Below are 108,548 nucleotides of genomic sequence, written 5' to 3'. Positions count from 1 at the left end.
GCATGGTTTGCAGTCGAGAGGATAACAGTTTTCATTCATTTTATCGTGTTTATTGCTTTCCTCTTTCGATAGTATATTTCCAGCTACTGCAATTCACCCCAGGTGGAGTAAATTGTGTTTTATTTGGACGACTTTTACTCAGGCAATTTCTGGCACCACCTAGACTTAAATGTGAGAGACCTGGAATCAGGCTGTTTTCTGTTGGACTTTACGAGTAGTGTTTACAAGCGGCAGAATGCTACCCAGTATACCTTTAAATGAACTTACTTAATTCTTACTCCAACCTCATGTCGACACTCAGCGAGTGCTAGTGAACATCACTTTTAACTACTAAAGCCCTATACTTTGTCCTCCAGTGAATAACGGGGATTGCCGATCTACAAGCTCACAACGTGTTGATCTCCCATTTTCTCCAGTGTTTTGACAATGATGCCTGGTTGAAAGTGGTTAATTTGTGTCCCCTTCAGAGTTTGGTACTTGGCTTTAAAGCAGTGGTTTTCAACCTTCTTTCATATGAAGGGTCATTATTTATTCAGCATTTGAGCCACGGACCACCATTTGAGCCATTTAGCCTCTCAGAAGTAGGTTCTGTTTTCGTTGGATAAGATTTTGTCTACAATTCCATGCCTTTGACAATCGATCAAAATTTGAATTATTTAACATTCTCTAATTCTAATTCTTGTAAATGAAGTAGTGCAGGTGTTTAACAATAATGTAGTCTCTCAGAGTCAAGACAGACTGTTGACTCACGGAAAAACAGAGGGGTCGCTGTTTTCCCATTATTTACAGATGGGATTCACAGATTGACAATAATAAGTAACTCTTGAGAGCGTAAAATGAAACCAAATGAACCCTTACCGGTCCAACTCTCCGAACCCCCTCAAGGACCACTGGTGGTTCCCGGACCACTGACTGAGAACCACTGCTTTGAAGGATGAACTGCAGTGCTAGTGCATAAAGACACGAAGGCCTACGTTAACCACCACATTGTTGTGTTGTTGTTTTTGTTGAAAAGAAACGCCGCTTTTTCAGAGATGTCGTTTGACTTGTCACGAAAGACATCCCCAACACCTCTTGTCTTAAACCATACATTGACCGGGGTCCCTCAGGGGTCTAAACTCGGTTCCCTCCTTTTTTTTTCATTCGCCAAAAACAGGCGATCTGCAAGCTCACAACGTGACGCGTAGCAAAATGCCGTGAGCTTGTAAATCGTAATTTTCTTTCTTCGCCAAATGTTCTCACCAACATAAGGGTTTCTGCGGTTAAATTATACAATGGTGGGCCGGGGAATATCAACGTGGACCCTCTCTCTCTCTCTCTCTCCAGACTCCCACATATAGACCTACATACTGTACGACCACAGTCCTCCTTCCTTTGTCTCAGATATTGTCTGACTGCATAATTGATGACTCGTGAGTATTTGCACACAGTACGAGATAAACAGCTTGCAGTTAGATGACATGTTTTTGCTCTTTAAATGTGTGTGGATGTAGTGTGTGTGTGTGTGTGTGTGTGTGTGTGTGTGTGTGTGTGTGCGTGTGCGTGTGCGTGCGCGCGTGTGCGTGTGCGCGTGCGTGCGTCTGTGCGAGATTGAGCTGTGAGCCGTGTGAGGTGACTGGTTGTATTGTTTTTCATGACTGTTAGTTGTATACCATCTTCTATCTTTTCTCTCGCCTCACCCGTCAAAAGAATGTTTCTGTAAATATTTTGCAACAAAGCAATAATATACTTTTTAGTGTGCTCTGAAGAAGGCTACTGCCGAAACGCCTCAGCGTTCTCAAATAAACGTGAGAAATTGCATCTGAGCCATCTTTTATTTTGGAGTGGCGCTTTTTCCATTTAGTTGGTTCATTAGTTAAGTAAAGTTATTTTCAAAGCTGAGCGCCCACTGCCTTAAACAAAGGGCAGTTTCCAGAGGGAGACGCACCTGTTTTTTCTTTCTTTAAAGCAATAATACATTTTTAACCAATGATGAAAGTTTCCGTTGGCCATTTGTCGCACACGATCCTGTAGGCAGTGTAGGCCATCAACAGCATATCTAAACATGCGGAACGATGCTGAGGAATTCGTGCAGGACCTGTAGCGTACGTCCTGACGTAAATGCTAAAGAAATGTGTTAATTCAAATGACATAATTACATCCTAAACATTACATAATTAAATCCTAATGAATGTAGACATTTTATATCTATATATATAATATATATATATATATATTTCTATAGAATACCAGTACACTTCAGCCGAGTGATATGCATTCACAGCCATGAGATGACATTCACAGAAACCCATCAAACCACCTCCTCATATAACCCCAACCAGCCCCCCGCCTATCCGCTCCAAACCTACACGCTTCAACAGTAACCAAAATTGTACATGTCCTTGTGCTGTCTCTCCCCCTATACCTCCCTTCCTCTCTCACCTCCTCTCTCTCTCTCTCTCTCTCTCCCTCCTCTGTCTTCTCTCTCTCTCTCTCTCTCTCTCTCTCTCTCTCTCTCTCTCTCTCTCTCTCTCTCTCTCTCTCTCTCTCTCTCTCTCTCTCCCGAGTTCTGTGGTGAGCAGATGCCAGTGTGGGGTGAAGTCTCCTCCAGCGGGGCCCCCCAGTAGCATATTGGTTTATAATTAATGAAATTAGGGGCGCTATCTGTCGTAAAGACTCCAGCAGTGGGTACACACACACCACCGCAGCGGGGGGGGGGGGGGGGGGGGGGGGATCTCTGTATGACTGCCAGGAGGAAGACAGACGACACGAGAGCTTGGGAAGGACAGTCGGTGAAGGGAGAGAGATAGAGAGGGACGAGATGGGGAGCATCAATGGTGGAGAAATACTCACGTTGTTTTACTTAAGTAGAAGTACCAGTACTGCGATGTAGAAATATAGTAATAAGTAAAAATCCTGGAATTCAACATGTACTTGCGTAAAAGTACAAAGGTATTGACCAAAAGTAGAAAGTATTTATTATGCAGATGTCCCATTTCACATGTTTTCAAATGTATAAAATATATTTTTAAAAAATCGTTTGAAAATAGCTTGTAGATCAGCTATTTTCAAATGGCTGAAATGTATATACAGTAGGACTTAAGTGGTTAATGTATGTTTTGTTTTCTAATAATAATCCAAATCTACAAGGTCACTAGTAACTGAAGTTTTTAAATAAATGTGGTGGAGTAAAAGTACAATATTTGGATCCCGAGATGTAGTGGAGTAGATGTAAAAGTATTGGGAATTGGAAATACTCAAGTAAATTTCAAATACCTCAAAATTATACTTGAGTAAATGTACTTAGTTACGTTACACCACTAGAGAGAGGGATGGCGAGATGGGGAGGATGGAGGACATGAGAGTGGGACACGAACGAAGAGAGATGAATACTGAAAGAGGCCACAGCAACGACAAGTTCCTGATTAGCTTGTCCATAAAAAGGGATTGTAACATTAAAATTATCTTATTTTATTTAGGTTTTCTGAGCTCAATTGCACCCAAAAAACCTGAACTTTTAACATTCAGTAGATTTTCTGTGGTCTGGGATTTTCTGGCTCAAACTAAGTGCTCTGATTTTCCTGTGGAGTGTGAGGTAAGAGTCCACAAATCCCATATATGACAATGGGATTTGCCAGCAGATGTCACTGTTGACGCCTGTTTGCCTGTTTTCATTGCAGCTCAAAAAGCTTCAGAACACACAGAGAAAACGCCAGACCACAGAAAGTCCACTGAATGTTCAAAGTTCAGGTTGTGTGGGTGTAATTAAGTAACCCAAAAGAAAAGGAAAAAATAGATGAAAATTAAACCTTTTATATTGAATATCTGTCCACTTCAGATGTGCTCTCAATTATATATTATCAAATATCAATATCATCTCATTCCAATTATTTATTCCAATATGGGGAGTTTGGGAGACCTCGCCATGCAACAATCGCTTACATATCAACAGGGAAGATGTCAGAACTTAGACAGATATACGATTCCTGGCTCATAATAGTGGTGGAAAAAGTATTCAAGTATTAATACTGTGACGTAGATACTGTAGTAGTACTGACTGTTACAAGTAGAAGTCCTGTATTCAAAATGTACTCAAGTAAAAGTACAAAAGTATCGGCATCACAATATACTTGTACTAAAAAGTAAAAACTAAAAAAATACTCATATTGCAGAATGTCCCATTTCACAAGTTCAAAATGTGTACAAAATCTTTTGAAAAAACAAGCTCACAATGCATCGCATCGCGACGCATTGTGAGCTTGTAGATCGGCTATTTTCAAATGGCCGAAATGTATATAGGGTTGAAGTGGTTAATGTATGTTTTTTAATGAAAATTTTAATCTCCAAACTAACTGATGTTTTCAAATAATTGTAGTGGAATAAAAGTAAGTACAATTTTTACCTCTGAGATGTAGTGGAGTAGAAGTAAAAGTATTGGAAATTGGAAATACCCAAGTAAAGTACCAATACCTCAAAATTGTACTTAATTACAGTACTTGAGTAAATGTACTTAGTTACCTTACACACCACTGCACTCTAATAGCATAGTCATTTTTGTTTTGCTTCCACATGGGGGAGGAAGTGCAGAATTCGGGTCTGGATGTGCGAGGGCGAAATGAGCTCGGTCCGTGGCTCCGTGCACAGCGGTGGTCTCACACAAACACACGTATACAGTACACACGTACATATTATACACCCACCCCCAACCCCCTCATTAACCTCATTTTCCGCACTATAGCTAGCTCCCCTCGCCTCTCAGCTAATCCAGTTAGAGCGGCTCTCTGCACCGGCAGGCCTAATGGGATAGTAATAAAGTCCAAAACTGTACCTCATACTGGTACAGAATATCTCACCGTCTCCTAATACACCTGTTTGGGACAAAAGCAAAGTAAGTCCATAGCAAGGAATCAGGCCTTTTTGATTTTGAGTAACGATTTTTCCCCGATCCGATATTTATATACACTTTGGCCATATCAGAATAGTACAATATCCAAAATCACAGACAATATCAAGTCTAAATACTAATATCATGATATGGATTTAATATTGATACTAGGGATGTCCCGATCACGTTTTTTTGCTCCCGATCCGATTCCGCTCATTTGAAAATGGCGTGATCGGCTCCGATTTTCCGATCACGTGATCGGATCGGGACAACACTAATCATGACACTTAAATAGAAGAAAAATCAATCAACCATGTAAAGAATAACAATGTATTGTATTTATGTCTGTGTTCATGTTCTGCATTGTATTAATCCATTTTGGGCGGGAACCCCTTTTGGTGTTTTAAACATTATGTTATAATTTAGCTATTGAAAAATCATTAATATGTGCCTCAAATCTTTCCGAAAATTCTCATGATTTAGATTTTTTTTTTTTTTAATTTCGACGTCAGGCCTGAATTGGTTAACAGAACAACAGTTTTTTCCCCCCGTAAAGCTGCAGCACCTCTACTGAATCTGATATGGATACAAATTGTCCGCCTAATACGTTTTGGAATTCAGGACAGAAAAATAGAGGGAAAAAAAGAGAAGACAATCAAGTCATTCAGGTACCGTGTGATCTGCCGGACACATTAGGGGGTCGCTCGGCGGGCAGGGCTGTTGTAATGATTATCACTTAAATAAACATGGCCGCCGTAATCGCATCCACCAGGAGGGTGGATGCGATTAGCCGACAGATAACACGCAGAGCCCCTGCCGCTAAGCGCTGCCTGAGGGCCGTCGAAGCCCACAAACCGGACTGTAGGTCACTCACACTGCTACTAGGAGACAGACAGAGACAGCGCCGGCGCTGTCTGTCAGAGAGGCAGGAGGAGGCGGCGTGCAGAGCAGGGTTCTTTACAGCAGGGCTGTGAGTTGATTGATGGCAGTCAGAGAGTTGAGAACAGTGGCCAATCCGTCCGAGGAGAAATAGTCGGTCAGACATGTAGACAGCCTGTCGATCCCTTATAGCCTGGCTGGTGGTAGACATGAAAGTACAGCACTAAAGATGTACGGCATTATTGTCATGCTGACTGCCACAACCGTTTCAGTCAGGCCTCATACACACATATCAGACGATGTGTTCATGATTTGCAGCATTTTGTTTGAAACTGAGCACACTGGAGTCTGAGAAATCTGAAAGACCCGTTTCGTTGAATGGCTCTAGAGAGACTGTGTACCAATTTGCGTTATGTTTGGACAAAATCTGTAGGTGTACTGTCCAAAAACTTGTTTTGCACAAAGCGGCCTCCTGGTGGCGCTATAACAGGAAATTGGGGCAGAGGTTCATCGTTGGCATCCAGGGAGTGTGTGTGCAAAATTTGGCATCGACCGGGTTAACAGTGCCGGAGATTAGCTGTTCACAGACGGACGGACGGACGGACGGACGGACGGAGTGCAAAACATACTCTCTCCTCATGCCTTCGGCCTGGTGGAGACAATGAACAGAATAACTGTCACATAGAATCAATTTCTTATAAGTAGGTCAATATGATGTGCTAAAGGTCAGGTCAATGTCTATCTCAGTGGTCCTCAACAGGCGGACTGTTGAGGACCTCCGGTCCGGTCGTGGTCCACGACCGGACCGCGGCACACCTCTCTGCGGACCCTGGAGAAATGATAGAATAAAGAGAAAAGGCCTGGGCCATGGCTCAGTGGTCCAGGCACCTTGGTTGGTAATCCAGTCTGGCAGTGTGCCGCGGGTTCGACTCCCGATCCCGACGGCCTTTATTGCATGTCACTCTCCCATCTCTCTCCCCATTTCCTGTCAGCCTACTGTTTGTCCCTCCATAAAAAATATAAAATAAAGGCGAAAGCCAAAAAAATACAGAAAAAGTCACCGCAACCGCGAGTTGAATTCTCTGTTGTATTCGATCAATGCCGAGAAATGCAATTAACACTCTGAATGTGGACCGACTGATTGTGTGCGTGCGCGTGTGTGCATTATTATGGGCCGGCATGTCATGATGACAATGTTGAGCTGACTGGCTCACTAGCAATTACACATTCACACATTCAGTTGAATGAACAAAATTGGGTTTTTGGAGGTGAATAATAAATATTTGTCAAAGTGAAAAAATATATTTTCATACTCTGCCACCCCAGTATTGGTTGGTTGGGATGGGACCCGGTTTGTATAGCTTGGTTTGACTGTACTAAACAGGCATAGTTGTTTCTATTTGGGGGTTTTCAAAATGCATTTTGTGCTCAAACACAAAGATGTATACATTTGTGCACAGTAATGAGCAGGATACTATATGTCTATACAGCTATATGCTACCTTAGAATAGATGTAGACCTATTTGACAGTGCATAAACATAATTGCCTTGACATTAACGACCTTCAATGAGCAACAGCGACACACACCTGACACCTGATGAGATGTTGAAGCTACAAATGAGAAGTGATGTTGATAATAAAGAGGATATACTTTTGACGATGAGGTAGACCAGGATTTGGGTAAGATATTGCTGCCAATCAGGAGGGCTAGGGCTAGGGGGACGTGGTGGGTTGATCCTGATTATGAGTTGAAGCTTACAGATATTGAATGTAGTTGCAAAAGATAAATATTATCATATTTTCTTATGCTATTATTACAAATACCAGTTCTTGTGATGTTATTGACAGGTCTTTTTTTTATAATTTAAGTTGTTATAGAAATATAAATAGTTGTTTCTATTTGTTGTTCTCCCATAGGTGAAATTTAACATTGACCAGACCTTTAACATGTGAGATTAACCTGATATAAAAGAAAAATAGCTTCAGGAATGCATTCTACACATATGAAAATCCAATGAGCTCGCCGCTCAGTGGCCTTTTTGGATTATGCCAATTACCAAAGTTTGGGTAACCAAGCTAAAATTGTCCCCAAATACAAATCAACAACATATGAAACAGCATTATTAGGTTTGGTATTGAACAGATAGAAGTGTCAAATGGACTAAAAGGTGATATTAATGTATGTAATGGTGAACGGAAAGTTATCTTATGCATTACTTACACTGTACACTTACACTATATTTAGTTTATTGAATTTTATTGAACATGTCCTTAGAATGTATGTTCTAAGATGGTTTTAAATATTTACAGTTATTTACAGAGGGAACCTTTTTGCTACATCTTTCATGAAAACAGAAAGTCACTATATGTACTAACTTTTCAGAGAAATATATAGTCTGAGCTGTATCCCAACCATTCTTCAAAGATATATGATCAATAATTTGAGAGAACCATCAGTTTGAAGTAGAATGCTCCATTCGGATTTTGAAAATTGTGCTTGGCATGTGGTTATAAATGGAGTTATAACACACAGAAAGCTACCACAGATGCAATGCTATCACGTATTTCCTAGCACTATGGATGTATACCTTCCCAAAAATCACTATGAGAATTATTCAGCCCATTGGTACAGATGACCCCAGATTTGGGGTCCTGGCTCACGCATTGAGCCCATGAAACACAGACGGAACACAGAATGTTCATTTGATATGTGTGTCTGAGGCCTCAGGCAGTCAGTCAGTGTGTGTGTGTGTGTGTGTGTGTGTGTGGGGGGGGGGGGGGGGGGGGGGGGGGGGTGTTAATCAGGACAAAGGTCTACAAGGGTTAAAATGTTAATCAACAATTCACCATCCTCATCTGTAATGTCGGTCACTTTCCCAGTTTTACTACAGTATATCCTAGGCTCATATATACAGTATACACACTAGATCTGTCTGTGCATGCGTGAATGACTGAGTGAAAGTGCATGTGTGCTGTTGTGCTATTTTATTTTGGATTGCTACTTTGTATTTCTACATTCTGCTACTAATATTCCTGTTTTTCATTCTGATATAAACACTGTTAAATTTGTATTTTAGCCTATTTTATGTTTTTACATCCACAATGTTGAGGAAGCTCGAGGTAACAAGAACTTCCGCTATACCTGCAACGTTGCCACCAATACAACACATTGAACCTTGAGCCCTGCTTTAAGAAAAAAGAAGCCATATTATGAGCGGGAGAAAGAGAGCGAGTTACAGTAAGATGGTCCACCAAAGGAAAGTAACGTAAAGTTGCATCATTCCATTTCATTTCCCTTGGCTTGATTACGTATCATTCCATCAACCGACTCCCCATTTCTTGTTAGCAGTCGGGTGCCGGCGTGACAGTTAGAATTTCATCTCTCCGGTGCATCTTGTTTCTCTCAAAGCTCCACTGTTTTGACGTTTGTGTTCGATCACATTATAAACAAACTGCGTGGCTGGCTGGCAACGTGGAGCCACTAATTGCCCTAATTGTTAGCAGTTGTCTGGGTTCGAAAGTAGAGCTTGCGTTGGTTTGGGTGTGTGTGTGTGTGTGTGAATGCTTATGTGTGCATCTAAGCATATTTCAGGTTCTGTGCATAAATGTGTGTGTTCATGTGTCAGCATTCGCGCGTGTGTGTGTGTTTGTGTGTGTGTGGGGGGTATTTACGCACGTCTGCCTATATATGTGTTCTTGGTGTGCAGCACCGGTCCGGCGCGTGCGTGCGTGTGTGAGCAGTGCGAGAGAAGCGCTGTGATTACCGCTCTAAAGACTTCCTTTGTGTGTTTACATGGCGGCCGAGCTTCAAACGCCTGTGATTAGATAAACGGCAGATCAGGGATCAGCCTCTGCCTCGCTGACGGCCTGCCGAGGAGATGGGACGAGACAGCAGGGAGAGAGGGGGGAGAGGGGCCCATGTCCCGTCCAATGTCTTCAACCAACGCAGGAGAGGGTGTGCGCGCGTGTGCGTGTGTGTGTGTGTGTGTGTGTGCGTGCATGCGTGCGTGCATGTGTGTGTGTTTTGAAGCCTGTGCCAAAGAGGTTTGGCCAAAGCAGGTTTAGACGACGCAAGTGTCTTAAGGTGTCTCTCGTTTCTTACTATTTATCTCTGCGTGCTTTGGTTTTTTACTTGGTGCTTTTCTCATGGGCACTTTAACAAGGTGCAGACTTCGGGGGGTTGGTGTAAAGTCCCAGGCACAGTGAAGGACGCCTCTGTGCCCGAAGCCGAGCACCTGGAGGCTTTGTGGATATATTGAGCTGAATCTAGGGCTGCACTATAATTGTTTTTTAGTGATTATTCTATCGATTATTTGTCAATGAATCAAATTATCAAGAAGCACGGTTTTTATATTCCTATTATTATATCAACGAATCAAACTAACTAAACCAGACTAATTAACTAAACTAGACCGGTGCCCGGCTGTAGAGCACCGAGTCGGTAACAATGAAAGTTGGAGATCATCATCAAACCCGGAAGTTATGCCACTACTGAGTGGCAAAAAAAATACTTTCTGGCCTTGACAGCCCATGCATTCCAAACAGAAAAGTCCTATCTGATTGCATTAAACAACATTAAACAATGTTAAACTCACTTTGCCTGTTGCTTTGCCACTAGATTTGCCACTCGATGTGCCATTCACTTTAAGCATGCGCATACCCTCTATAAGGATGATCATGATTTGCTTTCTTCAGTCCTTGGACTGCAGAAATCAAAACGGCAGATCAGGGATCAGCCTCTGCCTCGCTGACGGCCTGCTGAGGAGATGGGACGAGCAACCAACGCAGGAGAGGATACTACACTATTAGCAGCGGAGAGAGAGAGAGAGAGAGAGAGAGAGAGAGAGAGAGAAACTAATCTTGCAAACCATCGTATGGATCAGCACCAATCCTTGTAAGCATGCTGCCATAGGCCACAGTATCCATGCCCCCCCCCCCCCCCCCCCCCCCCCACCAACCACACACACACACACACGCACACAAACACACACACACACACACACACACACACACACACATTTTACACTTTTGGATACATTTAACTTAACTTAATGTTTATACAGCATTAATGTTTTTCTCTAATGCCCACGCACGCACACACAAACACAGCTGTATAAGAACCCTGCCACGTTGTTAAGTTTTATTGGCGTTTCTATAGGCTTTGTGTAGCATAGTGGTTTCAGAGTTACAAGCTTCTTTAAATACAGCAATGCATTAAATGTACGTTTGAAGTATTTTTAAAAGCAAAACATTACAGTACTTTAGCTCCAGCAAAAATATTTACTGAGCAACTTTCATTTGCAGTGGACAGTGGACTAATATTTGACCAGGAGTATCTACTTTGACTCAAATAATGGGGTTGTGTACTTTGCACTGGTTTGATATGGAGTGCTATACAGTAGCTCTGAAGACGTTCCCCAAGGGATGTCAGCCGCTTAAAACACCTAAGGCCGTGTGTTCCATCCAACGCGAGACGGTATTGTGGGCTTGGGCCGTGGCTCAACGGTCCAGGTACCCTGGCTGGAAATCCAGTCTAGCAGTGTACAGCGGGCTCGACTCCCGATCCCGACGGTCTTTACTGCGAGTCACCCCCCCCATCTCTCTCCCCATTTCCTCTCAGCCTACTGTCCCGCTAAACAAGACTTGATGACGTAGTCATAATTACCAGCTGGCTTATTATATCTACAGAATTGCGCTATGAAATGTAAATATCTGTGTCTATCGGTATTTGTGCGAGTGGAAACAACAGGATCTGTCCAGGTGACTCTCTAACTCTGAGAGACTGAGTGTAGCCTAGCTACAAATGGAACCAAAGGACCCTTTTATAACAATAGACTGAGACTGTACAAATGGACTCTTATGGGTCCATTTGGTTGTATTTGTACACTCTCAGGTAGCCCATTCTCCAAACCATCGTATATCGCACCTCACGCACAGCCGTCGGTTGTAGTGTTGACAATGACATTGGCTTGGCAGATATAAATAAGTCCCACGGTAGCCTGTGTGGAGGTCCGTGGATACAGCGGGGGTCCGCGTGGGGGTCCACGGTAGTCTGCGTGGGGGTCCGTTTGTACAGCGGGGGCCCCCTCGGAGGTCGGCACAGGGGTCCGCAGAGTAGAATCCCTTGGTGAAATAACATTGGCACGCGATGTGATACTTAATACTTAGTTAGTTACACACTTTCCCATAGTTTGTGTCTCATCGCCCAGCTCAAGTGCACCTTGGCCTTAAAGACGAGAAAGACACTCGGATTGGTCTAATATTTCATGTTCAATGCCCCTAATGTTGATGTCTTGCAACTTGAAAATGATAAGCACTTCTGCTCTGACCTGCCTGGTTGGCTGCAGGTCAGACCAAATATACCAGTAACAACAACAACAATGATGTCTTGGCTCTGTCTAACTCCAGCGGGAGCTGAGAAGGAACAGCCGGTGCTAATACAGCCAGTAAACGGTTCAGCAGTCTGCACAGTCAACCGCTGGAGGAGGGAAGCAGCGTGAAATCCCTGGCACCTGGTGCCACTTTCTACACAAGTGTCTGCAGCTGGTCCCTGAGTCTATGGCATCCCACACAGCTGTGATCCCTCCTCCCTTCTCTCTCTCTCTCTCTCTCTCTCTCTCTCTCTCTCTCTCTCTCTCAGCAGATCTCCACCTTGCCTTTCTCCAGCATTTACTGCTATATTTTCTTTCTTTCTTTCTTTCTTTCTTAGGTTTATTTGCAAGCTTTAATCTATGCGATTTTCAGTCAGGCCCCGAAAAGCAAACTTCTTCATGGGGTCCTTCTGGTCCAGGTTCAGGTGCCTTGAAGACAAACGCATACCGGTATGCTACAAGCTAGCCACTTGCCACTCCCGATGTCTCTGTTAGTATCTTGCCCACAAGGATGAGAAAATGAAAAGGATTGAATGCATAAACTAGAACATGAACTAAACGTTAATTAAACTAACAAGTTCATCATACCCACAAAACCGCTTCGTGGGAAACTGACAAACAAAGTGTGGATGGATGGAATTGTGGGAATAGTGTGCTACACATTCTGTAGCGGGAAAAAACTGGAAAGGATATTCTCTCCTGTCTTATGGAGAATGAACAATCACAATTGAATGAATAACCTTACAGAGCATACACAGTCACCTAATGCTTTAAGTAGCACGTTGACTTTAGCGGATCTCGGGGACCAAAGTTCAAGCAGTATGTTCACAGGAGGGACACAACCACACACATGATGGGCCCTGAATGTTGTATTCTCAAATGCTTAAAAGCAACCATAGCTACCCTAGGTAGGCTATACATTAGTGTCAAAGTTTCTCTCTCCCTTTCTCTCTGTGTGTGTGCATGCATGTGTCCGTATATGTATCCGTGCGTACAATGAAAAGGTTAGTCCTGCTGGGTTTTTGCAATGTAGAGAGGGAATTTGCTCAGAATTTTTGCTCAGAATTGTATTGAAAGGATAGCCCCTTGAGATGTAGCATCTCATTTTAGATGAGATGCTACATCAGGGAAAAACATTACATACAGTACACTGCAGTTACACGGCGGCAGTGGCTCAGGGGTAGAGTGACCGGATGGAGGTAGTGTCGAAGTGTCCTTGAGCAAGACACTGAACCCCTAATTGCTCCCGATGTGCAGGTTGGTGCCTTTCATGGTTTCCTCCAGCATCGGTGTGTGAATGTGTGTGTGAATGGGTGTATGTACAGTAATCTTTTTAAATGTTTTTGTGGCTTTCGCCTTTATTTTATATTTTTTATGGAGGGACAGATGTAAAGTGCCAAAGGCGCTATATAAATGCTCCGTTTACCATTTAACACAGGGTGTTTCACAAGTTTATATAATGTTCAGCTGCGTGGAAATAGTAGTCATTTGGGGACAGAGGAGCCAAGAGGGCAGTCCTTGCTCTAGAAGTACCAATGTTCCAATCGAGATCACCGGATAATCAGAAAAGACCTCCGAACTTTGGGCGTTTTGTCAAAACCATGGAGAGCTCAGTAGATTTATAGTTATTCAGCTTTTTAGTCCGCCTGTATACAAGAAGTGAACGGCAGTGTGCATGCGCGAAACCCGTCTAGAAGAAATCAGCGATCCGGTTTGATATCAATAATAAAGCTTATCTGATGTAACGTTCCGCCAATAGCGGTTGCCGGTTGGATTCTAATTGGCGGAACATTCCGTCGCGAGCAGTTAATTTGTTATTATTGTGCTGATCATTGAGCAGCTTATGAAAGACCTCTTTAAACAGTACAAAGACAAATATACTAGTAGCGAATTATGTCAAGCCCAGTTTCCATTTAGTTTTTCTTTGCGTTGTGTAGTAAACACCAAAATAAGTTAACCAGACATGAGCACAGAACAATTAGACCCGCCAAATTGCACCATATGTGTCTTTGAACTGTACTTTGTTTCAAGACAAGCGAGTTGTAACGCCCCAAATCGGTATACAATACATATACATACATATATATACAAAAGTACATAAATACATACAGTATTGTGTGTGTAAATAAATTAATGAATAAATCACTGTCAAAAGTAGAAAGAAACACAAACATCAACGAACACAGGAATGAAGGAAACTTAGAGGAGAAACAAATGCAAAAAGCGAGCTCAACAAAAACGTCTTGAGTCACGATATTTAGCTTTGCTGTGAGAAACACTGGTTAACCACATACAGTACATCAATAAACTACCCCTAAATAAATGACCCATCCCTAAATTTGGTCCAAGTTAAATGTGGTTGGATTAGGCATTTTCATTTAAGCATCCATATTAATTTGTGGGAATGTTTTCATGTTTACAACAAAATGTGCCTTTATTGCGCTAAAAAGATGGAACTTAGAATTATCAGATTCATTCCAGACTTTTAGGCCTATTAGCCTTTAATTGTTTTTTGTTTTTCTTCCCCCTTTTAAGGAATTTGCTTTGAGTGTCTTTTTGCGTTCGTAAAAAGAACACCACGGTCTCAAAGTAACGTTATTTAGAGGCCAACTTCAAAACAGACCAGTCCACCATTAATGCAACAGAGTCGCCATAATTAAATGTTTGTTTTGAAGGCCAAGTGATGTGGTCGTTTTCTGACTCGTTTCATCTTTTGGCTGTTTGAGGACTGTTTTCAACATCTGTGTGTGTTCCTCTCTCTCTCTCTCTCTCTCTCTCTCTCTCTCTCTCTCTCTCTCTCTCTCTCTCTCTCACTCACTCTCTCTCTCTGCCGCTCTCTCCTCGCTCTGTGTGTTTAAATTATGGAATTGTCAATTCCAATGTGTTTTCTGCATTTTGCTTTTACTCGACCTTCGGGGTGGGCACTGGCCTATTCAGGGACCATGCATGTTGGGACTTGGGAGTGATGTATTTTGTCTATGTTAGTGTACATTTGATGGTTTCAGTAAATAACATTCTCATTCGCATACCTGGTCTGTTGATGCCATCTGCTAGACTAGACTGTAGCATTCCGTAGCATTAACCACATGAACAATAGCATTTGATGATGGAGAGGGCCACTATATTTCCAAATTCATTCCAGGGGGAACATTGCATATTGTTGCTGTCGGGCAGAAACCGCTTATCTCCATATTTGAAGTTTTTCTTTTCGTAAATGAATGCCCTGCTTTGGCATTCGAGTACGTCTCCCAGAAGTAGCAAAAATAGCCGATCTATCTTGATTTGGAATCCTGAATGATTTTGAATTGGATAGATGGATAGATAGATAGATCGATCCCTCGAGATAGATAGATCCCAAGATACATACGTAGATACACTGTAGATAGATCCCACTAAAACAATAGAATCACCGTCAGTTCATAAGAGACAGCGATATTGCACGACAGGAGTCCTTAGCAGCATACTGTATTAGGCAAAAAGGTTAGGTTATCATGATATGATATGATCAATATTGTATATGATCAATAAGAATCACGTCGTATTGCTGGGTTGTCAGAACTTAATTGTCACACGCAGCAGGATCAAATGAGCAGCACCTTTGTGAACCGAACTTATATTCTGTACTACATTTGAATTACAAAAAAAGAGAGAAAAACGTAAACCACAGTACGGAGTAAACCCAAAGTTTGCATAGTTTGGGTGTGCATATCCCTGGGTATGGACTGCTACTGTATATAAAATGTGTACATTATCATTATCACTTTCATTATCACAAAATAGTATGACTTCTTACTTCGGTTCGACAACAGATGGTAGAGAGCAGTGAGTTCATATAATAGTGTATGGCGAACATGCATGAATTCAATAAACACGCACGCACGCGCGCACACACACACACACACACACACACACACACACACACACACAAAGTTAAAACTAAAGTTGGACACATATGCCACAGAGTGCAATCTTCTAGCTTATCTAATGAGCTTGAAATGCTGAGCTCTGCCCTGTTTGGTATACAGTACACACAGCATCACAGCACACACACACACACGTGCACACACACACACACACACACACACACACACACACACACACACACACACACACACACACACACACACACACTCATATGGCTGCGCTGATTTCGGCGTGTTGTGCTCAATGATGTGTAAACTGCTGCTGCTGTGAGTATTAGTCTGTTTATCAGAGTGTGTATTAATATGCCTCAGTGCAACGAGGGACGTGTGTGTGTGTGTGTGTGTGTGTGTGTGTGTGTGTGTGTGTGTGTGTGTGTGTGTGTGTGTGTGAGAGCACTAACGGGGGATCACAGGTGTGTTTGTGCACTCCGTGGAGAGACATTCCCTCACAACCCCATTGCCTCCACCCTAAGCATCCTGGGTAATATCAGCGCATTGAGCACCTGCGTCCCCATCCCACGATCCCACAACCCCTGCTTACAGAGACGCGTACACATGCACGCACGCGCGCGCGCGCACACACACACACACACACACACACACACAGTGTCACACACACACACACACACACACACACACACAGCTCTAATGGTGCCTAATCTGCGTGCCATACAGCTCTAATACCCAGCTGTGAGGGCCGATGTCTACTAGACCACACATGGGCAACAGGCGGCCCGGGGGCCACATGCGGGCCCCACCTTCACTTAATGAGGCCCGCAGGTTCATGTGTGTGTGTATATATAGCTTGTAGATCGGCTATTTTTGCTTATTTTGTGTGACATAGAATGACAAAGTTGGGCATTAAGAGTTTTCTGCCGATAGTATATGCAATGTCAGAACTTAATTGTCTGAGGCCAATAGCACAGGATCGTAAATAATGTCAAACCCGATCTCACCCACTAGTGAAAACCATGCCTCCGTGGCGGTCAAAACAGTAGTAGTATATATGTACGGATTTTGGGGTTTTCATGGGCTTGTATGTACGGAATTCCCAATCCGTGCTATGATACCGTATACCTCCTCACAGAGATATACGGTATCATACTGAAAGTAAGGAGAACCTAACGGGATATTCAGAACAGCACTGATTTGTTGTACTGTCCAGAATATAATGCTGCTACTGTACATCTTGTCTGACGGACATTCAAATATTTACCTATATATTTACTGTAGCCCACTGCTGCAGGCTTTCAATCCAGCCAAACGAGACTGAATTCAATTGATTTCACAAATTAACACACCTTCAACTAGAAAGAGTGGGCGGCTAATTGGTGAGATCAGCCAGTGTAAAGTTGAGCTGTAAACCTAACACATTATCACATGCAGCACATCACATACTATGAATTTATACTATATAACATTTAATATGTATTATGTATTGAAATCCTATTTCCCAGATCATCATCATCATCATCGTCCTTTGACTGTCGTCGAGATCCTAAGATGCCGCGTCTTTCCATCGGGTCCTGTCAGCCATTGCTGCTCCCAGTTCTTGGAATGTCAGTCCTGTGTCCCTGGAGATTGTGTCCCAGATACATGGTACAGGGTTTAAACGTAGTTCCCCTCCTCCAATAATAATGTTATGTTATTGTTGTGCCAATGTGTCCCATGGTAATGTGTCCCTACTTTGATGTGAATCTTTTCTCCAAGGACTATTTTCGTCTAGACTTTCGAAATCAATCAATTGTGTGCATTAATTAACCCATTTTGGACTGATGGCGATTTAAAAAAAGGCTTCTAAATCCTAATAGTTTTCTGAAAAACCCATGTTTCTATGTCAATTGTGCTCAACCTTTTTCATGTCAAGGGCCCCCAGAATTATCTCTATTGGGCCACGGACCCCCATCTCAAAATATGTTGTTCCAGGGACCCCCCAGAAGCAAATATTTTAGTTTAAAATGTTCGCTCTGAAATATATATTCAAAGATTTGCACCACATTTTCACGACTTTTCAAAAATAGCAGACCTACAAGCTTGTGGCGCGCCACTCAGTGGCGCGCGAGGAGCTTGTAGATCTGCTATTTTTCAATAGCTAAAGCATAACGTAACGCTTTAAACACCCGCCCAAAATGGGTTAAATGCACACAAGCTTGTTGATATTCAAACCATTCCAAAGTGAATGGATTCCTATGGCATGCCATGGTAGGATCATCAGTTATAAAGTGACGTCATGTCATGGCTGACCACTGTCTGGCGGTAAAGTCCTTTAATTTCCCTTCATAGTAGGAATGCACATTATGTACATGTAATACCTATAGAATACAGTACTGGCCCGAAGGTCCAATGGGAGGCATCTGTTTATGGTTGAGATAATCACCAAACCAGATTTTGTGTAACTATCCCTACAGTATGTGTATTTAGAATGAGCACAGTTTACACATTTGATGTGGAGTGTCTGTATTTAGTCGTCAAGTGGGGGTGCCTCCCATCGTGTGTTCTCAGTGGGAACGTCTACTCAGCCAAAGCGTTGCTTTTTTCCACTGTGTGTGTGTGTGTGTGTGTGTGTGGGGGGGGGGGTGGCTCTCCACAACTAGCGTAGTGAGGTTACTGGGGTATTTGATTTTTTTACAGTCTACATGGAGTCAGACCATAGATATACAATAAAACCCCCCATGGGGAACATAAATAACAGAGCCCACCGGTGGTGCTGGGGTGGTGGTGGGAGCAAACATCACATAACGACAACCAGGAACCATAAGCAGAAGGAAGGCAGGGAAGAGCATGCGGTCTTGTGAGCTTAAGTAGCCCGCCCAATTGGTCAGCTGACTGCCGCATCAGCGAATGACATGTGGGATATTAATAGCCTGGCTAATAAGCCAGACTCAAATCACACTGTCGTGTGGTATTTGAGTCTGGAGATGCTGTGTATGGATCTTGTTTCCCGGGGGGCGGGTTCAAACATTTTCTCTTTGACGCAATTGGTCAGAGCTACTGTCAGTCAAAGGTCTCAAGCATTGAACGTCACTGTACCAAAGCCCGCCCATATTGCATACCGTGTCCCGATTGGCCACACCAGTTCTCTGGTGTAGGAAATGGGCGTACAATTGAGCCTCTCCAGACCGTAATCCGCCGGCAGGCAATTTCTTTTTTGCCAACGGCTGATTCGGTCTGGCTTATTATCCAGGCTAGGATATTAACCCCTTGAGTATATGTATGCGCCCTTGAGCACGGCATGAAACCCCTCGAGTATATCTGACTGAACTAACTCCGCAGGCTACGTATAATTTATTTATTGTGAAGATCTACGAACCTAACTCTGTTTCATTTCATCCATGGTCCTTTTCCAGTGCGGGAAGGGACATTGAGGGGAAAATGTGAAACCTATATATATATAACGTATTGTATTGTATTGTATACTGTGCATGTGTGAGGTGACAGAGCGCGTTCTATATTTGCCGAACGCTCAAGGCATTTACCAGAGCCAAGCTGACTTGGCCTGAAAGTTTGTACGGATCAATTTTCATCATAAAAAGTCCAGACTTGGCCACACACGACATCACGGGCAGAACACACAAAACCATAACCTGACTCCGCCAGATGGGGCAGCAGAGAGTACACTGGGTTCCCCCCTCCTGCTCCCATCTGGGAACTCTCAGGCAGACTTGATGCCCGGCCACAAAACGGCCTGGTCAATCAGCAGCAGCTAGAGGCGAGAGTTCCCAGATGGGAGCAGGAGGGGGGAACCCAGTGTACTCTCTGCTGCCCCATCTGGCGGAGTCAGGTTAACAAAACCAGGCATTGGTGTCAAATAACTTGTAACAAAATTATTGCCACGCCAACATGTACACCTTAAATTCACCACCATATCATCAACTACTTTAGGTTTAATCATCATATTCATCGTCCTCCTCTTCATCATCATCATTGATTTTCTTCTAGGTCATCCTCGTCTGTCCCGTCTTCAGACAATACATCAATGAGGGCTTTGGGAATGACGTCACCTTCGAACCATAGAGGCCCTAGTTTACCATTTTCTGAGTTCAGATGAACCCCGCATGGTCAAGAGGTGATGGAATTTCTCATTTCTTAGTTTGCAGTCAGCACCAGTGAAGGCATGCAAGGTAAGGCCAGCAGAGCTGAAATATGCTAATCTTCAGCCAACTGGTTGATGTTAATCAGCTTGGATATGATTGATGTAGATCAATAACCCTAACCATAATTAACCCTCACATCAGTTTATTCATGTTTTGAACTAAGATCAGGTAGAAGTGCTTTTGAAATCACTACAGCGTGAGCTTCTATCCTGAAAGCTTGACCAACCCTCAATGAAGATGATGGGCCGTCGGATGACTCTTCCATCATATCTGGAGAGCTCCAGTGCTCGAGAAGTAGATGTACGAGTGACGTCATCATTTGTGAGGAAACCTTTCCAATCTGCAGGTCGGCGAACATTCAGACCATTAATGAAGCACTCAACACAACCTCTACGATCCCTCTCAGCTGATTTTGGGGAATGAAGTCAGTCAACTTAACACGAGGCCTGCCGGGAACATAGGAATTTTAAAACGTAGAATCTTGTGGCCTGCCACAAACGGAAAAGCCGTTTTAACAGCGATGTATTAATTAATGCATGTTTTAATACGATCGTATCGAAATCTACCGTCAGTTAGCTTTGTTATGCTTCTGACACAATGGGCGCGGCCATTTTGAAAATGCGCGCGCATCCACTTACATTGCCGGCTCTGGTTTCAGACGGCTTTATCTCACAGAAGCGACATTGCAGAGGACGCTTTGTCCCAGACAAGCGTTTTCAACGGCCTGTAGCAGGCGCTGTGATACTCGCGGTCAGCTTTTTCCACCGCCGAGCGAGACAACAACAACCGGTCATGATACCACACACAGCAGCTTTTCACAGGAACAATGCGATTACGGATATTTGGATCTTCAAAGTAAGTGTTACGCGCGATAAAACCTTGGCAATACGCAATCGAGGGATTAATGAATGGCGGCAGGCAGACGGTTAAGTGTCAGTACTGAACACTGTTTTTGCTGCAGTAGGTTGACTTTTGAAGATGTGTTCTGTTATAGTCTTCATTGTCTGGGGCACATTGTTCATATAGAATCTACATCTACACCTGAGGGCGAGAAGCTAGTGCACGCCAGTGCACGCTTCACGGATTGGTGGCTCACCTCATCTCCATGACAACGTCAGGCTGGCAGGCCCAGCGCGTCACACCGCTGCCATCTTGCCAGCAAGGTGCTAACTAGGTGCAACTTCCCATTGACAGCCCATTCATCCACACAGAAAAGTCCTATCTAATTGTATTAAACAACGTCAAACTCACCAATATTGCAGCTGTACGGAAAGCTTGAATTATCAAACTGTAAAGTTGCCAGCAAGGTGCTAACTAGACTAGTTAGCACCTTGCTAGCCTGGAACTCACCTATGCTTTTTATGGCATAGGCAGCTCCCGGCAGGATCCGCCGGGAGGAATACGGGAATAACTATGCGCAGCTGCGTGACATGAGACTAATTACTTAGAGCGACAGAGAGAGAGAGGAGTGTGTGTGTGTACATGTGTGCGTGTGTGTCAATTTAACAAAGGTGCAGACGATCAGAAATCAGCAGAGAGTGAGCGATGTTTGCGCTACTCTATGCCGAATTGAAGTGGACTCGGACCCAGACTTTCTTTTTCTCCCTAGAAATAAAAACGTCTGGGTTTCCGAGGCTAGCACCTTGCTGGCAAGATGGCCGCGGTCTGCATAAGGTCAATAAAAGCCATTCTGTACATGAAAGCCGGTGGGGAAACAACCACATTGTGCTTGTGTGAGCGGAGAATCGATTCCTCCTTTCCCCAAACCCATCCTACTCCAACAGTGACATTTAATTATGCTTTGATTATTATTCCTTTGGAAAGGAACTGTTTAATTTAGTTGTAGTATATCTATCATCCTTTGTTATTGTTAGCCTAATTTAAGCTTTGAATCATTGAACATTTCAGTCATTTTTCATGTAACCTTTAAATTCATTTTTTTTTTGCAAAGCGGTTGTCATCCTTTAAATATGTTACGGGTCTTTGCCCCTAGATACACATGGTTTTTGCAAAAAAACGAGATGAAAATCAATTTTCGGTGACACACTATAGTGTGTCGTTTTTCATGTTTTTTGGCGAATAAAAAAATTATGAAAATCAAGCTTTTCAACAACATAATATAGTAGCCTACTGTATGTTGTTTTTCATGGTTTTCAATGTTTAAAAAATATATGAAAATCATGCTTTTTTGTCAGTCAGAACATTTTAAAACCACTGGTATCAAACTATAAGAACCTTGTGCATACAAACCACAGACACATGTCCGGTGCTATAGCAGCTTGGAAGGGGCTGGTGCTGACAAGCAACACTAACACCACAGTAATGATTCAGTGATTCCACGGACCCAATTTACCTTTAGCTAAGCCCCGCTCTCTGCCTCTTAGACACTCCCACTTTTTGAGTGGTGCAACCACTCCCTTACGGAGCTATGTGTGTGGGTGGGTGGCTGGGTGCGTCTGAGCACGAAAACAGCATGGTTGTTTTTCACCACCTGTGCGCAACCTAACACACACACAAAAACACACGCACATATTAACTGTATATATGGTGATTTCGGGTGTGCCAGTACAGTACAGTACAGGGTACAGTAGAGGGACCCCCACACGCTAACTGTCATTTCTCAACCGTTTCGGACGCGGGGTGGCTCGCCGGAATCGGGCCGGCACCTTGCACCACTCACTTCACACGGGTGTGATTTTGTAGACATTAAATACTGGTTCATTTTTGGAACTAGACCTTCAAAATCTCTTCCAAATCCGTCAAAAAGGCCTGCCACATGCACTGGAAAAATATGTGTGTGGTGGAGAGGTTTGTCTAACCCATGTTATGCTTAGCTGTGATTGGACCATAGCAGTTTGGGAGGGGCTTAGCTATAGGTCAATTACTCAGGTGTAAGCAGTCACTGATTAGCCCCCTATAAAGCCATCGTGGCCATTTTGTCTTTCCTGTTTGGTATTTCTTTGTTTGCACTGGCTGAGCAAAGTAGGAAACTGCTTGTTTCAACAACTGCCACTAGTTTTTAATGATTTATTGTGTGAACCAGATCGAGTTGGAGGAGACTGAGGAGGGCTCTTGACTTGGACCCAGCTTCTATCCACTGCATGGTGTCTGTATAAAGTCTAGTCTAGTGTTTAAGCTGGTTTTGCAGTGTTTCCCTTTTGGCTTGAGTGGTTTGTTTGAAACCTCACCATACTAACACTTCTCTCTCTCTTCTCCCCTACAGTCTGACTGGTTTTACATTTTAAAAAAAAATGTGATTCTGATGAATAAACTACCAGTAACTTCCATTTGGACAGTGCCTGAGCTGAATGTGCTTTTTGGTTTAAAATAAATGCACTTTTGTCAACTTGAGAAGCACAACTGTGATCCCTTTCTTATGTGAACCTGTGTTGTGGTGTTATTCATTGTGGTTACCTTACCTAGGACTTTTAATGGATTTCTTAGGTGAAACTCCCAAGGTGGCATATAGTCAAATTTACTGAGCTGTTCTTACTCTGCCATGGTTATGTATACAATGTTCACAATTTGTGAACTTAATTCTTGATTGGTGTTTGTTGCAATATAAATACATGAAATGGAAGTGGTTGGATTCCATTTAAATAATGTAGTCACTACAGCTACAATTGCTCAAAACAGAATGCAGTTCACAGGTAGGCCTACTGTGCTCAGCCTATAGTTGATCATTGGTTTGACATGCTGCATGCCATGAGTGTTAGAGGCATTTTCTCAGAATTAAGATATAAAGATGAACCGTGGTCCTCGAGAAACTAGATAAACTTGGAAGCCATATTTTATAATACAGCACTGTTTGAGAAACTAGATAAACTTAAGCCACATGACCTGCACTAACTTCTCAAACATGCAAAAAGATGTCACAGTGTGTTATGTCACATGATCGGGAGATGGTGAGTTCAAACCCCACTGAAGTCTTTACTTTCAAGACCGATTTCAGATGAAGAAAACCAACAAAAAAGCAGTGTGAATTGTCTGGAACCAGTGGCGCAGTGTGATAGAACCCTCCCACATGATCGGGAGATGGTGAGTTCAAACCCCACTCAAGTCTTTACTTTCAAGACCGATTTCAGAAGAAGAAAACCAACAAAAAAGCAGTTGAATTATTGTCTGGAACCAGTGGCGCAGTGTGTTAGGACGCTGCCAAATGATCGGGAGATGGTGAGTTCAAACCCCACTCAAGTCTTTAATTTCAAGACCGATTTCAGAAGAAGAAAACCAACAAAAAAGTAGTTGAATTGTCTGGAACCAGTGGCGCAGTGTGTTAGGACGCTGCCACATGATCGGGAGATGGTGAGTTCAAACCCCACTCAAGTCTTTACTTTCAAAACCGATTTCAGAAGAAGAAAACTAACAAAAAAGCAGTGTGAATTGTCTGGACCCAGTGGCTCAGTGTGTTAGGACGCTGCCACATGATCAGGAGATGGTGGGTTCAAACCCCACTCAAGTTCAAACAAAAAAATAAAGATAAAGGTCCAGGGTGCAATCCCACCCCAGTCTTTACTGTGACACTTTGCTTTCCACACTGACATCAAGTAGCACAGAAAAGCTGTGTTGTAGAAACCATCAGTTAGCTCAGTGTGATGAGAGGCTGTCCTTGGGAGCCACACGTCCAGGGTTCAAATCCCACATTAGGCATAACTGTGACACTTTGCTTTGCACACTGATTTCCTGAAGGACAACTTTAAAGCAGCCCAGAAATTGACCATGATTGTGTGCCGGTAAGTGGCCCAGCGGATAAGTCAGATGATATCCGTAGTATACCTAGTAGAAGTGTGCCGGTTCAAACCCGACATACTCCTAGTAGGCGGTGATGGTTCAAATCACTGACACCTAGAGTAGGAGTGGCCCTGTGGATAAATCAGATGATATCCGTAGAATACCTAGTAGAAGTATGCCGGCCGACATACTCCTACTAGGATGGTGCTAGTTCAAATCACCAACACCTACAGTAAGTAGGAGTGTGTGCAGTTAAGTGGCCTGGTGGATAAATCAGATAATATCCATAGAATACCTAGTGGGATGGTGCTGGTTCAAATCACCATCACCTAGAGTAGGTAGGACCGTGTGCCGTTAATTGGCCCGGTGGTTAAATCAGATAATATCCGTAGAATACCTAGTGGGATGGTGCTGGTTCAAATCACCATCACCTAGAGTAGGTAGGACCGTGTGCCGTTAATTGGCCCGGTGGATAAATCAGATAATATCCATAGAATACCTTGTGGGATGGTGCTGGTTCAAATCACCATCACCTAGAGTAGGTAGGACCGTGTGCCGTTAATTGGCCCGGTGGTTAAATCAGATAATATCCGTAGAATACCTAGTGGGATGGTGCTGGTTCAAATCACCATCACCTAGAGTAGGTAGGACCGTGTGCCAGGCAGGGGAAGAGTAGGCGAGGGGGTGGCAGGCAGGGGGAGAGTAGGCGAGGGGGGCCAGGCAGGGGGAGAGTAGGAGGGAGGCCAGGCAGGGGAGAGTAGGAGAGGGGAGAGGCCAGGCAGGGGGAGAGGGGGGAGGCCAGGCAGGGGGAGAGTAGGAGAGGGGGAGAGTAGGAGAGGAGGGAGGCCAGGGGAGAGTAGGAGAGGAGGGAGGCCAGGCAGGGGGAGAGGGGAGAGGCCAGGCAGGGGGAGAGTAGGAGAGGAGGGAGGCCAGGGGAGAGTAGGAGAGGAGGGAGGCCAGGCAGGGGGAGAGTAGGAGAGGGGGAGAGTAGGAGAGGAGGGAGGCCAGGGGAGAGTAGGAGAGGAGGGAGGCCAGGCAGGGGGAGAGGGGAGAGGCCAGGCAGGGGGAGAGTAGGAGAGGAGGGAGGCCAGGCAGGGGGAGAGTAGGTGAGGGGGGCCAGGCAGGGGGAGAGGAGGGAGGCCAGGGGAGAGTAGGAGAGGGGGGAGGCCAGGCAGGGGGAGAGTAGGCAGGGGGGCTCTTCCTATTTATTTATTTTAAATAATTTTAGAAAAAATAAAAAAAATATAATAAAATATTTTTTTTTAACTTATTTAGTAATTATAAAAAAAAAAGTCAGGAACACCCCTGCCTGGCCTCCCTCCTACTGCCTGGCCCCTCACACCTACTCTTCCTCTGCCTGGCCTCCCTCCTCTCCTACTCTCCCCCTGCCTGGCCTCCCCCCTCTCCTACTCTCCCCGGCCTCTCTCCTCTCCTACTCTCCCCCTGCCTGGCCTCCCCCCTCTCCTACTCTCCCCCTGCCTGGCCTCCCTCCTCTCCTACTCTCCCCCTGCCTGGCCTCCCTCCTCGCCTACTCTCCCCCTGCCTGGCCTCCCCCTCGCCTACTCTCCCCCTGCCTGGCCTCACCCCTCTCATACTCTCCACCTGCCTGGCCTCCATCCTCTCCTACTATCCCCCTTCCTGGCCTCCCTCCTCTCCTACTCTCCCCCTGCCTGGCCTCCCCCTGCCTGGCCTCCCCCCTCTCCTACTCTCCCCTTGCCTGGCCTCCCTCCTCTCCTACTCTCCCCCTGCCTGGCCCCCCTCGCCTACTCTCCCCCTGCCTGGCCCACCCCCTCGCCTAATCTCCCCCTACCTTACCCCCCTCACCTACTCCTCCCCCTAACTGACCAACCCTCGCCTACTCTCCCCCTATCTACACCTCAACCTACTCTGCCCGTACATACTCTTACCTGACCACCTACCTACTCTAGGTGATGGTGATTTGAACCAGCACCATCCTACTAGGTATTCTACAGCAATTATCTGAATTATCCACCGGGCCAATTAACGGCACACGGTCCTACCTACTCTAGGTGATGGTGATTTGAACCAGCACCATCCCACTAGGTATTCTACGGATATTATCTGATTTATCCACCGGGCCAATTAACGGCACACAGTCCTACCTACTCTAGGTGATGGTGATTTGAACCAGCACCATCCCACAAGGTATTCTATGGATATTATCTGATTTATCCACCGGGCCAATTAACGGCACACTGTCCTACCTACTAGGTGATGGTGATTTGAACCATCCTATGTCGGGTTTGAACCGGCAGACTTCTACCAGGTATTCTATGGATATTATCTGATTTATCCACCAGGCTACTTAACTGCACACACTCCTACTTACTGTAGGTGTTGGTGATTTGAACTAGCACCATCCTACTAGGAGTATGTCGGCCGGCATACTTCTATTAGGTAGTCTACGGATATCATCTGATTTATCCACTGGGCCACTCCTATTCTAGGTGTCAGTGATTTGAACCATCACTGCCTACTAGGAGTATGTCGGGTTTGAACCGGCACACTTCTACTAGGTATACTACGGATATCATCTGACTTATCCGCTGGGCCACTTACCGGCACACAATCATGGTGAATTTCTGGGCTGCTTTAAAGTTGTCCTTCTGGAAATCAGTTTGCAAAGCAAAGTGTCACAATTATGACTAATGTGGGATTTGAACCCTGGACCTGTGGCTCCCAAGGACAGCCTCTCATCACACTGAGCTAACTGATGGTTACTACAACACAGCTTTTCTGTGCTACTTGATGTCAGTGTGGAAAGCAGTAAAGACAGTAAAGACTAGCGCGGGATTGCACCCTGGAACTTATTTTTTTGGTTTGAACTTGAGTGCGGTTTGAACCCACCATCTCCTGATCATGTGGCAGCGTCCTAACCCACTGAGCCACTGGGTCCAGACAATTCACACTGATTTTTTGTTGGTTTTCTTCTTCTGAAATCGGTCTTGAAAGTAAAGACTTGAGTGGGGTTTGAACTCACCATCTCCCGATCTTGTGGCAGCGTCCTAACACACTGTGCCACTGGGTCCAGACCATTCACCCTGCTTTTTTGTTGGTTTTCTTCTGGTACCATATGGTAACCAATCTGGTAACAACTAGGGTTAGGGTTAGGGTTAGGGTTAGGGTTAGGGCTAGTGTCCGTTGGGGGGTAATTGTGTGATTTAACATGGAGTTGATGAGAAACCGTGAAACACCCAACCCACCCGCAACAAAATCCGGGATGCCTTCAACTTGATAAGAAAATGGATTAATGGGATGGATATGCCTTTGAATGTGTTGGTTGATAGGTCGTTGGTTTTCTTCTTCTGAAATCGGTCTTGAAAGTAAAGACTTGAGTGGGGTTTGAACTCACCATCTCCCGATCATGTGGCAGCGTCCTAACACACTGTGCCACTGGGTCCAGACCATTCACCCTGCTTTTTTGTTGGTTTTCTTCTGGTACCATATGGTAACCAATCTGGTAACAACTAGGGTTAGGGTTAGGGTTAGGGTTAGGGCTAGTGTCCGTTGGGGGGTAATTGTGTGATTTAACATGGAGTTGATGAGAAACCGTGAAACACCCAACCCACCCTCAACAAAATCCGGGATGCCTTCAACTTGATAAGAAAATGGATTAATGGGATGGATATGCCTTTGAATGTGTTGGTTGATAGGTCGTTGGTTTTCTTCTTCTGAAATCTGTCTTGAAAGTAAAGACTTGAGCGGGGTTTGAACTCACCATCTCCCGATCATGTGGCAGCTTCCTAACACACTGCCCCACTGGTTCCAGACAATTCAACTGCTTTTTTGTTGGTTTTCTTCTGGTACCATATGGTAACCAATCTGGTAACAACTAGGGTTAGGGTTAGGGTTAGGGTTAGGGTTAGGGTTAGGGTTAGGGCTAGTGTCCGTTGGGGGGTAATTGTGTGATTTAACATGGAGTTGATGAGAAACCGTGAAACACCCAACCCACCCGCAACAAAATCCGGGATGCCTTCAACTTGATAAGAAAATGGATTAATGGGATGGATATGCCTTTGAATGTGTTGGTTGATAGGTCGTTGGTTTTCTTCTTCTGAAATCGGTCTTGAAAGTAAAGACTTGAGTGGGGTTTGAACTCACCATCTCCCGATCATGTGGCAGCGTCCTAACACACTGCGCCACTGGTTCCAGACAATTCAACTGCTTTTTTGTTGGTTTTCTTCTGGTACCATATGGTAACCAATCTGGTAACTAGGGTTAGGGTTAGGGTTAGTGTTAGGGTTAGGGCTAGTGTCCGTTGGGGGGTAATTGTGTGATTTAACATGGAGTTGATGAGAAACCGTGAAACACCCAACCCACCCGCAACAAAATCCGGGATGCCTTCAACTTGATAAGAAAATGGATTAATGGGATGGATATGCCTTTGAATGTGTTGGTTGATAGGTCGTTGGTTTTCTTCTTCTGAAATCGGTCTTGAACGTAAAGACTTGAGTGGGGTTTGAACTCACCATCTCCCGATCATGTGGCAGCGTCCTAACACACTGCGCCACTGGTTCCAGACAACTCAACTGCTTTTTTGTTGGTTTTCTTCTTCTGAAATCGGTCTTGAAAGTAAAAACTTAAGTGGGGTTTGAACTCACCATCTCCCGATCATAGTGGCAGTGTCCTAACACACTGCGCCACTGGTTCCAGACAATTCAACTGCTTTTTTGTTGGTTTTGTTCTGGTACCATATGGTATCCAATCTGGTACCAGACAACTAGGGTTAGGGTTAGGGTTAGGGTTAGGTGATGGACAAGATGGAAGTGATGATGAATGATAATTTTAACTGACAAGAAAGGAAACGGGTAACAATCAGTAGTGCAAAAAAACCAAAGGCATAATCAAGCAGCTTCTTGCTTCGTTCTCCCATGTTATCTCTATGTATACCAGCTTTTTCGTTTTGAAGCTTGGAATGAACAGCTTTTTTTTACGTGCTTTTTTTCTCCTGAAAACTCAACTTTGAGGCAGCTTTTAAAAGCTGGGTTTTGGCTTCGAGTTTTCACATTTTTCAAATCTGAACAAAAAAAGGAAAAAAATAGCAAATTTCTGTTTGCTGGACTCAAACAGAATTATACTAAGGTCCCTTGACCAGTTTTTGTTATTTTTCGTTTAGCGTTTTCCCATTTTTCAATTCTGAACAAAAAAAGGAAAAACTAGCAAATTTCTGTTTGCTGGAATCAAATTAAACGAACAAAAATCACAAATATGTTTTTTATATGTTGGATTCAGATTCAAATAAGGCAATTATACTAAGGTCCCCTGACCTTGTTTGCTCAATGAAAGAGTAAATGTGGGTAAATGTTCCCACAGATGGTTTTAAACAATAGTCTAAAATCTCAGTTTAGTCATCATGAACCCTGATCATCAGGGGGTATATCTGTAGATTCAGTCATTCTGGCAGGGGTAGAGGTGTCTATAATCGGGAATGTAATACTTAACCCACATTCTAGAATTTAGATGGACAGTGAAAATGTGAGGTTTGAACCCTGCACCACCGGTTTCCAAGTTCCAGGTTTATCTTTTGAGCAACACTGGCATGTTGGATATATTGGCGAACGTCTTACTTAACCCACCTTTCAGAAATTAGCTGGACAGTGAAAATGTGAGGTTTGAACACTGCACCTCTGGTTTCTAAGTTGCAGGTTTATCTTTTGAGCCACACTGGCATGTTAGATATATTGGCGAACGTCTTACTTAACCCACCTTTCAGAAATTAAATGGACAGTGAAAATGTGAGGTTTGAACCCTGCACCTCCGGTTTCTAAGTTCCAGGTTTATCTCTTGAGCCACACTGGCATGTTAGATATATCTGCGAACGTCTTACTTAACCCACCTATCAGTATTTAGATGGACATTACAAATGTGAGGTTTGAACACTACACCTTCAGCTTCTAAATTCCAGGTCTTACTTAACCCACCTTCCACAATTTAGATGGACAGTAAGAATGTTGTTCAGGAGAATTGAACTCTAATCTTCAGTTTATAAACCCCCCGGTTTATCGCCTAAACTACACTGGCATGAGCAGGGCCGGATTTACTGTTGGGCTAGGGTGGGCAACTGTACTTCGACCGACAACAAACAATATTGATCTATAAGCTAACAACATGGAGTTATCCTTCATTTGTTTCAAAGTGTTTCCCTTTTTTAACTTCCATCAGTTTGATTGCAGTTTTAATTGTTTAAGCTTTGGAACCAGTACTTTTAACACAAGTTTTGTAGTTATTTTAGTTGTTGTTGATTGAGTTGCTTTTGAGTTTAGAACCTTGAACCTTCAGTTTGAGTTCATAAACCTTTTTTAGAGCACTTTCAGTATTAACCACAGTGGAATAGTGGTTAAGATATCTGCCTTATAATCAGAAGGTTCCTCGTTCAAATCCAGCAATGACCTCTTTCCAACTTTTACCCTACTCTTGCATCTTTATCTATCTTTCACTGAAGAGCGTGCAAGAGGATGCAGTGTTCAAACCTCACATTTTCACTGTCCATCTACATTCTGAAAGGTGGGTTAAGTAAGACGTTCGCTGATATATCCAACATCCCAGTGTGCCTCAAGAGATAAATCTGGAACTTAGAAACCAAGGGTGTAGTGTTCAAACCTCTCATTTTCACTGTCCAAAGGCCTGTATCTTCAGTCTTCACAACCAAACCACCATTGTTCATACTTTATCTGTTCTCTTGCATGTTCCTCAGTGAAAGATTAGATAAAGGTAAAATAGCCAGCTATATGTTGAAGAAAGTACTTGCTGGTTTTTAACCCAGAACCTTCTGTTTGCAAGCCTTTGACTTTGACTTTGATCCCTTTGGATTCTGGGAACTAAGCTGCTTAATTTGTTTGAGGATTGTCCTGTACACAAAACAAGTATGAACTATGGTGCTGCAGTGCAGCCCTTCCGTCATTTCCGTCATTTGTTTCAAATACAGAAATGACATCTTTCGAGGTTAAGTAGCTCGTTCTCACATGTATTTTCTGTGCCAGCGTGGCACAAGAACAAATGTCAGGGGTTTCTAAACTGAAAGTTCTAAGGTTCTATGTTCAAAGCTCAAAAGCAACTCAATAATAAAAGGTTTCTAAACTGAAGATTCTGGGTTCAAAACACAAAAGCAACTCAATAAAAAAAGGTTTATGAACTCAAACTGAAGGTTCTAGGTTCTCAACTCAATCAACAACAACTAAAATAACTACAAAACTTGTGTTAAAAGTACTGGTTCCAAAGCTTAAACACTTAAAACTGCAAGCAAACTGATGGAAGTTAAAAAAGGGAAACACTTTGAAACAAATGAAGGATAACTCCATGTTGTTAGCTTATAGATCAATATTGTTTGTTGTCGGTCGAAGTACAGTTGCCCACCCTAGCCCAACAGTAAATCCGGCCCTGCTCATGCCAGTGTAGTTTAGGCGATAAACCGGGGGGTTTATAAACTGAAGATTAGAGTTCAATTCTCCTGAACAACATTCTTACTGTCCATCTAAATTGTGGAAGGTGGGTTAAGTAAGACGTTCTCCAATACATCTGACATGCCAGTGTGGCTCAGGAGATGAGCCTGGAATTTATAAGCTGAAGGTGTAGTGTTCAAACCTCACATTTTCAATGTCCATCTAAATACTGATAGGTGGGTTAAGTAAGACGTTCGCAGATATATCTAACATGCCAGTGTGGCTCAAGAGATAAACCTGGAACTTAGAAACCAGAGGTGCAGGGTTCAAACCTCACATTTTCACTGTCCATTTAATTTTTGAAAGGTGGGTTAAGTAAGACGTTCGCCAATATATCTAACATGCCCGTGTGGCTCAAAAGATAAATCTGGAACTTAGAAACCAGAGGTGCAGTGTTCAAACCTCACATTTTCACTGTCCAGCTAATTTCTGAAAGGTGGGTTAAGTAAGACGTTCACCAACATATCCAACATGCCAGTATGCCTCAAAAGATAAACCTGGAACTTAGAAACCAGAGGTGCAGTGTTCAAACCTCTCATTTTCACTGTCGATCTAATTTCTGAAAGGATGGGTTAAGTAAGACGTTCGCCGATACATCTAGCATCCCAGTGTGGCTCAAGAGATAAATCTGGAACTTAGAAACCGAGGGTATAGTGTTCAAATCTCACATTTTCACTGTCCATATAAATTCTAGAATGTGGGTTAAGTATTACATTCCCGATTATAGCTTACATGCCAGTGTGGCTCAATAGATAAATACTAGGCTTCATAAACCTAACGTCATAGGTTCAAACCTCAAACAAAACTAAAATGCCAACTAAAAACAAAAACCCTCAAACCTAAAAACAAAAAGCCAACTAAAAACAAGAACACTCAAACCTAAAAAAAACCCCCAACTCAACATAAACTGGTGGTAGGAAGCTATAAAAACCTAAAATAAATAGCAACAACTCAACCTAATGAGAAATCATTAAATAAAAAATACTGCTTTGCATAATATGTAAATGAATTAAGCTCCTCCCCATGGAGGCGGGCTCCCAAAAAAGGATCATCCCTCTAGAGGCGTGCTCCTAAAAAGATCCTCCCCCTGGAGGCGTTCCCCCAATGCTCCTCCCTCCTCCACCGGAGCCAAAAGAGAGCATGAGGAGGGAGGCGGGCCTCCTCGGCACTCTTGGCCTTAAAAAGCCAGAAATTGAAGGTTTACCCTGAGCAAGATTCAAACCCACCACCTTCAGCTTGTGAAACCTCTGCTTTTCTCTTGCGCCACTCGGCTTTTCACACTAATATGAATTTGGAGGTTGTATTTAAGGTTGAAGGGAGAGGTGACAGGTCAAGGGATGAAAATCCTCATCAGACACCTCTACCCCTGCCAGAATGACTGAATCTACAGATATACCCCCTGATGATCAGGGTTCATGATGACTAAACTGAGATTTTAGACTATTGTTTAAAACCATCTGTGGGAACATTTACCCACATTTACTTTCATTGAGCAAACAAGATGTTTAGTTTGCCTTAGTAATGTCATTCATTGCATACCAGTTATTGTCATCTCTCTTTTCTTAGTTTTAGATGACAAAAACTATAGGACTTTTAATCAAACAGAAATATAAATGTACTTGTTTGAAACATTACTTTTGCTGTATACTCATTTCAGACTTTACATTTAAACAAGGGATTTATATTTGTCACAGTATGACAAATATCAAATTAATAATCAATTATAGGCTGAGACCCATACTTGTGAACTCCATTCTGTTTTGTACCGAGTGACACGGGATGAAAATTGAATCCAACCACTTACATAAAATTTATTTATTTCAACAAACACCAATCAAAACAGCTGTGCTGTGAACAATTTAGGCTAACAAGAATAACAGTGACATTGTATGACTTTCATTTTTTAACTAGAGCACTGTAGCACTAAATGTTTTAACTATAGTTTTTTACAACTTAATTATTATGACATAGTATATCATAACTTCATATACTATTCCGATGTCAATGTAGGAATTTAAAAAAGTGACATCTTTTGTTTGAGAAGTTAGTGCAGGTCATGTGGCTTAAGTTTATCTAGTTTCTCAAACAGTGCTGTATTATAAAATATGGCTTCCAAGTTTATCTAGTTTCTCAAACAGTGCTATATAATGAGGACCACGGTTCATCTTTATATCTTAATTCTGAGAAAATGCCTCTAACACTCATGGCATGCAGCATGTCAAACCAATGATCAACTATAGGCTGAGCACAGTAGGCCTACCTGTGAACTGCATTCTGTTTTGAGCAATTGTAGCTGTAGTGACTTAAGGATACATTATTTAAATGGAATCCAACCACTTCCATTTCATGTATTTATATTGCAACAAACACCAATCAAGAATTAAGTTCACAAATTGTGAACATTGTATACATAACCATGGCAGAGTAAGAACAGCTCAGTAAATTTGACTATATGCCACCTTGGGAGTTTCACCTAAGAAATACATTAAAAGTCCTAGCTAAGGTAACCACAATGAACAACAACACAACACAGGTTCACATAAGAAAGGGATCACAGTTGTGCTTCTCAAGTTGACAAAAGTGCATTTATTTTAAACCAGACACTGTATTAAAGCACATTCAGCTCAGGCACTGTCCAAATGGAAGTTACTGGTAGTTTATTCATCAGAATCACATTTTCTTTTTAATGTAAAACCAGTCAGACTGTAGGGGAAAAGAGAGAGAGAAGTGTTAGTATGGTGAGGTTTCAAACAAACCACTCAAGCCAAAAGGGAAACACTGCAAAACCATCTTAAACACTAGACTAGACTTTATACAGACACCATGCAGTGGATAGAAGCTGGGTCCAAGTCAAGAGCCCTCCTCAGTCGCCTCCAGCTCGATCTGGTTCACACAATAAATCATTTAAAAACTAGTGGCAGTTGTTGAAACAAGCAGTTTCCTACTTTGCTCAGCCAGTGCAAACAAAGAAATACCAAACAGGAAAGACAAAATGGCCACCATGGCTTTATAGAGGAGGGGCTAATCAGTGACTGCTTACACCTGAGTAATTGACCACAGAGTCACAGAGACAGAGTCACAGACATAGCTCTCGTGACACAGAAGCATGGAAGTTATGCGTGAGAACCAAAGAAATATCCTTTTAGAGTTCAGATTACCTTTTAGGTGTGCGAAAATGTTCCTTTATAGCAGATCTGAATCCTAAACCTTCGGTTTATGAACTCCTGGTACATCCTTTGTGCTACAAAGGCATGGAAGATTCACCTAAGAACCAAATGCTTGACCTAGATGCCTTTCTGAGTTCAGATGGAGTGCGGAAATATTCCTCAGCTGTTTTGATCGCTAAGCCTTCTGCTTATAAACCTCTGACAGATCACTTCTTCCACAGAAGCATGGAAGACGCAAGTGAGAAAGAAATGCTTAACCCTTTAGAGGCATTTATGAGAGAAACTGACCATGTTTGACATGATACTGGCATGATAACAGCATAAGTTATTTTTTGCAGCGACAAACTGATTGATTGATTGATTGATTGATTGATTGATTGATCATACATCATATACATCACATGCCGTGCTCGGCCAATCAGCTGAAAATAAATGACATGAAAGGTGGAAATGGCCGTGGCCTATTTGGGGAGTTGTGTAATGTTCCAAGGCATCTCGGGGAAAAATAAGATTGTATGACCTACTGTACAGTTCAAGAGTTATAGGCCAAAATGTGAATTGGCCTGTTATATTGTCCCCATTTTTGAAAAATGTAAAGTGTCATTTCTTTCTTGGCCTAGAGGGAATATGCGTTCATAATTTGCCGCATGTTATGCAAAACGGACCAGTTCTGCAAACGTTTGAAGCCAATCGTAGCAATCAGGATGGAATATAATACATGTGACGTGAATGTCATTGTACAGTAGATTTCATTGATTGTATATAACAAATACAATGTATTTTTTCCCATATTTCTATACTATATACTTTTATTTAAATTTTTAGAACTTTGCAACTGGCGTTCATATTACTCCCTTCTCGTAGTGTACTGTGTATTACTTTATCAATTTGTTGTGTTAGCCCATTTAGACCTGAGGCCGCACCGGTGTCGCCTTTATAGCTTTTAACCACTTTAACCATTATTTTAAACTTTAGCTGTTGAAAAATAGCAGATCTACAAGCTCATAGCGCGGCACCCAGTGCCGTGCTACGACCTTGTAGACCTGCTGTTTTTGAAAAATTGTCAAAACGTGGTGAATAATTATATTATTATTATTATTATTATTATAATTATAATTATTGTGTTCTTTCCCAGCGAACGTTTTTAACTCAAATATTTGCTTCTGGGGGTCCCTGGAACAACATATTTTCAAAATGGGGTCGGCGGCCAAATACATATATAATTCTGGCGGTCCTTGACATGAAATAGTTTGAGCACCACCACTAATATAGAAAAACAGTCATGATTTAGAAGACATTTGTATAGAATCTGATCTCAGGTCAGAATGGGTTAAGGGAGCTACAACAACGCACTACTCGCTGCGTGACAATGAGAACCAGAAGGTGTGCACTGAGGACAGTGCCAGAGACAATTCAGGGGGGACTAAATCTGACAGATGGAGGAGGAGACGAGAACAGGCACGATTTACGTACGCGCATCGCACACGGCGGACGTGAAATAGTTTTGGATTGTTATCCAGTGCCCTGGCAGGCAAGCGAGACATGAAATTGCAGAAAGTTAGCTGGACTCGTAAATTAATCTGTATTTAACGAGCCTGCTGTGCAGCACCCGTTGTGCCAGACTGAGACAAAGAGAGAGAGAGAGAGAGAGAGAGAGAGAGAATGAGGGAGGTGCATGGAAGAGTGAGAGAAAAGGGAAGATGTCAAGCTTGGAGATCTGCAATTTTTCAATAGCTAAAGTATAACATAATGCTTAAAACACCACAAGGGGGTTCCCGTCCTGAATGGGATGGGATAATGTCCGACTAAAACTGGGTGTTTGGGAGAACATAGAGTGCTGCCGTGCGACAGAGCAGAGGATAAAATAATGCAGACCACAACAGACTTTGAACTTCTGTTTAATGCCATAGAAAAGTTGCGGAACGGATCTTGCGTTCCTTCGCACTCGATTGTACTGAAACCAAACTGTCGGCGACTCGGGTGTATAAGAACCCGTGGGAATCGGATTGCGTGATTGCTACTTCACTCGGACCGCCCGTGCATGTGCGACGGTTCGAGACAATGTGAAAAATATGCTAAACCAGAGTGACACAAATTAAACTTTTAATCAAGCATTTAAGTGCTCTGTCCAAGACAAAGACATGATTGTCAAAAGAAAAGTGAATACAAATAGACAAATAGAGGGCAAAAGAATACGCCTGATTCATCACAATGATGCATGTCATGTCACACACAGCAGCGCATACACAGTACACCCTAAAGACAGAGATGGCATCACAAAATGTCATTTCTTTTTTTCTTTTTTTTTTGGATTGTCACAACATTTTGTCACATGACATATAAGTAAACATTTCAGGAAACTGTCTCACAGTCTGTTTTGGAAACAGTAAATACAAATATAGATTTCTCACATCTTGAGATGTACAACGCTCAGTAACTTTTTTTTGCAGTGTTATCCAGTTCTCTCTCACATTGACATTTCTGTTTTTCACTCCTATCAAAGAAAATAATAATAATAATAATAGCATCAATACTGGCAACAATAATATTGAGTTTTTTTGATTAAAATAGCAATAAATATGTGTGCTGTTTGGAGAGTGGGACAACACTTAAGAGAATAAAAGCTGTCCCATTTATACTGTATGGCAGTCAATGCATAGACCCCATAAAGCCTCATGGGAAAAGACACAGTTATTTAAAAAATCTAATAAAAAGGCAGAAAAAAAAACATACTTGATGAAATATGGGCACCTGTTTTGGAAAGATGAGGTGTAGGATCTCGCAACAGAACAGCTGCACGCCATTGGTCCATAATATGCCACTTTTCGTGTGAGGTACTTTGTTGCCTTGTTTTCTAAAGCCTCTTTATTGTCGAGTCCCGTACTGACCAGATCCCTCAGAAGCAGCAAGCTACAAAAACGTCATCAACAACATCCTTATGTCCCTTATTTCCTTTGGTCACAGCACTTAGTCGCTGCCACGGATTCTTAAACCACAAACTCGGATTGATTGCCTCCACACGAAAATTGCAATGCATTTTTTGAGTGTGTGTGTGTGTGTGTGTGTGTGTGTGTGTGTGGCGAGTAGAATGTGTTGGTTTTTACTAGGGATGTCCCGATACACTTTTTTCGCTTCCGATCCGATCCCGATACCTCAATTTCTGTGTTAGCCGATACCGAATACCGATACCAGTGTCGGGATCTCATGTTGTGTTTATAGCTATCTAGCTATATATCTCCTGTTGTGTTTATAGCAGACTCCTCACTCAAATGTGCACTTGCAGTTTGGGCAACTCCAAAGCAAACTCCACATGTCCCAACATTTGATTTACCTGCCATAGTGTCAACCCCTTACCCCTGTGTCAGATCTGTGGTTAGACTGGCATAGTGTCAACCCCTTACCCCTGTGTCAGATCGCTGGTTAGACTGGCATATTCACCGATACCGATATGACCCGATATGACAAATAAGGGCCGATCCGATACTTTTCCCGATACCGATACAGTATCGGGACATCTCTAGTTTTTACCACGTAAGAAGGTGTTTCTTGCGATGGGACCTATGTTCCCGTCACGTCCTCCTGTCTCACCTCGTGTCTCTGTTCCCTTTGTGTTATCTCTGCTGCTCCCCAGAGTCATGGGGGCTTGCTGGACCATTGAAAGGGGACATGTTGGTGGTGGTGGCCCCCCTCGGGGCCAAAGCTTCTCTGTCCTCCGCCTCCGCTTCCTCCACCTCCATATTATCCACCCCCGGCGGCCCTCCACCTTCACCCCCGCTGTCGCCTCCTCCCTCTGTCCTGTACACTTCCACCATACCGCTCCCGTCCTCGCTGGACTCCTCGGACCCCGAAAGCACGTCCTCCTCCTCCTCCTCCTCCTCGCCGGTGGCACCGAGGCACTCTGCCGCCCCCAGGGGCCCGTTCATGGTGGCGGGGCCCGGGCTTTGGCCGTCCTCCCCGAGGGCGCCGGGCTCCCGGGCCTGGCTGTGGTGCTTGACGTGATAGCGCTGGTTCTGGAAGAACTTAACGATGGTGTGCTTGGGCAAGTCCAGCTGGGCCGACAGGGTGTGGATGGCCTCCTGGTCCGGGTAGAGCCCCACGTCGCCGATGAAGCTCTGCAGGATCCCCAGGGCCTCCAGGGAGATGCGCGTCCGCGAGCGGGCCTTCTTGGGGCCTCCGCTTCCAGCACTTCCAACCCCTGCTCCAGCTCCAGGGCCTGGGCCTACGGGGCCCGGGCCCGGGCTGGGGCCCAGACCAAGCTGAGGCCCCTCCTCTGGACACCTCAAGGCCGGTAAGGGGGTGTGGTGGTGTGTCTCCTCACGCATTGGGGGGGACGGGTCCTTCAAAGGCAGTAGTAGGGGCAGTCTGTGGAGTGCCTGTGAAGAAAACCAAAAATCGGTCACAATCGATGCCATTACATCAGGATTAAAAAAAGCACAAACGTGCATGACTATAGACTCAGTTAAATAAATGCCTTCGGTGTACCGCAGTAGCTATGTAGCTATCATGTTGCATCAAGAAGAAAGAGTTGAATTTGCTTCTCACTTGGGAGCCCCACGCTAAAAATGTCTGCCCTGACGGCAGGCACTTTGAATGAAAGAGCCCGCCACAATAGCACATAAGTGACAGTCCATATGCCCAATGCGATTAACATAATACTTCACAGAAACCACAGACTGACCAAAGTCACTTCCCTTTTTAGCAACCCCCCTGTTGTGGAGATCTGTTATAAAATGCTGGTACTGGGGCGGAAGTCTGATTGACCAGACCTCCATTGCCCACCCTTACAAGCACACACACACACACACACACGCAGTCATGCACACACGCACACGCACGCACGCACGCACGCACGCGCACACACACACACACACACACACACACACACACACACACACACGCCGCCAAGCTCATCACACAAACAAGTACAACTAACGAGGGCTTATTAGCAGGGTGGGGTGGCTAAGCACGCCCAAACACAGGAATCTCAACGCTATAAATCTGTGGTCCGTCAAAATTAAAGGGGCTAAATAAAGATAATAGTAATTCCTTTTTCTCTCCCCCTTGCTTCAATAATTACAGGGTATGTTTCGAGTAATATTGAGGTTAGGCCAGACTGGCAAGTATTTTGGTTTTAGGGGAGGTTGGGAAGACAGCGGTGGGGGGTGGGGGGGCGGCATTTTTAGCAGGAAATGTGTGGGTTAGTCATTTTACCACTTCTATTTTCAATGACTTGTGGGACGAAAACAAGATTAGGAGGAGGGGCGTTTTGAGGAGCAGGTGGTGAGGGGCGCGACAGTTAATCGATTTAATTGGTTACGACACAATGATAATTGATTTTAATGCAAAAAAAATTATTTTGGATTGGAAACGTAGCTTTTTTCATTAAAAACAACATCAGAAATAATATGATCTACAAGCGAACGTGTTGTGATGCATTGTGAGCTTGTAGATCGGTCGGTTTACCTATTTTTGTAGGAAATAGGGCAAAATAGGGCTAAAATCGTTAATCAGACAATTCAATTTAGTTCATCATAAAAAAAAAATCATTGATTTGTTCATATATATATATTTGAAGATGTAGTTGATGGAATAATACAAATGGATACGTGGATGTCAGAAGTCACACCACCTATAAAAAAATACAATGGTGAACAATATAGTTATCATTTAGTTATAGTGTCACAGTCCCGCCCCCTTTCAGAACCACGAGGGCACCAGGAAATAATTCCCCATTCATTTTCCCCATAGACGTTTCAAAAAGTATTTATTTAAAGACCTTTAAATCCTCTGACAAAGCCAACTTGGCAGGTGACAACTCATGACAATAAACACATTTTTTGGGGGCCGAACAAAAAATTAAAAAGACGAAAAACAACAAAAGAAGTTGTTTTACCCTGCCCTTTTTTTCGTCTTTCAAATTATCTGTACGACCCAATTTGTTTTTGTTTATTGTCAAATAAATACTTTTTGAAATGTCTATGGGGAAAATGAATGGGGAATTATTTCCTGGTGCCCTCGCAGGGGGCGGGACTGCAATGCTCTATAGTGCTCAGTGTTAACGGCCTTTAGACATATCCCCATGAGAGAGAGAGAGAGAGAGAGAGAGAGAGAGAGAGAGGGGGAGGGATTGATGTGGTGTTAGTAAATAAAGCTGTTTTTTTAATCAAGATATGATGTATGTGATATGAGACGTGAGGCACGAAGCAAGATGGCCGCACGGCACTGAGCTCTGATAAAGTTTCCTCTTTTTTGTATTTTTTCTGACTCACAGACCGTTTATTTTGTTCATTTTTTCAACATTGATATAACCAAAAGACCCAGTTTCACATTATGGACGGGGTAAATGATCCATTCGCCTTCACACCGCAACGAAATCAACCTCGTGTAGCACTGGCTACTGAGGCTAGCATTTCTCCGGAGGATATGGCTAAGCTAATTAAGCAAACGATTGAGACACAGCTAGCATCGTGGCAAGGAATGGTCTCCTCTCTCGTGAAAGAGGCGATTGGGCAAGCTCTGGAACCGATACAGAAAGGTTTGGCAGAAAATGGCAAGATTCTCAAGTCATTGAAAGGGCAACTGGGCGACCACGCTGAGAAGTTTGAGGCGCTCTCCACCCGGTTGGATAGCGTGGAGGCCAACGTGCGTAAAACCGAGAGAAACGATGATGCCGGCTGTGTTGAGATGTTAAAGATGCAGAAGAAACTGAACGAATTAGAAGATAGGTCCAGGCTTAATAACGTGAGATTGGTTGGACTCCCGCTTGGGGCAGAGGGTGATGATCCGAGAGGCTATCTCCAGAAGATGCTACCCAAGTGGATTCCAACCCTGAAAACCCTACGTAACGCGGTGGTCACCGTGGATAAAGCGCACAGGATCTACTCCAACAAGCAGACCGGGCCGCGAACGATGATCTTCAGGCTACTACACTTCCCCGACCGGCAGGCGATACTGGAGGGAGCGAGGAAGGCCAATCCGGTCCTCCCGGGGGGAGCCAAGCTGTTATTTTTCGCAGATTACAGTCCCGGTACGACAAAGGATCGCCGCTCGTTTAAAGAAATCCGCTCCAAATTATGGCAGGATGGAATAGAGTCATATCTCGTCTACCCGGCGATTCTGAAGGTAAACTACAAGGGCAAAAAGATGACGTTCAACTCGGCGGAGGAGGCGAGACAGGCGATCTACATTCTGGGGGCTCCGGTACGGATCGAGAACGTACATGACGAGGCGGTGGAGGACGGAGCGCGGCTAGACGACGTGGGACGAGGCGGCGAGGAAACCAGCGAGGCGTAATGGCGAAGGGTGAGCTGTATCTATCCCTGCGACCAGGATAAGAATAGACGCGGACATTCGGCTGTATCGGGGGCTTAATTTGTAGCTCCTATTTTTATTTTTTATTTTTTCATTCAAAGAAAGCCCAAGGCACCTATATCATACGTTACTATTATTATTATTGCTTTGGGCAATGCATAGCAATTGCACTATTGTACAGAGACAAGGGGACGAGAGAAAATACAGTCTGAAAATGTGTTTATTTTTTTATTTTTTTTATTTTTTACCAGGGGGTAGGGTTCATGTTTTTACATCATGTGGATGGTTATGTAAGGTTTGTTTTTATAATGCGCCACGGGTACCTGGTCCCCTGTAGGCTTGGGTGATGTTTTTATTTTATGTTTGTTCTGGGGATCGTGGAGGTGGATGCAGTGGGGCTGACGTCATAGCTGGGCAACGGTTTAATTAGGTTATTATTGAGTGTATTCTGACGAACGGGGTTATTTGAGTTGTGTTTGTATACGATTTAGAAGGCGATTTCAGGTTTTTTACATGTTAATTTTCTTTTATTACTTTTGATAACTGCCTGTGGGTATGTTTTACTTTTGTTTTATTAATATTAGGGGGGGCGGACAGGGTTCAGTGGTAGACATTGCTAAGTGTTGCTCACTGATGTTACAAAGTCAGGGGAGGGGGGCGGGGGGGTTTAGGGGCAGGGGAGGGAGGGGGGGGGGGCGCATCCTAATTCCATTACTAACTCACAACAGTGCCAAGGTTCAGGAGGGTTAGAGAGTTTGAATGTTATATCATTTAATGTCAGGGGTCTAAATACACCACAAAAACGTTCAAAGGTCTTAGATTATTTACGCAGGAAGAATATTAACATTGCGCTTTTACAGGAAACACATCTTAAACTTGAAGACACACCCAGGGTTCAAAATAAGTTCTATAAAATGGTGACGGCCTCTTCGGATGGCTCTCGCGCAAAGGGAGTGATGATACTAATGAAACGTAACATAAACATTACTGTTGATAAAATAGGCTCAGATAGGAAGGGTCGTATGACATTTTGCTGTACAACCATTCAAGGTAAAAAGGTTGCATTTATCAGTATATATGCACCAACCATTTTTGAAGCTGACTTCTTTCCCTCAATATCCGCACAACTGCTAAAACTGAATGATTACCAATTATATGTGGGCTCCGATATGAACGCTGTGATTAATGGAAAATTAGATAAATCTTCTTTAACTATGGCGAGTTCTCAAGATTCTGCATCTAAGGCTTTGAATGGTTTTATAAAAGATCTAAATTTAGTGGACGTGTGGAGGGTGCACAACCCACTTGTAAAGGACTACACATACTTCTCTCCTAGACACAAGAGCTTTAGTCGCATCGATCATATACTTATTTCATCTGGCTTGCTGTCCTCGGTGCATTCTATTGACTTTTTGCCTAGGCTACTGTCTGATCACAGCCCTGTGATATCTTCCTTTAACTATGGAAATATTAAAAATAAAACGTCTAGATGGAGGTTTAACAATACTTTGCTGAAAAATGAAGAATTTATTTCACAATTGAAGACAAAATTGTCTGAATTTGTTTCCATAAATAGGGATAGTGTGACGGATGTGACAGTGGTTTGGGCAACTGTTAAAGGTTTCATCAGAAATAACGCAATATGGTATAGCTCTCATTTACATAAATCACGACTTCAAAATATCACCCGTTTGGAACAACAATGCAAAGAATTGGAAGATTCACTTGAAGGAGGCTACACCATGTCAACAGAAAATGAGCTCAAAACCAAACAGGCTGAATTAAACGATTTATTAAGACGCAGGGCAGAATATATGATTCATATAACTAAACACAAGTATTATGCAGAGGGCAGCAGGCCAAGCCATTTACTGGCGCTAACGCTCAAACGACAGGAATCCAAAAGGAACATACCAGCTATTAGATGTGTCAACAAAGGTGTAGTGTCTTCAACAGAGGAAATAAATGATACTTTTAAGGACTTTTATAGGGAGCTGTATACGGGCGGCAGTGCCCCGTCAGAGGAAGACTTTACAGAATTCTTTGGAGATCTAGACCTTCCTAGTTTAACAGCGGAGGACACCACTAAATTAGATGCACCCATCTCGTTAGGAGAGCTACTCAAAGCAGTTAAAGACACCAATAAGGGACGTACACCCGGTATAGATGGTATTCCAGTGGAGCTATATTTAGCAATATGGGAGATCATTGGTCCAGTTTGGTTGGAAACTTTGAATTATGCAATAGAAAGTGGATTCTTTCATAGAGACCTGAATACAGCTCTGATCACGGTCATTCCAAAACCCGGAAAAGATCCTATGGAATGTGCGAACTACAGGCCAATTTCATTAATAAATGCAGATTTAAAAATCTTTTCCAAAGTTTTGGCCAGTAGGCTTGAGACGGTTATTGGGAAATTAATTAGTCCGGATCAGACCGGTTTTATTAAGGACCGCCTGGCGGCAGACAATATTCGCAGGCTCCTCCACATCCTAAGTGCAACAGGCAAAATCCCACCTGCTTGCGGCCTACTGTTTGTCGACGCAGAAAAAGCATTCGACCGTCTGGAATTTCCTTATCTTTGGAAGGTATTAGAGAAATTTAAATTTGGAGAAAGATTTATCAGAATGATTCGAACCCTATATGCTAATCCGTCAGCCCGTGTGAACGTCGGAGGAGGTTTTTCAGAACTATTTGACATAAAACGTGGGGTCCGCCAGGGGGATCCGATCTCACCTTTAATTTTCAATTTATCCATTGAACCACTGGCACAGTTGATTAAGAGCTGTATTCGGATTTCTCCGATTACGGTGGGAACAACATCACATTCGATTTCGCTATACGCGGATGACACACTTGTATATATGGCAGATGTGCAACGATCACTTCCGGTTGTGTTAGAAATTATAGAGAAGTTTGGGTACTTTTCAGGTTACAAGATCAATCTGTCGAAATCTGCTTTAATGCTTATAAATGTTGATCGGAGTGACGTGACCATCCCCTCTCAGATTATAGTTAAAACTGAAGTGCTATATTTGGGTATTCAAATCAGTGTTTCCTTGGCTACTATAGCTAAAACAAATTTCTCACTGGTGTCCAAAAAGGTAGAAGAAGATGTTAACAGGTGGAAACACTTACCATCATCGGTACCGGCACGTATAGCAGTGGTTAAAATGAATGTCCTGCCCCGTATTAATTTTATTAGCTCAATGGTGCCGTTGGCACCCCCAGCGAATTATTGGAAAAAGCTGGACACATTATTAAGGAAATATATTTGGAATAATAAGCGACCTAGTATTAAATGGTCAGTGCTTCAATATGGGAAGTCTGATGGGGGATGGGCATGTCCTAATTTCAAACTGTATCATTGGGCTTATGTGTTGAGAAACCTCATTGTTTGGATGGATGAGGATAAGACAGCTTCTTGGGAAAAATTAGAACAGGAATTATTAGACACTGTGGGAATGAGAGGTTTTCTTTTGATGGGTATTTCAATTAAGAAATGTAATTTGTATTATGGACCAATGTTCTCATATCTACTTCAGGTGTTTAGAGCGGTAGAGAAATATATAGGGTGTGGAACTAAGTGGTGTAAATCTTCTCCATTGTGGAACAATAACTATATGCTATCTGGGGGGAGGCCATTCACTAATAGGAGTTGGGAGGAGAAGGGCATTAGGACCCTTCAAGATATTAATGGTTCAAATAATATTATGGACTTCCAAGACATAGTTAACAGGTACGGGATTGATAGGCATTCTCTGTTCTTTTATTTCAGAATTAGATCTGCTTGTAGAGCCTGTGGGGTTCCCTGGGGAGCAGAATTGAAGGACCATCCCATTCTTACCTTGTTTCAAAATGCCCCTAAACGAATTGTGTCATATTTATATGATCAATTAAATGCCCAGAAATATGCCCCCTCGACAGGAATGATGGCCTGGAATAGGGATATAGCTGATGAAGGGCGGGAAATAGACTGGGAGGTCGTTTGGAATAATGTGGCTGGAGCATCAAAGAATCCAAATCATCAGTATATACATTATAAGTTCTGTCACAGAGCGTATGTAACGCCGAGAATTAGGCACCGAATGGGATTGGCACCTGACCCACACTGCACATTCTGTGCCCCAGGAACCCTGGGCTCATTTGTTCATATGGTATGGGAATGTCCGGGGATTCTCGAGTTTTGGGGAAGAGTTACAAGGACTTTGACAGATCTGTTGGGAGTGCAATTTCCGATGGATCCATATGTACATCTGTTGAACGATGATTCTATGTTAACTCTTACGGCAAAGACACGGAAGGTCTGGTTGGCTGGGCTTACGGCAGCCAAAAAGATCATAGCACAACGCTGGAATCCCCCACATGATGTTTAAAAAACACATTGGCTGCGAAGCTTTCTGGACATTGCTTATTTGGAATTGTCGTCGGCGAGGATCAATCAGGCCCAAGAGGGCACAATTTCAATGTGGACAGACCTAATATCAGACCTGAAAGACTTACTGACCCGGTGATGTAACGGATGTGTTGTGGGTTGATTATTCTGTGAATAGGATGGGGGGGGAGGGAGGGGGTTTTGTGTGTGTGTATGTGTGTGTGTGTGTGTGTGTGTGTGTGTGTGCGTGCGCGCGTGCGTACGTACGTACACGTGTGAGTGTGTGAGTGAGTGTTTTGAGTTCAATTATTGTACGCTGTAAAATGATTATGCTGTCCTTGATCAGAAAACAAATAAAAATTGAATGAGAAAAAAAGATATGATGTATGTTGTATAGTGTACAGAGGCTACAGGTTTAGATGCAAGGAATGTTAAAGATATCAACGAAACATTGCCATTGATAGTGTCTGAAATTTGCACACATATACGCACGAAAATGCATGCAAATGCACACACACACACACACACACACACACACACACACACACACACACACACACACACACACACACACACACACACACACACACACACACGTGTGTGCGTGCAAGGAAGCAAGGGTTGGAGACATGCTGATTAAGATGTAATCGTCATCAATCAACTTTATGATTGATGACGCTGACTTCATTTCCAACACACATGGAATGCCACCACTGCTGCTGCTACAAATTCACAGTAGGGGAGCGTGCATGTGTGCGTGTAATGCCTGTCTCTGTGTGTGTGTGTGTGTGTGTGTGTGTGTGTGTGTGTGTGTGTGTGTGTGTGTGTGTGTGTGTGTGTGTGTTAAATTAAATCCAGGCCAAAGAAGGTTTCGCAAATGGGATTTGTTCACACATGTTTGTGCGCGTGCGTGCGCTCGTCCTGTACACGTGTGTGTCAGTGTGCACGCATGGGGCGGCCCACTTTCACACGGATTCCTGGCCGTCAAAATCGACGGTAGATAATATGTCTGTACAGTGCACGCACAAGCGTTGTGTGTGTGTGTGTGTGTGTGTGTGTGTGTGTGCAATGTGCATGCGATAATGTGTGCGTTGCTCCAGCTGCATGCCATGTGTTGTGGTGTATGTGTGTGTGTGTGTGTGTGTGTGTGTGTGTGTGTGTGTGTGTGTGTGTGTGTGTGTGTATGGAGGGGGGGGGGGGTGACCGTGGAGATGAGTATGGGTGGGTGCCGGCTGGGTGGGTGTACACAGAAGGATGCAGCAGACACAAGCAAACCAACAAAGAATGATACTACCACATCCACAACTACCGCTACTACAGACAGACAGACAGACAGACAGACAGACAGACAGACAGACAGACAGACAGACAGACAGACAGACAGACAGACAGACAGACAGACAGACAGACAGACAGACAGACAGACAGACAGACACTGGTCATTCTTTTGTGCTGGACCCTTTGCAGATACACACTCATTCCTTGGCGTTCTTCTCTCTCATAATATTCTGCACTCACTGACCTCTGCCGTACAGTGCGTTTTGACAGACCTGACGGGGGATCCATCCAAACAAGCATGCCATAATAGGCGAAGAATCATTCAGTCAGGAATAACGGATCTGCGAGCTCACACTGCATCGCCTCGGCCCCCCCGAGGAGGATATAGAGCCCTGGGGGACCCCGGTATATAGTATGAAGGGTTTAAGGGGTTAAGCTCTGTAGACAAATAAAGGTTTATGATGATGCAAGATTGTTTCATCGAACCACATTAAAATACCACGCTTAACATTTCACAGAGGAAAGGCACATTTTGCTATTTTTTTTTTACCTACTGTAAATCCCATTGTTCTGATAGTATAGACCATTATGCTACAAGGTGTGGGAAACAACATCCTAGGAGAACGGGGTAAGATGATGAGACAGCTTTTACTTAAGTTGTCCCAAAAGCAAGGCAAAATGAGATGGCAGTAAAATCCAAAGATCTATTTTAGGATCTCTTCTATCTCTTATATCTATGACAAAGAAAGGGCCATGAAACCATGATTTATTAAAAAGATAAGTGGTCATGTGGCTCAAATTGCCCCAGGTAGGTTGATCCAAGTCAAGTAAGTTGACCCACATGATATTTCAATGTTTCAAATTTAAACTTGAAATAGAAAATGTAACAATTTATCAGAACATAATTAAATAACACTTTCCCCAATCATTAGCAAATGATTTGTTTATTACAATATGAAGCCAATTAAAATGTTACGTGTATTTCTCCCAAATGTGCAAGTGTAGTATACAACCAACCAATGACGTTGAATGTGTGGCTATACTGGTTTAGCGTCGTCGGGGTAACAAAATGTACAAAGCAAAAAGAAAAAAAACTCACTTCCTGGTTTCAAGGACTATAAACTATAAACAATTAAGTGTGTGGACGTACAGTAGCTCTCATCTCTCTATCTCTTGATCCCCCCTCCCCCCCCTTCCCCCCCCCCCCCCCCCCCCCCATTGTCTTACTGCTCTCTCTCTCTCTCTCTCTGCATGTTGTTATTCTGTCTCTCAGGCGCCAGTGTTCAGCAGGGCGTACTGTGGCACTATGTTTAGGAGCTCTTTACATCCCAACCCCCCCTGCAGGCCCTGTGTCTCTGGCTGCCTGACTGTGGAATGAGCTAGTGGCCACCACAAAATGACTTCCTCCTTATGACACTCACTTCATCACAACACTGAGGGGGGAGGAGGAGGAGGAGGAGGAGGAGGAGAAGAAGAAGAAGAAGAAGAAGAAGAAGAAGAAGAAGAAGAAGAAGAAGAAGAAGAAGAAGAAGAAGAAGAAGAAGGCACAAGTTAACGTGAACCAGGAAATAAAATCAGAATCATCTCTTCTCATCGCGTTGATTTGCTCAGACACATATGACGTAAATTCTCCTTTCATTGTCAATGGCAAATGTGACACGAGTTAGGACAAAAAGCTGTATATAGTGTGTCCCATACTTGTTGGCTTGTCTGGTTTGTTTACATTGAGCGACTATCCAGTGTGCTTGTATATGTTCTTTTTTTAAACTGACCTCACAATGGTAAATAAGTGCCACAGCAGGTCACGTCGAGGGAATGAAAACGGAATTAGATGTTCAGCTTTCCAGCATGGAGACAGCATCAAGGAACCCAGATTGACGAGTTTACAAAAAGACGTAGAATGGCTTGGATCTCGGCTGTACGGCGCACGGGCGCAGAGACATAACGTTCAACATTTACAAAAACATACCACCGTCACTCTATTCTGAGTGATGTGGGCTAGAATTTAATGCCCACGAGAGGGCCGTCCCTAGCTTTTCAGACGCCGCCCTCCTCTTGGTGACGTACATGTTTTCACACGCTATAGCCCCTCAAAAAGTAGGTGAAATTCGTTTTTGTGCAGAGTAATCTTTCCAAGAAAACAAAGAAGGGCAGAGGAGGGGTGTACTGTTCTGGGCCTGCAGGTTTTTCACTTTCAGAGTTAAATTAGCTCTACTGCCCGACTGAGCAACCAATTAACCAAACAGCCAGCCAGCTGATGGATCAATCAATCAATCAATCAATCAATCAATGAATCAACCTAAGAACCAACCAGTCAATCAGCAAGCCACCCTCGGAAGCAACTAGACCAGTGGTTCCCAAATGTTTTCATGTCAAGGACCCCCAAATTGACACTCATTAGCCCGCGGACCCCCATTTGAAAGATATGCCAGGGACCCCCATGAGAGATTTTTTTTTTTACGGCTCTAGCAGTGATTCTCAACCCATTTAATTTCAAGGACCCCCAGTTTGACATGCATTAGGCTACGGACCCCCATTGAATTACATTTCTATCTCTGAGATCCCCAATTTATATTGTAAAATCAAAGTAAAACATTTTTCCGTCACGCTTTTTCGTCACGCTTTTTCGTCACGCTTTTTCAATTCAAATACAGACCAATAAGGGCCATTTAGCTGGGGACCCCCTGGAACTCGCTCAAGGACTCCTAGGGGACCCCGGAACCCACTTTGGGAACCCAATCTGTTATAACTGTATATATTTTCCGTCACACTTTTTCGTCACGCTTTTTCAATTCAAATACAGACCAATAAGGGCCATTTAGCTGGGGATCCCCTGGAACTCGCTCAAGGACTCCTAGGGGACCCCGGACCCCACTTTGGGAACCCAATCTGTTATAACTGTATATATTTTCCGTCACGCTTTTTCGTCACGCTTTTTCAATTCAAATACAGACCAATAAGGGCCATTTAGCTGGGGACCCCCTGGAACTCGCTCAAGGACTCCTAGGGGACCCCGGACCCCACTTTGGGAACCCAATCTGTTATAACTGTATATATTTTCCGTCACACTTTTTCGTCACGCTTTTTCGTCACGCTTTTCTTCTTTTTTTTTTGGGAACCCAATCTGCACAGACCTGTGAGTCGGGCAGGTGCAGCACGGTGTGGAACCTCTCGGTGTGGTGGTGGTGCCGGGACTCCTCCTCGTACACCATGTCCCTGTCGGCCAGGGACAGGGACAGGAACCTCCGGATGGTGCACAGGTTCTCCCACAGCGTGCGGTTCTCAGGGCTCGGGCTCTCCTTCCACCTCAGCAACTCACACAGCCAGCCCTGGAGAGAGAGAGAGAGAGAGAGGGAGAGAGGGAGAGAGAGAGGGAGAGAGGGAGAGAGAGAGAGAGAGAGAGAGAGAGATGAAGGAAGGGAAAGATGGAGACACAGAGATCGGATGTTTATTGGCATGAATTAGATCAAACAAATACTGCATTTGTAACGGCCATGGCCGTCATGTTTAAAAAGCTCTGTACGGTTCAGTAAAGTAGTAAAAGTGTCCGCTATAAAGTGACCTTTAAGCCAGATGTGTAGCTGTCGTAGGCGGCTGAACTGCATGTCTCCACAACGAGGAGCATGAGGCACGTGGGCTTAGTGTGGAGTAAGGCAGCACGCGCTCTATGGCAGGGGTTCTCAACGGAACTACGGAACCACCGGAACTGCTTTGGCCATGTCTCACGACCCCCACCCGTCCCCCCTCCCCACCCCAATACAAATAGGCCGCTACAATAACCTTAATAATAGAGAAAATACAGCATAAATAAATACTGATGGGCCGTGAGCCTGCCGGCTACTGTGCTAACTCATTGGGCGCAATAATGGCCTTTTGACACCTCCTGTCCAAACACCTCGGGTGATGATGATGATGCCTGTTTTAATATCAATTGATTACGGTTCATAACTGTGTCCTGTATACGTGCTCATAACACTCCGGTTCCGGTGCGGTGAGAGAAAAAAAAGAAAAAAGAAATAAAAAGAAAATTCTGCTGGCTTATGCGGTCTATATGGGGACGCAGTTTTTAGAATCGTAATATCTCCGATTCTTCTTTTTGGGTCAAAACAAGCTTGATTTGCAGCTCATCATGTTACGTAGACAGCACTAGAATTGCATTTTGTGTAGTCATAGCACTTTATAATATATATGTATAGTATAGTATAGTATGTATAGTTTATATGTATAGTTTCTTAGATTACGCATGTTTCATGATAACTAGGCTACTTTTTATGTATGTGATGTATCGCCATGCTTTTTGTTCTTGCTTAATGTAAATCGCGAGTGTCTGCCAAATGCCTAAATTGTAATTTCTCTAAACTATACGATTCTTGCTTACAAAAAGTATGTTTTGGGTGGATTAAATGACAATCGTGGGACATGTTACATAGCGGATGTTTACAAATCGGCTTATGATCTAAGAGTCTCGCCCTATTAAATACATGGACGGCGCTCTGAGCCACCACTAGATTGGCGTTATAGTTGGCATTAAGTGGTTAAGATGGGGGAGCCATCTTAACCACGTTTTTAACATTTTCAAGTGGGCTCTGATCCCGAAAAGGTGGTGTCGCGTGTCAAAAAATAGCCTACAGTATCTATAAGCTTACAACGTGATGTAGATCTGCTATTTTCGGTCATACTGTATGACAGAGCGTAAATGAGGCATAAGTTGGTGACCCGCTCACCTTTTCATGTTACTCCCCCCACCCCTTTATTTTTGAGTGGTGTAAACCACTCCTACAACTGGCTTTGTTAGTCTGTGCAGAAAAAATGAGCATGGTTGCTATGTTCACCCTGTTCACCCGGGTGTGATTTCATTACGTCAGACATGATTTCATTACGTCAGACAGGCTATATAAGACCTTACACCACTCAGTTCACACAGGTGTGATTTTTTATTAATGGACCCTTCTAGACGTGTCATAGCAGCAGGATAAACACAGCTGCGGCCATTAAAATTAATAGTTTGTTTTAGGTATGACACGACTGTTGAAAAATATTAGCAATTCTTTATGGTCCTTTTTTATTTAACCAATGAAGTTGACTGACTGTTTTACAGCCTGTGTGTGTGTGGGGGGGGGGCTGTTAAGTTTTATAGTCCATTGACACATCTATAGTATCTGACCGCTATACTACTGTACGACAACCTTGCGCTGCGCCGTCGGCCACAGCGGTGCTGCGGTTACCGTAGCAGTCGGGGAACCTCTTGCTCAAGGGCAATTTGGCTGTAGGGCGGACGACTGGAGGGAACGGCGCTTCCCTGCGTGTGCGTGTGTGTGTGTGTGTGTGTGTGTGTGTGTGTGTGTGTGTGTGTGTGTGTGTGCGTGTGTGTGTGTGTGTGTCGGCAGAGCCCGGAGGAAGGGTTGAAGGAGGGGAGGAGGAAAGATTTGATTATCTCCACTAGGCTGACCCAGGCGCAGCTAGACTCCGCCACCAGCTGTTGTTTGTGCGCCGTGCTCCTACACAGCGGCACCCTGGTGCTAATCTGATAAACCCCCACCGTCTTCTCTTCCTCTCCCTTGTTGTCCCCCCCTCTCTCTCTCTCTCTCTCTCTCTCTCTCTCTCTCTCTCTCTCTCTCTCTCTCTCTGCAGACTATCCTATCTTTTTCGTTAACTAGTTAAACTGTATATCGTCGGGCAGAAACCTTATCTCCTTTCTTTGTGTTGTTGTTTTTTGGGGGTTTTTTGAGTGGTGCTAGCCACTCCTATGCAGAGCTTTTTTTTTTACAGTACAGTACAGTACAGTACAGTACAGTACAGTACAGTACAGTACAGTACAGTACAGTACAGTACAGTACAGTACAGTACAGTACAGTACAGTACAGTACAGTACAGTACAGTACAGTACAGTACAGTACCACTCACTTCAGACCGGTCAGATTGTTATCAAGTAGGCTGTTTTTATTAACGGCCTACCAGATCACACTACAACGTCACACATACACAGTATCCAAAGGAGCAGATACAAGCTCAAAACGTGGCGTAAAGCGAAGCGTTATGAGCATCGACTGAGATCTGCTACTTTTTGCTTTTTTTCTGAATTTGAATAGTCTTGTCACCAGTGTGTGATTGATGCGTGTCGAGTTCATTGATTGATTTTCGGCTATCCCCCCCCCAGAATAGGTACATGCTAGGGTTCATGTGGTTAACGTGTTTCATTTAAGTACTGTAGCAGAATCTAGCGACGTTCAATTTCTCTTGATCCACTTGTGTGCGTTGTGTATTGTATGTTTGAGGCGCGCCAGCCCCTCCTATATTCAGCTATTAGTGTAGATGTTCGTCTTACACATAAACAAACATTAAATTCCCATTGACAATGAATGGAAAATCCATGTCATATGTGGACGAGCAAATCGGTAGTTTCGTCCTACACAAACATTAAATTCCCATTGACAATGAATCGAGAATTTACATCCATCATGGCGTAAATTCTCCATTCATTGTCAATGGGAATTGACACTTCAAACGTGTGAGATTTTTATATCGCTCGTGCAGGTCAATCCCTCTCGGTCTCTCTTTAGTGCCCTTCAGTCACTCAGATCTTCATCCTCCTCTCCGTCAGTCATTTTCAGACCGTATACCTACGTCGATGTATCTCTTCACTCTCTCCATTCATAACGTGTCAATCCTTTCCTTTCACACACACACAGTCTTCTCTCAGTCTTTCTCATCCACTCTCTGTTATCTCCTTCTCTCCCTCCACAGCTAGCAGATGGGGTCAGTGAGCCGTGTCCCCCGTGTTGAGTGCCACGAGAGATGTGAGACGTTTAGCCCGGTCTGTCCGTGCGCGTGTGTGCGTGCGTGTGTGTGTGTGTGTGCGTGCGTGCGTGTCAGGACTCAGTGGATGAAATGTCTGTCTATCCCTCTTTCCGGGAACCAATCCTTAGTATGAGAAACAACGATGTTGATTTGAGAATTTTGCTATTGATTGATTGTTTTTCTTTTTTCACCATTTCTCTTTTAATAGTCGCTTCGCTCGTGGAGATAGCTCGTGACATAAACCTCATTTGGTTTTCCCATTACTACAACAGTGTGAAACTCACCAGTAGGGTAGTTAAGTGTGTTTTGTGGAGACTGACCTGGCTCTTGTTGGCAGCCACCTTGGCAAACAGCGCCTGGGACACCTTGGCTCGCTTCATCTCCTGCTGGATCTCCTCATAGATTCCAGAGGTGATGTTTACTCCAAAGGTCTCCAGCTTTAACGGCATGTCTGCACTGACCAGAATGGGCTTCGGCTGCACGGGGACAGGATGGGGGGACAGGAGAGACATAGGAGAGGACAGGGGGGACAGGAGAGACATAGGAGAGGAGGGAGGGGGCAGGAGAGACATAGGAGAGGACAGGGGGGACAGGAGAGACATAGGAGAGGACAGGGGGGACAGGAGAGACATAGGAGAGGAGGGAGGGGACAGGGGAGACATAGGAGAGGACAGGGGGACAGGAGAGACATAGGAGAGGACAGGGGGGACAGGAGAGACATAGGAGAGGACAGGGGGGACAGGAGAAACATAGGAGGAGGGAGGGGGCAGGAGAGACATAGGAGAGGAGGGGGGGACAGGAGAGACATAGGAGAGGACAGGGGGGACAGGAGAGACATAGGAGAGGAGGGGGGGACAGGAGAGACATAGGAGAGGACAGGGGGGACAGGAGAGACATAGGAGGAGGGAGGGGGCAGGAGAGACATAGGAGAGGAGGGAGGGGACAGGAGAGACATAGGAGAGGACAGGGGGGACAGGAGAGACATAGGAGAGGAGGGGGGGACAGGAGAGACATAGGAGAGGACAGGGGGGACAGGAGATTAAAACCTTACAACCTCTGCTGTCAGTGACTGCAGCTCTTCAGACCGGCGCTGCCGGGTGAACACGTTGTGCCTAAATCTGTTACTCTTCAGAAAATGCATAAAAACTAAAAAACATGCGTTTCGATTTCATCACATCATGTGACATCACCTCAGTTACGTCGGAGCAGAGCTCTGGTCCCCCTACATGAGCTGTTGATGGGTCACTACATAGCACACTGTTGTGGAGACCGGTGACAGCGAGAGACAGGACAGAGAGACAAACGAATGTTGCTTGACCACTAATGGAAAGAGTTTTTTACAACCTGCCATATTACGAAATGGATCAACGGGTACTGTGTACTGTGCTCTGAGATTCTGGCACATGAAAGCTTAAAGCCGGTGAACATGAAGAGGTATTTCCAAACCAAACATCCAGATCACATTGATAAACCAGTGAAGCGGGACCAACGAGGGTGGCCAGGCTATTAGAACTACGGGAAGACGTGTGTATTATTGTTTCTGATAACTGTTCCCCCTCACAGACCTCCTGAACTTGACATTTTTTCAAAAATTAAAAACAGATCTTTATGTTGCTGTGTCCAACATTAAGACATTGACCCATTTTGACCTGAGATCAGATTCTAAAAATGTCTTCTACATCCTGACAGTTTTCTGAAAAAGCTATGTTTCTATGTCAGTCGTTCTTCGATTTTTCAAAAATCAAGCTCGTAGCGCGCCACTCGGTGGCGCGCTATGAGCTTGTAGATCTGCTATTTTTCAATAGCTAAAGCATAACATAATGCTAACACCAAAAGGGGTTCCCGCCCAAAATGGGTTAACACCTGCTGTGTTCTACGATGCATGTCCGACCATCTCATTAAAACCAATCCGTTTAAAGGGTTAGTTCAGAAAGGTGTAGGAAATACTTTCCATTAATATAGTGGTTTGTACTATACCCTGAGTATCGACTAATGCCATCAGGTAGGAGGTATGAGGTCCATGCGTGCAAATATAATAATAAAGGTACAAGCATTCCTTTGTCCCTCTGTCAATCACACTCCCTGCAGAGGGCAGACAGGGTAGGGGTCGAAGGTTTTGAGGTGATGTTTTGAGGTGATGTCCCCTTTTTTGCACTAGGTATGTTGGTGTGTGGTACTTAAATGTTGTACGGGTCACTGTGTGCCTTTGTTGTCTTGTATTGTGTATTGTATTGTATCTGTATGCTGGGTCCTTGGGGTCAAAGACAAATTTCTCCTCCGGGAGACAAAATAAAGAAACCTTGAACCTTTGGGCGGGAACCCCTTTTGGTGTTAGCATTATGTTATGCTTTAGCTATTGAAAAATAGAAGATCTACAAGCTCATAGCGCGGCACCGAGTGCCGCGCTACGAGCTTGTAGGTCTGCTATTTTTGAAAAATCGAAGAACGACTGACATAGAAACATAGCTTTTTCAGAAAACTGTCATTTTCAAACAGACATTTTTAGAATCTGATCTCAGGTCAAAATGTATTAAAGATAAATGAACACTCGGGACGTTTTCGACGTACCTGTACCTGCATGAGCCTCTGTGGGCTGGGACTGCAGGGGACCATGGTGTTGTTGGAGTGAATGAGGTTGGGGTTGGTGCTTCTCTCTCTCTCCTCCTGGTAGATGCGGTCTCTCTCGCCCTCCTGCAGGTTCAGGAAGTTCTGCATGGCCTTGAGGTTGACCAGCAGCGACTGGGAGGCCGAGCGGGGGTCCTCCTCCTTGCGCAGGATCTCCGACAGCAGGCCCTGTGGGGGGGACAGCGCACGCACACAAATCAGTGAAATACAGATATATTGTACTGGAGCACATTTTTTGTTCCAAAGCCAAACTGCACCCGGAAGTTCGGCAGAATGCACTGGAGTCATTGAGAGCTTAGTGAGAGCTCAGTGACCAGCTCATGAACAAACACTATTTCTGAATGACATTATTATTGTCTGCTGTGTTGCGTTTCGATGTGTACACTGTGTAATGTTATAGAGGTATCTAAAGAGCAAAAAGTACGTTTCTGAACGTGCCAAGTATCGCAAGACTGTCCACCGTTTCTTGTCTGGCAGCCAAATCTCGCGATACCCCCGGAACAGAAACGATACCTGCTGCTGTTTAAATCCTCAAATACAATGATGAAAACAGCTTGTGATATGTCTTCTTTTATATGCCTGAACCGATTATATGACAAAGGTCTCAATGGTTCATAAATAATGTTTGTTATGAGCTGGTCAAGCTTGCTCCATTTACTGCTTTGTATTCATGTAACTTCCGGTGCGAGATTTGGCTCCCATGAGCCAGTGTCATGACGCAGCACCTTGTCACTTCCTTCTCTAATCTTCCTTGGCGCAAACAGGAAGTGCAGCTTCCCCCCCACACTGTGGCTGCGTTCGAATTGCTAGGGTTGTTCCCTACTCCCTACTCCCCATACGGGGATCCAGACTCAGTGGACTCAAATAGTGATGAATTCGGACAATACTCCCTGTATGGGGAGCACCGACTCTGACGTCAATATCATTCATGTACTTTTTATTTGCATTGTAATCCCCATAGGGTTTTTTCAGATCGCCTCATAAAGAACTGTATGAAAAATAAACAAATCATCCCGGCCGTTTCACTCATTTGGATATGAAGAATCAACTGTCTACAAGAAACCAGTCAAAACGCTGCTGCTGAATTTTCGCTAGGAACAGACTGTATCAAAAGTGACTGCAGGCTGTCACCTCCCTGCAAAGACAGTTTGTTAAATTATTTTTAAATTCATGGATGAATAAAGAAAAAAATAGGTTAATGAAAATATGTTTGCATGCATTTAGGCCTATATGTCTATGATAAAAAGGTTATTCTTTTAAAATAACATAGGCCTATGATTATTATCAATAAATTAATATTATATCCATTATCCAGCAATATGAAAACAATGCACCACCTTGACAATATGAAAATATCAGCAGCATGATTATGAACCCCCGCTAATTCTGGGGGGGGGGGGGGGGGGGGGGATACGGCAAAAATAGCCAATCTATAAGCAACGCGACGTCCGTGTTGTGAGTTTGTAGATCGGGTACTGTTGGTAAAGAATTACCAAAAGTAGCCGATCTACAAGCTCTGCTCACAATATGGACGTTAACAGAAACAGCAGTCCAATAAATTAGGCCTACTGCCTACATAATGAGGTTTTAATGTATTTATCGCAATTCAATGTGTGTCTCACATGCATGTACAAAATATATATTGGACTTTAGCACATAGCTTTACAACCTCACCAACCTTAATCCAAAAACTATTAAAATATATTCTACAGCAAGCAACTGATTCCTCTCCTAACGTCATGCGCTGGGCCTGGGTGATACAATGAATCAGATTAGTAATACTATTGCAAATTAATTGTTTTATTATAAAAAAAATAAAACAATTGCAAATAAATTGACAGATCATTTGTCTCTTCGAGATCCGCCAAGGAAGAAAAGAGAGGGGAAAACGAAAGTTTAAAAAGTACATTTGTGTTGATTTCTTTCGCTGGTTCAACTTCTGCCTCTTCTGAGTTGGAGCGCATGCAGAAGCAGCGCATGCAGAAGCAGCGCATGTGCGCGCAAACGCGTGCATGTGCGCTCAAGAGCGAGCTTGCGCAATGCATTATGGGGCAGATTTGCTTCGCTGTGTTTTTGTAGTGACCATCGGATGGTCCCTACAATTCCCGGTGCATTGTGGGATACTTCAGTCGACTACATTAGGGTGCAAAAATGCTCACTACATATTCGGACACTATAACAAAATGGCGGAACCCCAAAGTAGTGCACTATATGGGGCATAGGGAATGAATTCGAACGCAGCCCGTGTGTGCCTTCACTGTAGACAGTGGAACCGCAATGGAGTTGTTTTGATCCACGAGATACCTTCCAAACACCGGATTTTGGCTCATTTTGAGCAGAAAAAGGAGTAATAAGTGCGCGCGCATGCACGTCGGATCCGTATGTAGGCTGTCTAACATGTGAGTAAAAGCAAAAATATATATTTTTAAATATTATTTTTTAATTGCTGGATTAAATTAAATTAAAGAGTTCCCTCGTTCCATCGTCCCACGTTCTTGGCATTAATACGGTTAAAAGATTTACACACGTTTTCACGATAAAAAAAAAATAGCAACTCTACAAGCTTCTAGAGCTGCTATTTTTCAACCGCTAAAGTTTAAAATAACGGTTAAAGTGGTTAAAAGCTATATAAGGGTGACACAGATGCGTCCTCAGGTCCAAATGGGTTAACAACCCCACAGGGGGGCCGGCTGCAGCAGCGCTGCGTCGTGTTACCTGGGTGCGGTTGAAGGCCACGCGGGCAGCGCTGCGTCGTGTTACCTGGGTGCGGTTGAAGGCCACGCGGGCAGCGCTGCGTCGTGTTACCTGGGTGCGGTTGAAGGCCACGCGGGCGAACACGGCCTGGGAGACACTGGCTCTCTTCAGCTCCTCTCGGACGTGGTGGTAGATGTCGAAGGAGACCTCGGGGTTGATGTGGCCTCCATGTCCTCCGGGCTCCATGGCGCTGCCGCCCGGGGTCTTGCAGGCTCTCGGGATGGGCGGGTGGTTGAGGAACTGATGGTGGTTGACGCCCTGCGGGGAGGAGGCCCGGGCCCGGCACAGTTATTACCGTACACTGCATGTACACTGTCCATAGCTTTCTCCCTTCTGGCTCCAAAATATGGAATGCACTTCCCATTGCAATCAGAACGGCAGACTCACTCCCAATCTTCCGCCGTAGTCTGAAAACCCACCTCTTCAGACTCCATCTTAGCCCATAGCACTTGCCGTAGTACTTGCCCTAGCCTCGACCACCTACAGGTGAATGCATAGGCTCAACTTATGTAACTTTTAGATAGCACTTTATGTAGACATAGCACTCTATAGTGTATACACATATAGTTTAATTAGATAGATATTCCACTGTTAGGTTCTTAAGCTTATGTAGGATTCATGATGACTATTTTTAAGTATTTTATGTATTACCATGTTTTTTTGTTCTTGCTTACTGTAAATCTCTCTGGATTAAGAGCGTCTTAAATGCCTAAATTGTAACTTGTACACAATCGCCCAATCGCAATTAGTTGAGTTGTTCTATTTTTGCGAGAGTCGTTTCCATCCATCTGCATATGTCCTTGCAGTCATGTGTCGTGACGCAACGCACTGCAAGCTTCTGGAGCTTCTATTTTTTGCTACTTTTCCCAAGTAGCCTATACAATTATTATAAACATATATCCAAGTTCAGTCAGATAACTCACGAATAGATTTAACCAATATTTATTATGGAATGAGAAATACTAATACTATATCTTGGCGTTCGGTTCTGCTACATTTTTCTCCCTGCTCCCTGCTACACATTAAGAGCAGGGAGATAGATGTGCTTGTGCTCCGATGCAACTTGGGAACCTAATAATACCCGTTGTCAACTTGTCACGCGTTTTAACTGTATATCTGTGTCCCACATGGAGATCTCTCTATCTGCCTGTGTCAAGAGGGCAAACTGACTGACTGTGACTGTGGTTAAGTATAGGCTAATCAATTGTCAGGTGTGGGGTTGCCATGGCAATCAATTGGCTGAGGCAGAGGCTGGAAATTGCACAGGTGAGGGGATTTAGGCTGATTAGGCCCACTGGCAGAGCCTGACCAGAGCCTTTTGTGGTGGTTCTGGAGAACCGTGGGTCCGACCGACGCAAGTCCGGGCACTGCACTCCCTGCGGGGGTGTGGAACGCACGTGTCGAATAAGAAGTCGGTGGGGCAAACGGTTCTCGAGTTACGTGCATTACAACCGTACACACACGCACGCAGAGATGTGGCGCATTTATAGTAGGATGGTATAGAGCGTCGCAGTCCCGCCTCCTACCCTGGACCAGGAAATGAATCCCAATGCATTTTTCCCATAGACATTTCAGAGAGTATTTATTTAAAGACGGTTACGCCGCGGACAAAGCCAACTCGAGTCGTGACAACTCATGACAACAATGATTTGGACCAAACAAATAATTACAAAGAAGAAAAACAACAAAAAAAGTGTTGTAACCTGCCGGTTTTTTCTTCTTTCTAATAATTTTTTCGGCCCCAAAAATTGTGTTTGTTGTCATGAGTTGTCACGACTCGAGTTGGCTTTGTCCGCGGCATAACCGTCTTTAAATAAATACTTTCCGAAATGTCTATGAGGAAAATGAACGGAGAATCATTTCCTGGTCCATGGTAGGGGGCGGGACTGCGACGCTCTATACACCCCCATAGTAATGCAGCATATTAACCCCTGGAGTATATGTATGCGTCCTTGAGCACAGCATGAAGCCGGGATTAGCACCGAGTGCCGCGCTACGAGCTTGTATGTCTGCTATTTTTGAACGACTGACATAGTAACATAGCTTTTTCAGAAAACTGTCAGGATTTAGAAGACATTTTTAGAATCTGATCTCAGGTCAAAATGGGTTAATCGCAATTATTTGTAAGTAATGGTCAAATAAATGGACACAGCCCTACCTGTGGGGGGTGCTGTTGCTGCTGCTGCTGCTGGTGCTGGTGGGCTATCAGGCGGCTAACGGCTAACTGCTGGTTGATGAGGTGAGCCATGGCCAGCTGCTGGCGGACAAGCTGCGGGGACAGCAGCGCCCCGTGGCCCAGCATCGGTGGCAGGGAGGAGGAGGAGGGGGGAGCCTGGGCGCGCAGCGGCGGGCTGGCGTGGTGGTGCTGCTGTCTGTGAGGGTGGTGGAGGACGGTGTGCGGCTGGCCCGGGGTCTGGGTCTGGTGGTCCCCCCCGAGGTTGGAGTTGAGGTGCGGAGGCGGATGAGAGCCGGGGCTGCGCAGGCCATGAGGCCCGTGGTGGTGGTTGGGGGAGGGCAACAGAGATGGGGCGCGCTGCTGGGCCAGAGCGTTCAGCTCCGCGCTCATGTCCCTCTCCACTGCAGGGACACAGGCAGGCATGCACACGCATACTTAAAGTGAGTGGCAAATCGAGTGGCAAAGTGAGTGACAATGTGAGATTAACTTTAACGTTTAATGCAATCAGATGGGCTGTCAAGGCCAGAAAGTACTTTTTTTTTGCCACTTAGTAGGCGTTCCCGCATAACATCTGGGAATGATGATGATGTCACACGCATACACTCTATGCATATCATTTTGTAGTCTTTTTGGTGACACCAGTGGCATTTATCTGACTGCTGCTATATGTTGAAAGAACTGCGATTCCCAGAAGTTCATTGCAAATGAAACCAAAACAAACACAGCATGCGTGAACTCCTGGGCTCTGTCTTCCCCGTGGAGACACCACACGCACACACGCACACACACGCACACACACACACACGGGTCACAATGGGTTGCGGTATAGATTATAATAGGAGCCAACATTAGTTTTGTATAACAGGTGATATGATACCTTTGATGTCAGGTTTATCTCGTCCAGACCACAACTTCTCAAGGTATTCGCCTGGAACAGAGGGGAATCAAAGAGGGCATCAGTCAGTCTGTCTGTCTGTCTGTCTGTCTGCCTGCCTGCCTGCCTGCCTGCCTGCCTGCCTGCCTGCCTGCCTGCCTGCCTGCCTGCCTGCTTGCCTGCCTGCCTGCCTGTCTGTCTGTCTGTCTGTCTGTCTGTCTGTCTGTCTGTCTGCCTGCCTGCCTGCCTGCCTGCCTGCCTGCCTGTTGGCCTGTCTGCCTGTTGGCCTGTCTGCCTGTCTGTCTGTCTGTCTGTCCAACCACACCTAATTCATCTCTCTGCATGGTCTAAATTGCATAGCACATGTTCCTTGAGGGCGTGTCCAACTCCACTTTTGCTACTTAAACGGCATACAGTATAATCTGGTCTCAAATTAAGATGCAAAAGGGGTTGCATTTAGTCTCTTAATTAATCATGGGTGTTGTGTGTTTTGGGTGAAACACGAATTAAAGCAATCACAGTGTATGTCGTCTTCCATTCCCTTTAAAGGGCCACTTCACCCCTTTTTTCAACCAGATCTCATTTTAATGATGTTTGGGAGACAAGAAACACTTTCCTGGGCTTTTTATGTGGGTAATTTGTGTTTTTAGATATTTTAGTATTTAGTGTCCATGGACTCCATGATGTCATGGACACTTACTTCCTGGACTACATGTTGTCTCCGTAAAACAGCCCTCCCCCTATCCACAAGGAGGAGCAGTGTACCAAAGCATCATGGGAATTGTAGTCCAGGAAGGAAGCGAGCCCAGTGTCCATGGCCAAATTCCAATACCCCAAATCTCTGCCCCTCGCTCACTCACACTCGATCACGCCAGCATGGCGGTGTTACAGTGAAATTGGTGACCTGCCAAAATATGTGACCATCTTATGGACTTCACAGAACTTACATGGATGTCTTCATATACGTGGCCTAAATACCGCTAAGTTGAACTCTGCAAATAAACAAACCACAATCATTTACGTTCGGAAACTGATGTTATGTGACGTCTACACGATTGTCACATATTTCATCAGGTCACCAATTTCACCATAACACCGCCATGCTGGAGTGATGGAGGCGGATGGAGTCCATCCATGGACACTTTGAAGTACTGAAATACCTAAAAACACAAATTACCCACATAAAAACCCCAGGAAAGTGTTTCTTGTCTCCCAAACATCATTAAAATAAGATCTGGTTGCAAAAGGGGCGAAGTGTCCGTTTAATAGCCTTTGCACTTTGCACTATTTGATGGATTTGGCAAGTTGCCCAGTTGAAGAAGAAAAGAGAACAGTTGTCGGCTTGACATTGGAGAAATTGTTGGCGTTATACTTTAGCTATTGAAAAATAGCAGATCTACATGCTCATAGTGTGGCACTCGAGCTTGTAGATCTTTTGAAAATGTGGCGCAAATCTTTGAATATATATTCTTTATAACATTTTTAACTCAAATCTTTGCTTCTGGGGGTGGTCCCTGAAACAACATATTTTCAGATGGGGGTCCGCAGCCAAATACAGATCATTCTGAGGGTCCTTGACATGAAAAAGGTTGAGTACCACTGACATAGAAACATAGGTTTTTCAGAAAACTTTTAGGATTTAGAAGATTTTTATTTTTAAAATTGACCTCAGTCGTAAATGGGTTATTTTAGACTCTCTCCTGCTGCCCTCATATACCTTTCTCTCTAACCGGCTCTCCAGTGTGGACAATGGACATGCAAGCGCGGCTCTCCCTCTGCTTATAGCTTGTAACTGTTTGGGTTATGAGTCTGGAGTTTGGGGCTATTTGGAGCATAAAGGTTAGAGTGAGGTTTGGCACTGAAGATGAGGGTTTACCTTAGTGTGGGCTTGAGGGCAGAGCACGACATGCCTGGGACTGTGAGAGTGTGTGTGCGTGTGGCCGTGTGCGCGTGTGCGTGTGCGACTGTGCGTGTGCGTGTGTGTGTGCGTGTGTGCGTGTGGGCGTCTTTGAGAGACACATCCTCCCTCTCCAAACGTTGAGGTTTGGAGAGAGCGACTGCTTTCCGTTTGGGGTATATATATGATTGTTTAGTGGTGTCATCTCAGCCTGCAGGCAAAGGAAAAAGGCTGTTGACCGACATCGTAGATAATCTTTGAGATTTTATAGATTTCGTACTTCATCTCGTGATCCCGCCGCTCGACAAAAAATTACGTTGCGTCGGCCCTTTTTTTCCGCCTCGAAAATACATATTATTTTGGAGGGCAACGGGGTTGTGCGACGAAGCCTATAAATGAAGCCTTCCAGTGCTCATGGTTCATGGAATGTTACTCTGTTGATTCCTTTGTTGGTAAAAGCCTCGGTACTTTGATATATGAGCTGACTGAAGCAGAGCTCGGGGTTTATTGAATAAGCAAGTTCTTCTTGGGCAACACAACAACAACGTGCCTCGAATATTCTTATATAAACACTACGCTGGAACACAAAATGCATGTAGCTCAACGAAAGCTTAAGAGTGAATATTAAGAAGATGAAGATCAGTAACTAAGTATATGTTCATGCTGGGCAGTATTATGTGCAATATTGATATCGGTATTGAAGAAAAACAATATATATATATATATTAATAAATGCTGATACATTCATGGTAGGTTTCTCTGCATCTGCTCAGAGCTTGTAGATCTTATCCTATAGTATACTACGTTATACTAAGTATAGATTTGGCTTTTAGCCTTCATAACATGCTTGCGACTTGAGAGAGGATTTTGGCCCAGAAGAAGTTAATGCACATGACTCCTGGGCCAGTGAGTAAACACCAAATCTGTCTGAACACTAAAGGCTGTTCACACAAAGCTTTACAATATTTTTTAGATCATAGCATGACCGCTTCACCACATCTTATTTAACAGTAAGAAAATGGCAATTCTTTTTTTCATTGCCCCCAAACCCACAGTTTACTTGATTCAGATGTTTATTTTGTAATGGTTTACACTGGTGAAAGATGTGAGCAGTCATCATTATAACATGGAAGTATGTCAGTTCCTTCCTCTTTGTGCTGAGAACATCACCATGATGTTAAGAAACTTTAATTATAAAAAGAATCTTTGTAAATTGTAATTGATTACAGTTATACATGTATTTTGTCATTTAATTACATAAACATGTTACAGGCAATCAGCTACTCCCCCAGCTCCTGTCTATGTTCCCAGGATTCCCCATGTGTTGGATTTAATATTCTTTTCTGTATCCGAGTGTCAAGCATCAACAGCAACCCACTATATGTAAGTGAGCCTTGTAAAACCAACAGCTATACAGACTAGTACTTAACTCACTCAAAGATTAAAATAAAAAAAGTGTATACATCATTTATAATTATACATTTTTAAGTCATACGTCATGAAAGAAACCATAGAGAATAGAAGACATAAGACATGATGAAAAAAGGCCAGACCGAGTGTTAATTTATAACGTAAAATACACTATTAAAGGTATATTCAGTGATTTCACTTAATTCAAATATCATTTATTTTTGGATAATCCTCCCTACTATAAAGTGTGCTGACCATATAAGGAGTTCCTCCCTGTCCCCAGTGAACCCCTGGGGTCAAAAAACCCTAGTTTCGGTTTGGGCTTTGGGTGGCAAAGCCTTCATCCAATCAGGATGAGAGGGGCCTTCCTCCAATCATGATCGAGTGGGGCGGGCATTGGTGCACGTGCTGTTGGTCTGTTGTACTTCCCCCACTGTAGAGCGTGTGCATGTGCACATCTTGTTACCGGGTGGACCGTTTCTTTCCCCAAATCACTCAAATCACTGAATGCTCCTTTAAGTGGTAATTTGAGAAGCTTTAAAAGATTATACAGATGTGATCGTGTTCCAGAGCCTAGAGGTCCTCCTGCCTGCAAAAGGCTCCCTGTGTCTTTTTAAACATCCATGTTTATCTAATGTTATAATTTTGGAGGGTGTAGTCCGATTCGGGGACATTTTTGGCTTACCTTTGATGCGTTTGAACCTCTTGTACCAACGGCCAAACTCCTGGCATTTCGAGGTGGAGACGTTGGCGTAGTAGGAGCTGTTCACTATGGCTGCGATCATGCTCTGTCAGAGAAACAAACGGGATGCAGCTGTGAATGCAAGGCAGACGAGGTTTCTGAGTCTTCTTCACGTAGCCGGTTGCCAACGTTTTGTTTTAGGAAGAGATTATAGGCAAAAATATATCCAAGGCCTGGGCCATGGCTCAGTGGTCCAGGCACCTTGGCTGGTAATCCAGTCTGGCAGTGTGCCGCGGGTTCGACTCCCGATCCCGACGGCCTTTACTGCATGTCTTCCACCCCATCTCTCTCCCCATTTCCTGTCAGCCTACTGTCTGTCCCTCATGAAAAATATAAAATAAAGGCGAAAGCCACAAAAAAACATTTAAAAAAAATATATATATATATCCAAGTATATCCTTGGGGACCCGCCGTTCCTGAGCCACGTGGCCCATAGGTCAGGAGTACAACTACATATCCTGTTTCTGTAGCGTGAGGCAGCTTGACACCTCAAGCAAGTACACCTCCTGGACATGGCGCTAGTACGTCGCAGGGACTTACCCCCCAATACAACCGCTGATACTGAGTGCCATGCAGGGAGGCATTGGGTTCCAATTGTATAAGTATTGTAAGTCTTTGATGACTCGGCTGGGATTAACCCATTTAGACCTGAGGCTGATTCTATAAAAAAAAAAATCAGAAAACAGTTTTCTGAAAAACCTATGTTTCTATGTCAGTGGTTCTGAACCTTTTCCATGTCAAGGACCCCCAGAATTATCTGTATTTGGCCGCAGACCAAATACATCTGAAAATGTGTTGTTCCAGGCAGGGACCTCCCCATGCAGAAGCAAAGATATGAGTTAAAAACATTCGCTCTGAAAGAATATTTATTCAAAGATTTGCACCGCATTTTTACGATTTTTCAAAAATAGCAGATCTACAAGCTCGTAGCGCGGCACTCAGGGGCAGCGCCTCGAGCTTGTAGATCTGCTATTTTTCAACAGCTAAAGCATGACATAACGCTTAAAACACTAAAAGGGGTTCCTCCCGTCCTGAATGGGTTTTAAACCCCCAACCTCCCAACCTCAGGGTGGACACTCTAACCACAGAATATTAGGCACGTTTGAATAGTATAGCAATTATCGATAGCAATCATTTACAATCAAATCAAAATGTTCTACAAACTTTTCTTTTCTTTTCAAAATCTTTTTTTCTTTTCGTTTTATAACAGTATGGGTGTCAAGTCACAGGTTCATAGAAAAAAATATATATATCAGATTTTAGTATCAGTGACTGAGGTAAACAAACGTAGCCTACTGTATGAATCAGAGATCGTGGGCAGACATAATGAAAATACTGTTATTGTGCAAAACATGCCCCTTCAAGACAAAAGAAAAACATTTTTTCCCCTTCAAGTCCCAATTTAGTAAAGCCAATTCCCAATTCCCCAGCCTCTCTACAAGTACTCCATCTCTGCTAACCCCCACAATCAGTCATTGGGAGGGTGAAGAAAGCCTCGGGTCTCCTCCGATACCCGGGCCATCAAGCCAACATCTTCTTTCCACCCGACAGTGAAAGGTCTCACTAGGGGGGCAAATGTTCTACAAACTTTTACCTCCGTTAAAAAGTCAGTACAGGTAAGTGGCAACACAATTGAATGTGGCACTCAGTGCTAGTGTATAGGACTGCTGATACAGAGGATACAGTATATAACAACATGCTCTGCGGCTAAACAGTGTAGCACTTTCAACGTCGTAATTCATCATAATGTCCACACCTAAATAATTTAGTACCTACGGTATAAATTTAAAATAAATAAAGATGGATAGCTGGCTTAGACAGACATGAGGATCATAAAAGAGAAACATGCAAAGCCACAATGAAAAAAGGAAAGATGTGTGCCGCCCATTATAAGAGACCAGTCAAACCAGTACATGGGAAAATGTGAGGATGAATTTTCAAGATGAGTCAGGCTGCACACACACCACCCACACACTCCCCTTAATTACTAATTAGATCGTGACTAAGTACTGTATATAAATCAGAGGTCTAAATGATACAGTGAAGTAATGACTGCAGGGTGTGTATAAATATGATAATTGAGGCGCGCGTGTGTTTGTGTGTGTGTGTGTGTGTGTGTGTGTGTGTGTGTGTGTGTGTGTGTGTGTGTGTGTGTGTGTGTGTGTGTGTGCGCTCGCACGCACGAGGGGGCGTGTGTTTGTGTGGTTGCTTGCCGTGGGTCCCATTCACGTCAGCAATATCTGTGATTGTGCATGTGCGTTTATCGGTGTGTACATCTTCTGCATGGGTGTCTGCGTCAGACAGCGTGGGTGTGTGTGGGTGTGTGTGTTTGAAGTGTGACTCAATCATTTCAGTTTCCCATGTGACGGTGTGCGTGCGTGTGCGTCTGTCGCGTGTGTACGTGTGCGCACGCCGCCCGCACTCACACACATGTATGTGGGTGCGTGTTTGTGTTTGTTGCACGTGTGTGTGTGTGGGTGTGTGTGTGTGTGTGTGTGCTGAAACGATGTCAGCCACATGTGGTGCAGTACACACAGTGTGTGCGCATGTGAATGATTCCCAGAGGTAAAAAGAACATTTAGTTCTTGACGAAGCAACTATGTCACTGGAACCATTACGTTTGCCAACGTTCTCTCTGGCTACGAATGAAGATTACTTTTTCAGGCAATGTTACCATAAGTCTCAAAACAGCCATGGTATTTTCTTTTTTTTTGTAGGGCTTAAGTATAGAGCGTTGCAGTTCCACCCACTTTCAGAATGACGAGGGTACCAGGAAATAATTCCCCGTTCATTTTCCCCATAGACGTTATAAGTATTTATTTAAAGACATTTAAAGCCTCGGACAAAGCCAACTCGGCAGATGACAACTCATGACAATAAACACATTTTTTGGGGCCGAACAGATAATTAGAAAGAAGAAAAACAACAAAAGAAAGTTGTTATACCCTGCCCTTTCTTTTTCGTCTTTCTAAGTATCTGTTCGGCCCAAATAAATGTGTTTATTGTCATGAGTTCTCACCTGCTGAGTTGGCTTTGTCCGAGGCTTTAAATGTCTTTAAATAAATACTTTTTGAAACGTCTATGGGGAAAATTATATATATATATTATTATTTCCTGGTGCCCTCGCATGGGGCCGGACTGCGGTGCTCTATAGAGGGGTATGTATTGTCTACTTCATTGGAAAGTAAATTGTAGGGAGATGGTGAAGCAGTGACATGCACCGCATGTCCAGAGCTGGATAGAAACCCAAGGTATTGAAAAAATCACACCCGTGTGAACTGAGTGGTGCAGTGACGTCACACACTAACCATAGCAACCATGCTCACATGTACGTGGGGCCACGTACAGGTACACAGGTACACAGGTACACAGGTACATACAGACAAAGCTGGTTGTTGGAGTGGTTTGCACCACTCAAAAAGCCCCCTGAGCTTTATTGTGATTTTATCCTCGGTGATGCTACTTGGCTGTATGTATGGAATGCTAGGTCCATACCGTTGGTCTGTCATACTTAAACGCAATACATACTCCACTAGTACAGCCAGAAAAGGTTCCGTTCAGCTCGGTCCAGACTACGATATGACGTCATTCAGAGGTTCGGGTGTGTGAGACCAGAACAAAATGTGTCTGTTCAGCGCCTCCGGGATGTTGTATACCGATACTTAGCTCAGCTACGTTCAGAATTGTTTTGTGCATTCATTCAGGCCAGCTCCAAGTTCATTCTGTCAGCACTAGCAAGTGAAAAGCATGTAGCGGTAGTTTTGGAAGAGAGACGGGCCAGCTGTAGTGTAGCCTACACACATGGCTTAATGGCTCCCGCCAACAGCGAGCTGTGAGCGCGAGCCACAGAAGTGTGAAATTACATTTGTCTGTCCAACGTTTGTTCGGTTTGGGGAGCCTAACCTTTTTCGGTTGTATGCAGCTTCCTTAATTGAGTCTGTGGACTATGACTATACACTGGTCATTCCAAATCATGAGACTATTTGGGGGAAAAAAATCAAGAGTAAAAAGAGGAACAGCCTTTATTTAATTAAAAGGCAACATGTTTCAACCATGAAAGGTCTTCATCAGGGCAAGAATGGGTTCAGGTCCAGGGAATTGGGTCCGGGGACCCCTAGCGGGTCCTTGAGGGAGTTCCAGGGGGACCCCCGCTAAATGATAGTTAGGAACCAAATGGACCCTTATGGGTCTGTAACTCTGAGAGTGTACAAATGGAACCAAATGGACCATAATGTATTTGTACACTCTCAGAGTTAAATTAACTTTGATTTTGCAATATCAATTGGGGTCCCAGAGATAGAAATGCCATTAAACGGGGGTCCGTAGACTAATTCAGGTCAAACCGGGGGCACTTGAAATGAAAATGGTTGAGAATCACTGCTAGAGCCGTAAAAATCTCCTCTTATGGGGGGTCCTTGGTATATATTTTCAAATGGGGGGTCCGCAGGCTAATGAGTATCATTTTGGGGGTCCTTGACATGAAAAGGTTTGGGAAACGATGGTATGTATGTATATACATATACAGTACCTGTGAGAGCGGACACTCCTTGGCCAGCGTGATGTGGTTCATCTCCCTCAGCAGCTCTTTGAGGGCGTTCCTCACCGTGGCGTGGTTCCACTGCTCCGACGGCAGGTCCTCCAGTCTGGCAAAACTGCATGGGCGACATTTAAAATGCATCGTTATATAGAAACGCAACAAAAACTAAAGCAATCTCCATGAATGTAAGGCTTCGTCTGGTGTGTAATTGATAGAAAATAAGTAATTTTTTCTGGGGTGTACTGCTCTTTTAAGACAGTCGTTTTCTACCCTTTTCGTATCAAGGCCCATTATTTATTCTGCATTTGGACCACCATTTGAACTTTGCATATTTTGTTGTCGTTGGATAATATTTTGTCCACAATTCCATGCGGTATTGATGTTGGTACCATGGGAGAGATAACAGGCAAACGTTCTTCTACATTCTCCAATTGTGTAGACTTCTTGTAAATTAAGTAATGCAGATCTTTAACAATAATTGAACTCTTGAGGATGTAAGATGAAACCAAATGGAGCCGTACGAGTCCATTTGGTTTCATTTTACAGTTAAAGATCTATAAGGGTCCATTTAGTTATACCAACTCTCAATTTAGCTGGACCACCTGGAACCCCCTCAAGGACCACCGGTGGTCCCCGGACCACTGGTTGAAAACCACGGCTTTAACCCATTTTGGGGCAGGAACCCCTTTTGGTGTTAGCATTATGCTTTAGCTATTGAAAAATAGCAGATCTACAAGCTCATAGCGCGCCACCGAGTGGCGCGCTATGAGCTTGTAGATCTGCTATTTTTGAAAAATCGAAGAACCACTGACATAGAAACATAGCTTTTTCAGAAAAATGTCAGGATGTAAAAGACATTTTTAGAATCTGATCTCAGGTCAAAATGGGTTAAGATGTACAGTGCAAAGGGTATAAGATCAATGCTCATTGAGATATAGAGGTGTTGGCTGTTGAAGAAGGTTCAGTGCGGTCTTTACTTTACTTTAACACTTGCAAAAGCATGGCTATTCTTCCAGGGGTCCAGTCTCAGGCATGTATGAAGCCCGGGTTAGACCTAATAGAATTTCACAGAATTTCCACGCCCCCTTTTTACGCCCCCTTTCGGGGCTAGTGGTGATAGCGTGACGTCACTCCATAGACACTACATGTTAACGGAGGTAATTTAAGAAGTCTACAACTTTTCTTTTCTCAAGGTAAGGTTTGTTCTATCTGTTCGAGCTGATTTACCATCTTGTTTGCTTCATAATAATATTGGTCTGTCACATTTTTACATTAGGAAATGTACTTAGATTCTCCAGAGAAAAAAACGTGTAAATGCTAATGTTAAATGACACCACTATCTACCGGAAGGGGGCGTGGAAAGGGGGCTGTGAGATAGGCCTATTGCACGAGGGTGTCGCTTAGCAAAAATAGCCGATCTGCAGGCTTGTGTAGATCGGCAATTCTCGGAGCATGACGTCGACGCAAAACAACATATAAATCAATTCAATAAATAATAATCAATTCATAAATCAGTCTCAACAGACTTAAGAGGACACACGCACGTCGCAATTCATGAACTGGTGATATGTCAAGACTGTAACATCACTGAACGATGCGATGACATAACCTCCTGACTGGTTTATAACTTACAGTAACTGTTTCCAGTTTAATGATTTAGGATCTAAATGATCTAATTGTACCGCTCATATCACAGAAGCGATGATACGGGGCAATTGGATTGTAGGCAATAAAGTTATTGCTACGGTGTCGGTGACACACACACACACACACACACACACACACACACACACACACACACGCACGCACGCACGCACGCACGCACGCACGCACGCACACACGCACGCACACATGCACGCACGCACGCACGCACGCACGCACGCACGCACGCACGCACGCACACACACACACACATACACAGGTACCTGTGCAGTAGGATGCGTAGGGTGACCATGTGATAGACGTCCAGCAGCATATCAGCCACGGTGGCCTCGGGTGCGTCCGTCAGGTAGTGGATGGGCATGGGTTTCCAACCACCCACCTTAATGATACCTGGAACACACACACACGCACACATCCGTCAAGTAGTGGTTGGGCATCGGTTTCCAACCACCCACCTTAATGATACCTGGAACACACAAACACACACACATCCGTCAAGTAGTGGTTGGGCATCGGTTTCCAACCACCCACCTTAATGATACCTGGAACACACACACACACACATTTACCTGATTAATTTGTGGCAGCGTTTATTGACTTATTCCCCCTGCCTGCCTGGGCCTGATCGTTCACAGGTGCGATTGTCATGGGGAAGTAGCTCTTTAGCAGAGTAATCTAGTGAGAGAGTGGCAACACTATAGCGTCGACTCCCATTGTAACAATGGAATGCGGAAGTGCTCATTCTATCTCAATGGGATAGTTCCAATGTTTGGAACTATAGCCCATAGGGACCTGCTTTGCGGCGAGATCAAAGCGTGTCGCCACTCTCTTACTATTCCACTCTGCTCTTTATAGCAGCCTACTGCTATAGAGTGTCGCAGCCCCGCCCCCTTGCATGACTGCAACAGTCCCGGGAAAAGCATTTCCCATGCATTTTTTGTCCCATAGACGTTTCAGAAAGTATTTATTTAAAGACCTTTTAAGCATCGGACAAAGCCAACTCGGATCGTGACAACTCATGACAACACACACAATGTTTCGGGCCGAACAAATAATTAGAAAAAAGAAAAACAACTAAAAAAAGTGTTGTATACCCTGCCCTTTTTTTCCTTTGTTGTCGTGTGGTCGTGTGGTCGCGATACGAGTTGACTTTGATCGAGGCTTAAACGGTCTTTCAATAAATACTTTCTGAAACGTCTATGGGAAATGCTTTTCCGGGTCTGTCGTCGTGGTCATGAAAGGGGGCGGGACTGCGACGCTCTATAGCGGCCTTCGCTGCGGAGCCCCATCTGAAACGGTCCGTGGACGGGAAGGCTGCGATCGCTGAAGAAACTGTCAGCTTTGGTGACCCAACATCCACGTCTATCATATATACTGTACACACCAGTGGTTCTCAACATGATTTAATTAAAAAGAAATCACTAATGGGCTTCCAAGTTCCAACGACTCGCCTTAACCCATTTAGGACTGAGAACAGATTAAAAAAAATGTCTTCTAAATCATGACAGTTTTCTGATTTCTATGTTTCTATGTCAGTGATTCTCAAACCATTTCATGTCAAGGACTCCAAAAATGATATGTATTTGGCCGCCGACCCCCATCTGGAAATATGTTGTTCCGCGCTGAAAGAATATATATTCCAAATTTGCGACACATTTTCACAATAAATAAATAAATAGCAGATCTACAAGCTCGTAGTGCGGAACTCGGTGCGGCCCTATGAGCTTGTAGATCTGCTATTTTCCAATAGCTAAAGTATAACATAATGGTTAAAACACCAAAAGGGGTTCCCGTCCTGAATGGGTATATTTGGCCATAGATAGAGGGTATGCGCATGCTTAAAGTGAATGGAACATCGAGTGGCAAATCGAGTGGCAAAGCAACATGCAAAGTGAGTTTAACATTGTTTAACGTTGTTTAATGCAACCAACCAGATAGGACTTTTCTGTTTGGATGTATGGGTTGTCAAGGCCAGAAAGTAGTTTTTTGCCACTCAGTAGGCATTCCTGCATAACTTCCGGGTTTGATGATGATGTCACACGCATACCCTCTATAGCAAAGGCGGAAGCGTTCAACAGCAGCGTGAATAGCAAAGCCACAAGCTCACAGCAGCGTTGCCACATCGCAACGTATTGTAAGCTTGTGGATCAGCAATTTTTTGCTGTTTGACACACGGCGAAGTATACAGGCCTCGAATGGTGAGAGATACTTGGACCACACAGATTCCAATGAGTTGGCTGTTGTGAGCTTGCCACCATTGGTGTGTGAATGTGGGAAGTGAGGACGCTGGCGTTGACTGTTCGCCACTTCACCTCCCAATGTATGAATGAAAGCGCTTTGAGCACTTGGAAAAGCGCTATAAAAATGCAATTCATTCTAAAAATGCAATTCATTCTGTGACTCGTCGTTTCATGTCCACATATAGAGAGAAAGTTAGCCAAGGACATAAATACTCTGTACACACACAAGCGCTGTTGTAAGAGCACACAGTCCATATGTACAATATTATGTTTCTCTCCTTTCATTGTTTTCGAAATACATTTTTTGGCCAATTCTTTTGTAACGTATACACTAAGATAAATGCTAAAAACGTGTGCCCTGAAGCTCTGTCCCGGGCCGTTCTCATGCCCTTCCCTTCCTCCTCCTCCTCCTCCTCCTCCTCCTCTCGGAGCATCATGAGCTCAAGAGAGGCGCTTGCATTCCCCTGGCCCTCCACAAGATTGTTGGCTGGAACGGCAAAATCTAAACAGTCCTAATCGCATTAAAATCGGCTAAATCAGACACAGACCTGCACGGCCTGCCAGCCTGGAGTGTGTGTGTGTGTCCGTCCGTGTGTTTATGATTCTCTGTCCTATATCTGTGTGTCCGTCTACAATGCGCATTGTATGTACTGTATTTATACATGCATCACCTCTTCTCCCTTCTGGCTCCAAAACTATGGAATGCACTTCTTATCACAGTCAGAACTGCAGCCTCACTCCCAATCTTCCGCCGTAGTCTGAAAACCCACCTCTTCAGACTCCACCATGGCCCGTAGCACTTGCCCTAGCCTAGCCCCTTAGATAGCACATTATGTAGACTTAGATAGTATTTTAAACAGACTTATAGCTTGTTACGTAGACAGCTCTAGAATTGCACTTTAAGTAGTCATAGCACTTTATAGTACACATGTATAATATATTATATAGTATAGTATGTATAGTTAACATAGATACTCCACTGTTACGTTCTTAGTTTACGCATGATTCATGATAACTACTTTTTATATATGTGATGTATGCCATGCTTTTGTTATTGCTTAATGTAAATCGCTCTGGATTAAGAGCGTCTGCTAAATGCCTAAATTGTAAATTGTAAATTGTATCACTGCATGTAGTGTACATGCCTGTGCGTATGTGCCTCTATCACATGAGAACGAGGGTGACACGTGGGGGTGACAGAACAAAGCCCAGCCTCTTTGAGCTAATCAAAGAGGAAGTTTTTCAGATCGGCACGGAGGCAGGGCAACAAAGCCAAAACACGCCACAGAATGGCAGCGTGGTTTTGATGTTGACACACTGCAAGAATGCTATAAGGTCATTGTTTTCATATTGTACTTTTCATCGCAACAGACAGATAACATGTGTCCAGCAGATGCCTGCATTATATTTAAAAAAAAAGAATTACATTAGGGATAAGTGGATAGACATTTTAGTTCCCTCTTCCACAAATAAATCTAGCTAATCCAATCAAACAATTAAAACAGCAAGCGTGTTTCTAGACAACTGAACTATATTGATTTATTTCAACATATCAGCTATTGATTGCTTGTTGATTGATGATACTTTATGTACCTAATGACTGGTAGCCCTTCCAGTCACTCATTTATTTCAGAATTGGACTGCATGCCATGTTTACACATGTTCCTTTTTGCATGAGTGGTTGATTTTTTGCTTGGTTTTTCATGTGGTAAATGTGGGTTAAAATCCAGGCTACATTGGGGCCAACCATGGAAATGTACAAACCTTTGGATAAATGCTTGCTTTTTCATGCAGGAGTTTGCAAGGTTCAGAATCCAGGTAGTTGTAGGAAGCCGACAATGTAGGAAATACAGTACAGAAACCTATAAATCTAGTAAACAAATATATAAAAATACAAAATCCGAGTGTTGCGTGCACGGTCTTCTTATACAGACCGGGCTATTCATGAAGCAGGGAATGCAGGAGGCTAAAGTGTTTAACTTGCCCTTGTCCGTTTGCATGTCTTGATGTGCCAAAAATATATCAACTTTAACTGTCCTGCATGTGGTGCGCGAGTTCCAAAAATACGTTTTGGGGAAGGTTCATTTTGGGATCCAATTAGGCTTTTTGCGAGCCTTTAAATTAGGAATTATTCCTGAGCGAGAGGAGGACGCTGGCCAACTGAAATCAAATATCAAATGAACGTACTGCTAAAATACAGACTTGGGCTTAATTCGGTACGATTCCTGCTGCCCAAGAATTCACCCTCTAGTCCACATAAAACCCTGGGACCCAAAAACACATGCCCTAAATAAGTGATAGGCTCCTTTTAATCAGCTATAGTGTCTAAGTTAATTAAAGAAAAAGGTCCCGTGCCAAGGAAGGGAGCTTAACCCATTCTGGGCGGGAACCCCTTTTGGTGTTTTAACTTAAGCATTATGTTATACTTTAGCTATTGAAAAATAGCAGATATACAAGCTCATAGCGCGCCACCGAGTGGCGCGCTATGAACTTGTAGGTCTGCTATTTTTGAAAAATCGTAAAAATGCGCCACAAATCTTTGAATAGGTATATATTCTTTCAGAGCAAACATTTTTTTTATTTCGACGTCAGGCCTAAACGGGTTAAAAATACCGCCCTGGCCAAAGTTATGAAAGACACAATTGAATCTGTATAGGAGGAAAAATAGAAGACACTGTGTATAATTTTGGTTGTGACCACACTGAGAGGGGAAAGAAATGCATGACTCCATCCAGAAATTATTCATTTGAGAAAGAAGAAAAAGGCCCATTTCAAACTGGACGAAAAAAAACATGGTCCATCTGGGAGGGAGGCGGGGCGGGGACGGGACGGGACGGGACGGGGGGACGGGTCTGAGAGGGCGTTGGTCCACTTGGTTCGTTGGTCGCGGAGCCCTGTGTTTACGGGACAGTGGTGGAATGTGAGGGCTGCCTTCCTTTGTGTGTGTGCGCGTGTGTGCGTGTGTGCGTGTGTGTGTGTGTGTATTACTATACTTGAGAGGGCCAAATGTCGCCGCAAGTAGTAGAATTTTATATATAGACATTAAGAGGACAATTTCCCTAACCCTCACAAGATAAATGGCTGTTTCGTGGTTTTAAAACGATGTTTAGAGTTAAGGTCATTATACACATCATGGAGCAAAAGGGAATAAACAATATTACGAAAATGTGTCGCGATTATTTATTTACTTCGGACACGCCTCGTTCGTACGGTTTGATTGCTTTGTTCACGATAACAAAAATCAACCCTGTTTAAAAAAATGAAAAATGACACTGCTTCATCGCCTCATTGGAATCACATCAGAAACTCATAACAGAAACACCAGTTTAAAAATGAATGCAAATGAATCGCACAAAATAATGTCTCCCGGTGCGTGCCGAGTTGCAGCTATACAGATTGGGTTTAGGGTTCTAGGGGGTTTGGGTTATGGGCTATAGCAGTGGTTCCCAAACTTTTTCATGTCAAGGACCCCCAATTTGACACTTATTAGCCCGCGGACCCCCCATTTGAAAAGATATGCCAGGGACCCCCATAAAAGAGGATTTGTACGGCTCTAGCAGTGATTCTCAACCCGTTTAATTTCAAGGACCTCCCAGTTTGACATGCATATTAATCTACAGACCCCCATTTAATGGCATTTCTATCTCTGGGACCCCCAATTTATATTGTAAAATCAATGTTAATTTAACTCTGAGAGTGTACAAATGGAACCAAATGGACCAACATTTGGTTCAATTTGTACACTCTCAGAGTTACAGACACATAAGGGTCGATTTGGTTCCAAACTATCATTTAGCTGGGGACCCCCTGGAACTCCCTCAAGGACCCCTGGGGGTCCCCGGACCCCACTTTGGGAACCACTGGGCTATAGGGTTGGACGTATGCTGATTTATAACATAGTTGCACACTGAAAATAGAAGATCTACAAGCCATGATTTTCGGTACTAAATGCAAGTGTGTGCGTGCGTGCGTGCATGCATGCGTGCGTGCGTGCGTGCGTGCGTGCGTGCGTGCGTGCGTGCGTGCGTGCGTGCGTGCGTGCGTGCGTGTGTGTGTGTTGTGTGCCGTGGGTGTGTGTGGGTGTGTGTGGGTGTGTGTGTGTGTGTGTATTGCTGTGTGACGTTGCCAACATGCTTACTGGTTTTAGCGTTGTAAACGTAGCGAGCTGGATTCAAGCTAGGGTCTCCCCCGTGTGGTAAACCAAGCATCTACTGCTGAAGCCAACGGGGAATGCCCCGGCCTGTTGGCCATGCAAGATAAGCCTCTGGGATCCATGCAGGGCTGGCTGGGCTAAACTGGTACATTGACCTGCCCTTGACCTGCCCCCCCCCACCCTGAATGAGAACCCGATGTATAACCACCTGGGTTCAAACACGAGTCTCTGGCATGGAAAACGAGTCATCTATAGCAGGGGTTGGGCAACGTTGACGATGGAGAGAGCCACTATGGTTCCACACTCACTCCAGATAGGGCCACATTGCATATTACTGTCGTAGCGGAAAGATAGCCGATCTACAAGCTCAAAACGCGTCGCACTGTGCGACGCGTTTTGAGCTTGTAGATCGGCTATTTTTGCTATATTTGAATTCAAATCATGAATTGTGTTTTGCTATTTTTTAATTGGAATCCTGAAAATGTCCATTTTTATTTAATGTCAAGTGCCTTTTAACACCTTAGTAGCCCGGAACTATTTAATCCATTTCATCCATGTGCCCATCATTTATAGCGCCCGGACCACTTTTACCGGCGCACCGGAAGTTGGTGTGCATGTCTGTGTAGCAGCTAACAATAGCCACACTCTAGAGTCGATCGACAACAACGGGAGGTAAGAATAAATCTATCGCGACTAGCGACTGAAGGCCGCTGTGTAGCAGCTAACAATAGCCACACTCTAGAGTCGATCGACAACAACGGGAGGTAAGAATAAATCTATCGCGACTAGCGACTGAAGGCCGTCAAACACAGGATATTTTTTCAGAATTAGACGGGATGATTTAGATCGGGAGTTATGATCGTTTTAAGATTTTCGTTTTCGTCAGCTAAACAGGCAGGGAAAATCTTCGATGACGTGTCACTGTTTGACATGTGATCGGATTGGGCAACAAGCGCTCCTAGGCTGTGGAGCGAAGCGATCGGTTTTGATATCATTAATCTCCGTCCTCTTTATCAATCTCCGGCTTGGGCACTTGACCATGACCTTGAACTTGACGGAGATCTCCGCCCCGGGCCTCTATGGTGTTAATTATTGTCATGTTAACTTTATGAACTAAATAAATAAATAAAAAGACAATCACATTTTAATACTACTCATAAAGCTACTAATTTAGACTGATGTAATTAAAGCGGATGTAATGTTTGCCTGTTTGGAATTGTTACAGCTGAAATCATTAATATATCAGTATGCTGATATTAACCTGCGGGCCACATTATGTGAAGGTGGGGGCCTGTATGTGGCCCCCGGGCCGCCAGCTGCCCATGTATGCTCTATAGCCGAGTGGGTCGAGCCTAGAGAGAGAGAGACACGTAACCCCTGACAGGGGAGCATGTGTTTGGTCCGACGTATACTAACAGCCCGACAGGCATTAGTCCAAAACCCAAACCTGGCTATAACCTCCTGCAACGGGTTCATTTTAACCTGGCGCGCATTTCGGGAGCCACGGGTGAGTTTTAACCCGGCCACGGGTTAGTTGTAACCGGCCACGCATGTCGGGAGCGACGGTGTTGTCATGCAGACTAATGCCTGTCGGACTACCAATGTACCCCCCTCCTAACAGCTCCCAGCTCCTAACAGCAGGTAGAGTGGATGTGGGAATCCAGCAGGACGTTCTCCTAGCATTATTTCTAAGCATCCTATTGGGCCACACACTGAACACTGCCTCCGCCACTGGTGTATGAATAATAATAATAATATTAATTAATTGCATTTTTATAGCGCTTTTCCAAGTGCTCAAAGCGCTTTACAATGGTTCATTCATTCATACATTGGGAGGTGAAGCGGTGAACAGTCAACGCCAGCGTCCTCACTTCCCACATCGAGGGTGGCGAGCTCACAGCCTCACACTGACCGACTCATTGGAGGCAATGTAGCTGGGTTCAGTGTCTTGCCCAAGGACACTTTTACATGTGGACAGGAGGAGCCGGGATTTGAACCGCCAACCCAGGGATCATTGGACGACCTGCTCTACCTCCTGAGCCAAAGCCGCCCATGTAACAAATGCATTGTAAAAAGCACTTTGGAAACACTCCATGTATGTCTCCATCATTCACCACCCCACGCAAACACACACCACCCTCACACTGCAGCCTCACCTCGTGCCTGCACTGCCGAGTTGTGCGAGTAGCCCAGAGCCACCAGAGCCGTCTCCACCAGCTGTGTAAAGAGGATGTCCTTGCGGACCAATACGAACTCTGCGTGCCTGTCGCCGCGGCCCTCCCCGTCGCAGGCCATGTCCGCCTGCTCCACCGTACAGTAGACTGGAATCATCAGCCCTGAGAGAGAGAGAGAGAGAGAGAGAGAGATTACATTTGGATAAATTGCTGCTACTTGTCGCGAATGTTTTTTATACTAAATGAATGCAAAAATATTTAAATACTGCGGTCAACTTTCAAAAGTATAAAGCTAACTTCTCCTAATATGGATGTATAACTATCTCTGCCAGAAAATGATAGTATTACCCAAAGTGTTAAAGGGACACTTCACCCTTTTTGCAAAGAAAAGTTATGTTAATGTTGTTTAGAAGATTTAGAAAACTTTCCTGGGGTTCTTTGTGTGTGTAATATGTGGTTTTAGATATTTTATATTTTAGCAGTGAGCCCAGTGTCTCTGATGTCATGGACACTGGGCTCACTTACTTCCTGGACTACATGTTGTCTCAGTAAGACAGCCCTCACCCTATCCACAAGGAGGAGCAGTGCACCAAAGCTTTATGGGAATTGTAGTCCAGGAAGGAAGGAAGCCCAGTGTCCATGACATCAGAGACACTGGGCTAACTGCTAAAATCTAAAATATCTAAAACCACAAATAACACACATAAAGACCCTCAGGAAAGTGTTCTAAATCTTCTAAACGTCATTGTAATTATGTATTTTCATGTATTTAATCTTGTTGAATGTATTTGTAATTATGTATTTATGTACTTTTTGTATGTATTTTATATGGACCCCAGGAAGATTAGCTGTCGCCCCGGCGTCAGCTAATGGGGATCCATTCAACAAACAATAAACAATTAACATATATTCTTTTGCAAAAAAGGGTGAAATGTCCCTTTAATGTAACACAGCTCTGTTTACACCTTTATTTATTTTTCCACTTTTTCTTTGGCAATGTATACGTACGTTTTCTCATGCCAATAAAGCTCCTTTCAATTGAATTGAATTGAATAGAGAGCGAGAGCGAGAGAGAGAGATACAGTGTCAGAGAAAGTTAGATAGGCCTCACTCAGACCTTTACAGCGTTGTGAGTGTCATGGCCGCCCCAATGCATTTCCAATGGAGGTCACATGGTCTGTTGTATGGCTTTCAGCTGTGTTTCGATGTTTCGACTGCCCCCTCCCCCTCCCCCTCACACAACACAAATGTTGTGTCAAACCATGTGACTTCCATTGGAAATGCATTGGGGCGGCCATGACACTACACAACATTCATCCAACAAGCATACAGCAATGCAGTAAAGGTCTGAGCTCAGCCATAGGACGAGAGAGAGAGGTAGGTAGGTAGAAAGACAGAGAGAGAGAGAGAGAGAGACAGAAAGAGAGAGACAGGTGGATGAAGTCATTGAAGTGACAGAGGGAGATAAATGTACAGAGGTTGAGAAAGACGAGAGAGTTCATTTTCAGAGCCTGAAGAATGCGTCATTTAATATTGCTCAACTGTATTTCTTGTCACAGTCCATGACGAATCCAGGAAGAAGAAAAAAACGTTCTCTCTCAACGCCATAAAATATCCTATCCGCGCTCGATTTCACCGTCGGAGCACATGCGTAAACAAACCTCGGCAGCGAGGCATTGCGACGTTTTCATTTTGTGGGGGAGAGGAACCGACACGGCCCTATTCTGAGCTCTGTTCGGTTCTAGTGCTCTGGCTGCTCCCTCCCACATGTGTGCTGGAAAGTAACTTTAAATATACTTAACCTATTTTGACCTGAGATCAGATTCTAAAAATGTCTTCTACATCCTGACAGTTTTCTGAAAAAGCTATGTTTCTATGTCAGTGGTTCTTCGATTTTTCAAAAATAGCAGACCTACAAGCTCGTAGCGCGCCACTCGGTGGCGCGCTATGAGCTTGTAGATCTGCTATTTTTCAATAGCTAAAGCGTAACATAATGCTAACACCAAAAGGGGTTCCCGCCCAAAATGTACTATACTTGAGGTACTTTTACTTTACTGGAGTATTTCCAATTTTCAGTACTTTTACTTCTACTCCGCTACATTTCAGAGGCAAATATTGTACTTTTTACTTTTTATTTATTTGAAAACTTTACTTAACTTTGGAGATTTTAATTTAGATTAGAAAACATGCATTAATCACTTCAACCATACTGTACATTTCGGCCATTTGAAAATAGCCAATCCACTTGTAAATCAGCTATTTTCAAAAAGGATTCTGTACACATTTTTAACTTGCGAAATGGGACATTCTGCAATAGGAGTACTTTAACTTTTAGCAGTACATTTTGCCGATAGCCCGATACTTTTACTTGAGTACATTTTTTACGGAGCTTTCACTTGTAACGGAGTACATCTACATTACAAGTATTTATACTTTTACTTAAAGGGATAGTTCAGATTTTTTTAACTTAAGTTGTATGAAATACTTGCCATTAATATAGTGGTTGCAACTGTATTAATTGATTGCCCGAGTCCCATGGTGGGAGTTCTGCTCTGGTTTTGGTCAATATTTTTGTGGGGGGCACTGGGGCCACGCAGTAAAAGTAAATTAATCCACAAAACGAACGTAATTTGTATTGTTGACCTATTTCTAAAATATTAGCGCGACTTTCGTTCAACTTTGACCCCTCTATCACATGGAACTATTTTTTGGGCGTAGTGATATGGACACAAAAAACATAGTTCTGTGTGATAGAGGGGTAAAAAAATAACGAAAGTTGCACTAATATTTTAGAAATAGGTCAACAATACAAATTACGTTAGTTTTGTGGATTAATTTACTTTTACTGCGTGGCCCCCAGTGCCCCCCACAAAATGACCGGAACTACTTGATATTTCACCAAAACCAGAGCAGAACTCCCACCATGGGACTCGGGCAATCAATTAATACAGTTGCAACCACTATATTAATGGCAAGTATTTCATACAACTTAAATTCAAAAAATCTGAACTATCCCTTTAAGCATTGGAGTACTTTTTTCCACCAATGTTTGGGTGCAGTGCTCTCTCTGGCTGCTCCCTCCCTCCCACATGGGCCTGCATGTGTAATTCAACAGCTATCAATCACCCCAGTGACAAGGCAATGACAAACGTGTCCCAGCCAAAACCGTAGCTCTCAGCGTCGCGCACGCTATCGGCCAATAACTCAACCCGGAGAGCGCTAGTGTGGAAGGGAGGACGGAGCATGCATGCATGCAGGCCAGGATGCTTGTTTGCGTGTGTATGTGTGTGTTATAGTGCGTGTTAGTGCATGTGTGTGTGTGTGTGTCTGCTGTACTGTATGTATACAAGTACATTGTTTGCGCGCTGTTTGTGGGACAATCGTGCGGTCAACTGTGTGAGAGAACGGTGGGTGTGTGTTTGTGTCTCTCTGTGTGTGTGTGTGTGTGTGTGTGTGTGTGTTATTTTTTTTCCATATGCAGCAAGTGAATATATGTGTTTTCTGTTTTCGTGGTCTGACTCCATTCGGGTGCATTCTGTGTGTGCTTGCACATACCATGCATCATACATTAAGTGTCAAGCTGTGTCAGATGTAAATACTGCCATTTGTAAATACTAACGAACACACACACACACACACACACACACACACACACACACACACACACACACACACACACACACACACACACACACACACACACACACACACACACACGGTTCTGTTATGTAAAAGAAATACATGTACAAAAGGTAAGGTGATTATTTGATGCGACTTGTGACCGTGCATTTTTGCATGTACTTTATGCATGCGCTTAGATCATGTGCGCCAGTCTGTAGGGGGTATCATTGCGCGCATGTGTGTGCGTGTGCGTGTGCGTGCACACGTGCGTGCGTGTGTGCGTGCATGTGTCGATGTGTGTATGTGTGTGTGTGTGTGTGTGTGGTCCCTCTCCCCTCCATATTGCCGTGCTGTGGTTTTTAACAGTTCAAAGACAGAGCTCTCATTAACACTGGAAACCACCTCCAGTCTGCTACCACTCTCTCTCTCTCTCTCTTTCTCTCTTTCTCTCTCTCTCTCTCTCTCTCTCTCTCTCTCGGCTCTTTATCATCAGCCATTCTCTCTCTCTCTCTCTCTGTCTTCTCTCTCCCCTCATCATTCCTGCACAACATTGTGTTTAAAGCGAGATATCCGTTATAGGTATACATTTAAATAAATGCCGCTTACTTGTGTTCATGCTGATGTTTTTGTACGTGATCATTGTGTGTGTCCCCTTGCACATAATTCACAAACATAGGTAGGTAGAGTCTGCTCAGTAGTTTTCCTATAACTCAGAAAGTATGACTACGAATTGGGAATTGGCTATACTAAATTGGGACTTGAAGGGGAGAAAATGTTTTTCTTTTGTCTTGAAGGGGCATGTTTTGCACAATAACAGTCTTTTCATTATGTCTGCCCACGATCTCTGTGATTCATACAGTAGGATACGTTTGTTTACCTCAGTCACTGATACTAAATTCTGATATTTTATTTTTATTTTTTCTATGAACCTGTGACTTGACACCCATACTGTTATAAAACGGAAATAAAAAGATTTTGAAAAGAAAGAAAGTATGACTACACTTAAACTAGCGCACTTGTACACTATGTACACTATGTGTTGCCCCACCTCCCAGTGGCCTCAGCATTGTGCCGTTGAAGCGTGCCCGCGACCCCGTCGGACTCCCGTTGACCTCCAGGCGGCTCGTCTTGCCCGGAGGGGGGCCACTCGGGTCCGGGCTCTCCCCGCTCTCCCTCACCTCCTCTGGGCTGACGCTGTCCCGCAGGCTGGGGCTACGCGTGCCGCCTGCGCCTTCCCCTCTCTGCTCCATGCCCCTCCAACCTGCAGGGGGAGCCCCCAGCGGACCTAGGAAGAGACATGCAAGAGCACCAGGAAGAGGACAGGTTTTCACTTGTGGGTTTTGTCTTCTTATAACCATAGATATATATATTTAAAGGAGCATTCAGTGATTTGAGTGATTTGGAGAACCACCCAGTCCGCCCCGGTAATAAAATGTGCACATGCACGCTCTACAGTGGGGGGAAGTGCAACAGGCCAACAGCATGTGCACCAAGGCCCGCCCCCACTCGATCATGATTGGAGGAAGGCCCCTCTCATCCTGATTGGATGAAGGCTTTGCCACCCACCACCAAAACTGAAACTAGGGTTTTTTGACCCCAGGGGCTCACTGGGGACAGGGAGGAACTCCTTATATGGTCAGCACACTCTATAGTAGGGAGGATTATCCAGAAAAAAAGAAAAAATAAGTGATATTTAGATTAAGTCAAATCACTGAATATACCTTTAAAAAGAAATAGATGCCTTATTGGCCGCTGCAGTTCAGTGGAGCCACGTGTGTCGACTGGAGGACGAAACAATTTACACTCTGGGGGCGGAAGTGCGGAAGGCACGCTACGCCACGCTGCCACTCAAGTGACTACTGGCCAATCACAGCGCATCTATTCCGGGACTTGTCACCAAATCCTGATTTTCATCTGAGCTGCGCAAAGGAACCAAAATATAGTGGAAAACAGAAAACCTTCAATGTGCATCAACTTCCTTTTTCTGAGCCAAATCTCTCCCCACACTGTTGAAAATCTCTATGAAATATGATGTTTTGTTTGCCAAGGGAGTTCCTTGTTGACAGTATTAACTTAAAAGTTGTTCAATAATGCTCTTCTCTTTGGCTTTTCTTCTTATCCAACTGAAGACAGCTCAGGCAGATATGCTGATTTACTCGGGCAACAAAGAATGCAGGGTGATAAGTAGGGGTGTCAAAAAAAATCGATTCAAATTAGGATCGCAATTCCCGTTATGAACGATTCAAAATCGATTCATAATTTCCAAAAATCGTTTTTTTTGTTGTTGTTACAGTTACAGTTTTCACTACATGGTGTTTGTGATATGAAATGTAAGCTTACCCTAATCACAGTAAATATCATATCTTCAGTCATTTTAAAGTTACTGTAGTCACTTCAGTTCAGAGTAGATTGTGATTAAATCCTATGTATTGAATCGAGAATCATTTTGAATAGAGAATCGTTTTGAATCTGGAAAAAAAATGCTTTTGAATTAAAAATAATAATCGATTTTGAATCGAATCGTGACCCCAAGAATCGGAATCGAATCGAATCGTGGGACACCCAAAGATTCACAGCCCTAGCACTTGCCCTAGCCTAGCCCCTTAGATAGCACATTATGTAGACTTAGATAGTATTTTAAACAGACTTATAGCTTGTTATGTAGACAGCTCTAGAATTGCACTTTATGTAGTCATAGCACTTTATAGTACACATGTATAATATATTATATTATTATATTATATAGTATAGTATGTATAGTTTACATAGATACTCAACTGTTACGTTCTTAGTTTACGCATGATTCATGATAACTACTTTTTATATATGTGATGTATGCCATGCTTTTTGTTATTGCTTAATGTAAGTCGCTCTGGATTAAGAGCGTCTGCTAAATGCCTAAATTGTAAATTGAAATTGTGATAAGCTGCTCATTACACATGGCGCATTATAATTTTCGTCTCTCCTTTTATGCCTGTTAGCGTGTCAATATTATTAGTTCTCAATGTTTTACAGGCAAAGTGACTAAAATATAAAAGTCAAAAGTGAAGCTACCACACAAATGTTCGTCCCTCGGTGATGGAGACGAGTCCAACGTGTAAACTGATTTAGTGTATTGTTAAATTGTTGTTAAGCAAGACTAAAGTTAGTCTACATAAAGCCCACCAGACCTCCCAGTCCCTGCACAGCCACTGTCAACATTAAAGGGACTCCCAGTCAGTCACAAAACCTCCCCTGGTTTCGACTGCTCTATCAACAGGTCTATTTGGTCGAACCCCCTTCTCCACCCCATTGCTCTGCCCGCCCGACCCTTACCCCCCCCCCCCCCCCCCCCCCCACTGCCCACCCTAAGCCCATGCTGAACACATTATTTCTTATTTACAGATGACGAGGCGGAGACGACCGCAAGCCGACAAACAGTACAGCCCCGGGCATCTGGAGTGAATCACAAACTCTTTATTTGGGTAAATAAAGTTGACTGACTGGTGCCCGCGGCTGGTCTCTCACAAAGCCGGGTCCGCTTTAAGGAGATACAGTACTATGGAGTTCATTCAGAGTGGATGCGATATGATCGCCTGCTATGATAACCTAAGTGTCTGTTTCCTGTCAACAAAAGTGTTCATCGGTACAGTCTAGAAGTTTGCACTTCATGTCGATGCAATTAATAAAAGTAGGAGTCACGTTTTCAAATGCTGGCCTTGAAGAATGCATTCCGTATAGGTACAGTATTGGTCTTTTGTGTTGTCTTATATCTAATCTATCTGTATGCACCAAGTCTCTGTGTGTACAGTTGGAGGCCATCGATATTGTCCTTTTCTTTTTGCTGAGGTTTGCGTGATCTGCGCAAAACCCCTTTTGGTGTTTTAAACATTATGTTATAATTTAGCTATTGAAAAATAGCAGATCTACAAGCTCATAGCGCGCCACCGAGTGGCGCGCTACGAGCTTGTAGGTCTGCTATTTTTGAAAAATCGTGAAAATATTTATTTCAGAAAACTGGAGGATTTAGAAGGATTTTTTAAAAGTTTTGAGGTCAGGCCTAAATGGGTCAAATGATAAGGGACAATATCGGTGGCACCCAACTGTACGTCTGTAATACACGTAACGAGTCGAGAACCGTTCGTCCCGCCGACTTCAAATTCGACACACGCGTTCCACACGACCACAGAGAGTGCAGTGCCCAGTGTTTAGTCCGTCAGATATCCGGTTGTCCAGAACCAGCACAAAAGCCTCTGCCCGGGCTCTGGACCTGATCACCCCAATATCTCCATATATGAGCTGGCCTGTTCTGACATCACAATGACGTTCTGAAATCTGCATAGACTCCATATTTGGGCATGCCTGACAAAGTGCTCCGCATAGACTCCATATTTGGGCATGCCTGACAAAGAGCTCCGCATAGACTCCATATTTGGGCATGCCTGACAAAGAGCTCCGCATAGACTCCATATTTGGGCATGCCTGACAAAGAATGGGCATAAAAGGGGCACAGGCATTGACAATGAAAGGTAGACTGTTTCTTTGCATCTGCCCTTGCGAACGCACCATTAGTGCTGGAACCCCGGCACTATGTTTTAAATTGTGATTTTCCAGATTTAATCATGCATTTTATATAATAAAGAATTCACGTCATTGTGCGACGTGGTGGTCAAACGCGTTGTGAAATGTGTTTCTTTACCAAGGTCTGTTTGTCTCAAAAAGTGTGGTTTTTTAAACGACACAGGGATCTGGCCTTAAAGCGGCACATGATTACAATAAAGCACACATGCAAAAATTAATAGCTGCCTTTAACCCATTCAGGCCTGACGTCGAAATTTTAAAAAAAAAGTTTTCTAAATCATGACAATTTTCGGAAAGATTTGAGGCACATTTTAACGATTTTTCAAAAATAGCAGACCTACAAGCTCATAGCGCGCCACTCGGTGGCGCGCTATGAGCTTGTAGATCTGCTATTTTTCAATAGCTAAATTATAACAATGTTTAAAACACCAAAACGGGTTCCCGCCCCAAAATGGGTTAATGGTTAATTTGGTTAAACGCTAACGTGACATGGATGCGTTCCAGGTCTCAATGGGTTAAAAGAAGGCCCGTCCAACACAAACAAAATACCATAGACATGCAGTATGGAGAAAACCAGGCCTCCGTCGCTGAGCTCGTCAAGAGACTCCTGTACAGTTAAATCCTCAATGTTACATGTTCATTTATAAACTGTCGGGGTTAAATCAACCCTCTCTGTCTCTCTCGAGGGCAAGGGAGAACTGTTTGGGGACGACATATTTACATTAGTACTTAACTGGTTTTACCCTGGGGCTGAAATATTACCTCCTCAATCAAGTCAGCTTTTCCCTCTCTCTGTCAAGTTGCGCATGTAAGCTGTTGTCAAGCTGCCACGTCGCCTGCTACAAATCCATTTGACTCTCTGCTGTGAATGACTACCACTGTTTTTTCATCTTAATCTCTACAAATCACTTTGTATGACATGAACTTAAGTCTATAACTATAAGGTTTTATGCTCTGGACCCAAAAATGAGTCATGGGCCTTTATTCTCACAGACACTAAGGAGAACTTGGATACGGTAACACTATTATTAACCCATTTAGACCTGAGGCAGATTCTAAAAGAAGAAAAAGGCTGAAAAACCTATGTTTACTTTCTATGTCAGTGGTGCTCAACCTTTTTCATGTCAAGAACCTCTAGAATTATATGTATTTGGCTGCGGACCGACATCTGAAAATATGTAGTCCATGGAAACCCCCCCCAGAAGCAAAGATTTGCGTTCACTGTGAGGGGGCACAGTGGCACAGTCGGTATAGTACTGTCGCCTCACAGCTAGAAGGTCCTGGGTTCGATTCCCGCTGGGGACGCTGTGGGCGCTGGGGGCGTGTTCTCTCCTCCACGTCATCAGTGCTCACACCTGAGGCAGGGTTGGCGAGAGGGCCTTTCCGTGTGGAGTTTGCATGTTCTCCCCGTGTCCCCTAGGGTAGGTAGCCTCAGTAATCCTGGTCTGACTCTAAACTACCTCCCCCTGGCCAGCCGGGGCGCCTGATGGAGGGGAAAGGAACCGGTCGGAATAACGTGTTCCTTCCACGCGCTACGTCCGGCCGGGGAAACTCTCCCCTGTCAGGTGAAAAGAAGCAGCTTGGACTCCTCATGCATAGAAGGAAGCATGAGGTCAGTCCACTGCCCCCCAGATTGGCAGAGGAAGTGTAGCATTAGATAATTGACACTGGGTGTTTTTAAAGAAAACGTTCACTGTGAAAGAATATATATTCAAAGATTTGCACCACAATTTCCCGATTTTTCAAAAATAGCAGATCTCCAAGAACTTAATGAATTAAAATAGACTAATTACATTTAGTGTTTTCCTACGTGTATCTAACTATTCCAGAGTCCCTGACCCCGCCGGAATGCCTCACGGCCCACTTTCGCACCCCCAAGCCATTGGTTGTGAAAAAGCGGATTCACACTGCTGCACAAGAAGGTCGACATACTTGGAATGATGTTGAAACGAACAGTGTTTATTTCCTTTCGCAAAACACCGTTTTTAACTTAAAAGGGACCCCCTCCCAGAGCCCAGAAACTGTCAGCTTGATTAAACGAGAACAGTACACTCCCTTAGCAGCGCACACCAACGCTCCACGCTGCGGGGTTGAGTCCACGGGGTCCGCTGAGAGTCAACCGAGGTTGTGTGTAATGCCCCGATGCCCGATTTACACTCGGTTGCCCGCAGGCAACGTGCAGAAGATACGGCTAATCTAGAAGCATATATACAATGTGCTGCAGCGTGACAGTGCGCAACAAGATGCACAGCCATTTATAGGGGTGAGACCATATGGGTACCTCACAGTACGACATCGATAATGATATCACGATATTCGATATATTGCAAGAGATTTCATCAACGATATATATATGACGATATCTGTAACTGAAAATGAAAAAATAACCATAAAAGTCAAAGATCTGGAATTATGAATTTATTCCAAAATAGATATATCAAAAGATTTTTTTGTGTCACAAACTGGCCAATAAGTACATGAATCTTGCCTCCTCCAAACAGTAAAACGCTGACTGCAACTTTGCGTCTTGCTCACAACTTGTCTGTCCACAACAATGGGCACTATACTACTAGTAGCTACTCACGAATATCCGATATATTGCGATATTGCTGGGAGGACGATACAATCGCGGGAGGAAGTATCACAATATATCGCGATATCGATATATTGGCAATTTGGCACACCCCTAACAGCCATGTATGAATCAGGAGTGAGGGGCCAGCCGCATCTCTCCCACCTCCTGACCAACACTCGACTCATGCACCCCTTTGTCCGGCATTATTTACAGCACACTGAAACATTCACCTTTCGCACAACGCTTAAGGTTAAACGTGCAACGGCATGTTTTTGTGTGGACCCCAACACGTAATTCACCCCTTTTGCAACCAGAGCTTATTTTAATGATGTTTAGAACACAAGAAACACTTTCCTGCATGGGTTTTTTTATGTTTGTACTAATATGTTTGTTTTTTATATATATTTATATATAGTCATGACGCCATGTTCATGACCAAAAACCTGTCATGAAAGTGTGGTCTCACTTCCTTCCTGGACTACAAGTCACACCTCCACGCAGCCTCCCCCCCTCTCCACAACGAGGCGAAGTGCACTAAAGCATTATGGGCATTGTAGGAATTCAGCAATCCAGCCAAACCCTATAGTCAAACACACAGACTTCATTATTTTTCTGGCCACAGGGTGCACCTTTCAAATTGTGCTACTGTTATCTACGACTACGTACTTAGTATTTTTATACTATTAACATTGAGTGACTGGAGTTTCTTCCAGTGGTGAAATGACCCTTTGAGAGGGATCCTTTTCAAATAAACAAACGTACGGCAGTGATTCTCAACCTTGTTTCACATCAAGGACACACAGTTTTATATCCATTATTTGGCCATGGAATCTGATTTTCTTCTCTGGGACACCAATATTGACATGCATGATAGAATCCTCATGTGTTAAGTTACAGACCTTTAACCCATTTTGGGCGGGAACCCCTTTGTGTTTTAAACATTATGTTATACTTTAGCTATTTTTGAAAAGTCGTGAAAAAGGGGCCGCAAATCTTTGAATATCAGAGCGAACATTTTTAACTAAAATATTGGCTTCTGGGGGGTCCCTGGAACAACATATTTTGAGATGGGGGTCCGTGGCCCAATAGAGATAATTCTGGGGGTCCTTGACATGGAAAAGGTTGAGCACCACTGACATAGAAACATGGGTTTTTCGGAAAAATTTTAGGATTGGGTCCTAAAATGGGTTAAAGGTACTTTTGGTTCCTATATACTGTAACTATTCATAATTTAGCTGGGGACCCCTGGGGGTCTGCGGACCACACATTGAGAACCGTTGATCTATTCTCTGCACATCTCAGTCTGTCCTCTTAATCATTAGGTGCGTTCTAGATACTGTATTACTAGTCTCGCGTAGCCAGGCAACTATTCAACAATCTCCGCATTTGGAAATTGCGAGAGGCAACAGTCTGGTAAACGCAAGACTAGGTCCTGTATAATAGTTGCATCATGTGTTAAACAGGCACGTTGACATGTATAATATGTCCAATTGCTGTAGCTACATTAACTTTCAAATCAACTGCAAGCTGATTCGGTTTCAGCCGTGAGTTTTCCAAACTTCCAGAGCAAGCCTAGCTGGAAAGGGCTGGCTTCAAAACGGAATGAGAGACAGTCATTAAATGACTCCCATGTTTAACCCATTTTGGGGGGGAACCCCTTTTGGTGTTAGCATTATGTTATGCTTTAGCTATTGAAAAATAGCAGATCTACAAGCTCATAGCGCGCCACCGAGTGGCGCGCTACAAGCTTGTAGATCTGCTATTTTTGAAAAATCTAAGAACGACTGACATAGAAACATAGCTTTTTCAGAAAAAGTCAGGATTTAGAAGACATTTATAGAATCGTTCCCAGGTCAAAATTGGTTAACAACACTCCGCTCCGGTTGCCTTCGCTGGCTGTCCGGGCCATATGCTGTCCCAGCTAATTTATTGATCGATCTATTATCACATGATTACTGGGCACATTCCCCCGTCCCCGACCACAGACCTCCGGGCTGTCCCGCCCCCATGCAGTCAGTCCCAACGCAGAGCGCTCCAGCCACCACACACATCACTGCCTGTGGCTAATAGAGGCTACGACAGTCAAATTATGTGTCCTCTTTATTTTTTTTTTATTTTTTTTGCACTCTCAAAAAGTTGAATTGAACACTCAGGATTGTGAAGTGCGTGCCTATCACATTGAATACAGGCAGACTTGTAAATCTTAACAGACTATAAACCAAAAATCCCTCTCTGCCCCCCCCCCCCCCGCCCACCCCCACTCCCACCACCCCACTCGCCCATACAATCCCTTTCTCACTCGCTCTCCTGTTTCTCTCTTTCTCGCTCTTTCTCTCACCCCCCCCCCCCCCCCCCTCCTCCTCGCTCCCCCTCCCTATTTTATACTCCCTCCCTCTGCTCCCCAATGTTGAGTCTGCTTTTAATAAACACATTTTCAGAATACTTGGAAAAACAGGCGGCGGATTATATAGAGTAGAGTGCCCCCCCCCCCCCCCCCCCCCCCCCCAAAAACACACACACACACACACACACACACACACACACACACACACACACACACACACACACACACACACACACCCTAACCAGAGCAATATTACAGTAATTAATGAAGAGGGGGAATTATTACCAGACTTGGGGGAGAAAAGAGGGATGTTGAGCCAAACGTCTCGTACGAGGTGACAGGGAGAGAGAAACACGTAATGTGTACCACAGCCCCCACGGCAAGATGCATGTCATGAAATGGACGTGGCATAATGCTTGACTTCATCCGGCTCTTCTTGATATTTTTGGGACAAATTCTATACACATCTGTAGAGAATTGTTACCTCTATACGTGACGCATATATCGGCCAATCAGAATGACGTATTTGCCCCACAGGAAGTGGTGTGATGTGCTTTGTGATCAAACACAAAGAGGCTCCTGTACGATATGAACGAACTCTGAAAGTATAAAAATGTGTGAAGTGAGGGGCGCTCTTATCAACACACATCATCATACGTCATCTCATTCCGGCCAATCACAATTTGCGTTCCTCAGCACCTTCGTCTTCAATGTTTGTGTTTACACAAAGCTGGCCATTTATTATCAATGGCATTCAATGTTTGTGTCAACACAATGTTTGTGTAAACACTCAAAGCTGGACATAGGAGGGGATAGAGCCCCTCAAACATTTACCCAAATGGATCCTTAGCCTTCAAACTTCCTATAGATACGGTATGCATGATACATGGAGCAATCCCTACTTCCTTCATAGGTGTTACCAATGATACTAATTAAGACTCTGTTCCACTGCACAGCAGTGCACGTGGTTCTCAAGCGTTTTAATTTTCAAGGACCCCCATAACCCTGAGAGTGTACAAATGGAACGAAATTGACCCGTAAGGGTCCATTTGGTTACATTTGTACACTCTCAGAGTACGGGGCCATTTGGAACACCACCACAGGGAGTGATACACCGTCCAGAAACACCACAAAAGGGGTTAGGCTCTGCCAGTGGACCTAATGAGCCCATGTCCCCTCACCTGTGCAATTTCCAGCCTCTGCCTCAGCCAATTGATTGCCATGGCAACCCCACACATGCCAATTGATTACTTAACCAGTCCACGTTTCACAGATAGGGACACAGATAGCTAAAACGGGTGCTATGACAACGGGTATTATGAGGTTACCAAGTTGCCATCGTTCCCAATTAGGCCGGTGTCACGGTGGCACGCACGGTCTAGTAATAATAATAATAATGATAATAGGCTACATTCTCACACATAAATGATTTGTATGTATCGGAAATGCTATGATTTCACATTGTAAATATTTCAAGTGAGTAAAAACTGAATCTACCTAAACTCATGTTTAAAATTCACCCTCTTTTGCATTGCTAACATCAGCATATGCTGCACATATTTTTTACCAAACATAATGGTCTCGTTTATCAGTTGTGAGTAAATATCCGTAGGGTTTTTTTTTTTTTTTTTTACCTTTCCTACAAAAAAGAAAAGGAAAAAAAATAGATTTTCATAATTTCCCCCCCTTTAAAAAAAACACCAAATGTCTCTTTTGGGTCCTGATCTAAAAGTGTTTGGGAACCCCTGTTTCTACATGACATGCAACATAGCAACTCTACAGAACACCTATAGAACCCTGTCCATGCAAGAGTGGACAGACGGACGGACAGACGGACGGACGGACGGACGGACGGACGGACGGACGGACGGACGGACAGACAGACACAGACAGACAGACACTTTGACATGATTACAAAGGCAGACATTGCTCATTGTTTTTAAATGTTTTCTTTAACATTAAAATGCTCCGCCACAACAAGCCACCCACACACATAACCCCCATAACACACACACACACACACACACACACACACACACACACACACACACACACACACACACACACACACACACACACACACACACCTAAATCAAGAGAGTGTTAATTTAACTGAGAGTGCAAGAGTGACAAACAGAAGAAGAGCATGGCAAAATACAGCCTCCCACACCCAAGTACAGCACATCAAATTAGATCCAAATATAGCACTTATTAAATCACAGTGGAACAAAACATGGAAATTAATGGATTCTGAATGAGAGAATCTTTTGTGGCTCCTGGAAATTAAATGTATTCTTCACAAGAGCAAGATCATACTTTGTCATGCTATTAATAACCAAATCCATGCAGTCTGAATCTTATCTGCATCCAGATTGGAATCCGATTTGTTTAAATAAGTCTAAACACAAGGAATCCGATTTTTACAAAATATGTGACTTGAGCCACATTCAGAGGTGGTTTCAAATCTCATTCAAATCTGATTTCTGAAAGCAGTAAACCTGATCTAAATTCAGATCGGATTCCATGTGACTTGTTTGTATTTAGACTTATTTAAATAAATCGGATTCCAATCTGGATGTGGCACAGATCTGCCAGTCTGAACACACAGATCTGCCAGTCTGAACACACAGATCTGCCAGTCTGAACACACAGATCTGCCAGTCTGAACACACAGATCTGCCAGTCTGAACACACAGATCTGCCAGTCTGAACACCCAGATCTGCCAGTCTGAACACACAGATCTGTGACAGATCCCATCTGGTCACTTGCAAATGCAGTGTCTGGCCAAAAGATCATGATTTGAGCAATAAATCAGATTTTAATCAGATTTGACTGCAGTCATGGGCCTAAGTGTTCTTAGGTGATTATTGAATCAGCTATTATTATTTTATTTTGTGTTTATGGAACTGAATTCTCAGCAATGCAGAACTGATCTCTGACCCTGTTTCTACAGGCATATACTGTACTTTACACTGTACTGGGGCAATTCATTTCAATGAATAACTCTTCAATTAACTCCAGAAATGGAATCATGAAAGTCTAAAGATGGAAAAACATCCAACTTTAGGCCTATACAACCTATATAGTCAAGTAATTAATATGCCACTGGCATTGCAATGGTCAGCATGCAGATAAAGAAATTAACAAGGATATATTAATTATTATTATTTTAAATATATAGAGAGAGTATTTTAATTTCAACCCAGATCTTATAAGAGCAAAACTCTAACACCAAAGTCGCACACATGCGCACGCACACGCACGCACGCACACACACACATACAACCACTTCAAGCACTACTCGCTGCAGACAACTTAAGGCATACAAGGAGAGACCACACATGAACAAGTAGGCCTATTCTCTAAACTGCGCAGCATGCGTGGACTGAACTGACACACATGGGTGCCAAATGTAATCCAAATGTAATTCAAATGCATATAATCCGCGGTAGCGATGACGGGAGAGACGCAACTCAACATCAGTCTAAACGGCGTATGAATAATGATCTCTCACAATAGGCCTACAGCAGAGCAGCCTCTGTCTGAACCACCATAGGACTATATTCATGCACAAATATTGAGCCTATAGGCTATCAACCACTTATCTGACTGGAAACGCGAATCACTGTGTTAAAATAACAAGTAAATAAAAACGTGCGTGTTTAAAAATGCCTAAATATAAATAGGAACTTGAAAGTATAGCATAAAACTAAAGGCGCGGTTGTAGGCCTATAATACTTACGACGGTGTCCCGTCCTGCTTGGGCTATTTTCGTTGTGGGACACCGTCGTACGACTGGTTACAATAAATGAGACATAATACAGTGCAATGGAGCAAGAAGTTGTTTTGGCCAAAGTGGAACAGCCCAGGGCGTGAGTTTTGAGGAGAAAACACGTTATGATGAAGTGATGGCGGCCTATAGCCATACTGCATGCGGATCTAATAAGGTTAGGCCCATTTTAACATTAACATCTTAACATTTTATAGCTACTTTGATGAAACCAATCAAAATTATTTTGCATGTGGACAACAATTTGACCGAATCTTTTGCAAAAGCCCCTCGTTATAAGAACCAGTTTTGGATGTTATTAAAGTCCTATAGTTCACATAGGCAAAATATATTCGGATTGTCGTTCTAAAAATATAGGCCTATAGGCCAATTGTTCAAATTAACACCGTCGAGGGCCTTCCTGAAACTAAGTTAGTGAAAAACTTATATAGTCTATAATAAAAGTATGGCTATATAAAATATAGGCTATATAAAAGACACAGACACTGTAGGCCTACATGCCACAGATATTTTGATATCGACAACCGTTCACAACCATATCTCATTTTCTGAAAAGGGGAGACCACACATAATCGCTTTTTCCATTTCTTTAGCACTTAAAAGAGTCACAGCTGTTTTACATTTTAGCTTAATTTCTACCAAAACAAAAAAATAGCATAAACCATATAGGCCTATATGTCATAATTATTCTGGATGATTTGGGCTAAAATTCAGTTCCAATTAAGTAGGGCGTCCTGTAATTAGGAACATAATAGGCTAATAATTATGACTATAGGTCTAATAGAACATGATTATGACAATACGCATATAATAATGATGCTGCTGATAATAAATGCACATTATGTATATCCTATCATGGTAATTTCTTTGAGGAAAAATGTAAATGTCACTTCTTGTATAGACTTATTATTTTTAACCTTTACTCGGAGAAATTGTAGCCTTTTTGCCCATTTTCTAGATCGCGGTAGCCTACAATCTCAATTTCCATCCTACACAGAGCCAAACTCTGTTTGCTTTATTGTTGCAATAAATGATTTATCAAAATTAAAACTGATCACATATTGAATTGTCGCAATTTCATCAATGTGTTAAACTGACCCTGCAGTTGTGACAGATGCTGTTGTAGGCCTATACAAACTTATATAGAGCAAATGTTTCCGATATAGACATTTATTTTGGTATTATTATTATATTATTATATGTTGGCCTAATCATATAGGCGAGCAGAAGATGAGAATGTGACATGCAAGTCCTTCGGTAACAAACACCCACGTTGTAAAAAGTTTCACCGCAGGCTGCCTGTGGCGACGAATGTCTCGGGTGGATGATGTATATGATCCTAAAAAAGCTAAAACACGCCAGAGCCAGGCTGTTTTACATCAATTAAAGTATTAAACTCTCTTCTTTTAGCAATACACAATATAATTACAGGTGTAAAACACAGCCTAAATAGGCTACTCACTGTCTATGCGGTCTCTGTACTTCGCGGCGCTGGTGAATAATCGCTGTCCATTGATCAAAAGTAGTGAATCCAGGGCTGAAGGGAAGCCGGTGACGTCCTGGTTCCTTCCGAGAAGTCTGAGATTTTAGAAAGGATCCGTTTTTCCTCCTGTGTGGTTCTTCTGTTCTGTGAGAGGACAGAGAGAGAGAGAGAGAGAGAGAGAGAGAGAGAGAGAGAGAGAGAGAGAGAGCGCAGCAGGTCTGAGAGGAATCAGAGATCCAGTAACGTGACTGTCTCCGTTCGTTTGACTGTAGCGAGTGAGTGAGACGTAGACCGAGAGAGAGAGAGAGGGGGAGAGAGAGAGAGAGAGAGAGAGAGAGATAGAGAGAGCGAGAGAGAGAGAGAGCAGGGGGGGGAGAGCGAGCGCGCGCGCGCACATGACACACATTCGACTTGACTGGGTCAAGCGGGCAAGCTTGGATTATTTACCCGCCTCCTTCTTGCCTGTCTTTCTCTGTGCATTTTTTTTGTATTATTATTTTAAATAAACTACAATATGTGCACTGTGTGGTGGAGCCTGGGTCTGGGAAGAACGAGGTTAGTGCATGGCTAGACTAGAGTATGCACCCCATAGCCCGGAGGTACAGCGCGCTGTGATTGGCTGAGACAATGTTTTCCAAATGTGGGGACCACTGGCACAGTGGCACTATACCAGTGGCTTTTATTCTTCATTCATTATAGCCTACTTTCTATAAGTCATCTATACTGTACTGTACACTGTGGACCGTGACATGTTTGAAGTCTATAGCGCGCGCGCACACACACACACACACACACACACACACACACACACACACACACACACACACACACACACACACACTCACACACACTCTCTCTCAAAATAATGTTTTTTTTCTTGCCTCCTGTCACTCAGTCGCAACAAGCCCTTCCCTCCAGGATATGGGATCTAAACAGACGCGGTGAGCGCTAAACTGCTCCTCTCCAACACGCACACGCGCGCGTGCGCGCGCGCACACACACACACACACACACACACACACACACACACACACACACACACACACACACACACACACAGAGAGAGAGAGAGCTGAAAGAAAAGACAAACATACAAATACTATAAATTAACGTCAGTCGTTCCGTAGGCCTATGAATTAAAGAAATCACTCGTGTTAATTATTCTTTTTTTTAATATAGGCCTAGGCCTAATTTGAAAGGTTGTCGACTCGAGGCTACTTTCATACACGCACGTAAACACGCAGGACGCATGCCAGATAGGCCTGCCGCCTACCCCACACACATGCATATAAAAAACCTATATATTTTCAATTGAATAGGCCTATATTTTGTAGCTATTGCATGCAAAAAAAGCTTGAAACCATCGCATTAGGCCTGTACGCCCATGTTCCTATCTTAAATAACCAATTTAGGTCTATAGAAAGATTGTGAAATGATTTGGCCAAAATATAGGGGCAAAGGCCTACCTCTCGATTGTAACCTTTCAAGTCAAAAACATGTCGGCCTTTCGACACCCACAAAAAAAAGCATTGCCAAAATGACTGTTATGACTCATAACAGTTATTTATGACTCCTTCAATTAACGCAGCAGAGGTCAAATAATTTGATGTTTATGGGAAAACCAAATTCAACCGTCTTTGAGAAAGAATAAAAACATTTTTATACACTCATATATCACCTGCATACGTATATTGTCACGTGCATAGGGCTATAACTAGGCCATTACATGCTGTGCAGTTTGTGACAAAGTAGACTATAGTCCATAAATATTACATTTTAAAACATCAGCAGAAAATCCTGGCTAAAGAATAAGGAAACTAGGGCTATTTCAGCCAATAAGCCTTATAGGCTATACTTTATTCGAGTTTGTTCACCTCTCGACCAAAGCAATATAACCGTTTTGATTACAAAGGCCTAATTGACCGTGTGTGTGTGTGTGTGTGTGTGTGTGTATGTGCGCGCGCGTGCGTGCATGCGTGCTTTATTTGGGCTTCACTATAGAATGGTATAGTACAACTATAAAGATATCAAAATGTCTTAATTGCTCCAACAAGACAAGAGGCATGCCAGCCTAATGGCATTTATTTAAAAATATATATTATTAGCCTATTATTCTTTTTAGCACAGAAAGCATGCAATCCAAAACGCACTCCATGAACGCGCGGTGCGCATGCACCCATGCCTTGCACGGACACGAGTGATTACATTTAAGCGAAACAATAATGCTCCGGATCATGCAGTAACAAAACAAAACAAAACAAAGTTAGTGTCTTTCTTATCGGTTTTACGGGAGGCATAAAGTGTGGACCTCGACCCTCTCTGTCAGGCACATTGTTTTTTACCGTTAAGGCTACTATTATCCATGGATTTGCTGAGTGAGCTGAACATGCGATTCTTCAATGAAGAGGCTCTTAAAATCCGGATGGTACATTTATTCATTCCTGCACATAACGAAAAAGCCCGTCCATTTACGGGCTAAAAAGTACTCAATTGTTTTACTTAAATAAAAGTAGCCTATATCAATATACTGCAATATAGAAATGCTTTGCTGCATGCAAGTAAAACTCCGGAATTCAAATACTTGAGTAAAAGTACAAAAGTATTGGTCAAAAATCAAAATGTAGACTAACTTACCAAAAGTAAAAGTAGTCCCATGCATTTCAAGGTTTCAAATGTATACAAATCTTTTGAAAATAGCTGATCTACAAGCTCACAATGCGTCTTAAATGGCCGGAATTTTATATAAGGTAATGCATGTTTATTAATTATTATTATTATTATTATTATTATTATTATTATTATTTTAATAATAATAATAATAATAATATAAATCTAAAAAGTATAACAAAAGTTTTCAAATCAATGTAGTGGAGTACAATACAGTAACTTACAAAGTAAGTACAATATGAGATGATGACTCTGAGATGTATGGTGGAGTATAAGTAAAAGTAGTCCTATTGGAAATTGGAAATACTCAAGAAAAGTACAAATTCCTTACGTATACAGTACTTCCACCACTGTTAATAACAGGGTCGTCAGCGCAGTCGATATAACTTAATAAGACACATATAAGGGCTATAGGCTATCTTGTGCCACCCCTTATCCCTTATCCCTATAAACTTATTTGCCATTTTTTACCATTTTGAAAAACCCTTTATAATAGTTCAAAGCTGATCTACAAGCTCACAATGTGTCAATGTAGATCGGCTATAGTTGAACTATTTTTAAATATTTTTTCGAAATAGTAAGAAATGGCAAAAAAGTTTAGCGTTAAGGTCAGTTTAGCGTTGGTTAAGGGGTGGCACAGTCCCCCCTTCGTGGGAGTGGGGCCTATATAGTCTGGCTTTCAGCGACCACTTGCTCAGCACTTTACCACTTCAGGCCCGGGGACCACCAGTGGGCCTTGAGGAGGTCCCAGGTGGTCCCCATCAGCTAAATGATGGAGAGTTGGTAACCAAATCTTCATCTTCATCTTATGCTCTCAAGAGTTACATTATTGTTAAGAGTCCACACATTTAGAGAGAATGTAGAAGAATTGTTATTTTGATCGTTTGCCTGTTATCTCTCCTAATGGTATACCAACATCAATACAGCATGGAGTTGTGGACAAAATCTGATCCAACTACAACAAAACATTCTTTAGTTTTGGGTCCGAGAGGCTAAATGTCATCAAATGGTGGTCCGTGGCTCATTCTTTAGTTTTGGGTCTGAGAGGCTAAATGTCATCAAATGGTGGTCCGTGGCTCATTCTTTAGTTTTGGGTCCGAGAGGCTAAATGTCATCAAATGGTGGTCCGTGGCTCATTCTTTAGTTTTGGGTCTGAGAGGCTAAATGTCATCAAATGGTGGTCCGTGGCTCATTCTTTATAGTTTTGGGTTAGAGAGGCTAAATGTCATCAAATGGTGGTCCGTGGCTCATTCTTTAGTTTTGGGTCCGAGAGGCTAAATGTCATCAAATGGTGGTCCGTGGCTCATTCTTTAGTTTTGGGTCTGAGAGGCTAAATGTCATCAAATGGTGGTCCGTGGCTCATTCTTTATAGTTTTGGGTCAGAGAGGCTAAATGTCATCAAATGGTGGTCCGTGGCTCATTCTTTAGTTTTGGGTCCGAGAGGCTAAATGTCATCAAATGGTGGTCCGTAGCTCATTCTTTAGTTTTGGGTCCGAGAGGCTAAATGTCATCAAATGGTGGTCCGTGGCTCATTCTTTAGTTTTGGGTCCGAGAGGCTAAATGTCATCAAATGGTGGTCCGTGGCTCATTCTTTAGTTTTGGGTCTGAGAGGCTAAATGTCATCAAATGGTGGTCAGTGGCTCATTCTTTATAGTTTTGGGTCTGAGAGGCTAAATGTCATCAAATGGTGGTCCGTGGCTCATTCTTTAGTTTTGGGTCCGAGAGGCTAAATGTCATCAAATGGTGGTCCGTGGCTCATTCTTTAGTTTTGGGTCTGAGAGGCTAAATGTCATCAACTGGTGGTCCGTGGCTCATTCTTTAGTTTTGGGTCTGAGAGGCTAAATGTCATCAAATGGTGGTCCGTGGCTCAAATGCAGAATAAAAGATGCGTGGGCCTTGACGTGAAAAGGGTTGTAAACCACTGTTCTGGATCTAGAAGGAATAGTCAGTCACCTATCATTAGTTCACTGCCTCTACCTCCACATTCTCTCTCTCTTCCTGTCTCCTCACTCAGTCGGCTGTGGTCAGGGGCCACAGCCACAGCCATAAGGCCACAGCTCACCAGCCAGAGAAGTCAGAAGTGTGTGCATGACACATGCGCGTGTGTGTGTGTGTGTGTGTGTGTGTGTGTGTGTGTGTGTGTGTGTGTGTGTGTGTGTGTGTGTGTGTGCGCGTGCGCGTGTGTGTATACATTGCCCACTTGTCTGCCCTGCATCAGGCTAAGTACCTCTGACAGCCAACCACAAGCTGGTAACCCATGAGCAAGGGGTGTGTTTGTGCGTGCGTGCGTGCGTGTGTGCGTGCATGCGTGCGTGTGTCCGCTTCACCCTTAAAGAGTGCTTTCACAAGGATCCAATGAAAACAGGCCTGCTCTTATTACCTGCAGAATGTAAATACTGATTCATATGATTTTCTTCCTGCATAATAGGCTACATGTAGGCTAGTTTAAAACAGAACAAGTTGCTATTTATGTTTTTAATGCATTTCTGTTTGAGTAGACTATAGAGGAAAAGCAGTGACAGTATAGTCATGATTTGATTGAAAATAAATTGCATTGTTAGGAACAAACATTTAAGTACTATACTGTAGCCTAAGCATATATTAATTGAACAATGGCAGACAGTTTCACATAAATGATGATTCTCATCAAGTAACCCATGACTCAAAACCTTTCACTACTCAAATGCAAGTGCATTATACACCTATACAAATGTGTAGACTTCTTGACTATGTAGGGTAGGCCTATTTGAACATTTACTTGCAGAAGTCTATAAACTCAATATGTAATTTGTGCAAAATAATAATAGAATTGGTAAAACAGTTGCAACTACAGTATTTCTTTTGTAGTCCCCAAACTCAAAAGATGAAGGCTTGCCCTCCATTTTTTACTGTGCAAATGCTGCCACCATGTGGTGGTTCAAGGAACAAAATCAATTGCAGATGAGCAGGTAAAATGTATGCACACACACACACACACACGCACACGCACACGCACGCACACGCGCGCACGACTTGTCTCTAGTTTGTGAACTTTCAGGACCACAATGGGCTTTTTTTGTGTATCCATCATTGTATAACCGTACCACTGTACTATTTGCAAACTGTTGAAAGTATACAATCAATCGATAAATAAAAACGTTGCACAAAGACATATTTCACTTTCAAAATGTACAAACATTGGCTAGAAATTGAGTTATGGGCCCTATAGGAAGACATTTTATAAATATATCCCACTCCCACACAATTTTCAAACCCAATGCACTCGTAATCACACTGGGCACAATATACGCTGTGTAGAGTGAGTGCATTATTGCTGGATTTTGGCGGAAGTACCGCTCAAGGAAATGACGTTGACGCTTTACAAATCCGATTACATTCTTTGAGTATTAGTCTCGTGTAGCCTGCAGACAACTATTCCACAATCTCCGAATGCTATAGTCTGGACCTATAGCCCCCATGAGTAACGGAAGCTGCCATTTCCGTCCACGAAAATATTTTTTAAAATATCTTTAGAGCTTATCGTTTTATTTCCTTTCCTTTTAAGCAACAAGCTATGCTTAGATGTTTCCTATTTATATTAGGATAAATGTGCGCGACTGTAAAGACGAAACGGAAGTGGCGAGGAGGCTCCACTTCCGCTTTATAGTTTACTCATGACGACTCTTCTGATGGCGGCAGAAACCTTGCAAGGTACCAACCAGCACATCAGGAGCAATTAGGGGTTCAGTGTCTTGCTCAAGGACACTTCGACACCAACTCTGAGGGAGCCCGGGTTCGAACTGGCGACCTTGCGGTTACCATCTGGAAACTCTACCCCTGAGCCACCGCCGCCCAGGGAGCGATAATTAGTAATGGGATCGATTATTATAGCTGGTCTGAACGATTGCTTGGCTACACAAGTTTGGCTACACAAGTGTGCATGATTGGCGGCTGCTCTGCTGCTTTGCCATATTGGACTAACCTGCATGCAGATTTTGGCCTAGCGCTGCACTGCTATTGATCATTGGAGTGTGCTGGTCGGCGCTGAGTTGGCTGTTTTGTCCTCCCAGTGCACTGGAAGGCAACTCGCCAAGTCCCAGTTTGGCACAGGTCTCTGGTGCCACCGTCCCGACTCGGTTCTGCTTTAGCTGTGTGTGTGTGTGTGTGTGTGTGTGTGTGTGTGTGTGTGTGTGTGTGTGTGTGTGTGTGTGTGTGTGTGTGTGTGTTTCTCAAACCCCTACGGTGGTCCTGTATCATCTACACAAACCTACCACAACGGGGTACATAAAATGTGCTTTGATGCCACAGTGTACACAAATGTGTGTATTTGTGGAGTGTGTTTGCGTAAGCTTGTGTGTGTGTGTGTGTGTGTGTGTGTGTGTGTGTGTGTGTGTGTGTGTGTGTGTGTGTGTACAGCTAGTGTATGTGTATATGTTTACAGTCACAGCGTAGTGGTCTGTTCTAAACAGTGGTCAATAGGTGGTCCTTTATGTGGCGTAATCCCACTGTGCCTTTCTGGAAAATGTGAATAGCGATGGAATCACTGACTCAAATTTTTGGATCTCATTTTCATGACAAAGCAATTGTCCGGGTTGATAGTGGCGTTCGCTCTCATGGGGTATAAAAGGGGTCTCGGCCTAGTGTCACCTCACATTCAAACACACATACACACCTCACTCACACACACCTCACTCACTCACACACACCTCACTCACTCACACACCCGGGGCAAGACGAGCAGGGCAGATCACAAGATCCAAGATGGTCAGGGTGAGTGTCCTTGATATAAAGTATACATACACACATACGTAATTATCAAATATTCATTAAGTTCATATACTGTATATACTATACTATATTATGTTCCACAGCATCTCTTTTATGTTGTCTATTACTTTGACTGTATGAAAGATTCTCTACAAATTAAGTTCATATTCATTATTTGCGTGGTGGCAGTAGGCAACCAGAAGAAAAAGATAGGGTCCGCACCACTGAGGTAAGCTCCAGAGCTTCACAAGTTTAATTAATTACG

General features: G+C 43.6%; 2 protein-coding genes and 1 long non-coding RNA gene across 4 annotated transcripts in view; 1 reads left to right on the top strand and 2 right to left on the bottom strand.

Annotated features, from left to right (window-relative positions):
* Nucleotides 1-21,058: 21,058 nt before the first annotated feature.
* LOC306917325 lies at nt 21,059-22,064 on the bottom strand. The gene is made up of 3 exons (XR_013789145.1): nt 21,775-22,064; nt 21,197-21,462; nt 21,059-21,161 (listed from the first exon to the last, which is right to left on the bottom strand). It is a non-coding gene; the product is annotated as an uncharacterized lncRNA (long non-coding RNA).
* A 15,422-nt stretch (nt 22,065-37,486) lies between these two features.
* On the bottom strand, nt 37,487-100,873 carry LOC306917307 (DNA-binding protein SATB2-like). Of its 2 annotated transcripts, none has more exons than XM_079495460.1 (13): nt 100,850-100,873; nt 87,166-87,402; nt 82,479-82,658; nt 74,193-74,319; nt 72,259-72,382; nt 67,674-67,776; nt 63,685-63,735; nt 62,790-63,208; nt 60,683-60,889; nt 57,821-58,045; nt 55,573-55,728; nt 51,589-51,783; nt 37,487-39,863 (listed from the first exon to the last, which is right to left on the bottom strand). In XM_079495460.1, the coding sequence occupies exons 2-13, from the start codon at nt 87,365-87,367 to the stop codon at nt 39,102-39,104; spliced, it is 2,751 nt and encodes a 916-aa protein (XP_079351586.1). In that variant the 5' UTR covers nt 87,368-87,402; nt 100,850-100,873; the 3' UTR covers nt 37,487-39,101. The 2 variants fall into 2 exon arrangements, with proteins under 2 accessions (XP_079351586.1, XP_079351587.1); XM_079495461.1 differs by having other exon boundaries at nt 57,827-58,045.
* A 7,372-nt stretch (nt 100,874-108,245) lies between these two features.
* crygs1 (crystallin, gamma S1) overlaps nt 108,246-108,548 on the top strand; it is a 1,932-nt gene continuing 1,629 nt past the window's right edge. Inside the window, exon 1 of the mRNA XM_079495489.1 lies at nt 108,246-108,286. Within this exon, the coding sequence (XP_079351615.1) occupies nt 108,278-108,286 (9 nt within the window). The 5' untranslated portion in view covers nt 108,246-108,277. The remainder of the gene's footprint in view (nt 108,287-108,548) is intronic.

The sequence above is a fragment of the Electrona antarctica genome (assembly GCF_951216825.1).
Source record: "Electrona antarctica genome assembly, chromosome: 24".
Taxonomy (NCBI): domain Eukaryota; kingdom Metazoa; phylum Chordata; class Actinopteri; order Myctophiformes; family Myctophidae; genus Electrona; species Electrona antarctica.
The sequence above is the reverse complement of the archived record's forward strand: the minus strand, read 5'-3'. Positions and strand labels throughout refer to the sequence as shown.

Bases quoted from the DNA above. Each gene is read 5' to 3' on its own strand.
- LOC306917307 (XM_079495460.1), bottom strand. From the start codon at position 87,367: ATGGAGCAGAGAGGGGAAGGCGCAGGCGGCACGCGTAGCCCCAGCCTG. The intron at 63,736-67,673 runs GTAAGCCAAAAA...CCTCTGTTCCAG, and splicing joins GAGGTTCAAACGCATCAAAG to GCGAATACCTTGAGAAGTTG. The intron at 63,209-63,684 runs GTATCATATCAC...GTGTCCCTGCAG, and splicing joins AGATAAACCTGACATCAAAG to TGGAGAGGGACATGAGCGCG.